At 44.0% G+C, this 135,133-nt stretch overlaps 7 protein-coding genes across 9 annotated transcripts; 2 read left to right on the forward strand and 5 right to left on the reverse strand.

The window, feature by feature from the left end:
• Positions 1–25,269: 25,269 nt before the first annotated feature.
• RTF2 (replication termination factor 2) lies at positions 25,270–46,846 on the reverse strand. 2 transcript variants are annotated; one of them, XM_088528270.1, is made up of 9 exons: positions 46,778–46,846; positions 45,972–46,066; positions 45,782–45,875; positions 44,902–45,041; positions 44,375–44,453; positions 30,400–30,513; positions 27,457–27,511; positions 27,286–27,369; positions 25,270–25,647 (listed from the first exon to the last, which is right to left on the reverse strand). In XM_088528270.1, exons 1-9 carry the CDS (start codon positions 46,844–46,846, stop codon positions 25,463–25,465), a joined length of 915 nt encoding a protein of 304 aa, XP_088384396.1. In that variant the 3' UTR covers positions 25,270–25,462. The 2 variants fall into 2 exon arrangements, with proteins under 2 accessions (XP_088384396.1, XP_088384386.1); XM_088528260.1 differs by having other exon boundaries at positions 27,286–27,378.
• LOC104574187 (putative beta-1,3-galactosyl-O-glycosyl-glycoprotein beta-1,6-N-acetylglucosaminyltransferase 7) lies at positions 32,056–38,958 on the forward strand. Its single transcript, XM_010221438.2, has 6 exons — positions 32,056–32,295; positions 34,598–34,744; positions 35,230–35,341; positions 36,631–37,665; positions 38,102–38,197; positions 38,712–38,958. Exons 4-6 carry the CDS (start codon positions 36,687–36,689, stop codon positions 38,936–38,938), a joined length of 1,302 nt encoding a protein of 433 aa, XP_010219740.2. The 5' UTR covers positions 32,056–32,295; positions 34,598–34,744; positions 35,230–35,341; positions 36,631–36,686; the 3' UTR covers positions 38,939–38,958.
• A 1,508-nt stretch (positions 46,847–48,354) lies between the features above and the next one.
• CASS4 (Cas scaffold protein family member 4) lies at positions 48,355–60,965 on the reverse strand. The gene is made up of 7 exons (XM_088527590.1): positions 60,872–60,965; positions 60,284–60,354; positions 57,280–57,705; positions 54,577–54,681; positions 53,413–53,556; positions 50,377–51,690; positions 48,355–48,871 (listed from the first exon to the last, which is right to left on the reverse strand). The coding sequence occupies exons 1-7, from the start codon at positions 60,963–60,965 to the stop codon at positions 48,458–48,460; spliced, it is 2,568 nt and encodes an 855-aa protein (XP_088383716.1). The 3' UTR covers positions 48,355–48,457.
• A 10,385-nt stretch (positions 60,966–71,350) lies between these two features.
• CSTF1 (cleavage stimulation factor subunit 1) lies at positions 71,351–78,610 on the reverse strand. Of its 2 annotated transcripts, XM_088528196.1 has the most exons (7): positions 78,133–78,610; positions 77,566–77,736; positions 76,607–76,802; positions 74,940–75,217; positions 74,051–74,248; positions 73,072–73,462; positions 71,351–71,877 (listed from the first exon to the last, which is right to left on the reverse strand). In XM_088528196.1, the coding sequence occupies exons 1-7, from the start codon at positions 78,250–78,252 to the stop codon at positions 71,618–71,620; spliced, it is 1,614 nt and encodes a 537-aa protein (XP_088384322.1). In that variant the 5' UTR covers positions 78,253–78,610; the 3' UTR covers positions 71,351–71,617. The 2 variants fall into 2 exon arrangements, with proteins under 2 accessions (XP_088384322.1, XP_088384331.1); XM_088528205.1 differs by lacking the exon at positions 77,566–77,736 and having other exon boundaries at positions 78,133–78,607.
• A 1,071-nt stretch (positions 78,611–79,681) lies between these two features.
• Positions 79,682–85,322, forward strand: AURKA (aurora kinase A). The gene is made up of 8 exons (XM_010222095.2): positions 79,682–79,735; positions 80,521–80,803; positions 81,372–81,450; positions 82,118–82,309; positions 82,696–82,834; positions 83,232–83,380; positions 83,843–84,017; positions 84,606–85,322. Exons 1-8 carry the CDS (start codon positions 79,682–79,684, stop codon positions 84,789–84,791), a joined length of 1,257 nt encoding a protein of 418 aa, XP_010220397.1. The 3' UTR covers positions 84,792–85,322.
• A 3,167-nt stretch (positions 85,323–88,489) lies between these two features.
• MIMS2 (mitochondrial inner membrane scaffold 2) lies at positions 88,490–95,040 on the reverse strand. Its single transcript, XM_088527600.1, has 4 exons — positions 95,031–95,040; positions 94,051–94,124; positions 90,217–90,389; positions 88,490–88,766 (listed from the first exon to the last, which is right to left on the reverse strand). Exons 1-4 carry the CDS (start codon positions 95,038–95,040, stop codon positions 88,550–88,552), a joined length of 474 nt encoding a protein of 157 aa, XP_088383726.1. The 3' UTR covers positions 88,490–88,549.
• Positions 95,041–122,058: 27,018 nt separating this feature from the next.
• MC3R (melanocortin 3 receptor) lies at positions 122,059–123,093 on the reverse strand. The gene has a single exon (XM_010222072.2). It carries the CDS (start codon positions 123,034–123,036, stop codon positions 122,059–122,061), a length of 978 nt encoding a protein of 325 aa, XP_010220374.1. The 5' UTR covers positions 123,037–123,093.
• Between the last annotated feature and the right edge of the window lie 12,040 nt (positions 123,094–135,133).

Genomic DNA, 135,133 nt, shown 5'->3' on the forward strand with positions numbered 1-135,133 from the left:
AGAAAGGGGAAAAAAAACCCTCAAGCCGACGAAAGGAATGATCTAAAAATAAAATCGAGGAGGACGGCGGAGGAGCTAACTGTTGGAGGTGTTATCTGCCTTATCTAACATGCAGGTGCTGATTTGCAGCAGTTGCATTAAGCCCATCATCAGCAGGGACTCCGCATTATCATTTTTGGTGGAGTCTCTATTTATTTTTTTTAAACGAGGGTGTTTTTCTTCCAGGGATGTTTCTTTGAAATGCAGTTCGCGACGATTATTAGCGAGTGTGCTCGCGCTGCTCCTGGCGTCATTAAGACTAGGAATCTAAATAATAAAAGACAGGGGGAGCTTAAAGTTCATTTGTATTAAAGGGACGAGATGGATTTGAAAAGAAACGAGCAAAGGAACCGTCGAGCTTCTCATGTCTGGAATCAGTTCATTTTCTTTCAAAAAAGACCCTGCATTGTAGCAGTTGTGGTCATTTTTAGCATAAACTCGGAAGCTTGAATTTCTTTTTTTTTGCTCAGAAACGACTCAACAAGTCATTGATAGTAAAGAGCGAACCTGACATTCTCATTCTTCATTTTTTTCAAGGTCTGAACACTTTCATTTTGCTGATTTTGGTGGCCAAAGGCAAGAAGATAAATAAAATTATCGTCTATTTCGTTAATAATAATAATAAGAAGAAGAAGTGGAATATTTAGAACAAATTATCTAAGCAAAACGCTCCAAATTGCCACTTTCCTTCCTAGAAAACAAATCAAGCTCTGAAAGCAGCGAAAAGGCTAAATAGGGGGAAGTTTGAGGCAAACTTTCCAAAACATCCACTTGCTCCCCCGCCTCGACTCGCGCAAGCGGCGGTTCCCGGGAATGCTGCGCAGGGAGCGGCTGCCGGGCGCGCTCTGCGCGCAGCGCTGCGCGGCCTCCCGCTCCCCGGGAGCCTTCGAACGAACCGAAACGCGCGGACCCCGGGCAGCTCCTCATCTGCTCGGGCCTTTCCCGGGAGAAAACGGGAGGGGGATCCCAACGCGGGGCTTTGGGAAGTTCCCTCCTAACTGCGCCTTTCTGCAGCCCAGCGCATTCCTGTCTCGAGCGCGACCTGCTCCAGGTGCCACCTGTGGCAGGACTCGGACCTCCTGCGCTTGGCCAAACTCTCCCGAGCGAAACTCCCGCCTTCGCAGGAGCTCCCGGGCTCGGGAGCAGGGAGAGAGGGCTCTGCAAGGACCCGGCTCCCCCGGGGTGAACAGGAACCACGGAGCGGTGGAGGGGACGGCTGCTCACAGGTGGCAGCTTTGCACACTTATTATTATTTATTTTTAATGGTGCTCGTACTTCGAGGCATCACCTGTTTCTAAGAAAAAATGCTCGTTTTCCGGAAGTTTAGAGCCTTCCCCCCCCCACCCATTTCTCTTTTTACGAGAACGCAGTTTCCTCCATGGGGCCCTGAAGTCCCCAGCTGTGCCCGCTCCCTTCCCTTAGGAGGGCGGCCAAAGCCAACTGCGGAGCCCCTGTCACATCCAGTAGTTTTTTCCTATTCGGCAGTAATTAAAAGAGAGCGTGGGGATGCTAATTAGCTGCATCCCTCTTCCTCCTCAAATTCTTCAAGCACACACATATCTGTCTCCGCAATGACACGGCTGCAACCTGTCCGCGCTTCCCCTCCGCTCCCCCGGAGCTCGCGCGAAGGCGGCCGCAGCCCCCCGGGCGCTCCCCGCGCAACTTCCGCACCAAGCACGCGCAAAAGCGGCGCAAAAGCGGCGCAGCTCCCCCGCGACGGGCAGCGCGCGACCTACTTGCCAGTCGAGCCTCCCCAGCAGGGCCATGGAGCCGCGAGCACCTGGGCGCGGAAGGAGCGCGGGGGGCGCGCGCCTGCGCACGGCTCCGCGCACGGCGCCCCCAGGGCTCCCGCTCGCAGGAGGTTTTCGCCGCCGCGCGGCCGCTTCGGCGCCCGGGGGGTTGTCGCTGTTCGCACCGCTGCGAGGGGAGAGAGCGGCCCCGGTCCGCGGGGCATCCCCGGGAGCCGCCCCCCGCCCCGGGGAGGGCAGCGCCCGTGCCAGGGGGGCGCTGGCCTCGACGGCACCGTCCGGGCTCGCCCTCCTCCTCCTCGGGCGGCCCGGGCACCTCCCGCCGCCCCCTCGAGGCCGCGGGCTCCGGAGCCGCCAGGGAGCCCGTGGGGACGTCGAGGGCAGCGCCCTGGCTCCGCTTCCAGCCCCACCGCGGGCAGGGAGCCTGCAACACGGACACGGGGCTTGTATTGCCCCCAGCCTAACAATTTTCTTAATCAGCTTGACTCCAGCTCTGTTTCCTTGCTGCTCATCGCTGGCATAGGGATGGAGTTTCCCAGCCGTAGCCAGCAGCGGGAAGGATGTGTTTAGCAATTCCCGGGAAGAAGCCTTTGACACGAGGCTCCGCAGGCCCGAGGTCAGATGCTTCGTGGCAGGAGGCAGAGGCTCTGCAGCGGCGCGCGGCCGCCTCGGGCTGCGGCCAGGAGCAGCTCTGGCTCTTGCCCACAAGGTCCCTCGAGCTGGATGGGGATGGCAGGAGAGTGGTACCTGCCAGGGGGGCAGCCGAGGCAGCTGCAGCCAGAGAACAGCACACAAAGACCTGAATTTTCAGCCTTTCTGCCTCTGGGACAGGGAGTGGCCGTGTGGCACCACATCTGTATTTATTTTGGTCTCCTCATCCATAGAATGAGGGTAATAACCCTGTTGCTGGGTAAGGCTGTGCTTGGGGGGGCCCAAGGATGAGGTGGGGAGCAGGGGCTCCCAGACCAGATCCCTGCAGCTCTGCATGTTGCTCCCGAGATACCTCCCCAGGGCTGGGACACCGTCCCTGCAGGGATGCTCTGATTTTGGGCTCTCTTCATTTCGTTTCCAGGGGGAGCAGCAGTGTCATGAGCTTCACTGCCATTAGCCAGAATTGGGCTTTAAAGGAAGTTGTTGCTGCACTGTGTGTCCAATTAAGCACTGTGTTCATTAGCACAGGAAGCAGACTCTGCACCAAAAAAACACAGTCAAAACCAAGAACACAGTATAAAAAAAAGCCAAATGTGAAATCCAAATTCATATATTCAGTCAGGGTCTTTCCTGAAAGCAAAAATATAATGCTTGGCACAAATTCTTACTTCAGAAAAACTAAACCTCAATGGACCATACATGCTATGGATGGATCCCCTATGGATCTTGCAGCTGACTGCGTACACTGCAGTCAGAGTGAAAGACCCAGTACCAAGAGGAGAAAATTCCACGTGCTGAAGTGGCAGGAAAGCAAATATCTCATTTACAGGCACAGAAGTGAGACTAATGCCAGTCCTTAGGTATCAGCCTCCCAGTTAATTCCTCTGCCCTTCGCGACTGCAAGGCAGGCGGGAGCGGGTCTGGCAGCAGCGGAGAGGGGCCCTCAGGGAGCACGGGGGGTTAAGCAGCAGGGACTGGATCCAGGACTCCCGTGGGAGGCTGCTGGACACACGGGCAGGACGTGGCTTGCGGGTTCCGAGGGCCCCCGTGTCCTTATCCTGCCCCTGCATCCACCGGAGCCGTGTCCTTATCCCGGTTCTGCTTATTCCGACCATGGGAATTTGGCCAGGGCACAGGTCCACGCGCCAAGGCTGCCACCACGTCCTCTGCCCGTCACCGCGTCCCCACCAGCTCCTCGCGGTGTCCCTGCACCAAGCAGCACTTGCATGGCAGTAAACACCTTTCCGCAGAAACTTTCTTTATCCGTTCCTTTGCTTTCACAGCACTGACGGTCTATAGGATAACTTAAGCATTGCACTGTGTTTAAAGTTAAAAAACCTGCTGAGGACCCACCATGAGGGCTTGGGGGAGGTTCCTCCAGTGCCAGAGAGCAGAGGGTCTTTTCCACCCCAGCCTCTAAGAGCCCTGCAGTCTCCCCGCACCCAGGGAATGCATCAAGCCTGTTTTATTTTCTTTAAATCACCCACTTCTGCATGCATGCACCCTCACACACTCACCTACACGCGACAGATTTAAAATCCTAATAAAAAATTATCCGAACATTTACTTTCAACGATGGTTTTGAGCACAATGCAAAGGAGTTGGGAAGAGATGCAGACAGGACCTGCTGAATAACAAAGGAACTCACAGAAAGGCAGATACCTTTTTTTTTTCTGACCATGTTTCATTCTTAAGTCATGTTAAAGGAATGATGAAATCGGAAAACTGACCTCAATGTCAAGAAAATGGGTCGTGCGCATTGAAGTTGAGGATTTTCCCTGTAGGCAACTGAAGTAAATACAGAAAACAAAATCACTTACTCTTTTACTTCCATAGTCCAGTTTCTTGAAAACTTGTAATCCCTCTAACTAGCCAGTCTTCCTTAGAGTCTTCCACCAAAGCTTTGTTGGACAAAATCTTAAAAGTATCACATACAGGAAAGAAAAGTATAGATAAAAAAAAAAAAGTTAAATACAAAATTCCCAAACTCCTTAGCCTTTTTATCACTTCGCAGCACAAAGGACAAGAACATTATTTTCCCTTGCATGTTACCTTCAACAGATTACCACAAATGCTTGCTTAATTGGGATGTACTGGGAAAACACAGTTTTGGTGGCACCTGGCTTCTTCCTTGGTGCTCTTGCTCCCTTACTGACACACTGCTGAGCTGCAACACCCTGAAGAGGCAACGAGAAGCAGAGCTGTGTGAAAAAAAAAGAAGTTTTGCACTGCTGGCAAAAATTACACCAGTCAAAACTCTATACCTAATACACTCTGTCATTTATAATCACACTAATAAGGCACCAGTGAAGGGCTGTCAGCATCACAAAATATCAGATGCCAGCAAAATCCTTCAAATTCTTCCAAACCTGCTCCAAGCTTCATTCTCCAGGACTTGATTTTGCAGGTGTATCTGCAGAGACAGAGGTCCATTGAAAACATTTCAGTTGTTCTAACAAACTATTTAGGATCTAGGGTTTTTGATAACTCTGCTTTTCCATGCAAAATTATTGCTCAACTTGATGAAGCACTGTTGCTGCAAAGGCACAGAGGAGACGCTCAGAAGTATAAGAATTCAAACTATGTAGAAATCTCCTCTCTGTGCTCCCTGAATTGCATGCAAATGGGACTGCAGAAGGGCATGGGACGCTCAGATCATTTTCTTTGCACTAAAACCTTGCACTCTTCAATGTTCAGTAATAAATCGGAGGCAATATGTTCCCAGGTGCTTCCGTTCAAATGGGATTTCAGACTTTCCTTCAGATCTTCGCTTTGGGGTTTCAGACTTTATTTTGATTGCTATGGCTCCAGGATGGGATCCAGTCATGTCACCCTCCCTGTCCCCTCCTTTGGCACCCCAGCTCCTAAGCTCCCAGATTTTCCAGCACTGCCGTTATCAACGTAGTTGTGCATGGGAAGAGGACTGCAGTCAGGCTTTCCATGCCTGACACGTTGCTCTCTACCTGCCTATGTTAAGGTTTTTCATCTGCTGTAGTAGCAAGAAGCACTTAATACGTACCAGCCCTGAGCAACTTAAGCAAACAGTTATTTGCTGGATTTGCAGCCTTTGACATAGCACTTTCAGGGAATATCATGATACTAGTATTAAAAAAAAATGTCACTGGGAAGCACCGAGATGCTATAAATTCTTTTCCCTAGTGCAAGTACATCAAAGAAGAGGCTGATGTGGTAACGTGGTACCAGTTTTATGCTGTACAAGCTGTCATTTGCCCACCCTGAGCCAACACAAACTGTTACAGAAGATGAACGCAAGCGGATGCTTTGGCTAGTTCAGCAGAAAGGCAGCTGTGGGCGCGCATCGGATCCAGATCCAATTGGCACTGCTGGATGACCCTGGAAGGGGTCTTGGAGAGCCACGGAGCGAAGGCCACGAGGGGCCACGCGTGGGCAGCGGTGCTGGCCCTGCCTCCCGCAACCACAAAGGCTGCGCTGGGGAATTGCAAGTCAAGAGTCCATCGAGGAACAGGCAGCAAAGATGGTTCTTGCAACCAAGAGTCCGGTGGGCGGTTGCTCTTCCAAGCCAGGCTGGATGCTCAGAGGAGAGAAATAAGGCCACAGCATCTCTGTGCTGGGCCTCATTAGAATCAAAAACAATCAGAGCAGCGAAACAAAACCAGCTCAGCTGAACGGATGCAAATGGAGCCTCAGACACGGGCTCAAACCAGGTCAAGCTGCACCCATGCAAATGACGGGTTACCCCGGAGCCGCCGTGTCCGCACGCGGGGCGGGTGCTGGGGCCCGGCCAGGATGACCTGAACCTCCCCGCTGGGGCCGCGCTGCCAGGTACGGCCCGTCCCTGGAGGCTGGCACGCTGCCCCGTGCCCGTGCGGATCAGCTGGCCAGGAGGGCCCTCGCTCGGTGCCCAACGCGGCTCTGCCTTGGAGACTTTGCCCTGAAAGGGAACGTCAGAGCTGCAGGGAGAAGGGTAGCCCAAGGGGAGATCTGCCAGGATGGCAGGCCGATAAAGCACTCGCCTTATGTAAACACAGAATACACCAGCTAAAGTGCTCTTCTGTCAGCATAGCTTATCCCAGCATAGTTTTGCCAAGGGAATCCTTGCTTGCGTTTCAACAGGACTGTAAATCTGCTTGCAGCGCGGCGAGCAGCAGCTCCGAGCACCGTCGCTGCAGACGGCACAAATCTCTCCGCTGGTTCAGGTTTGCTCCAGCGCTTCCAGGACACTGCTCTGCTGAGGCAGGTAGTTTCCTATACATCCTTTGCTATCCAGTGTTTAAAGCCAATGTAGCTACCACAGCACTCAGCAAAACCCAGCCATGAGGCCAGAACCCGCCACAGACCCCAGGTCCCAGCAGTGACCTGGTAGCCTCCTCATGCCCAGGGAACCAGCTGCCACCCATGCATGTGGCTTTCACCAGCAGCCAAGCCTCACCATGCCTTCCAGAGCCTGAATCCAGCCCTGCTTACTAATGGTGGCTTGTGAAGAGTCACAGGGAGGCTCTGCAACGAACGGGAGGCAGGGATGAGTTCACACCTCTGCTAGCCCAGCTGAGGCACTCAGGGACTCCGAGTGAAAGTCACAGCCTGTTCACTTGGCTACAGGAAACTGTTTGCACTTGGTGGGGTGGGGAAGGGCCTGAGCACTTTCCTAAACCTCCAGCCTTTCCTAAAAGCTGTATCTTCTCTGGAGACCATGTTGCCAATAATACGGATTGCACAGTACACAAGCAAGGGAGAAATTACATCTTTAGGGTCTTTTTGGTGTCTCAAACCAGCTCCATATCTGTCTCTCTCTCTGCTACGCTTTCTTGGTCTTCATCAGCCTTGCATTACCCAAGCGTGTAGGCAGCATCCAGTTTTCTTGTCCCTAAAGTCTGGGGAGAGCTACGTTGTTTATAGTAGGGAAGGCGGAAACGCAGAGAGATGTAAAGCATATCTGCAAGCTGCAAACACCTCCAGCCTGCTCTGCCCCTGCCCCAAGCTGCCCAGATGTGATCTAGGAGCTGCACCAGCCCTTGCTCTGCCAGAGATAGTAATTCCCCAGCGGGGCCGGCTCGCTGGCTCCGGCAGAGCCGCCTGGCAGCCTCCCAAGCGCCGCTGACACATCCAGCTCCGAGCGCGAGCAGGGAAAGCTCCGCTCTCTGCAGACGTGCCCAAAGGGTCTTGCTCAACACGGGAAGTCTGCGATGGCAGCGAGGTGACAGCCGCTCTGCTGAGAGCCGCCACCACCCCGTCGCGTCCCGCTCCTGGCATTAGCCATCCCGCTGAAATGGAAAGGCCCTGCGTGGGCTGCTGGTCCCATCGCCCTGCTCGGGTCTGGAAAGTGGCTGCGGACGCGGCTCACAACGTGCCCGAGACCTCCAGGCTCCAGTCTCAGGAACAACCTACCTGACGCATCCAATTGATGCTCCTTGTAATTTTACCGGAGCTGGTGCCATTGCAAATGCCATTCTCTTATCTGCCTAAGTACAGATCCTCTCCTGAATCGTTAACAATGTCATGTAGCAATTTGTTACATAAACTCATTAGGTTGTATAATGTATCTATGTTAATAGGAACATAAATATGGAAATCTTAATTTCAAGCCTGCTTCTAAAAGCATTAGCTGGGAAACTAGTCTGAGAAAAAGCAAACATGACCTGAAAATACCCAGGGATTTACTCTGGAGTAAGGTGTGGGGTGGACAGAGCAGGAACAGGGCTGTTAGGACGTCCCATTTACACTCCTGGCTGATCCTGAGCTTTGAAAACTTTTCAAAAGACACTCCCAGCATAAAAACTTCTGCTACCTTACAGAGTTCTTCCCGTCCTTAGGCATCCTGCAGGGCAATCTAATTCTGTTTCTATTTCCCCCCTTTATTGCAGATAGGTGACTAACACAAATAAAAGGACTCTGGCTACCCAAAGGAAACAGTGACATTGACTGAGGCCCAAGTGTCCCCAGTGATCAAATTAAAATTGCAAAATGCATTTAAAGACTAGGCCATTTTTATTCAATCCCTATTAATTTCCAGTATCATTTATAGCAGTAAATGCCTTTCCAGGTGTATTTGGGTTTGGTTTGACTCCTTTCACACGGTGATGCAATGTGCCAGCACGTTTCTGCACCCCGTTATTCGTTCCTGAAAGGACCCGGCCAGTGGCAGAGCTCTTGGACCAGCAGTCAATCTCCCTGGACAACCACAACGGCTCTAACGGGAGCAGCAGTTTATTTATTGCACAAGCGCGTGCGATACGTTTGTGTAGCCCTACAGACACATCACCACAACGCTGCCCGTGCCCGCGCGCTGAACTAACGCGGAATTAAGAGGCTGTGGAAGTTATCCCAGCGGAGCTACCCGGACCTCGCGCTCCCGGTGCCACCGGGCAGCCAGCACGGCCCCAGGCAGCATCCCCATGGGCACCGAACCAACACTGGTGCCAAAAGGGGAGGGATTGCCTTCCCTTAGCTCTTCCTTGCCTCTTTTCGTGCTCCCAGCAGCACGACGCAGCCCCTGGCGTTTGTTGGACCCGTCCATCTCCTGCTTTTGCTGCAGGAACTTTTCTGCCTGGCTGGTGACTCGAGGTGGCCCATGGAGGGTTTGCACAGAGACCTGGCACCGAGCTGCTACCTCGAGCCTCTGCTCCCACTCACTCCACAGCAGTGTCACTTTTACATGCTTTCACATGTGCAATTCTCTCTCCCATTACCTTCCTCGATAGTTAGAAGGGGAGGTTGTTTCTAAAACTCTCTCTCTTTTTTTTTTTTTTTTTTAAACAAAAATTCCCTGCAAGTCCTTCTGTAAAATCCCTTGGACAGAAAGTGCTCCTGGTGAAAAACCTGGGAATTGCTCCCACTCAGCTCCCCAGTAGGCCCTGCAGGGTGCAGGAACTGGTGGTGCAGTGAGTTCAAGCCATGGTTCCATGAGAGACCCACAGAAGGGAGGAAACAGGCTGATTTGATTATTTCTAGTTTTTATAAACTAGCCTGGATATCATGGCACTGGTTGCAAATGCCCAGCCTTAGAAACAGCCATTTACAAACTTTTGCATTTGTGAAAAGCTTCTTCCCAGGGCAAGCAGGGCCAGAAGCAGCAGGTTGAGCCTGGAGACCCAGAGCCAGACAGAGGAGACGTGGGGCACGTCCAGGCGCCCGCTCAGCCCTCTGCATCTCACTGGGGGGCTTTGAGATGCAAATGCCACCAAGCGATGGCAGTCCCCACCCTGGCCTGGCCATCTTGTGTCGTTGACATTTATTGTGAAATATTTGGAGCTGTTAATTAGGCAATAATGACCAATGGGAAGGGCATTTCCTGGCTGTTAGCTGGAGTCTCCTGACCTCAAGGTCAGTATCAGTCACCCAGGAATTATTAAAACGTGGAGGAAGAGCGGCCCAAGCCCAGCAAAGCCCTCACCTTTTAAGGTGGAAAGCGCTTTTCCTTGCACAACCCGTGCCTTACCTGCACCAGGTCTGCACTGCCACTTGCTTCAGCTCTCTGCACTCTGCCCCTCTCTTTCACTTGCTTTCATTTCCCAATTAATCTATGTGATCATGAAGAAACAGGACATTAAATATTCAAGGATTATCCTTTTTATATATATATAGTTAAAATGTGAAGACGCAATTAGCAATAAAGCGGGCTCCCGCTGGGCCTGTACGTACTAATCCCTCTCCACTTCTAAAGGGCAGATTTACACCTACTCCCCTGGGTTAAAATTGGAACCTTTCTCCCATTTTGCCCGGTGCTTGCTTGGCTCTTCCTTGCAGGTGCCTGTGTCTCAGTACAATGGACTCTCCGTGTTAATTAAACTAATGCGAATTACTGTATTTCCTAAGGGGTGACCATATGAAATACCGTGTTTGTGTTTCTACAGAGAGAAGCGCCCAAGTGCAAACTACCTATGGTTAGAGTATTGCCAGCAATACATCAACCTCTTGAGTTTGGCTTTGGGCCAGAGCTCTCTGGCCTTGTCTGAAGGACAAGTAGTAACAAAAATTAACATCCCCGTGCCCTATTTATCCATGCAGAATTGGGCAAATAAACACCACTTCAAATATTACTTAAAAGTGATTCCAAGTGAACAATGAGCCAGAAGGGAGTGCAGAACCGGCCAAGCTGAAACAGGGTGGGTGGGGACCGCAGCCCCTCGCTTCTCCTTGCAGGGATGTTGCTATTGCTGCCTGGGTGGTGGCTCCGTCACTTTTATTGATCCCTGAGTCAATGACTCATCCACCACCAAAAGCGAGAAGCCCAACCCTGTGACTAGTAATGTCACTCTCTCCCTTCCCCAAGTCCTGCGTATATTCCTCCCCAGCTTTTCCAGGCAACCCCCCATGATTGCACCTTGCTAGATGCAGGAATTGCAATTAAAAGAAACAAGAAATGCTCTGAGAGTGCAGCCACTTGTTAAAGGTGGACGATGCAATTGCTATGTGGTTTGCTCATGTACTGAATTACTCAGACAGATTTATCAGTTCCTGAAGGACTCCCATAAATAATCACCCTGATTGCTCTTCAGATTCACGTTCTCTGCTAAGTGAACCCTGATAGATTATTAAGGACTAGACAGGGTGCTTTAATTCACATTCTTAATCCAAAGCCACTTGCATGGCTAAGAGCAGCCGTGGCTGAAGAAACAGAGGTAAGAAATGTTGATACATTGAGAACTCCAAAAGTTCGTCCTTTGGGAAAAGCAGTGCCTGAAGTTTGCAGCCTCTTTGGCTGGCTTGTCCATGGGAGAGCTGCAAGACAGGAATTGCTGCCAGATGGAGACTGAGCGAGGCCGTGGGGAAGCGGAGTCAGTCCCTAGTAGCCTGGGTGAGAACAAGACCACGCGCGCTGGGTCCTGCGGTCCTGGAGCCTCAGCTGAACCTACCTGAACTTCATCCATGTTGGACTACTGTAATATTTTAGCAAGCTCAGAGTCATGTGTAGGTGAAGAGTTTAGACACTGATAGGCAAAAAGCTATCTTTTTTTTTTTTTTTTTTTTTTTAAATGGCATTTTGGAACTCCTGATTAGTAAACTGACTTTCTTACCAAAATAGCTCTGAGCAAAGGTGCCAGCCTTGCCATGCCTGTTGCTGGGCTGAGGGCTGCCGTGATGTTTCCAACCTGGGGGTGCTCAAACTGCCTGTTCTCACTTGCAGGTTGGCTTTGGTTGGGGTAATCTTAGAACTAGTTTAAATATGTTATGACAGTTTGGAAGCTGAAATCTCTTTGAGTTGTTCAAAACTGTCTGGTTAAAACAGAGGTCACAAGGCAGTGGCTATTGATTGCTATTGGGATGGTCTAAGTAGCGGTTCAAGCAGGGAAGTCTGGGGTTGTTTCTGAGCAGGAGGGAGCACCGTTTAAAAGGAGAATATTGGCAGGGCTTCCAAAGCAAAGCACTCGGGATATTTTTTTCCCTCTTTCCCCCCCCTTTTTTTTTTCCTCTTCTGTGAAGCTCAGTAGGCAGCATTTTTTGAAAGACACTGAATTTTGTATTTTGCCTTTGAGTGATAAAACTTATTTCTCTTGGGGGCATCCCTTTCTAATTACTAAGTAATTCATTAATTTCTATTTTACTAAGTAAAATACTCAGTATATGCAGGATAAACTGAAGTCCTAATCACATGAAAATATAGGCGATCTGGACAAACCCCCCATATTTGGTCATTCTGAACCATATTTGGACACCAGGGGCCCAAACTACCATATTTGGCCATTTTACCATGTTTGGACATTTTGCCCATATTTGGTCATTTTAAAATCATTTGGGTGTATGCTCATGGATTACCATATTTGGTCATTTTATCCATATTTGGTCACCTACCCCAAAATGTCCATGCTTCGGGGTATGCCTGCAGGCCATATATGGTCTGGAGTTACAGGCTGCGTTTAGATATTGCTTAGAGTTCAGGTTAAAATGCTTAAATCAGCAGGTGTAAAAGCAATAAAATAATACGGACTCACAATCATCAGTTGGGCAATGAAGTGTGTTCATCAAACTGATTTCACTTTTTAATTTTTTAAATTTCTTTTTACTCGTTCCATCTCTCTCGACTCGGTTCTGCTCTGTGGTGAGCTTGCCAGCCCAGGGCCTTGCGCTCCCTTCCTTTTACTCTGGCAAATCACAGCATCCTTGTCCTCAGGACAACTCTCCAGCAGACAGCAACAGTGCAAGCACATAGACAACCTCGTTTGCCTTTTCTGGAGATGTCAGTAGATATCTCAATCCTCAATCAATCCTCAACTTCTGCTGTTACTACCTGAGTCGTTGCAATGAAGATTCCTGTTAAGGTGCTCACAGCCCCTTCATTTTTGATAAGATTCAGCATGAATCCAGTTCCAGCTGCAGAAGGTTCAATATGACTTTCAGACAGCATTCCTTGCCCTGTGAGTGCTGATTCCTTCGCTTAAATTAAATAAGAAGGCATGTCTCTGCACGAAGCTTGTTGCAGCTGTTGCATATCTGCATTAAGTGATCTTCAAGAACAGTTGTGAGCGGCGTGTCTGCACTGCTTTGATTCTGACTGCTCCAATTTTGCCCGAGATTGTTGTGGCCACGCAGCACTGGGATGTTTTGAAATCAATAACCAGAGCTCTGGTCAAACTTCTTGCTCAACATTGCTCCATGCCTGTGCTGTCCGTGTTTGATGGGATGTTTCATGCTGTGTATTATACACTGCTTCCCAGAAGGCAGCAGAGTTCTCGGACCAAATTATATAGTTTTCATAACTCCTTTTGTTCGTGCCATCACTCAGTTGTTTTCATATGGATGATTTTCTAGCACTGTTGAAGAGCAAGGGGAACCCCATGTCTTGAAGCGCCACCGCCCTGGAAAGGCGCCCGAGCTGCCCACGCGGGCAGGGAGCTGCGCTGTCCCGGTGCACATGGACACCAGGTTCCTGGGGTTTCCAATACTTCACTTCCAGTTCTGCAGGACAACAGTAACGGGTGCGATCCTGAGAGCGCAGCCTCCAACGAGAACCTGTCGTCGAAGAGATGCTGCTCCTCAGGGCCCAGGAGGGCAAACAGCCAGAAAGGTCCAAGTTCTTACAGTGGGGCTTCTTGATTTGCATTTGCTCCCCTGATGGGACTCATGACTTTTTTTTTTTCTTCCCACAAATTCCCAGGTGTTCATCAGGTGCAAGGAGTAGACCCATTCAGCCACAGAAGATCTAGCCAGCCACGAGATGCTCTTCTCTTGCCTGTATTTTCTGAACTATCAATTCTTGTTAGCAATGCAGACAGTTTCTTTGCTGACATCCCTCCTTTCCCTTTCCAGTAAATTGGTTGGATGGGCACTCAAACCAATGCTATTGACTGCGCCCAAGTCTGAGCACTTTGGCAGCTGTTAGGGAGGAAATACAAGAGGATGACATCTACTCCCTGGCCTTGCCAGGAGTGGTAAAATACTGTTTTGCTTTAGTTTTTGAATATGTTTCCTCAAGAAAAAAAAAAAAAAGAAAACAGTGCTGAGGGCTGGAATACTTCACAGACACAGCCCACATTCCCCTGCTAGCAGCAAAGTCTGCAACCTCCCCCAGGATCTGACCTGCAAATGTAAAGACCTGCATCAGCCCGTGCAGCACCCACCTGTACCCGAGCCTCAGCGCAGGGACCGGTGCACGGAGCAAACCCAGACCCTGCAGCCCCCGGTGCACGGAGCAAACCCAGACCCTGCAGCCCCCGGTGCACGGAGCAAACCCAGACCCTGCAGCCCCTGGTGCACGGAGCAAACCCGGACCCTGCAGCCCCCGGTGCACGGAGCAAACCCAGACCCTGCAGCCCCCGGTGCACGGAGCAAACCTGGACCCTCCAGCCCCTGGTGCACGGAGCAAACCCGGACCCTGCAGCCCCCGGTGCACGGAGCAAACCCAGACCCTGCAGCCAACAGGGGCAGCCCCCCAAGCGCCGCTCAGCCCCAAGGTGCAGGCGACCGTCCCCGCTCTGCTGCCAAGTCAACCCCATCGAGGGTGAATAACACACGCTGGAAGAGCAGGGAGCTCACCACAAGCACAGCTCACAGACCCCAGTGCGTGCAAAGAACGCCCGTTAACACACAGTGCTCTGGATGGAGCTAGTCCTGGCCAAACTGCAGCTCTGCTTTCAATAGCAATGTCACTTCCAGCAGGACAACGTCACTTCCAGCAGGACAAGGCGCTGCTGGAGACGACCGCCCGGCCGCGCTGCTCTGGGCACCCACCAGAAGCTCCTTGAACCTCTGAAGGCCAAGAGAAGATAGGAGCAAAGTCCACCAGGCTGTGCCGTGAGGGCTCCACGCGCTCAGCATGGAGCAGCATGAGAAAAGCCAGACCAGGCACCTCCCTATGTCCTGGAAGGGGCTGAAATCCTGCTCGGATGCCAGCAGTTACAGCGGGATGCCAACCTTGCAAGCACTGTGCCATCTTCTCAAAAAACTGTTCTAACCTTTTGATATGTTAATGCTACACAAGGCAAATTCTCCCATTAGAATATAGTCCATTCTGGTCTCCACACAATCTGCACTATCCAGTTTAAAGTTAAATTAAAAGTCCCAACCTGTGTGAATGTTGCAATCGCATTGTGAAATCTGTAAATCTATTTTTAATGTCTTAATGCTGCTGTAGTTGAATAACGCAAATAGGCTTGTTGCATTGCATTTGCTTTACACTTTTTTAGATTCTCATGCACTAGTTAAATATTCACTCTGCAGTGTTTGCATTTCCAGTACTGCAAGACCCTAAAATAGATGACAAGTTTTTCTTTTCCTCTTTTGTTTTTAAAATTCTAACTACAGGCAACTTGATTTAGGGATCTCTCTATATCAAACACGAAGTATTAAACATTGCAAACAGCTGCTGAAAACTTTTCAGTGAAACAGAAGTGGCAGAAAATAGGATTTAAATCCTAAATGCACTGCTATTTCCAGTGTTTTTGGGTGGTGAGGGGGCTAAACACTTTATTCCATTTCGACTCTGAGATACAGTAAAATAATAATTCCATCAGTAGCTGATTTTTACAGGAGAGAATATTTGAATACAGTTAGAATGGCACAAGCAACAGGGCCAGCTCAACTATTCCAAATCAGCATCTCACAGAACATTGCTTAAAGGGAGTAGTTTGTGCTTTTCTTCCTGATTCGAAATAGAAACAAATTTTGCAGCAATGGATCTTTTTTTTTTTTTCCAGAACAAATATTCTATTTTCTGGCCAACTTGCTTTGAAAATTGAGTGCATTAATCAAATAAATCCTGTTGCTTTCACTTGAGAGTCATCCTATTAAAAGACAGGCAGCCCATCTCTCTATTATTACCGCCCTTTCTCCCTTTGCAACTAAGACACATGCCCTGATGTTGACAGCTTGCCAGCAGCACACACATGAAAACAACTCAAAAAGAGAGGGAAAGAGCAGCAGAGACATCAGATTTACCCTGTGACCATGTGCAGGGCAGCGCAGCAACCTCTGTGCCGCTCCGTGTGCGTGCAGGGGCACTGTCTGCATCCCTGACCCCTACGTAACACCATAACATCACTATATAGAGCCACGGGAAATTATTTCAGGTATTTGTAGGTGACAAAAGGGAAAGCTTTAGCGATGCTGTTGTTATCTAGAGCCAGTTGTTAAGCTTGAAAAATTGAGCACATTTAGAGAGTTTTTGAGATTTGGGGCAGCAGGGAAAGCAAACGAGAGGGTTTGGAAGGGAAGAGGTTCAGCTTTGGTGGGGAAGGTGTCAGATGTGCAGGGCAGCAGGGCCAGGGCAGCCCCTGCTCCTCGACGGTCGCGGTCCCGCGGGAAGGGGCATCCGCATCCCGGGGGATCCCGCGCCGCCCGGCCGGGAAAGGGGGTCCTGGAGCTTCGCATGCGGCTCTCCCCATCCTGCAGCTCCAGAACGGCTGCTTCCTTTCTCTGCGCTGTACTTTTGGTGCCACCCCATGGATAACGCGACCAAGTGCAGTCCGCATGCGTTCACTGCAACGTTTGGTCACAAAGCTGAAGAGTGGGGGAAAAAAAAAAAAAAAAAAAAAAAAAGAGAAGTTCAAAGAAACAGACATAGTTTAGTGACCCAAAGTAGAGGTTTTGGCTGAGCAAGTGACATCTCAGCTTGAAGCAGGTACCTGCTGCCACAGCAGGTCTCCCGGGGAGGATGTTACAGATGCTGCCCAGGGGCTGCTTTGGAAGCCGGAGCCCTGAGCACAATTTGTGTATGAGACCAACATTATTTGGTGTGCATGACTCAATCTTCACCCCTTCAGTCTTCTTTTTGTGTGTGTGCATTTGTTTTTTTGCATTTTTGGTGCATGTTTAAACACAGCAATGCTCAGACCGTCCTGACTCTCGACCTTGCTCTCTGCAGATGGCTGCGGCCGCGACAGCTCGTCCAGCAGGTCTGCTTGGGACTGCTTAACAATTCCTTCCAGGATGGGAACATGCAAGCGAAATGAGCGAGGGGCAGCATAAATCTCAATGGGGAAGTAAATGGCCACAACTTAAGGGATGGAGCCAGCCCAGCACGCCGGCTGTCGAGCACAATTCAAAGGCAAGCGGATTGTGTTTCCCCGAATGGAACCAGAGTCCTTGTTCAATATGGAGAGAGCAGAGGAAAATGTTCTTGGAGAAACAAATCCTGCTGTGCTGGATCAGTTCCCTGGACTAACCAACCCTAAACTGTCACAGGAAGCACCAGCATCCAATATCCCAAAGGAAGGTGCGAGATGCAGTCGTGTCACCTCATCCTCATCTCCGAGGGAGAGATGTTAAGGGAAGCATTAGCTATAAACCTACCTAGATCTTCCACATTGGAGAAGACACTGTGAAAGATTAGAGTTCAACTTTATAAGCCTGAACAGACAATGCAGTTTTAACGACTTGGTTTTCATCTTTGTTAGTCTAATTTATTGGTCTCAGTCAGATCCCAGCAGGGAAGAGGAGGGCCCGCTTCAAAGCGCGGTTACGGACGCACTGGAACGGCGTGTAACCGTGTGAGCAAGGCCGTGTTCTCCTAAGGAAGGGGAAAGCAGAGCCCGAGCGAGGGCTGCTGCTCCGCGAGGCTGGAACGAGCAGGACGGGAGCTCCAAACCCAGCACAGAGCGGGACGGGAGCTCCAAACCCAGGGCAAAGAGCGGGACGGGAGCTCCAAACCCAGCACAGAGCGGGACGGGAGCTCCAAACCCAGCACAAAGAGCGGGACGGGAGCTCCAAACCCAGCACAGAGCAGGACGGGAGCTCCAAACCCAGCACAGAGCAGGACGGGAGCTCCAAACCCAGCACAGAGCAGGACGGGAGCTCCAAACCCGGCACAAAGAGCGGGACGGGAGCTCCAAACCCAGCACAAAGAGCGGGACGGGAGCTCCAAACCCAGCACAGAGCGGGACGGGAGCTCCAAACCCAGCACAGAGCGGGACGGGAGCTCCAAACCCAGCACAGAGCGGGACGGGAGCTCCAAACCCAGCACAGAGCAGGACGGGAGCTCCAAACCCAGCACAGAGCAGGACGGGAGCTCCAAACCCAGCACAAAGAGCGGGACGGGAGCTCCAAACCCAGCACAGAGCGGGACGGGAGCTCCAAACCCAGCACAAAGAGCGGGACGGGAGCTCCAAACCCAGCACAAAGAGCGGGACGGGAGCTCCAAACCCAGCACAAAGAGCGGGACGGGAGCTCCAAACCCAGCACAAAGAGCAGGACGGGAGCTCCAAACCCAGCACAGAGCAGGACGGGAGCTCCAAACCCAGCACAGAGCAGGACGGGAGCTCCAAACCCGGCACGAAGAGCGGGACGGGAGCTCCAAACCCAGCACAAAGAGCGGGACGGGAGCTCCAAACCCAGCACAGAGCAGGACGGGAGCTCCAAACCCAGCACAGAGCAGGACGGGAGCTCCAAACCCGGCACGAAGAGCGGGACGGGAGCTCCAAACCCGGCGCAAAGAGCAGGACGGGAGCTCCGAACCCAGCACAGAGCAGGACGGGAGCTCCAAACCCAGGGCAAAGAGCGGGACGGGAGCTCCAAATGCAGCGCAAAGAGCGGGACGGGAGCTCCAAACCCGGCACAAAGAGCAGGACGGGAGCTCCAAACCCGGCGCAAAGAGCAGGACGGGAGCTCCAAACCCAGCACAGAGCGGGACGGGAGCTCCAAACCCAGCACAAAGAGCAGGACGGGAGCTCCAAACCCAGCACAGAGCAGGACGGGAGCTCCAAACCCGGCACAAAGAGCAGGACGGGAGCTCCAAACCCGGCACAAAGAGCAGGACGGGAGCTCCAAACCCGGCACAGAGCAGGACGGGAGCTCCAAACCCAGCACAGAGCAGGACGGGAGCTCCAAACCCAGCACAAAGAGCGGGACGGGAGCTCCAAACCCAGCACAGAGCAGGACGGGAGCTCCAAACCCGGCACAAAGAGCAGGACGGGAGCTCCAAACCCGGCACAGAGCAGGACGGGAGCTCCAAACCCGGCACAGAGCAGGACGGGAGCTCCAAACCCAGCACAAAGAGCGGGACGGGAGCTCCAAACCCAGCACAGAGCAGGACGGGAGCTCCAAACCCGGCACAAAGAGCAGGACGGGAGCTCCAAACCCGGCACAAAGAGCAGGACGGGAGCTCCAAACCCAGCACAGAGCAGGACGGGAGCTCCAAACCCGGCACAGAGCAGGACGGGAGCTCCAAACCCAGCACAAAGAGCGGGACGGGAGCTCCAAACCCAGCACAGAGCAGGACGGGAGCTCCAAACCCGGCACAAAGAGCGGGACGGGAGCTCCAAACCCGGCACAAAGAGCGGGACGGGAGCTCCAAACCCGGCACAAAGAGCGGGACGGGAGCCCCAAACCCGGCACAAAGAGCGGGACGGGAGCTCCAAACCCAGCGCAAAGGGGAGTTGTTGGGGGGAGAGCTCTGCCCGCACTGCGCTGGCCCCAAGTCAGCGCTAATAATCATCTCCATTCATCAGCATGAAAGAGTCAAGTATTCCCACCCCCCATTGCCATTTAAAAAGTATCTGACCTAATTATTACTATCCCTGTTGTGTAAATTCAGCACTTTGTCAGTCTGAATAAATGTACATTAGCCTTAACATGAGTTAAACAAGTTTAAACAATGAAGTGAGCTTTATAAAGCTCCCTCGCTTTTTAACTTACCTGACACCACACTAAAGAGCCCATTTAGACTACAGAGTTCAGCACATTTTGGGACCCATTAAATATCCAGGTTGAGACTAGATACTCTTTTTCTTTTTTTAATTTGTCCTATGGAGTTTGCTAAAGTCAGCATAATTGAGCAATAAGCTGCTTTGCATTTCTTTAGCTTGGTAGGCAAGTTGCAGAAAGCTACACCCATGCTGTTCAATGCAGCCTTTTCAAAGCTAATGACAAAAAACACTTATCACTGCAACCTGGATATTAAGTGATTCCACAGAACTACTTTTAATTAAAAAAAAAAAGAAAAGAAACCTCATGGCATAAAAAAATGTGACATTTATGATTATTAGGAAAACTTACACTGCTAAAATGTTTCTATTTTAGGCTTAATCTAACAACATATTCCTTTCCAGAGTCAAGTCAACCTTTAACAGCCCACGGAAGAGCATTCCTCCTCATGTCTTCTGTTTACAAATTACCCTGTACATTAATATGGTCATCTCCTGTCCACCAAATATTACAATTAAGTCTTCAGATGTCCTTCTACAATGGGAAAATATTTGTACTTCATCTGTGCAAGGTCACAAGGAAGAAGGAAACACATTCCTAACAGTAATGAGGAAGAGAAGGGCACAGCTTGATGCCTTGTGATCTCTGCTCGATTCATAGATTGATTTATCACCAACGGATTTGTATAAGCAGCAGAAACAAAGGAGGCAACTGCGAGGGGACAAGGGGGAAAACGGTGAAAAAGAAGTGTTGGTTATAGGTGAAGTCCAACAGCTGAACGCTGCAGCGTGGAAAGGGGGTGTTTTTCACCAAGTCACGCATTTAACTTTTGAGAAAAGCCCCTTCAAGAGGGGACACCAGAAAACATTGCACGAAGGTTGTATGGAGGCTGGATGTGCTGTAAAGAGCTGAACAGAAACACTATAGTGAGACTTTGAAAAGAGAATCTGATTTTACGCAAGGTCATGGTGAAATCAATTCTTCCCTGAAAAAATTTGTCGTCAATTTGCAAATTGGGTTCCGTCACTGACCTGTAAGGGATGTTTTAGCCCAAATGAGGTTAACACTTGACGGAAGCACCGCTCCGAGGCTCCGAGCAGCGTGGGCAGCCCCTCCGCAGCAGCTGGGCCCTTGGATGGGTAACTAGACTAAAATTGTCTTGCAGACAAAACACCATCCGCTGCAGGCAGAAGAGGCCTCCTTCCTTTCTGTTCATTTGGAAGGTTGGTCAAGCCTAAAAGAGACAAAACCCTAACCCAGTTCCAGTTGGGTCAGGAAGGGATTGCACCAGCTCCATCTTGCAGAAGGAAATCGGCGCTGTCTAGCAGTGATCAGTTCCACATTTGTGAAGCCTTCCAACAAGACACTTTTTGTCTATGATTTATATTTGTCTTAGGACACACTCATTTCAGATCCTCTGTGGATTGTAATGTATAAACAGCCCCTTCATTTTTAAAGGCAACTAAGAAACTGTTTGGCAGGGTCACCACAGCTCAATCTCGGGCAAAGTCTACCAAGTGCATGGGTGTCCAGGCTGCAAAGCAAGCAAGACAACACAGGACACTGGAAGACAACTGTGTTTGTTCAGTTTTGCTAAGAATAGGACATTAGTAAGAAATATTTTAATCTAAGAAACATCATTTTTTAAAGGGGAAAATGCTTTAAGCTTTTTTTTTTTTTTTTTTTTTTTGGTCAATTTGATAGGCATGTGATGATCTCATGGCATGGAAGTAGGAGACTCAAGCAAAAAAGTTGGGAATTTCCTATAAAAATCTCACCACCTTTTTATGCAACAAGATGCATTTTCCTACTGTGTGGCTCTCAAACTTTATTCCCATTGGAGAGTTTAATTCCATGATCAGTGCTGAAAAGGCTGTGGGAAATAAAACCTGAAACAACCTCAGAGGATGAACTGTGTCCATGGAAGTTTGTTATTCACTAACTACAGCGTTTCGGGAGCAGGATGTTGCTGAGTTCTGATCTCCCTCAGAGACTGGTTCCTCCTCTGCCTCCCCCTGGATGCTGGGGGTACTTTGCCTTCTCTGGAGGATTTTACTCTCAGATGCTAAAAAAACAGGACTGCCACACGTCCACTTTTCTCACCAGGCCACTGCCTAATTTCAAAGAAGATTCATGTGGACATAGTGTTGAAGAGAACATTTTGGGGGAATTTGCGGAGAAAAATGGCTAGATGTGTGTCCTCCAGCAGCAACACTCCTAGAGAAGGAGCTTCCCGAGCTCTGCGGCTCCCTGCCAGCGGCCGATCCACACATTCCTGCAGCTCAGCTCCTCGTTAAAAGCTTGAGGAAGGAGCTGCCACCACTGGGAATGTGGCGAGTCAGGAGACGCGCGAGGAAGGGACATGCCAAGGAGAGAGGTCACTTCTACCGCGTGGTGTGGGAACCAGGAGAGAAACGCAGGCCAAACTCACGTGCGTGGGCTGCAGGGCTCCCATGGGTCACCGTCCTCCGGGATGGGAATTCCGCCCTGTGCCAGGGCTTCCAGGCGTCTTCCCAGGCTCTGCAGGGCACGGACGCGTCGGAGCCGCCCCGCAAGGCCGGAGGGCACCCGGGCACACGCTGCCGTGGGTCACGAGCACGAGGAGAGGCACCAGCTCCCGGGGCCCGTTCTGCTCCAGGCTCTCCTGTGAGGCTGCAGGAAACACCCCGTCCGGCTGGGTGTGATCAGGGAGCAGAACTACACCGTGACAACCAACACCAGGCTGATGTCCACCGAGCCTTAATGCACAAACATCCTCGATTCTTCAGTTTTACAGGAACAAATATTGAAAGTACTAAGAGCTGTGCAGGAGTGCAAAGGGATAAGCTGCAGGACTGCAACACAAAGTACATGGCTTTACACTCCCTCTGCATTGGCGCATATCTGGGCCAGGTTTCACGACCAGCATCTGATCACTGGGCTCTGCAAAGGAAGCTCTTGAATTTCAGTGCAGTTCCCAGTGGGCAGGTTCCACACCACAAAGAAAATCCCACTATTATACAACTGACATTAACTGGATCGTCTCTAAACTCCTCAGAAGAGAGGCCAAGGCTCCAACTTCATGGCAAGAGAACTGGCTGTTCTGCGGACTCCTCCAAAGAGGCCCATGGATGCAATGCTGCAGAGCCCTATGTGGCATCTCAGAAATACAGAAGGTTGCAGATTCTGAAACTTGTGCAGTCCTCAACTTTCACCAACATTCAAATTCACCTACATTAAAAGAAAATTAAATTGTCCTCCCCCACAAAAAGAAAACCACAACAAAGCAAACATCCTCAAGCAAACTATTTGCTTGAATCCATTAAAACTTGCCAAGTCAACGTTCCAGTCTCAACTGCCTGGCCCAGCCTGCCAACTACAGAAGTGTCAGTTTTTTGCTCTTCTATTTTACACTAACAAAAGCCAATTGTGGCGATGAATTGCATCACATGCCAACAATATATCACATTCCTTCACAGCTGCTTTTTGTAAAGGGAAGGAGAAGACTTCATCTGTCACTGACAACACTTGTAGAAACCATAAACATTTTCAGAAATCCAAGTCGGGATGGTAAACTACCACACAAAGGCTTTCCTGAAGAAGTGGCACAGCACCAACTACCAACTCCAGATAAAAACACCACGTGGATATGAAGAATCGGGACAAGCTGTTACCATGTGAGCAAACTTGGATTTTACCTAATATTTTCAAAAACAAGGAAGCAACATTGTGTATGATGTTGTCTCATGTTCTTTAGCAAAAAAAAAAAAAAAAAAAAAAAAAAAAAAAAAAAAACTAAATCAAAATCATTAAGTTAATACCCCTTAAAATCTATAACTCATCTAAATAAAAGAAAAATTCTTTCCTACAAAACACTAATAGGAATGTAACACATGTCAAAACAGAATTACATTGCAAACAAAGGGACTGCCACTGTGTCTTTTAGTGCAGTAATTTCACTCTCTATAACTAACAAATAATAAAAAGTAATAGCAGAGAAAAGAAATACAAGACGGAGAACAAAACTGATTACTAGACATGCACATACAATGTGGCTGAATGCTTCCTGCAAGCTCACGTAAACCTCAAACAGTTTGATGGGATGTACAGATGTACTCACATCTTTGCAAAACCAAAATGCTTACCAGCACATAAAATCCACAAACCTTTTTTTTTTAAATTATACTTATCAAAATAAAATGAAACTGTTCAGATTTTATAACACATTTGAACCATAAAGACCACCTATGCAGCATTTGAATTTCCAGTTATCTATTGCCAAAGGGGGACACTTTTAAAAATAAATTATGAGGATAATTAATCATTTTCACACACACACGAATTACAATGTAACATCAGGCAGTGGTTTTTAAACTTTTTAATGCCTTTTTTTTTTTTTTTTTGCACTTCCATTTTGGTTAGTTTGAACCACAGTTATAAAAGCAGATTTTAATTTAAAAAGAAGAAAGGAAGGTGGAAGACTTGTAGCCTCCTCTCTGATCACGTCACGCAGATATTAGTGGATTCAGCTACCACTGTGCCACAGAATCATTGCAATGCAACACTAACACTTTATAAATATTCCTGTGTTGGAAAAACTCTAATAAAAAGCCCCCCCAAAAGCCCATGATAATAGATGGCGACTAAAATTAGGAAGTTGTCACGGTTTAGTACTGGCAAAATGAACATCCATATATCTCTTCAGCTTAATATGCAGTGTTATGGTGACATGACATCCTCGAATTTTATTTAAATCAGAGTCACAGGGATAATATGCATCAATACAGAAGCAAAGTCCATCCTATAGCAAAACATATTATACTTTGCATGTTTGTATAAGAAGAAATAAAGTCAAACATTTGTTGGCTGTTAAGAGTTTTATGTCAGAAAAGAGGACGATTCCACAGCTGTTGGGAAGCATCCCCCCCCAGCTGCCTGCAGAAGGGCAGGAACGTCCCAAGAAGCCAACCTGGAACCTTGCAGGTTCCCCCATCAGCTGCCCATGGGCTTCTGCTCGTGTGGAACTCACCCCGAATCATTTCTCCTCAAAAAGCCAGTTCCAATCCGCCTGCCACTGCTTTCTTTCGAGACACGGTTTTCTCCCCACTCCCGCGTAAGTGCTCAGATTCTTCATTTAAGCTGAAAAGCCTCAATTTAGGTCAGAGTGGCAAATTCCTCCTCAGAGATGTACACAGAACTTCCCTGTTTCTGCAGAAGAGGAAGGATGCTCACCCTGCTCCTCCACTCTGCTTTGAGCCTCTGACAAAAGAAGGGGAACCTCAGATCTGATATTTGAAACCTTAAACAAACTCCACTAGCAACAAATCTCTAAGTCTTTTGGGGAAAAAAAATACTCATGCGATTACACATCTATATTATATATAATGATTTGCAAGTCTACATCTTGTTATTAAAGGCACCCTACAATAAAATGTGCAACAAGAATATTTTACAAATATTTTCAAGATAGTTATGCTTTCATATATTCCATCAAAATGTACATTACGTGAAAATTACTTTAAAAACAGAACATTTAAGAATGTATACCCGTTCTGTTGGGAGCCCAGATAGCTAGCAAAACAAACAAAATGTTATTGCTCTTCTTACTATTGAAAAAGTTTAGATTTCTGGACTATTATAACAAAAACTGCAACAAGCATCAATAGGAGGGAACATTAGACAGAACCTCCTACCCTCTCTCTCCATTACTGAGGAACAAGAATGATGAAAAAAGTATTTTGTGTAAATAATCTCTCATTTTAAAATGAGGTCTGTTGACAGAACATGGATTTTGGTCTTCTATTTTATATTTAATAGAAGTTGCAACTAACACAAGTTCATTAGTTATTCCCAGGTTTATAAACAACTTGCAGACTGAATAATTCTAGATAACATCAGATTGCAACAAATGTTCTGTATCAGAGTTGTACAGAAAAAAGCCTTAGGGAAGGAAAGTGGTAATGAATGCTACAATCAGGCACATCATTGTTTCAGAAATAGTATGCTGTGTGAGTAACCCAATTGGAACACTCTTCCTTTGAGCGTTTTGCTGAGCTGTGTGTTGTAAAAATAGATTTGTACGCCTCAGATTTCTCCTCACTGTCTGCAATGGATCTCTTCGTGGAACTGGAAGAGCCTTTATTGGCTTTTGCTGGCACAGATGAACTTCCATTATCTGTTAGAGAAAAAACAATTAAATGAAATGCATAACAACCCACAATTGACGGCAGTATTTAAAACTGATGAAGTATTTAAAAAATGTGTACAGAAATGAAGAATCTAAATGTGTTCAAGACTGACTCTCACAAACATATCTCATAATTGAGCTAAAAAGAAAACGTGGTCCTGGCTTAAGGAATTTATTCTCAAAATGCGTTTAGAAAACTTGGAGGGAGGGAATTTTTTTCCTGCTTGTGGAAATTCCTTGCACTGTAATTCAGTTCTGACAATATTTATTCCTCTATGTGAGAAACGGCTCTGAGCCTGGTCTTAAGAAAGAAACATGAAAGTTTTCCACCACCCTGTACTATTGTTTGAAAACGAGCTATCAAATGACAAAAGCTAAACTTGTGACATAGTATCCCCAGGGAATTCTTCATTCTCCCCCCTTCATTCTTTGCAGAGTCATAAGCATTAACAATGGACTGCATCATTTCATATTTGTGACAGGAAAATGCCCAGCCCACTGTTCCTGATGCTGTTTCTCTTGGTGTTTTTAATCTATTGCTATAGAAAACTCTGTTTCTTAACTACTATTTAACCTCTCCCAAAGCACAAGGACAGTATTTTAAAAAGTGCATACCATGTCTCCTGAGCAAAGAGAGCAGAAACTCTATGCATTTAGTATAATTTGGGCACAACTTCATGGAAACAACTAGCAGGAGAGCTTTTCTGAAAACACATTTAACTGATTTGTGCATGCAGGCAAGGGAATTACATGTATAATTGTAAACAGACATGGATTAGAACTTTTTATCTTTGGAGAATGCTGCTCCTAATGCCACTAATAGCTGTCTGGAAAGAATTAGCAAACACTGGATTAGAAAGAATGAATCTGCACGCTGGAAGTCCAGAAACCTTAGGGTGCCATGTTCACAAATTAATTCCTATGCTACTGGCATTCCACTGCCCATCTCCTCCCTACTCCACGGATTTTTCTCCATTTCCCCTCTTTCTCCCTGTTCTCGTGCCAGTTTAGCAATGCAACTGCTGTCAGAAACATAAACCAATGCCTTGACATTGCAAAAGGGATATTTCTTTCCCTTCATGTAACACTGTCAGGTATTATTAGAATTATTATGTTTCTAAACATCTATAAGCAATTATAATAATCTGGAATTAAATATTCTTTTAAAGTCTGTCCTTAATAAAAATAAAAAAGCGACAGTAGGTGACAGGTAAGACATTTCTAAAGGAAATTAGCTTCTCAGATATTTTATCTGAAACTCATCATTTAATTAATGCCTTTTTTTTAAATTAAGCTATATAGTCTTTTTCTGTGCTTGTAACACATAATTGCAGACCCATACATATTCCATGTTACCTAAAGAGATGGCACTGACCATTGGAATAAAGGACAAACAAGATTAATCACAGCTATGTGACAACTGTAGATGCAGCAGGATATCCTTCAGGTATAGTCCACTGCTAACAATGATACGCAGTAGATTAGTAGCAAATTACGGCACCGTAACACAATTTTGGGCATAAAGAAAGGGAGTGGTAGGGTAACTTCTCCAAATACGGGTATAAAATAGACAGAAAAGGATCTCTCCTAAATTACTCTTCAAGCAGAACCATTTGTTACACCAACCTGTACTCTTGGTGAATATAATCTGCCTCTTTTCTTTAGAGGTGGCACTGGTGGAATCTTTTCCGTTCTTAACCTTTGATGGACCTGCAGAATCTAGGAAAGAAAAAAGTGAAATCAAAAATCTGTTTAATGACGCAGAAGAGTACATATCATTTGCAGCTACGAAATTACCTTCAGAAGTACCTTGCTGAGAAGCTGATTCTGCTGACTTGCATTTCTTTGATTTCTGAAAAAAAAATAAACAGAAATGTAAATAATATACAGAAAAAATATACAATAGGCTACTTTTTTAATGCAGTGGAACTGTTCCATCCATAATAATGCTCCGCACTTCTGAAATTATTTCCATGTGGAAAGATAATAATCTTAAAAACCATGAAGGCACTTTATGGGTAAGTGCAGAGGCTGAAATTAAGTGGTGTGAACGCAATATTTGGTTTGTACACAGTTTTTATCATTAAGACAATCTGATATTTTGAACCCATGTGACAGGACACTAAATGTTAGACATAAAAAGACACAGTTACCTGCAATCAATAAAGACAGATTAAAATAAACATTTTGCAATAATCATGCATCTCATATCCACTTTATTTTTTTTAGTTACTAAAATATCCCTCTCCTGAGTCTAGTTAGTAACCCGATCATTTGTTGCTTGATTGCTTGGGAAAAAAACATTGCACAAAAGAGTTAATATGGATCATCTGCAGACCAGATTTTCCAAGTCCATTTGTGTCTGTCCAAATTGAGGAAAAACAGAGCAGAACAAAACAAAAAGCAGCAGCAATGAGAATCTCATTACTGCCCTTGATTATACCAAAAAAAAAAAAAAAAAAAACCTAGAAAAAGGTTGTATTAAAATAGCCACTGGCGTTATTATCACTAAATGTGACTCAGCACACACAGAATGGTGCACAGGTTTCAGAAAGGCTGCACAGATTCAATGAAAATAAGTAACCTAAAGACGTATATGAAGGAGGAGAAGCCACGCGAGCCCTGGGGAAGGAACCTGCCACTCGCTGTCCCTGCAGAGCTCAGCCAGGAGGTGGTGGCAGAGGGTCACTGTTCCGAGGCTGCCCTGGCTCTCCTGTTATTAAATGCATAGGGAACATCTCCTGGTATCATGGACAGGTTTTAGTGTCTCGGATCGGAATCATGAGGCATTTGCAGACACACACACACACACACACATCTATATATTTAATTGCATGGAACATTTAAACTAGAGCTTGAACAATTTTTATGTTAGTGATGGCTGTATCATCCTTATGCTTTTCTGTCATGGCCATAAAGTAACAGAATTTGCCCCAACTAGAGCAGGTCCACTCAGACTGTTCCCCTTACGGAACGGGGAAGGTGAGGGAAAGGTCCAGACACAGCACCAACAGAGCCAAAAACAAGACACTTGTGCCCTGGTGCTGCAGCTGAGCGCGCTCAGATTGGAACAAATCACGCAAATAACAGCAAGGGAAGGCAGGTTCTATTTGCACAAAGATCACTTAGTGCAGCAGGGGAAGACAGTATTAAAAAAGGCACCAGAACTGGAGGACAAAATACACAATGTCTGCTAAGAGATTTGCAAACCATGTACCTGCCAGTGATGAAGGTGTCTCTGAACAAAAACAAACAAAGGAGGTTTTTTCCTCCCAGTAAAGGAGGATGCTAAAGGAGTTCACAGCCCAAGGCGTAACCCCTCGCCTGCCATCGCAAGTGGCTCTGCTGTCACAGCCCCACACCCGAGATCCTGGCACTTCTCTGTCCTGCAGGGCACACATCGCCTCAGGAGGAGGTGTCTGTGTCTTTTCTTTACAGAAGGAGCTGCCTTCCTCACCAAAGCGGAGTGCAGTGACCACAATTTTGGAACCGATTACTCATCTACTGAAATCTGCACTATTCTATCTTCTAATGATCCTTAAAGTCCTTTTAAAGATTCACTTACAAAGACCTAAAAAGAACAAAGAGATATCTGAAAAGATGGCATAAGATGCACTTAAATATTGTCCTCCCAATAGGGCAGAAGCTGCAGCACACTAAGGGCAGAGGCTACTAATGGAGAGGAATCAGGATTGCTCTGGATGAGGAGCCTTTTGCCATATTGCCAAGGCCCAGGGACACTTGAGCAGTACAGATGAAAAAGGAGCCCATGACGAAAGTGTCACATCCTTGCTGGTAAACGAGCAAGTATCTGTTTCTAAAAATCTAGGAAAAGGCGTATCTAATCTCAGAGGTGGACAAAATAATCTACATTAAGAGGGGTGAGACTGTCAACCTCCATGTACAGTCTCAGTTGATGATTCTTGCTCTTGAGACCCAACTCTATCTGTCTGCACTCTGAACGGAGTCAACACCACAGTTTTGCTTGCTTTGCCATCTTCCAGAATAGCACTGCTGCTTTAGGAGAAATAGCAACGCTGAGAAAGGCCTCACGTGCTGAAGTCTCTCTTGATAGTGCAGCACCACAAGCTGAGGAACTTGAGTGAAAACTGAAATTCTGGGGCACTTTGCCTGGTCAGGCCGGGCGAGGAGGATGGATGGGAAGGACCTCCAGAGTGTGGTGGGAAGGAGCATTGCTGGTCATCACAGACGACTATAAAAACGACAAAACATGAAAAAATTCCCTGCAAGGTCTTGAGAATCTGACCAGGAGCCCACATCCCTAACACTCCATTTCTGCCAATGGCCAGTCGAGGAAACTTGCAAATCAAAAACTAAAAACCTGCTATCACAATAACGCAGAAATAAAGAAATAAAATACAGAAAAAGATCTTGCTCATTACTGGAGTTAATACAAGCACTTAAAACAAACAAACAAAAACCTAAAGAGCAACTGGCATGCTGTTCTTTATACCTTCAGCATTGAATTCTGATTTTCAGAGCACCACGTGCTGCCTACTAGTCAAAAGAAAATCCTGGAGTATAGAATTTGAACCTTCACAGGGACAATTTAGTGTGAGTGACTTTGATCTTTAAAATTAGTACAAAGTACAAAGTGCAGGTACTGAAGAAATTCTGCAGGTCACAAAGCTAGCAGAAAAAGCTTTGAGATCTAATAGAAGATTTAATTAACAAATGAGATTTACTTCTTTCTTTTTTTAAACAATATAAAACAATTACCTTCTCTAGTTTACTTTTAAGTCTTCTATCCTCCATTCTTTTCTTCAGTATTTCCACATCTTCTTTATTACCATTAAGGATAATCACATCTTCCTCTTGAAAAGGAACACCGCACTTCAAGGAAAGAAATGACAAAACCAATATTTTTTCAAGATATTTATACTAGTGAACCTCTTAAAAATAATCCTATATGATTTTCCATTCCTTCTCTTTTCCATTTTCTTTGTCTTTTCCAACAGTTCTCCTTTAATTCAGTCTAGTACAGATGCTCACTTAAGTATCAGAGGGAAAATCTCAATGGTTTTTAATCACTGAGCACAATGATATTTTTGCACAAATGTCATCTTTTGTACTTAAAGTAAAAATAATAGAGAAATTATTTTCTAGAATAATTAAAATCTTTTAAAATTCAAGTCTTTTTATGTGGAGAAGGGTTTTTGTCTTTCTTAGGGAATAAAATGCAAGAGCTTTATAGTAATAATGAGATTTTGCTTTATGGAGATTTCTCTGATTCTAAAACCTACTTCTACTCTAAATTTCAGCAACCTGAATTCCTGTTCCCAGATCATAAATAGTAACCGCTAATTCCTCCAGTCCTGCTACATATGAGCATTACTAGGGAATGCACAAGAACGATTCCCAGCAGATTGCAGAACATCTATCCCGACAAACTGGCTGTCCCTCTCTGAACGGGGCAGCGTTTGGAAAGGTGGGTTGAACAGACGCCCGATTCAATCGGGGACCAAATCGCTGTTCGCTTGCCAGTCCCAGATACCACAAGCTGATATATTAACAACGAGTTACAAAACTGAATAATCTTTTACTAAAAACATGTTCTGGGAAAGACACTTCTCCAGGAGCCTGTTCATGGGCAGTTTGGCAGTGTCAGCTTTGATGAGCACCGTTTTCTGTGTCAGAGATGGGTGGCAATGGGACAAAGGGGAAATGACAACTAGGGATGCGGGAAGAAGTCTACATTTTTGCTCGCAGATTGTTAAACTTTCACACGGACGTTAAAGTATGTATGTAAAAATACTGTTAAAAATGAAGAATGATTTACAGAATTTCCCCTAAAGTCAATGATAATTTTATATCTGCAGTACCTGCAGTTGTCCTATATTCACTTCCAGGTTTTCTCTGTATTTCTTTCTGACCAGCTTCCTATTTTTATCCATGAAAGTATTAAACATATCAACTTTCTTGCTCATTTCTAGCACTCCAAAGCTTCTTAAATCCTGTACCTTTAACCTGATAATTTTTCACTTACTAATGCCTCCTCAAACCTTTATAAAAATAGTAATGCAGTAAATGGTCAGTCTGAGAAGAGAGGCCATTTAGAGCCTTTTTAGGTTCCGGACAGCATGAAGGGCCTGAGGCAGCTCCTCGCTGCGCTTCCTGCTGCCGGCTGGAAAGTTTCGGCAGGCAAAGAGTTAAGAAGCAGGGGGAGGAGGAGGGAGAGGGTTTGTTTCCTTCCCCGTTCCCATCATCTAGCATGCTGCGTGCAGAGGTGAAAGCCTGAGGTAGAGCAGCACCATTTCCAGCAGCAGCAATGCTCCCTCTCCGCAGGTGAAAGGCTGATTTCAGCCCCTGCACGGCTGTCTCAGAAGAGCGGCAGCAAAAACTGGGCGAAGATGAAGTTTCCTGTCAATATTGAGAGGCAGAGGACATTTCTGCTGAGGCTAAACAGCATTACTGCAGAATAAATATGCTAAGCGTTGCGGGAAGCCAGATGAAGCTTTAAATGAAAACATTCACGTTAATATTTAACCCCTTTCATTTATGCAAGATCCCTACACAAGCAACAGAATGAAGAACGCTGTCTGAATTTTGCTGAAGGACAATGGGGCCTTTTATTTATTAAATTATGCTGCCTTCTCTTGCCTAATATTGTACAAGGTAAGATTGAGAAATTTGATTTTAGAGTGTCAAGTTTAAGGGGTTTGCTTTTATTATTATTAAAGCCCGTTTTCAACTGTTACAGAGCAACAAATATTTTCACTTCAAATATATTCATTTTTCCCTTTTGAAAATATTTGAATCTCTGAGGGTAACAATCATACTTTTTTTTTTTTTTTTTTTGCTTTGCAGATCTACAGTACTTACCGTTATTAGTATCAGAAAAATCACCGTACTTACAAATACCCATTATGCTCTTTTGCAAGGAACTTAACTTTTACAATGCCATAAACTTATATAACTCAATTGTTTAAAGAGCTGTTATAGTATTTGTTTTAAACTGTTGAGGTCAATATACCACACAGTAAAAAAATGCAAACAGGAAAAAAAAAAAAGCAAATGAAAAGTTCTTAAAACTGTTTCACATTTATAGGTAAATCAGGGCATGATTGAGTATTTTAAAGTAAGCATGATTTCAAATTTCTAAAGCAGTATTAGTTGGGTTTGATAAAGACATTTTTTTCTTGTACTTAATGTCTGTCATAGCACAGAAGGAGACTCAGACTTACCTAGGCAGAAGGTAAAAGCATATCAAAGGAAAAAGCAGCGAAAAGGGCTGTTTTTAACACTAGTCTTTTGCTGTTTTTAGAGGACCAAATTAACATTCATTTCCTTACAAAATGTCTACTCTAAGAGTTGCATGGATATTTTCCATCCTTCAAATAAAAAGCAGACTTATATAAGGATGTGAGAATATAAGAGCTAGTATGTTTTAACCAATTAATTATTAGAAGTATTCTTAAGGCCTTCGTTTCATTGAATTATGAAGACATTTGACCTGACCTAAACATTAATAATAAGCAAATATAAAAGGTATAGACAAAACAGAAGATTCAGAGATGCAGCACAAAACTCTACGGTGGGAAGAAACAGTGAATTGTAATATGATTTGCTATAAATTACAAAATGATCTTGATGAACTGGGATGATATTTTACAGGCATGTTTGCAGACACGAACATAATTCCACTTTTCTTCTGAGTTCACCTTTTTAATTGAGTGGAGCAGCCAAAAATTTTCCATTAAGTAATAGCCACAAAAGCTGCTACAAAGATGCCTGAAAATCCCTACAAATGGGCTACTTTTTTGAAGAATATTTAACATAAATTTGGGCACTTCTGTAAATTAAATCATCTTTCTATTCTAGATTTAGAGCAGCTATCCATACCACAGAAAAGCTTCAAAGAGATATTTTGTTATCAGTAAACATCTATAGTGGCACTCTAGTAAAATAATAACTAGGAAAAGTAATATAGCCATGGAATAAGTTATGCCTGGACAGAAGATCATCTTAATAGTAAGATCCTGAAGATGCTCTTCAAGGGCAGCAGAAAATATAGCAGCAAACAGGGTAGGAGGTAGAAGCAACACAAACTGCACGTCCAGTGGGAATGACAGCTGCAATTCTGCCTCTCAATCTGAAAAAAACACCATCAGAGCCAACATTTTCTGTTAGATACCTCAGATTGAAAGACGTGTAATTCTGTTCTTGAAGGCTGGTCTGAAGGAAGCTTCTTTGGAAGCCCCCAAAATATGTTACCAAGGTGAGAGGATTGGTTTGTTATCCTTCAGGGGAGTGCTCGTGCACATCCACACTGCTGTACAGAATCGAGATGCTATGGAGCTCAAGAGGAAAAATCCACAGCAAATGCTTAACCTGAAACATCCCTGGAAGCTATTATTTCATGGATAATAAAAATGCAATCGTAGGACACAAACAGGTTACAGCTGGGTTCCCTAGGGAACTATCCTTTGCAAGCTATCCACAACCATGTATTTAATGAAAAAAGACAAGGCAACTCTCATCTTGCTCAGGTGCAGGATTTTCTAAGCAGGCTAAAGCCTCAAATATTTATTTTTTGTTTTATAACAGCCCACAGTCTTCAGTGTAATTCACATGCCAAGAATGAACTTTCCATGTGACAGGGAACATAAAGATCTCATCACGGTCACTAATTCAGAGTGACCTCAATGCCTCCCCTATAATTATTCACTCACAACACAACAGTGCTGCAGCGCTGCAGTCTTCTATTTTGCCTGTGAAAATCCTTGCTTCTACCTTTGGAAGGCATTTTTTCCCCTACATTCTTTTTGAAAGGTTGATGTGGACATGGACACTCAAGTTTTGCCTTTAAATGGATGAAACACTCACAATCAAGGTTGTTTACAAAGTGAATGTATCCCTTAGGAGCTGCTAAGAAAAAAAAATCTTCAGGGACCTGATTTCATGCTGTTTTCCCTAGGCCTGCGCAGCCAATGCAGAGGGAACTGCACTGCCAACAGGACGGAGAAGCACCATGGAAGAATCCTCCACCTAATGCACAAATCTTCCTTCTGGAATGCTAAGTGGAAAAAAGGCATTTTTCCAGCACCAAATCCAGTGCATACCAGTAAGGACAGTAAGATAAATACGTTCTTTTCCAACAGCCTAGTAAGTTCTTGAAATTTTAGTATTATAGAGCATCTGATAGGCTGGTTCAACTTTTCTACTTCTGAAGCTTTTTAAATTCAGTATCTCATTTCTACTTTAACTGCAATGCTTTCATTATTTCTAAGTTTTAAAAGACACATATATTGCATTTTCAAAGAAAGAAAAAAAAATCTTTACTTCTTTCTAGCTTACAAATTACTATAGTATTCATATAAAACATAATATTTATAAAAAAATCCTTCTTTTCTGCTCCTAGGTAATAACAAGCACATTGTGATGTTCAGAGCTGCAAAGCATAAAATATTTACAGGTGAAATGTACTTTTTTCTACAAATAATTAAGTACAAGAGAACATGAATACTCTCTAAAACTGCAATTAAAGCTTTCTTAGTATAACTAGTAAGCATTCCATTAAATGATGGAATATTTTTGCCCCCTTTCCAGGAATTTTGTCTAGGAAGTTCCACATCAAAAGCTTCAAGGAAAAGACCCCATGCAGTAGCCACAGGATTCAGGACTTCTGTGCTGTCATGCTTCTGACTTTCCAGCAAGGAAGGTATTTGTAAGAAAAAGATAATCACAAAAATAGAAGTCTTCTATGCTGATACTGATATAAATTATACACTTTTCTATGAAAGTTAAAATACGCCACTGCCAGGATTATCTCGGGTATTCAAGTCTGCTAAAAATAAGGAATTAGTGCTGTCTACATGGTTTATTTTCAAAATCACTGGTATAAAGATGTTGGAGGCAAAAAGAGATCTCAAGTGGGTTACAAAGCCCTGCTGACTTTATAAGGCGAACAAAGGATGTATTTTGTGAACTACAACCTAAGACTTTTCACTTTGTTTGTTTAATACTTTTTCTGCTGCTGGTCATGGTGAACTGAAACATAATGTTGTCAAGCAGAACTGGTAAGTCCCCTTAATTTGCAACAAAGCAGCACCCTTTTCAGAATATCTTGTACTAACAACAGAAAAATAAGAAACTATGCAAATATTTACTGTTCTTGAACCAACACTAGAGAGTAAAGGGAAAAAAAATGCATGTAATCTTCTGAATCCATGGATGCTATAGCTGCAGCTGACAGCGATAAGGTTAAGGCTAGTAAAAATAACTCTTATTTGGGAGGTATCTGCTTCTGTGGAAGCTCTTTGTGCTCGCAGGCAGCATGGGAGCACGCTGGCTCTGAATACGGATAAAGCATGAGACATATACTGAGTATATGGCAGCCACAGCAACCAAAACGCTTTTTTTTTAAATTAAAAAAAGTATAGACAGATATGCAATATATCTGAACATATAGAAATATACATATGTATATATCTCACATATCCAGAAACTGGATATACTCCACAGTCCAGCTCCAAGGACTGTGGAATGTATGGGTCCAGCTGCATTCTTCAGATACGTATCCCAAAAAGGGAGAGGTTGTTGACTAAAATTTATTTTTCTGGCAGAATCTGAAGGCCTCAAACACGTCTGAGAACGGCCTGTCCTTTAGCCGTGCACTCCCCACACATCTCCCCTGTTCTGAGGCTGCTACCAGGACCCACCTACTGACTCCAGGCAGAAGGAGCCTCTGTGCCACAGGCCGGGCTCCGCTGGCCCAGGGCTGTGCCCGGCTCTTTGGCTAGTTAGTTCATCCACCAAAGTTACTTCATGGCCCTGCCGGTACCTTTTCCAACGGCTGAGCGTGCTCCAGCATGGGGCGGGACACAGGCACACACAGAAACAGGGAAGAGGGCGACTGCAACGTGGTAAAAGAATCGCTGTCACATCAGCTCTTTTCCTTTAAACGTCTGGAAGTTTCTCTCCTGCTCTTTATCTCACTTTTCCTTTCAGATATTCCGAATGCTTAATTAAGCTATGACCAAAAGACAGGATCCGGAAAATAAAAAATGAACCCACTTGATGCAACAAAATCAGGATTTTTAGTGTGCATTGCGATCTGCATGTTCATTTACACTTTTATCTACCTGAAGAACACACTTTCGGAAGAGCCACATGAAGAGCAAAAATTTCCTGGAGACACAGCAGAGTGCGGTTTTTACCCGGATGAACTCTGTTCGGCTCTTTTTGTGGGGAAAAGCGTTGCCTCTCAAATAGGAAACTTTTGTCAGAACACCTACCAAGCAGAGACACTCAGCTGCATTCAGACTGCCTGCAATTGCTCCACGGTCCTGAAAAGCCTGCATTTTATAACAAGACCGCTGTCTGAAGAAGAAGGAAATTTCTCCTTGGCGTATATTATCACGATTCACAAGGAGCTGCAAATGTTCGTAAAACTACTAAGAGCTATTTATATGCCTCAGAATATTTACTGCATACACGTTGATGAGAAGTCACCGAAAAATTATAAAGCTACTGTACAAAATATTGTTAACTGCTTTGAAAATATTTTTATTTCCTCAAAAAGAGAAAATGTTGTTTATGCAGGATTTTCAAGACTGCAAGCTGATATTAATTGCATGAGGGATCTAGTGCATTCCAAAGTTCAGTGGAGTTACGTTATCAATCTATGTGGGCAGGATTATCCCATCAAAACAAACAGGGACATTATACAATACATCAAAAGCAAATGGAATGGTAAAAATATGACTCCTGGGGTAGTGCAACCACTTCATATGAAACACAGGACGCAGGTTAGTTACAGAGAATATGCACATTCTGGAACGTCCTATGTGTATCCAACAAAGAATATAAAGGCTAAAGCTCCATATAATTTGACAATATATTTTGGTAGTGCCTATTACATTCTCACGAAGGAGTTTGTAGAGTTCACGCTGACTGATGCACGTGCAAAGGAATTGCTGGAATGGTCAAGAGACACGTACAGCCCGGACGAGCACTACTGGGTCACCCTGAACCGTTTGCATGGTGAGCTGCAGCTGGGTTATGCTATGAACAATCCCCCAAACAACAGTATTGTCAGGTCTGTGCTACAGAGATCTACTGATTCTGATTTAGGGCCTTACGACACCCTTAAGGGGATTAACTGCCTAGATATGGTCATTTCCTCAGCCTTGCTGCTGACCCTTCAACAGTCACCTCTCCTGATGGTTTGATAAATAACACTTGATCCCAGAGAAAGAGTATTATGGTGCAGGTGATTAGTTAAAAGGCTAAAAAGAAATGTTGATTAAACTGAGTAAGTGCTTAGCTGCATAAAGGCTCATGCTCTCAGAAACAATAACAAAAAGCAACAAAACTGAGAGCCATGCCTACTCTTATGATGTAAAAATCCGAGAAATACTTAACATGGCTACACTTAATAAATAGAAAGAAATCTTATCAGACCATTATGTTTTTACAGATGCTCCAGGTGCTACCCCAAATGCAGACTGGGAAGGAAACATCCGAGCCATTAAATGGAAAGACCAAGAAGGAACCACACACAAAGGCTGCAAAGGTAAGGTGACCTGGGATCATGAACTGCAATTTGCTTTACTGACTAGCAGTCCTTGCAAATTACGTGTTATACTTAAACCACCCACTAAGTATGTCCCAGAAGTCATGCGTGTTTTTTTCTGGAACGTATGAAATAAAACAGCAGCGATTCTACTAAATTACACGGCTGTACCCAATCCAAAAATCTCCTGATGTATTCTTGCACAGATCAGCACAGTACCCACACGCTGACAGCTGTGCTTTCAGCCTCTAATTAGCAGGCTTCTGTAATTGAACAGGTTAAGGACAGAGCTGCATACGTGTTGTACTCCGAGGCCCTTACCCTTTGTGAGCTTCTGTACGTTGGCTTCACTCCCTCTGTTACATTAACTAATGCGTTAACTTGACTGCTCAGATCTCAATGGAAAACAGGGAGGCTACTTGACAAAGCACTTCTGCCAGACACTTAGGTCTAGTTTAAAATGGTTCAACCCATTTTTCCCCTGCTTTCATACACCCTCCATTTGTCTTTGCAGGTCATTACATCAGAGACATTTGCGTCTATGGACTAGGGGATTTACAGTGGATCATCGAATCGCCCCATTTATTTGCCAACAAATTTGAACCTGCAACATATCCACTTGTTATGGACTGCCTGGAGAGACGCTACAGGCTCAAAGTACTGCAGCAAGCAGAAGTCCCCATCGAAGATCACTGGCGTTTTCAGGAAAATAACTACTTTAACATGAAGCTGAATGTTTGAGCTGAAGACACATTTAAGCAGTGCTCAAAATACTGAAAGAAACCATCAAGAAAAGATTTTTAGCTATAGTCTTCACTCTGTGCATTTTATCATAAGAATACGCATAATGCTATACTACTGTTCACCAGAGAAACAAGCAGTTAATTTTCCCTATAGTAAAATAAAAAGAAATAACTGCTAATGGGTTAATTCTAATATTAATAAAAAAATGACACAGTCTGTAAGTCAACAGTCGAGCAGTTCTATAACCTACTGAAGACAAGGGGGTGGTTCTTACTGCTCCTCAAGTGAGTTACTTAACTGGAAAAAAAAATGTTCCGTATGTCTGCAGCTGCAGAAAGGACTAACCAGTATGAGAACAATAAAGCTGCATAAAAATGAAATATTAAGAGCAAAAGTTAGAGTGGTTTCTACTGTACGCCTTATGAAGTGGCTGATTTTGAATAATAAGATTTACACTGACGCTTCAGAGCTGGCAGAGAAGCAAGTGGCAGGCGGGGTGTGACAGTCCCTGTCCCTGCTCCTCGGGAACAGATCCTGCTGCTGAGCCTCCTTGTCCGTGCCTCTGCCGGCGCTGGTTACAGGAAAACACGGGAAATGTGGATCTGGGGAACAAATGGAACATGTGAAAAGCCACCTTTGAACAGCCCGCGAATGTGGCCTGAGGGAAACAAAACTCTCCTGAACCTCTCAAGCATTTGCACGCGCTGGAGATAACGGCCAGCAGCAGCCAGGACAAGGACCCTCTGCAGCCAAATGCAGCATTTGTCTGCAGCAAGAAAGTGGCTTTCCACACAGTACATAAGCAAAAACAGGGGAAAAACAAAAAAAAAGAACTCAGATCCAGCCCTCTTCCAAGCAAGAGTCTTTCCCCTTCAGCATTCATAATTTAATCTCTTAATGGTACTGCTGAAGAGGCCGGAGCAAACAAGCAGGACACAGGCAGTGCTGTTTCACTCCTCCTCTGTTACTGGATTAGGAGTCTCCCAAGATCAGTTCTACCCCTTTCCTCAAAGGTCCTTAGTTCCTTCCATGGAGAAGGACTAGGAGAAACCTGAACTTTCAGGAGTCATTTCAAGTTGTTCATTTTCCCTTACTAATTTTTTGCCACAGACGAAAAAGAATATTCCAGTAAATCCATATGAACTGCCATTTTTTAGACGAGCTTTGACAGGACCTAATAAAATGCATGTTGTTACATGATGAGAAACTACAAATTAGAAAGAAATGTCTATGAGCAGTTTAGATGTAAGCTTCAATATGCACAATATATTCAATTTCTACTGGAAAAATGACTTACGCATCACTTCAAAAAACAAAACTAATCAAAGAATGAGTCAGCAGTAGAACACAAAAAGCCTAGCTTCTTATTCTAAACTTATTCCCAGATTCCTGCGTATTTTCCCACGCAAGTTTTCTTGGAAGCACAGTTTCTTTTAGATGAACTTCCACCTAAGGAAAGACCATCTGGTCCCTATTTATTTACAGAAATACGCGAAGTCCATCCAAAGGCCTGCACGCTGGCTCATGTACAGCCATGGCTTATTTGGGGGCCAATTACTCCCGATTATACTTTTTTCAGAGAGAAAAAAATCATGCAGCATGTCCACACAGTGGTTGTTGAGAATCGCTCTGAGACCCTGCGCTGATTTCCAGCAGGTATTAATCATGCAATATTAGCAATTCATCTCTCACTCAACCACATTTGATGCACCATAAGGCACCACTGGCTTCCACTCCGTTGTTTTTACGCTCATCTCGTTATCTTTGCAGCAAGATCTGGGCTGCACTTTTGTTGCTCTGCAGAGCAATCGTCGCGTGTCCTCCTTCTGAAGGACACGGCAGGGTCAGGCTGCTCAAAGAAAGAAAATCCCTTCTTGAAATACAGTTTAGGCATGACCCTATACCCGTTGATCCAGAAAATTCATCAGAGTGTGACCCTACCTCCTTAGATATATATATATTTATATATATATTATCAGAAAATTCTACCTATAAAAAAACTAAACAAACAAGCAAAAACTATTTAAACTCCTCAAACGCTATCTGTTTTTAGGGATTGATTCTAACAGGAGTTGATAAAAGTTGTAATTCAACTGAGAGAGCTGACCAGAGCATTTAATACACTTTTTTTTTAAAAAGTAGATCATTCCAAATGCTGAGATCTTAGTAATGTGCTTACTAACTTTTGACAAATGTTGATCTAAGAGCATATAGTGTCAATGTGACCTTGTGCGAGGCAACAGCATGTCCTACAACGTCCTGCAAACACACAATCTCTTCATCTCAGAGGTGTATGCAGAGTTTCTGTTTCACAAAACCCGAGGCACGTGTACAGCGCCTCGATATCTAAGCTAAACAACTGGGCTATGTGCATTAGTATTAGTCTGTTGAATCTGAAAACATTGCTAAAATTTTAAATAAATTCTAAAGGCATGCAAGAGATCACATTTGTAAAAGCAGGTTAAAAAAAGGCTGGTTTCTATGATGATCATAAGCAAGGTATTAATTATATGACGTACAAGGAATATTATACTTGGATTAGAGAAAGAGAATTACTGGCCTGGAAATGAAATTTGCAAATCACTACTGCTAAAGCATTAAATCAGTGAGCACATCGTGAAAAAATCAGCTTAGATACATTTTTAAACACAATTCTTTTAATCTACTTTTTCCAAAAACTCAGCTATTGTCTAATAGCAGACTGCAACCTAAAATGTAGCAAACACTCAGAGCCCTTGCAAGAATTAGGAAGCCAGTTAGAAGACAGAACTGTCAGAATATTTAATCACTTTGGCCTCATCTGTAAATCAGTACGAACAGAGCTGCCAATCTTGGTCACAATACCATAAACACACTAAGGAGATCAGATTAGATTTCTTGCTGTCCTTTTCAATGTTAACAGTCCACTGGAAAATTAAAAACAATAGTAGGTTAAAATTTTCCATTTAAAAATGCAAGTTTTAAAAAAAGACAGTTTCCATTCCACGTGTAATTCCTGCTGCTGCTCTTTGGGAAGAAGCGGGGGCCAGCAGAGCTGGCTGCTCTTCAGGGCTTCCTGCTACGGAATTATCTCGTGACATCAAGGCCAAGTCACTTCTCTTCCTGCCCACTGAAGTCATTTCCTGCACATTTTAGCTTGTGGCTTCCTCCTGAGAGTTTAAGTTTTCTCCCCTCACTCTACTTCAAACATACAGTTCAAACAAAACACACTTCAGGTAAGTGATACTGTACGTTTTATTTGTATTTTTAAGTTGTTCTGTTTTAGATGAAGCTCCTTTTCAACACTAACTCTGTTTCAACATGTAACAGAATATGTGTAACACACACACAAAAAACATTTTTGGCATAAAGTCAGAATATGCTGGAGGAAGGCAGCTAATGAACGCTTTGGATAAAGCTACCTGCTAGAAAGGACAGAAATCAGCTCCTCATGATCCTGGTTTGAGAACTTCTATCCCCTTTTTCAATTATGAATATAGTATGAAAATTTATCAATATATAGTAAAATAAACAAATCTACTGAATCTACTCTTCAATCTTAATCAAGGAAATGCAGACTAAAACATATGTATTCACAGAGAAATAACTTCCAATATGCTCAGGTTACCAGCATATTTTTTTTAATTAAAAATGTTATTTGCAAGACACCAAAAAGTAACATTTTTTCTAAGTTTGATTCAGTAGAGCTAGCTAATATAACCTTCCTTAATCTAGAGTTTTTGAAATCTTAGCTAGAGACATCTATACTGTATAGCACCTGTATCACCAAGTGTTATACTGTAGAATGTATAATTAGAGATGTTGAGTATGCTTCAGAAAACTTAAGGCATCTACTATACATAATGTATGTGAAAACTGATGTCAAGGAAATACAACTCTCAAATAACTCTTGGATTCAAAAAAAAAAAAAAAAGAAAAAATGTAACAACAAAAAACATATTAAAGCAGAGTATTGCTCTCTGTGCTGACAACTGAACAGTTATGTTTTAACTAAAGGGAAAAGTGCAAAGGACAGGGAGTCAAGATTTTGTCTCACTGCTGTCTAATTAGTGCTGATTTTGGACAGAATAAACAGAAAACTTATGACTACGTTTAACTTCTGTCAGTGGTTAATAAGATACTCAACATGACACTGAAACGAGCAGAAGTCCTTTTTAGATGATAGGTACAGTGCTGCCACTGCTGAAGCAGCCGGGTGACTTAGGTGCTGCACTTAGAGGCCTAACTAACCACGGTCACCCGCCGTTTCCTCGCACTTCTACCCTGAAGAAAACCTGAAGTTCCAGAGTCACTTTATTGCAGCCCAGAAAGACTTAAAAAAAAAAAAAACAAAACAAAAAAAAAAAAAAAAAAACAAAAAAAAAACACACAGTTATCCTACACTCGGACAATGTGAAAACCCCACAAGAGTTAATTTGCTTGTACAGATCCCTGAAGCCCTGCTGCACACAGAAAATTATCTGTTGCTGGAAGCAATACTCCAGAAAATGTTCTTCCAGAGACATGTTTATCTTTCTGTGAAGTCCAATAATAAAAGACAGAACAGCTATTATCTACACTTAAATATTGCCAGAAACATCTCCAAATATAGTCAAGAATCCATATGCTCATACATATGTTTGTATCAAATATGAGATTGCGATCAATAGTTTCTGCAAACAAGCATACTGTAAAAAAACATAAAATATGAAGGATTGACTTTCTTTTTTCAGTATTAGTACACTGGACAAACTGTGGCTAAAGCACCCCATTTCTGTATTACTAACCATAAAACATCCATTTATCAACAGCAAAGTGAGAAACGAACAAAAACCTCACTAAAAAATAAAACAGTATCAGGCAAGAGGAAAGCAGAAAGCTGTTATTAGACTTAAACTAACCTTGAAAAGGAATATTGACACTTAAGTTTAGTCTCCTATTACTAATCACTTTGAACAATTTATCAAGAAAGCATTTGGTTCACAACTCTTCTCTGTTACGTACACTGTACATTACATCAAATATCAGGGTGTTGACTGAAAAGTAACTCCTCTTAAAAGTAGCCACTACAGTCATGACAGGTATCACTGATTACAAAAGTGGAGATATGAAAAAGAACAATGTCTGCAATTTGCATCATTGCCCTTAAAGAGATCTATGTAGAAACACAACTAGCACTATAAAGTGAAATGCAGCCAATATTTGCTACAATAATCCATATAACTGCCAAAAAAAACATGAACAGTTGATTTGAAAGCAGTTTTTCACTGTAGAATTCACTGTAGAAGTAGAATTTCACTGCTACTTCAATCTGGATATTCAAATTAATGAAGGAAAAAAAAACAAACACACGAAACACCGACCCTATCAAACAGTAGATGCGAATGGGACTATATGTAAATCACTTGGGATCATATGTGACCCTATTGTTAGTAAATCCGAAGAAAAACTCACCCTGTGGCAAACTTCTGTTTTAATTTCTTTGAGCGCACGTTCAGAGAACACACAGCCGCAGTTTCGTAAGAAGCAAAACCTTTAAAGAAAAGAAGACAAGCCATGGAGTCATGTTCAGAAATTCTGTGCACCTAAAATACAGCCCCGCGCAGCTCATCCCCATCCTGCGGGGAGGATGAAGGTCTCTGCGACCTTCCTCCCCTTGGGGACACGCAGCCCCTGCAGCCCAGCCTGCCAACAGCAGCACGCTGCTTTTCCCCTGCACACGCTGCCCTCTGCACCCTTCATTTATGGACACAGTTTGATTGGGGCAAGGGAGAACATTTCATCTCTCCTCTTGAATCAGAAGGGAGGAAAGGCCAGACACCTTTTCTTCTCACAAACTGCCTTTTAACTGGATGGCAAAGACTCTCCAAAAAGGCTGAGGTGAGTTTAAGGACCTGCCTTTCTACATTATTGCTTTAAACTACTAGTTCATCTAGAATAAGTCATTTTTGAAAACCCAGTACAGAAGCAAGAACACTGACCTATGCCTTCCGTTCATCTCCAAGCCCACCACGGGGCATATAAAACGTGCACACTGTAGGTCATCGTACTTGTCACCTTTTATGCTCTCTTTATCACCACTCCAAGCTGGATTATCTGCAAGATTTAGTTCTGTAACGCTCTGAAAGATACAAAGGCAAGCCCTGAGTTGTTTGCCCGTGATTTTTCAACCATAATAGCATTCTTGAATATATTTTTTCCTAATGGCTTACTACATTATAATATTCTTTTTGATAGCAGACTTGTAACAATGTTGTTTCTAGTTAACAGCGTTGTTTCTACTTACTGAAAGTGTTTTTTTTTCTTTTTGATAGAAATTTTTTCAAGTTCAACAACAGAGAATTTTGTATATCTATAAATACATAATTGCATTTTTGAAAATGCTTGTTGTTGAAGCTCTACTTCTGACTGCCACCAGGGTGAATGCTAAACTTGCAGTGTTTAAAAAGAAAATTTACAAGTTTGTTCAGCTTTATTTAGATTCTCTTCTGATTCAAACCATCAAGACCTCAAACTTTTATTTACATTAAAAAAAGTCATTATGTTCACGACACAGTGTTTTCCATGTTTGTGACTCCAGAGCAAAACCAAGTGACTAAAACCTACTAGCAAGACTTTGCTGTCCAGAATATTAAGAATTCTGTGCCAAGGTATTAAGTCTATGGTCACTGCTGCCACTAAGTATACACAATGGATATCCATCTCCCTATCACATTTGCCCCTCTGGCACTTGAGAGCAAACATATTCTGAATACTAACATTAGTAAACTGAGTTTTCATAGCATGTTTTAACCTTTATTGCACTCTTTAAAATTAGATACAATCAGATACAATGAAGTTTCTTTCATTCCATCATTTTACCTTAATGCTCCTGATATGTGATGCAGCTTCCACAAGAGCTTTATCAGATGACTTGTCCAACAGAAATTCGATGACGGCATCTTTATTATACAACCTACAACAATAAATTTGCAGAAAAAAGTATTTGATCCTCGTAACATTCTTTTATTCAGGAAGTAGCACATTTTAACAGAGATGGAAGCATTCGTACCTGCCTAGTTCACAGGATACAATTGGTCGACATAGTTTCTCTTGGCTCAGAGTACAGTAGTACCATCGTGCCACCAATTCAGCATTCTTGTCAACCTGATAGAAAGAAAATAGGCCTCTGGATTCTGAAACAATTTTTTAATTTGATTTTAAAAAATGTACATTCAACCCAAATCCCCAGCCACCTTACTAATTCTGCTTGCCACAAAGCTGTTCCATGAAATATTTATCAAAAGCCTTTTAGCGAAAGTCATGCTCAGGTTCAAAGATCCAACTCCACAGATCTCTTTACCAAACGCAGGGGCCCATCTCCCCAGCAATAACTCCGTGTTCTTCCTCTGGGCCACTTCTGCCCTGTTCTCATCTCTTCTGTTCTTTGTATGTTTTCCACCACGCTCTTCCCCTCCTCTGTCCTTCTCTCAGCTCTGCCTCTCCTATCTGCTCCCTCTTGCACCACTCGTAGTCAGCAGCAAACACAACAAGTCAAGCAATGCTGGGGACAGCAGGGCGCTACCTGAGGCTCCGGCTCTGTAACCCTTGGGGCACAGGAGGCCGTAAAGGAAAAGCAGAAACTAAAAGCTCCAGGAATCGCACAGCGTGGCGGCAGCGCCGCAGAGCGTGCGTGGATAAAAGCGATGTCATTTATCGGCTCTGCACCGGCGCCTCCTCGCTTGCCCAGTGATTTTTCCCCGGATTTTCATGCATCCAGGGAGCTCCGCGGGGGACGGTCAGTGCCCGCCCTCGAGGCCCCGGCGCGGCCCCGACGCCCTCCGACGCCCTCCCACGCTCGCTCCGGCCCGCTCGGACCTTCTCGACCTTGCGCGGCCCCTTCACCAGCTCGTGCCGCTTCGGGATGGTGCCGCCATCGCAACCCATCGCTGCCGCCGCACTTCCGGCACGGAGCGGCGCTTCCGGCGGGCCTTGATTAAGTCATCACCGTGACGCCCGCGCAGGGGGCGGGGCTCGGAGCGACGCGGCGGGCGGGGCTGCGGGGCGGGGGAAACCATTGCCGGGGGGGAGGGGGAACGGGGCCGTACCATGGTGCCCGGCGGGGGTTGCACCCTCCCCCGTGGCCATGGCAGGGTCCGTATTTTTAAGTGTTGTCTATTTATTTATTTATTTGCTCTTTATTTATTTATTTACTCGTTATTTATTTATTTTCTGTGAGAAGCCACCGCCAGGAACCGCAGCGTTGGGCACGCACGGTGCCGCGGCTCCCCCCGCACCGCGTGTTTGGGCCGCTCCTCGCAGCCGGGGCGGGGAGAGTCCCTGAGGGCCGGGCGGGCGTCGACGGGAGCCGCGAAACGCGGCGGGGCCCGCGCGCGGCGGCAACGGGAACCCCAACGGGCGCCAGGGCAGAGCCCGCCCTGGGGGAGCCCCTGCCGGGCCGGGCGGCTGCGGCCACGGCCGCGAGCGAAACCTCGGAAAAACGGATCGAGAAAGGGTACAGCGTTGCCAAGAAAGGCCAGGATTCAGAATTTCACATACAACTTTTAAATAAATTAATGAGAAAAGCACCAGTAACGCACGCGTAGCACCTATCCTGGTGTGTGCCAGGCCGTCATCACTGTGGAGCTCAGATCCAGCAGATTTCAGGACAAAATTAATGAACTATGAGGATTCGTCCCCAAAATACGTGCTTGGGAACCCTGCGCGAGCAGTGCCTGCCCGCGCTGTTGCTACAAGTGTCAAGGGAGGAATAATGTTCTCTTTCCAGTTCATAAGAAGTTTCCCCAAACCTTAGCATTTCTAGTGACTACAGTTTATATATATTTTTTCTTCCATTTGGAGCGCCAGGTTGAAATGTCTTTAAACGAAGAGCGCTGGGGTGGCTCCCTCCCGGATTTACAGGGAGCCAGAACTCCAGGTCTGTCTGGGCTCTGTGCTCTGCTGCTCCGGCGCTGCTTTGCCCAGGGCCTGCCACATTGTGTCCTGTAATATCCTCGTCACATTTATACATTAAACAACAGCAAAGTGGATTTAGAAAAAAAAAAATGAGCACAGTCATCTAGGAATGGTTCATGATAGCTTCACACAGCAACATGTCATAACTTATGGATCGACATACCCCAAAATGTAGAGAGACCTTAAGTACCCCCATAGAAAAAAAAAATAGAAAAATATATTTTATATCTGCTGGTTTTGTTTTAAAAAAATGTTCAGATCGGATACTAAACAAATCAGATACTAAAATAATTGTGCTAAAATAATTGGACACGGAGAAGTAGAGGTTTCCAGAGTCTGAAGGGTGGAAAAAAAGGACAGGTTTAATTACACAGATGCTCTTCTGGGCCAGTGTGCTGCCGTGGGGCCTTGGCCTGCTGAGGGTGCATCAGTGCCCAAGGGAGCTGCCCAGCCCTACATGGGAGCTCATCTCCTGGAGCTGCTTTTGCCTCCTTGCTGGCAAATGCCAAAAAAAATTAAAATTATAATAGTGGAGAAATTCAGGTTTTCACCAATATTACTAAAAAACCAGTGAAGTTTCTTTCATTCCATCATTGCTCTGAACTGCTGTATGTATTTAGAGAGCTCATCGGTTCGGTTCTGCAGTTCCCTCGTTGCGTCTGCGTTTGGATACTGGATTGCAGCGTTCTTGGTGGCGAGCGCCAGGTTCTTGAGCAGGCTGCAAAATCGGCTGCTGCTGTGGAGAATGTCATTGCGAGCGTCTTTTTCTTGAGTTTCCTGGCAGAGAGAATCCACTAACTTCTGTCCCACCATAATGATCAGTTTGCTGTGCGAGATGAAGATTTCAGGGGGCTGGTTATTGCTGAGGCTGTCAGTGAAGACACCAATTGCCTTGTTTAGGGCTCCAAAACACAGCCGACAGTGTTCCGAAAGAGGGATTTTCTTCGCAGAGTCCTGCTTGCTATGAATTATATTCCTTTTTGCAGTTGGCAAGACCTAGAAAAAGGTTGAAAAACAACAACAAAAGTCTCAGCATGGCAGCACACAGTTTCTTTATTTGTTCTACCCTGTATTCTTCATGTTTCTTCCCTTCAATGGACTTTTATTAGCTAGGAAACTTCAAACTGTCACAGCCCCATTTGCAAATGTTTCTCCTTCCTTAAAGCACTTCTTAAAAAAATAGTATTTTCTCCCAATTACCTTTTCTCTGAACAAGTTTCACTGGTAATACAGTTTTAATAATGGATGGCACCCAAAGTGCGGTAGTTAAACATCAATCTTTTATACAGTGTGGACTTCCAGTTTGCAGATCATATAGTACTGACTTCATGCGGGTTATGAATGATTGAAAATGTAGAAACACAAGATAGTGAATCCTTAAACCAGTGCTCTGTAGTATATTTTGAAATATCTCCCATCCTTATATTCATTACATATGAGGAAAATAAGTGTTTTGCACAATTTTTCAGCATTAGTTCAAAGAACTAGCCTTGGAAGTATGATTAAGTTAAAAACAATATTTCCATATATCAATGTATGTGTCCTAACCCAAGTTATTTTGAATTTTAGCAAGCACAGAAATTGGGGACAATAAGTCCTTATAAGTAATACTTTTCAAAATCAAGAATACCTTTGTTTTTGAATCTGTATTCTTCTTTGCTACCTCTGTAGTTGAACGCATTTTCTGTGCCTGTTATAAATCAAAATGCAAACAAGTTGAAATGGTTTACATAAAGTATTTGGGTTTACCTTATTTCAGGGAAAATGTCTGCTTGCTTTGCTGCTTTATGTGCTACAGCAATAGGCAGCCTATATGGACTACAATGATAATTTCATTAGAAGTAAGTGTATTTTCTTCTACTAAATTACAGTGTGTGATCCTGCAAGATCTAAGACTGAAACTAATCTGAACAAAATGTAACGCATCTTAAATTCTAAGGAATTCTAAGGCACCTTTTCTTTCTAAAATCACTTAAGAGAGTTACATTCTTGGCAGGCGTTCTGGTACTCTCAGGAGAATCATTCCTCCAACAATCACCCAGAACTTTCTAACAAAGAAAATTGACAATTCACAGCAAGAGTTTAATTTATTTTTAAGTGATTTTTTTCCCTACAAAACTATTTCTCTGACTCATGCCAATTTAGAAAGTCAAGATTTCCTGTATCATGGTGGCAGAATCAACACACAGAATACATTAGCAAGAATAGAACTACTAGTCTGAAGAGAGGAAATATACTGCATAGACCCCGAGTAGAAGCTATGTACCAAATGAATTTAAATGGGTGAGCTAAAATGTTTTCTGGGGGCTGCCTGGGTGACTCCAGTTCTCTCTAATTACTGATCATGGCACCTGCACCCTCTAGGACTCCAATAACATCCTGAATTCCTACCGAGTCTGGAAAAAGAAGCTTGCACTAATACAAAGTGAAAACAGTTAAAGTAGCCTAATACCCGCCAACAGTCAAGCAGAGTATAGGTGTTCCAGTCATGTTGTACCAACCTGTAGCTGGACATAATCGCAGTCCTCAATGGCGTTTTCTTTTGGCTTGTCAGAAAAGACTTGACTGTGATTTGGTTTATCATTTCTTTGAAGTGAATCCACTTCTGTTCTTCTGGGCAGGGTGATTTGCTTGGCCATTTTATATTCTGTGTTCATTTTTGATGGCTTCATTTCTTGCTCCTTGTCATTCTTTCGGAAGAGAAGCTTTCCATTGGCAATGATGATGGATACGAATCTCTTGATGTCATCTGGAATTGTGCGAGCTACCATAACAAAGCGATCGAGATCGTCTGGGTTGTTCTGAGGTTTCTTCATAACCAACTCCTCTAGCGACCAGTTGCAGTTGTTTAATGCTTCTCTTGTTTCTATTAAGATTTGGAATGAGTTCACAAGAATTTCTAGCTGTTTTTTAATTCGGGTCTGAAGGTTATTATCAGTGACGTAAGAGGCATTTGCCTTTACAACTTGAGCAAAGGCCAAGAATTCTCCCATTGATACTTTTATGTGATCAACTGCTCTATGGATTTCTTCAATGTTTTTCTCTAGGTGTTCTTGTAATCTCCATTTACTGCTCACGAAGATCATTAAACTCGCAACAGAGCTCGATACGCCGTGCTGCAATCTAGTCAGTGTCTCTATGGCCCCCTCGAGGTCTAGTTTGATTTCTTTGCCAGGCTCATCTGATGATGACACAGAAAAGGACTCAGCAGAAGAGCCTGAGGATGTAGAGGTAGTGCTGGTCCTATCCACACTGGAAAGGGATACTCTGTCCTCGTCTAATTTTACATCTCTTGAGAGCTGTGGAGGGACATGGTATGCTTGGTCTCCAGAACTTTTGTTGTGTTTTCCCGTCTCTTTCCTGCACTGCAAAGCTTTTGGAATATCATAAACATTCCCTTCAGCAGTCCGATTCTCAGCCTTTGGAGTTGAGTGACTTGGGGCTACATCCTGGGTGCCGTTTGGTCGCAAAAGGAGCATGTCCCGTGAAGATGGAACGTCGTAGAGAGGGACATCCGGAAACACGGCTTTGTTTTGGGGTGGTGGAACATCGTATAACTGTGGAGTTGCAGCTTTGGCTTCAGTATTTGTCATCAGTGCCCTGTACCTGGCTGGTGGTATATCATACAGCACCGCGTTCTCCAAGGAGTGGCCAAGAGGGCTCTGTTTTATTCCCTTTTTCTCTGGTGATACTGGAATATCATAAATCCATTCTGACTTCCGAGGATTTGGCAAGGTGTTGTAATGGCCCCAGCACTTTTTCTGAGATCCATTTTCTGAAACATCAGGTTCTCTTTTAGGAGGGACATCATATAACTGCAACAGAGCACGCAGGAGAATAAGCAGCGTTTATAAACAAGAGAAATGACCGTTCTCAGATAGCTTCAATGAGTTTACCTTTTTACTTGACAGAGGTTTGCTAGGACAGATACCAATCTCATTTAGTGCCTTATGATAAATGCTTGTGCGTAGCAGAAATGTGCGCTGGAAAATGTGCATGCAGGAATGCCTTGGGTATAAGGAATTCTGGAGTAATAACAACAGGCACTTGGGGACAGGTCACACCTGGGTGCTTCACAAGCCTGAGCAGGAGGCAGTGCGAGGAATTACACGAGTGGGCAGCCACACAACACTAAAGTCAAGCTTCAGGATTTGCAGATTGAGCAGGGGAGTGCAGGCAGGACTGCTTCAGACCATAGCCAGAATTTTACACATTTCCCATGGATGAAGAATTGTAAGAAAATTTGATTTTGGAAGCAGCTATAGACCATGTCTCCGAAAGCAAATCTGCTCCAGGCTGCTGCAGCTGGTCAGTAAAACTGTTAACAGCCACGAAGCTGCCAAGAGGATCAGCTCCAATGAGCTCTTGCCTGCCGTGCCAGGCGCCAGGCTGGGGCACAGACAGCCCTACGGGCCCCTCTGAGCCCCGCACTATGCACGAGTGGCTTCTCTGCTGTGGGGTAGCCACAAATCTCAGCTACAAAACCAGGAGGCACCGGACTCCCTGTGCAGGGTGGTGAGCCCTGAGCTCAGGGGCTTCCACATGCCAAGGAACCTGTCAAAATCTTCTTGGATCCCAAAACTGTTCAGCAAAGCTGAGGCATTTCACACTTGGCTAATCGAGAGTTCCCACCAGATATTTGCTTTGTCGTGAAATTTCGGTCCAGCCCGTTATCCAAGAATGCCGCTTCCCACACGGTGGGAAAGAGTTGGGAAGGCTGATTCCTCCCTCGTGGTTGTAGCGCAGAGCCGGGGATGCTGCCGTTCCCAAAGGAGGCAGCAGGACACGGAGAGCCGGAGCCCTCTCCTCCCCGCTGGCTTGCGGCCCTTCTGGGGCTGCGTGTCCTTGCTGCCCTGGCTGTGCTCCACAAACCCAAGGGCTCTTCCACAGATATCGACGGGGAAGGGTGGCGTTCATCTCCGGAAAGCCTCAGGGTTTGGGAAAGCGTGGAGGACAGCAAAGGGAAGCAGGCAAGGCAAGGGTTTAAGTGTGAATCATCCGTCTTTGCTTTGTTATACCCTGGTATGGAAAAGTAACACATTTCAAATCGTGAAAAGGATTAAGGAGAACTGTTTTCAGCCAAGCTATATATTGAGTACACATTTTTTTTTTTTGCTTTATAGTTATAATAATATTGCTATTTTAGGCAGGTAAACTGGAACTGAGTTTCTCGTCCAAAGTTTTGCAGTGACTCAGTGGCAGATCATCATATACTTGAGTTATATCTCACCATTAAAATGTGAACAGTTTGTGCCTGTCTCTGCCTAAACAGTCAGACACTCAAGAATGTAGGATGGTGAATTTTCCACATTCACACTTTTCCCAGTACCCTAAAAAGACAGCAAGTGCCAGCCCTGCTGGGTGTCCTGACTACCAGAAGCCAGGTGGGATTTGTTCCTTTCACATGAGGGACCAAGTGCTGCTCCCAGCCCTGACACTGTCACCTGCAAACCCGCCTCAGGGGAGCTCAGCACATCCGAGCAGTGTCCCTGTGCTAAGGACACGTTGCTCTCTCCTATCCAGTGGTTCTTACTCACGTTGCTCCCCGGGGCGTCCTTCTGGGTCCCTGCCTTTTCTGGGCTGGCCGGGATGTCGTAAACCTGCTTCGTCTCTTCCCGGAAAGCCTCTGTGGATCCGAAGGGCGCGGAGCCCTTCCTTCGTGTGGGTGGAGTGGCACCGCTCTGGTCAAAGGAGAACGCACAGCTTGGTGTTAGTTGTTCCCGAGCCCGCAGGGACATTGTGGTACCAAAGGCTTCGGGCCACGTGGCCCGGAGCTCCCCGTTACCACAGTGTGGTGGGGACGGGAGAACGCACAGCTTGGTGTCAGTTGTCCCCGAGCATGCAGGGACATTGTGGTACCAAAGGCCTTCGGGCCACGCGGCCCGGAGCTCCCCGTTACCACAGCGTGGTGGGGACGGGAGAACGCACAGCTTGGTGTCAGTTGTCCCCGAGCCCGCAGGGACATTGTGGTACCAAAGGCCTTCGGGCCACGCGGCCCGGAGCTCCCCGTTACCACAGCGTGGTGGGGACGGGCGCTAGGTGGTGCAAGGAGGCCGTCCCCAGCGCCTCGGCCTCTCGCTCCGAACGGGACCACCCCGTTGGTACGGAGCGGGCAGGACAAGATGGTTGTTGATGACTGGCCTGACATTCAGTCCCCCCCGGGAATCGCGGTGCCAAGAACAGGATCATATGACAGGTTGCTTCAAGGGCTGGATCCAAAAGGCTCTTACGCCTAATGTATCAGGGTTACATGATCTAATCCCCTGCATTTTGTTGCCCAGAGGGTGACATTTTAGTTTCCATTTGCACATGCACTAATGCTTCTTCTGTAAACATTTTGGGACAGCTTATAGAAAACACTTTAACCTTCCCAGTCAACAGGGAAAAAAAAAGTGCTTTTCCTCACGGATAAACCAAGAGGTTGGTGGCTCTGTGTGACATGGGGAATTCATCCATAAAAAGGTGCCTCATAACTGAGTCAAGGTAAAACCAAAAGTGTTCATTGGAAACATAACCAGATTTAAGACATGTTTCTCTAACAAATTCAAAAGAGAACTGCTTTAGGTTTTGAACTTCCCTAAAAAAAAGTGAGTTTCTGCCTAATTTTAGAGAAGACTTAAAAACAAACAGGAAAATGGTAGAATTCCCTCTGAAGTGGGTTCCAGGGTGTCCTGGGAGGGACGTGCCATGACAGGACTCACCCGTGTGAACAGGGCGTCGCGGCGCGGCGCTGCGGGGACGTCGTAGAGCTCCCGTCCGACGTTGGGCACGGACGCCCAGCACGCCCGCGGGAGCGTGAGCAGGTGCTGGGAGGGAAGAACAGCATGAGAAACCCCCAGGACCGCCTTTAAAACGCGCTTAGTTCAGCAGAGCACATAGAGAGGAAACGCTCCTAAGCGATTCCAAACCTTTCCAACATTCACTGAGGCTAGTGGACAAGGGCTAACCTGAAAAGCGGGCCTGCTGTTTCTCCTTGTGATGGTAATGGCAATCCTTCTTTGCCAGCATTTCTACGTTATCTCAGATAGGAATCGACACATACAAATTAAAGACAATCTGACTTATTAACCAAAGGAGGGAAATGACTGGGAGAAAATACAGCTTTAGATATCATCTAAGGCTTTGGACCACGCAAAAGCAGAACCACCGAAAACAGAAACAGGGGAATTTCTACTTCCGCAGTCTCGCAGAGAGCCATTAGGTCAAACCACATATAATGGGAGCTCGAGCAGCAGAAGGTCCAGGTAGAGACACATTATTTCATGCTAAAGTAAGATTTACTCACTCAGAATGAATAAACATGATTACTTCAATGTGCTGTCCAGCTCCATAAACAGAGAACTTGGGATAGAAATTCCATTATCTGGGTCAGTTACAGATTAATTTTCTTTGCTTCATCAGAGGGGCAGCTAGTCAAGATGCCACGTGTTGGAAAGGGACTTTTTATTGACCCCCAAACCGTTAGGAGTTTTACTTGTGGGCTCAGCCTGGCTCTCCCCAGCCAGTTTAGAAATGGACTGTTACCAAACTGTTGACCCGTGGAAACACCATTGGAGCTCAGATGTCACAGCAGGTTATTTAAAAATTGGAGATCGTATTCTACAACATACGAGTTGAAGTCACTTAATTTAGTGGAAATGCGGTAGAGGAACAGGATTACATCTGCCTGTTTCTTATTTGTGAAAAGTTTTCTCTGAAGAAAGGAAATGAAAAATTAACACAAAACCCCCTTGTGTTCTGCAGTATGAGTTACCCTGCTTGCAAAACAATACTAAGAGAAGCATAAAAGAGAATTTTCTGAGATAAGGATAAAAGATAAATGGTAGCCTTAGCCCAAACCTGTTTTCCGTAGGGTGAGTCGTACTCCAGAAGTAATAAAAGGGAAACTCACTAAATATCAGTTCTAGCTCTGAGGAGAATAAAGTATTTTAAAGTACTTTCAGTCACGGTAGAGCAAGAAACTGCCCTGTGTATTAATCGACAAATAAAGAAATGACAGTGCTTTTACGCAGGCTGACAGCACACCGGCTCTGGGGGTTTTGTTTTGTTTTACTGCTCTCAGACAGCTCCCTTCAATCCTCACAGGGCTGCAGGCAGCTGCTGGGAGGACAGCTGGGTATGCGGGGAGCCCTGCCAGTTGTCCCACGGGATCCGCGCGGCGATCCGGAGCACCTCGGCTCGCGGCCGGCGCTCCCGGGGCTCTCGGCCCGCGGCCGCGTGCGGTTGTGCAGGAGCCGGGGCAGTTGTTGGAGGAGCAGCTGGGACGTGGTGCAAGGGGCAGCCCAGGGAAATCGGAACGTCTGAATAGCAAAAGCAGGGCAGGACGTTGCCTTTTGGTGTTTGCTAAACAAAACAAGGCTTGGGTATCAGAGGGCATTATTGTAAGCCCATGAAATGACAGACCCAAAAAGCCAATTACCCAAAAAGCCAATTAATTCTTACCTTGTGCCACTCATTCAAATAAATAGATGATGTCAGTTGGCAACTTTGGGACCTCATTTGCTGACATGATGTGCAAAACGTGTATTGATACCACACACTATTTGTGAATGTTTGTGAAGGACTCTTCAGGGTTAAGAATGAGGAGAAATCAGGTCATACCGAGTGCAAAAAGGTTTTTTTGTTTGTTTGTTTGTTTTTTTTCCAGATGTCACCCAATTTGAGTTTGCAGGGAAGAAAAAAAGGGGGCCGGATCAGAAAACTCAGGTCAGGAAACTGTAATGAAACCCTGGAGAATAAGGCTTGGAGCTTCCCCTGTGGCGTCAGGGGCTGGTGGCTGCTCCCGTCCCTCGCAAACCCAGACTGGCAGAGCCACTTGCACGTGGGCAATGAATCCCTGTCTCCTCCAGCATGGCTAGAGCAGGAGCTGTCTGGTTTACGTGAGTCTAATGACCAGCTTGAATGGCAGAAGGGACAGCAGCAGCACTCTGAGCTTGCTGAGGAGCTGGAAACAGGAAAAACTAGATCAAAGAAAGCCATCTCAGCAAGGGCGCTTTATTACAAGTCATCTTCCTGCGCAGACGATTGTAAAGACCCCGCATAGGCCCAGAGGGATCTTGTAGATGCCTCCTTTGGATGCACAGCTCCATCACAGGAGGAAGTTCTGGATCTTGCTAATTTAATTTTGGGAATGGGCTTGCAAATCATTTCTAGGCTCCTCCAAGCAAGTTGTATATTCTTTACTTACTGTCCTATTCTACAGCTGTCCTAAACTGTCAAAAAAAAGTGGAAATATCATGTTTTGCCCAGAGCAGCACTTCTTGCATATTGCTATATGCTGTAGTAGAATTTTTAAGTTTCCTAAACATAATTTGAATAACTTTTCTGCAAAATCAGCATTTTCATCTCCTAATAAACATTTTAATTATACCATTTTTTCCTTCATTACGTGCTCATTTTCTTACCTGGTTTGTTGAGCTCTGGATCCTTTCGCTGAGCACCCGCGCAGCCAAGGCCGGTACCTGGTACAGTCCCTGGGCAGGCAGAGCGGGGATCTTGGCTGCTGATTTAACCCACCCGTCCATCTTTTCGTACGCGGGCGACGCCGCGGTGGCCTTGGGGGTGGAGGGGACCTGGTAGATGTTTTGCTGTCCCGCGGCCGCCTCGGCGCTGTCGCCGCGGCTGGACGGAGGTGGCAGGTCCTGGGCGGCAGGCAGGAGCTGCAGGCGGTTCGCAGGGGCCAGGCCCTGTCTGCCGTGGAGGGAACATTTCCACCAGCCCTCGCTGCCGACGACGTTTTGCTCGAGCACGGTCAGGATGTCCCCCCTGCGGAAGGCCAGCTCGTCGGAGCACTCGGCTTTGTTGTCGTATAGAGCCTTCGCCAGGGTGTTCTGGAGAGGAGAAACAAAACGGGGGCTCTGCACCGTTTATACCAGTAGAAATGTTACACGGGTTGCCAGTTTCGCGTTTATCTTCACTTTAATTTCAATTTAATTCAAACTCATCAGTTTTTGTACCGGACAACCTCAAGAGCATTGGTTTCATAGTGTTAAGCATTTTCAGCATGCATCCTCTGCTCTGTGCAGCGCAGAAGTAAATGATATAATACTGTTATATTTTTCTTCAGCATCTTTCCCCCCTGAGATTCTTGAAGAACACCGCTAACACTCATTATTTTGACCTTATGAAAATCCATATATAAAAGATAGGTACTTTTTCCAATGGTATTCAAAACTTTTTTATAAGAAGTCAAAGTCACACAGGAAATGCATCACCAAACCAAAGAAAATTCACACCTTTCTCACTGCTAACTAATATATCTGAGGACTTCAGCTGCACATAAGAGAGGCTAATTGTTTCTTACCTGAAAAAAAGAGAATTGTTTATTTTCCTTTACCCTTAAAACACAGAAAAGTGCCCGTGATCAGTGATGTCCTCACAAGATACCTTGGATTTGCTGCAGGACACAGACATCAGCTAGATGTGCCCATGCAGCTCCAGAAGAGAAAGCAGAATACTACCTAATGCAGAGAATCCCACGTTAATGGGGATTATTAATTAATTAATTAATTAACTCTTACACGGCCCGCCAGCTGGGGAACAAATCCAGAGATTTGTTCGTGCACTATAATGCCAAACCAGTTGGCCTGACGCGGTGCCCGCAGTTCCCTCCACAATACAGACACCACCGGCGTGCAAATCCTGGAGTATTTCATGCATCTTTCACTGTCCTCATGCTGTGCTCTAATACAGTCATGTTTTAGACAGGAAATCAAGGAAGAAGAGAGGAATGAAAAGGAAGAGAGTAGCATCACAGAATATCCCACAAAATCTGTGAGATAACAAATATTCATATTTGCCAGGGATCTAGAGGGCTGCTTGACCACAGAGGAGCCCTAGCTGCCTTCATTGAAGCTGATAAATTTGTGGCAATTATAAGTGTGTGGATAAACTTGTTTATTTTTAGCATATGAGGATATGCTAATCCTAAATGCAATTGCTTAATCATTACAAGCTGATGGTTAATGCACAGTAGTTGCAGAAGGCAGCTCTGTAGAACATAGTATTTTCCAATGCAGCATCGTATTTGCCTTCAACTTTAAAACGAGGCTGACGACTCCCCCCTGGACGTGTTCTAGCATTCATTTCTTATCAGAAAGAGCAAGTCGTGTCCAGAGAGATAGTGCCCCCATAGGAAACACGATGCCTTGTGTCTTTGTCCAGAGCATTTGCTGTAGAGCAACAGCTGGTTTGAAGTAGCAGCAGCAGAAAATCAATTTGTCAGCCCAGCTGATGAAGGGGCCTCTTGTTAGCAGCCTCCGTGTCTTTGTGAGGGTGCCCATGAACAATGGCCTTGTTGTGACACACGAGTTTGTCCGTCAGCAGCTGTCCGAGATGGACAACAACAGCCCCGTTTTCCTGGTGTCATAGGGTGGCTCAAACAGTCCTCTTGCCTTGGACACAGTAGTCCACCGTCTCTGTGGGCAATGGCAAATGCTCCGAACCACCTGTGTTTAAATCAGCCCTCCAGGAATCTCCTCACACACTGCAGCCTGGGGAGGGTTTGGGTCCATACATGGTTGCAATTGCAAATAGATAATTAAAATAATATAGAGAAACAACTTTTCCTGTTATTAATTGGTGACACTTCTGGGTTTGTCTTAACTTACAAGTTAAGACCTTTTTTATTGAGCATTGTAAAAACAAAAAACCACATTAGAAGCTGGTCCCTCTTGTTAGGTGTGAAGAGGATGGGCAGGCAAAGCGAGTGCCCCCCCTGTTCTGCAAACGGGCAACTGAAACCCTGAGAGCTTGATCCAAGACCACACAGGAAACCCGTGGTACAGCCAGGAAGCCAACGTGGAGGAACCGAGGTCCTGGCTCGTAGACAAGACCGTCCTGCTCAGTTACACCAATAGAAACAAGAGGAAAACTTGGTTCACGGTGTCATTTTACAAGATAGCTAATTGTAAACATTTTTTCCAGCTAATTCTTTCTTCTTGGAATAGCAAGCTGAATACATCGTAGAACCAAATTATTTAGTTAATCAATGTACAAGTCTAACTTCAAATCTCAGTTGTTTTAGAGTAAATACGCTGACTTTTGCTAAAATAAATTCTGGCCCATGTACCTCACTGAGAATTTCTGCAAATGGCAACTCTGCACCACAGCCCAAGTTACACAAAGTGGGGAAGTGCTCTTCCCGTCTGCAACGTTCAAATGGGACTGCAGCAGCTCTTAGGAGGATCAAACATTTCAGCCATTCTCTCATCTCTTCTACTGGACAAACTAGATCAGCTTGCAAATGAAGTCAGAGAACAGCCAGGCCAGTGCAAGCAACAGAGAAGTCAGTACTTCACTCAACAGCAACGTATTCCATGAGGTGTTGTCAAAGCTCAGCTGACCAACATTCCATGTGCTAATGTCAGCAGTGCCAGCAGGGACCAAAAAGTGAAATTTTAAGCTTACAACATGATAGTCGCAAGCTGTTTCGGTGCGGGGGTATTCACAATATATCCCTTCAATTTTGTCTACAAAAGCTGTGCAAACATCCAAGGGCAAGTAGCCCACAGTGAGCCACCATTCGCCTTGGAACTAATCTTAAAAGGAGTTTTATAAGTAGGTTTATAAGTTCCACCTGAACTGCGGAATATGTTAGTAACTTGTAGCCACCAAAGCACAGGAAGGTCTCGGGTAAAGCTCTTTTAAAAAACACCTCTTAAAAAGTGTTGTTTTACAGTAGGGCAAACTGGCATAAATGGCAGCTCTCCTAGGATACAGTGCAGGGAAATGTACAGACCTCCCAGTTTATTGTTTCATTTATTCTTGTTCCTTTTTGGCCTCCCCTGTCAGTCATCTGTTGCAGCGAGATATGAGGATGAAAAAAACAAAACCAAACAAACCAAAAAAACCCCACTGACACCAAAGAAAAAAACCCTAACCAACTTCTTCCTTTCAGCAGGCACATCTATATATATTGTCACTGCCCACAACCTGGCATGCAGCAGTATGTTTTAAAATGAATACGAGCAATGCCACGTAACCCAAGTAACTTACCCGCTGCCAAATTCTGATCCCCCTCCAAAAACACAGAAGGGGAAGCGATTTCACAAGACATAAGAGGTTGAGCAACTTGGATTTTGTCCTGCATCCCGCCTTGCTCCTCTAGCTGCAGGACCAGCGAGCTCCTCCTCTGCTCTTATTTCCTTTCTGAGCGTTGTGGTTATTTTCTCACCTGGCCCCTCCAGCAAGGGGGCTGGTGTGAGAGAGGCCCATGGAGCTTTTCTGTTGTGCAGAATTATCCCCAAAGAGCTGCTGGCAGCTTGGAAGGCACCAGCACGAGCTGCAGCGGTCCGGGGGCCCCAGCTGTGGGATGGGTCCGTAGGAGCCCAGGGTGCTGGAGCCCCCCGTGAAGAGCCGCCCAGTGCGGCTGTAGCACCCGCCGTGCCAGGGTGACAGTACAGCCAAACACCAGGCAGCTCTGGGGGTTAAAATCACAGGGTGGTTGTGACAGGCGAGCGGCGGGTGTAGCAGGACAGATGGAGAGCTGAGGTCTACCCGTTGTATCCACAGTTACACGGACTGAGGTTGTTGTAGTGCAGGATCTGGCTTGTCTGGTTTGAGGCTGTTAGTCAGAAATCAGGCCCTATCTCCACTGCCAGCTCCCAAGGACATGTGTACAGAATCACTGTGGCAGCCCCGTTCTGTCATGTAAGCAGCAGCATCTCTGACCTGCCATTCAGTATAAACAAGTCCTGCATTCCCAGGATCGCAGAGACCTTACGGACGCCTGGATAGGAGGAAGCTGGGCTTCGGGGCCAATGGGATCTGCATTTTTTCTTTATTACCAGAGCAGCGGAAACTGCCTGTCTCACACTATCACACACAGAACGCCCTCTCGGCCAGCTGTGTAGCTCTTGGTTATTTTATGTGATCTCTTTAATGTGTCCTTGCAATAACCAGCGTAAGCACCAAAGCAACACTGAGGAGATCAAAGTGTTCTTCTGCTTTGACGCTTGTTGCTTCTTCCCCTTTGGCGGCCCTGGAAGGATTTTCCAAGATGAAGCACGTCCTAAGGGCAGGTTGCCGTTTGCCTCTTTCTTTGGCTCTTTTTCTCTCTCATCTTTATTGTTTGGATACCAGCAACACTGGGTCCCCTGCAAAGCGTAAGCAGCACTTGGGAGGCTCCACAACAAAAGCTGCTCCCTCGTGGGTAGTTTTAGTTAGTACTGAGTAATGCTGGCAATGGTACCTTTTTGTATGGTCCGTAAAATACAGTTCCATAATCCCCAACTGGGAATACTCGCATATACCCACCCTATGTGAGTATTCCCAGTGAACACATCTGTTTTCCATATACTTAGTAAATGTTTACACTGATAGAAGACAAATTAAAAAATTACAACTTCCTACAGTATTCAGTGTTACTAGGAACTCCTGACCCCTTTCCCATCCTGAACCTCATCCCGAGTCTGTAATGCTAGTAACAGAAAATCAAATCTCAGCATTGTTTCTGTATTCCCACAGTTTGTGTTTGGAAGCTCCAGACTGCTGCTATCTGCTATTTCATCTGATTTGTAGATGTGCTAATACTTCCCAGCATCTTCGTTTCTAAACCAGAGCAATTATTTTGTCTTCTCTTGCCTTTTCTTTGTTTCTTTAAAACCTACAGAAATATTCTTATAGAGAGACAGTTTTAATCCTGGGAGTTTCTTTTGTGGATGAAGCACTTTGGTTGCAGGAAAACGAGACTTAAAACAGTTGAGGAGAAGGATGTGACAGCAGTGCAGGCAGCGGGCTGTGTTTGCAGCCAGCTATGCTGATGCATCCGTGATACCCTCTGACATGTTTACATAAACGTTCCCAGTTAATCTCTTCACCTCTGAGCAAAGCTGAAGAAATAAACATTCCCCATCACCCTATGGGCTGGGAACAAGTTTCCCAGAGAAGTTTTGTTAGATAGAAGCCCAAATTCAGTCAATTTAACTTTTGCCCAATTCAATTAATTATAGACAGAGCCGAATACACATAGAAGGAGGAAGAGCATATCCTAGGAGGAGGAAGAGCACATCCTCTGCACTGCTGCGTGTCCCACGGGCTGTGTTGGTTTTCTGGGACCTGCAGAAGCTCCTTATACTTTATTGTTTGTAGGTGTATTTTTTTCTGGTTAGACAAAAAGACGTGCATAAATTAATTTGCTTTTCTGATTGTTTTCTGAACTTTTTTAGTATCTGCTTTGTATTTTACCCCCAAATTCATATCCAAACACAGATTTTAAAACATAGCAAGAAAATTCTGGTGAGCGTTAATTTTCTCTTTCTGTCTTCTAGGCAGTAAATGTTCAGCACAGAGTCTTCAAACCCGGCCCTTGCTCGTGTTCCTCTGCTTGCACAGGCGAGGGACAAGACTTTCCTAGCGTGGTCGTGGAGCAAAGCTGACCATCCACGGCTCGTACAACAGGGCGTGCTTTGAAGCAAACCTTTGTCTAGATCCCCCCTTCCTTCCAAAAAGTACTAATTAGAGAGAAAATGAGCAGGGAACAGAACCAGTCGATCCTTGGTTTTGTCTCCTGCCCTTCACCAGATGAGGAAACCGGCTTCACTCACGGTGCCGAAATCGCCATCCCCGATCAATTGTGCACGGCCACGTCCCTAATTACAGCCTCTCATTTGCAGTGGCTGCTGCAACCCTCCCCCGGGCGCAGGTGCCACAGGGTGATGTCCCCGGAGCCACAGACTGCTCCAGTGTCCCAGAAATAACCAAAGAGCTGAATAATGACCCACCCGTAAGTGAGGAGCAGATGGCGGAGCGAGGCGGCTCCTGATTCATAATGAATCAGTGGCAACGCTGCAGCTTCCCCCTCTCCATCATTGCCATTACCCGCACCAAGATGTCACCTTTTTTATTATTATTATTTTAAGACAGTCTATTAGGGTGAAGCTTCCTTTTTCTGCACTTTGAGCTTTTTTTCCATGGGAAGAGGAGTCAGTGCGTTTTTAGCTGCCCTAATCGCTGCAGGAGGCAGGGGAAGGGCCGAGCTCCTTTACACGCTCCCGAAACGCTCCCGCTCGCGGCACAGCCCGTCCTCTGCCCCCGCAAAGCTCCCGCTCGGGCTCTGCTCCGCGCCGGCCTCCGGGAGCCGCAAACGGCCCCGGGGCAGATCCCGTCCGCGCGGGCGGGCGCCCTCGCCGTGTTCCCCGAGCCGGCGCTTCCCTGGCCCTGCACCGCGGGGTCTCTCATTCAACCCCAGAGTGCAAAACCTGCCCCAGCCTCGCGCGGGTCATTTTCAAATTTCCTGGTGTTTCTATATCAAAAAGTGACTCCAGGCATAACACGTTTGTGTCAGCTGTTTCCCAGCAACTGATGGCAAAAATGCATGCGGGGCTCCTCTTTAGGATAATATATAAAGTTAAGACCGCTTTTAGTAATTTATACTCATTAATCCTAGGAAAATAAAAAAGGCAAGAGGTATCAAAGGGTGAGCCCCTTGGCTTCAGTATATTTCTGCAGTAAAGTGTAACACTACCTAACATTAACAATATAAAACCTCTCCCTTCTTGGGCAGCCTATTGTTCCTGATAAAGCATTTTCCAGCTAGGCATAGACTGTGTTTTAAAAACCATGTGTTCTGCTAGCAGCCTGTGCAGAGGAGCAACAGCACCTTTTGAACAGCAATCCCGACAGATACAGATGTTTACGCTGTATAAACCTTCATTATAAACGGAATAAACACTGCGGCTAATTGCAAGAGAAGTAAAATCCTCTACTTACATTGACCTTCATCTCGCTGCCTCCTGCCTCCCTGTCACTCCATGCCCTGCGCGAGGCGGTCGGGATCTCTCCCAGCCGGGGATCAGGCGCGGGTGCGCGCGGAGCTCCGGCCTCCTCCTTCCCGCTCCTTCCCGCTCCGCGTGGAGCTCGTTACGTAGGGAACGGGCCCCGCGGAGCCATTGGCCGCGGCTGCCCCTGCGCGGGGACCGCAGATGTCCCGGCGCGCAGAGCCCCGGGGACGCCGGCTGCGTCGCGGCTCCATCACAGCGTGGGGGCTGAGAACACGATTTCCCTCGATTTTGAGGCATATTCACAGGCTTTGCGACATCTCTTTTCTTTTTGCTCATTTTTTGTACCTGAAAGGGGTTTGGTCTCACACTTAGAGATCTTCATGTTCAGTTCTCTAGAAAATAGCACATCTCCTTTGCAGCTGTGTAAATCACCGCAAAATAATTCCCTTATTTAAAGGCACAGAACTTCAGAGGAAAGTTAAATATAATGGTAGGTTACAGGTTTTGTTTTTAAATTATTCATTTAAAAACAACAAAAAAATCACATTATTTAATATTATTGTTATGGTCGTTGCTCTCTGCTCAACACCAGCTCTGCCAAGGGGATGCTTATGCAAGTGAGCAGGCTCTAGTGCCTCTTTACTTCTTAAGATCTTGGATTTTGCACCGTTACTGCATTTGCCCTCATGTATCCTGCTTTTTTTCTAGCTACCATGAAGCTTCCTTCCTCTTTCTGTAGTAGCTTCAAATTAGGCACTCGCTCCCAAAGCCACAACCAACAAAGCAGAAAAGAAGCGGGGCTGAAATAGAAAATGTTGAATTGAAAACGCTTTCTCAACGAAGCCTGCACAGCTGGACGGGGGCCAAGCCGCTAAGGCGCCTGCCCAGATGTGCCGGAATGCAGATGTGTGTCGGGAGGAGAACCCGGCATGAAGCAACCCCTTTGGATGCCTCCTGCATGGGTTTGCTTTTTGCTCCGATTGCAACCAGCGTTTTCCCCATGTGAACGCTCCGTGTTGTGCAATGGATCAAGAACAACCCTGAGCTCCGTGTCCCGGGATTCACAAGGCTCGGAGCCCGGGGTCCCGTGTGGGGATGCTGCAGGGTGCAGCAGTGACACCCCCGGGAGCTCAAACGTCCCCCGTCCGGGCAGCGCTGGCACCTCAGCTCCAAGTGCCACCCATGGGGACCTCCACCGCAACGCGCTGACCGGGGAGGAGATGCACAAGGGGACACCTACAAAATGTGCAAGCTGGGCACGCTGGGAAAAGCGACAAATTTAATACAGACTTAATGGGTACTAAGGACATGATCCTGTTTTTCTTTTGGCACCAGGACAGTAAATGTTGTCACACAGTATGAGAACCGTTTCCTGGGCACATTCTGCAATTGTACTTTAAGTTTCACCCAGAAATGCAACATTTCCTGTGCAGACTTGGCCACGGCTACGTAAACAACAAGAAACAGCGTTTCTGGGGTGCAATCCTGAGTTCATTTGCCGAAACAGCTCATATCTCGCACACGGGGTCGAGCGGGGCCCAGCAGGAGCGGCAAGGTGCTGCCTGCCCTGGGAAAGCCTCATGGTCGGTGCATGGTGCTCCAAGAAACCCGGCGCTGGAAAACCCCACGGACGTGGGGCTTGTGCACGCCAGAGCACAGACTGCAGCCGGTGCAGTGAGCAGACACAGGGATGTGGGGATAGCGGAACCCTCTAAACCATCCCCGAATGGTCCGGCAGAAGGAAACCTGGCTTTGGAGCTGCCACCTCCCCGAGCTGTGCCTGCGCGTCCCTCATGGAGATCACATTGGTTTTGCCAGCAGCAAACCCTTCAAGAACACTGAAAACACCGTACCCAGAAACAGAAACGCTTTTCTCGGAAGAAAGGTGAAACACGCTCCGCATCTCTGCATCGTTTCTAATGACTTAATACACAAAATTCTCATCTTTATAGACATAAAGCGGACACAGAAAAAAAAAATTGTGTATGACAAAAGGCTCATCAAGCTGGGACCAAATGATTTTTCCACTAGATTTTGTTTCAAATGTACAGGCAGCAGTTTATTTACAGTAAACATTGAGCTGATAATCCAAGATGAAAAGAATAAATCCATTACACTTCTTATTAAGCTTGCAGACAGCAGGAAGAACAAAGCACTGCATTAGAAGACAAACTTCAGCGTTTTCTGACCTTTATAGCTTCAGGAAGCTAGCATATATGTATATAAAATCATATCACATCTAATATGAACAAATGAATAATTTCACCAAAAAAAACACCACATAAACTAGTTTCAATCTTTCAAAACAAGCCAAAATAATACTTTACATATTCTGCTGTTTTATTTCTAATGTAGGAAAACTCCCTATTGTGCAAACAGATCCCCTGGACTCCTGCTGCTCCCAGTCTCTGGCAATACAAGCACATATCGAATGTTATTACAGCACGGCAGCAAGATGGATGGAACCATGAAGGTACCTGTTGATTTTGTCACAGATTTGCTCATTTGCAGGCGTTTGCTACCTGTGAATCTGGCTTCATTGAGAGCCCTGCCCAGAAAGGCATTTGCACCAGTCAATGATCTGACTCAACAGAAAGCCCAGGGATCCCTCAGGCACAGGAGCATCCCAACACCGGGGATCACCACGCAGCATCTTGAGTTCAAAACATTACACAAACAATTAAAAAAAAATAGCCCTAGTTTATATGCTGTACTCAAAATCTAGACCTACCTTTGCAGTTCCATTGACTCCTCTGGTCGTATTCATGGTTGTCTTTCACAGCATGGAAGCTTCGCTTTAAGCAGTGCAGACAACTACCCCCAGACAGAGACCTGTGTTTTGTGGGCAGTGTCAGGAACTGTTTCTCAACAAGCCCATCTGACAGCTCTCCTCATAATGGCACTTAGGAAGTGGTACAAAAGAGTCTCGTGAAAGACTCTTAAAAAGAAATAAAGCAGAGAAACCCCAGCAGCATCCAGCGCTGAGAAGAAAGTTGCCTGCAAGGGGAATTTTCCTTGAGCTCTCTGTCACCAACTTGTCACAATGAACCAGCCTGTTCCTGTATTTCCTATTTTAGAAATGTAATGACTACAAGAATACGAAGCACCACAAGAGGCTGCACAGTGCTTGATAGAAAGAAGTGCCATAATCACATTAATTCAAGATCGGTAAGTCAAAATTTTTAATGACTTTCAGAGCTGCCTCATCCTTTAACACACTCTATACAATTTTTTGTTAGGCAAAGAAAGGGCTTTGGGAATTAACAGAAACCTTACATTTTACCTGGGGCTGAATTCTTTATAAGACTCCTTCGAGGTTTAAGCACACACAAATGAGACGTTGGCAGAACTATGCTTGTGAGTGGAGGGTCCATCTCATGCCAGGTTTCCTCCTGCAGACTATGATCTCCCTATTTTCCCATTACTGCATTTAATGAGGGGCTTCCCAGGTTTTCCTTGGTGGAAAGAGGACATCCACGTCCAGGAAATGAGAAGAACATTATGTCCCAGCCCACTACCCTCAAACAGAGCATGTTTCAGTAGGTGGCAAACACGGCCAGTTCCACAAGCGCCCGTTGCAGAGAGGCCTTCCCCGATCCGCGTGCCAGCCGCAAGGCGGCCAACTCCGCGTGCCGAAAATCCCCAAAGCCAGAAAGACACAAGCTGGAATGATGATTTAAGAGGAGGGGGTTGTTGAGCTAATGCTTTAGCCCTCGAGTTACCTCACGCTGCTTCCCTTACAGCTTGTTCGGTGCGGCAGGAAGAGCTTCCGTGTTGGGTGGCAGTAGAGACTGGTACTAATTCCAAACCGGCCCCTCGTGCAAACAACAGGCCAAAACGTGGGGTGATGGTTCAAGCCAGGGGTCCCCGGGGGCAGTGGCAGCTTTCGGAGGCCCAGGTGTAACTACACCCACCACGAGGCCACAGGCGAGGCCTGCTTCCTGCTGGGAACTGCTGGCAACACTCACCCTTCCCAACACCAAGACTGAAGAGATGGGACCCGAACGGGTGGGGGAAGATGTTTCCCTGGAACATGAAGCCTTGTCAAAACTGCAGCGTGAAGGCAGAACAGAGAGGCCCGTCGCTCAGCCGGCGTCGCCGCGGTGCCCTCAGGGCTGCTGTGCGGGTGAAGGCCGCTCTTGTGCACAAGGGTGATGGGCTTCCACCGTCGCCCTCGCGGCCAGAGGTTCAAAGGCCCTGACAGCTCATCCCAGGCGAGAGTTCTGTTTTGCAAGGGCCTTGTTTACACATTTGCTTCCTCTTTAAGCTGGAAGAGGAGCCGACTTTAAAGCTTTGAGGAACAAATTTTGAAAGAAGAGAATGGCAAAGTTATTAGCCTCAAACGAAAACGTCTGGCAGGGCAGAGTGATAGAAAAGCCAAGGTACAGGCTGGACACCAGGTTTACACAAGTATCTGTATCTCAGCAGCCGGAGGAGACGGCTGTCTCCACGCTCTGGTCCTGAGGAACACGCACTGGCAGCGGGTCCCTCAGGAACGCCTCTTCGGAAGCCCCGGAGCTGCTCGGGGAGGAAACGCAGATCCTGCCTTTCCCTCGGAGCGGGGCTGCTGCAGATCCTGCCTTTCCCTCGGAGCGGGGCTGCTGCAGATCCTGCCTTTCCCTCGGAGCGGGGCTGCTCCAGATCCTGCCTTTCCCTCGGAGCGGGGCTGCTCCAGGACCGGCTGGGAAGCCCTGCTGAGCTACGGAACAAAGGAACTAACGCGGCACATCCCTTCCTGCCATAAGGAAGGCTTCTTAATGCAGCCACCTCTGTTTTAATCCATCACTACAAGTGTTGTGCAGGTACACGCATTTCATTTCTCCTCTGCAGCAACAAAACCACTTAAAACAGATTCTGTCTTTAGCATAGTATTGCTTAAAGACTGTGGAAGTGTAACTTTTTACTGTAAGCAAAATAAGTAAAATACCCCTGAAAGAGGCATCTTGACAAGAACTACCTGCACCAAACCTTAGGCTTTTCAGCCTGAATTAGAACTGTACCATCACATACCACCTACGCATTACAAAAGCATCAAGTTAAGAAAAATGCTATTAACCACTAAAAACAATAACTGCATCCTCTCTTTTTTTCCCCTTGACTTCACACACAGCTCCAGAGTCCTGTAGCTTCCCTAGAGCCAGGGGACAAGTGAGGAGGACGAGGCAGCCCCTCTTGCTCCTGTATCACGCAGCCTGCTCCAACGCTGCCCTTCTGTGCCGCAAACTCCCCTTCCGGCTCTCATCCCACATGAACCGCCTCAGCCGTCGCCTCGTGCCCGGGGAGGTGGCTCTCCGGGAGCGCTCTGCTCCACCGCAGCGTCGTCTAGTCAGACCGAGCGAGCAAACTGCAAGCTGGAAAACACACAATGTTCAACAGTAGAAACTTCTTTAACAGAACAAAATAATAATAAAAAAATGAAAAAGAGGAGGAAAAAACAAAACAACCTCCCCCAACCATTCCAAACCATCGAACCACAGCGCTTGGGTTATGTCAGGTTCAATGTAATGAGGCAGACCAGCAAGCTGTAACACCTTCCCAAAACAGATCCTTGCAGTATTTAATGTGCTTGCTCTTTGGTGTAGAGAAAGACAAATAAGACATTTATTTCTTTATATATTAAATGACTTCTTAAAAGGTAATTTTTAAGTAAACACAGGCACAACCTATACGCCCTTCAACCCTTTAAAAGACGCCATTGCCACTGATGATGTAAGTTAATTCAGGAGTAAGAACAACCTCATATTTGGCTGCTTTCCTACAAGAAGGAAGTGCTGAGATTGCGACTAAAGAAATCCTCCCCCGCGTGAAGCCCAGGAGCACCGTGGCCCTGGAACTGCAGCCGGAATGCTTGAAAGAACAAACAGTTCAAGCCTTACACAGGAAAGAAAATCTGTAAGTAATAGCAAATTTTCAAATTTACAGGTGGTTTCAAGTATACAGATTACAGATTTAAATAATCTGTAAATGTGTTATTTTTAATAGTGCAATTTTTCCAGATAAGTAGAATTTTCTGAATTTGGGGGTTTTTTTTGAATTAAATAATGTCATTCAAGTGTTGTGTAACACAGCAACTACAGAATAAAATTCTAAATAAAATGACATTTCTAAGATACTATGTTTTTTTTTTTTTTTGGTATGTGCAACAATTTCTTTGAAGGGATACTAGAGGTTTCTGTGGCGAAATGATTCTCCTCATCTTCACACAGTGCAGCACTGCCACCTAAGCTCTCTGTAGCTGCAGTGTGGATAGTCCTGGGAACACCACGAGCTTTCTTTCAAGTCACACTTACTGTTAAGGTAAGTTCAAACAAGAGACAAGATTTCAAGCCTGAGCTTTAACATCAGAACTAGAAGACCAGTTTCTTTAATTCATCTAAACAACTCAAAATTGTGTTTCAAATTCTTATGGCACAAGACTGGCTCAGAATTGAAGGTCCCCTGGACCAATTAAAAACAAACAAAGCAAACACACACACACACACACAAAATCAAAACAAAATAAGAAACCCCCCCCCCCAAAAAAAACCCACCAAGGAGATACAAAACAGCTCTACAAAGTATGAATCAGAACTGAAGGCAGCTTAAGGCTTCATTAAAGTACTTGCCAAGTTCTGCTACTTTTATAATCTATTCTCTAAACAGACTTCAGTGGGATTGCACAGATACAACGCAGAGCAAAACTGGCTCGTTCTGCCCACTTTGAGCAAGATTTAGTCACATTATCTTTCGCGGGATTTAGAGACAGGAGGACAAGTTTAATCCTTGTTGCAAGGATCATTTTATTCCCCCCTCCTCTCCCTTGGGTACAATTAGAGATGACTTACAAAAAATAATGCCATACACACTAATAAAAAAATTAGCGTGGGGCAAACACTTTGTCTCAGTGCTCCGATATTTCCTGCCCTGTTTGACAGAACTGAAACACAGACACAGCATGGCTCTCATCTAGGCATCTGGTGGCGGTACAATCAATACAAGATGATAGAATGAGTCTGGAGAATCGCTGCTTCGTAAAGCTGTTTTAGTCTGTGGTTGACCTTCGGTACCAAAACCTAGCTCTGTAGTCATCGCTGCAAGTCATGAACCCAGGATTGGTAGGAGAATGCACGATGCAGCGGACGATGCTGTTGTGCCCGAGAGAAAGCAGATTTCTCCGTTCAGCAGTTCTTGAATCCCAACAGCAGAGACTGATGGTCCTTTCATCGGGGAGCAGCACATAGTCCTCTGTATGGTTGAAGACAGCCTGTGTCCTGTGTACTTGTCGTCCACTCAGACCAGCTCCTGTGAAAGTAATGCAAGGTTCACTAAATATATGCAGTAAAACATGAACCCAAACAGAATCAGTTTAGGAAATTTTCAAATGTCTGTTAGTTAACCTCCCACAGACCCCTGTTGCTATATGGTTTAAAGAGACTTTGAGTTACACACAGCCTGAGCAGAACAGTCAAATCAGTTATGCATATTGTTTTGTAGTTATATACACAGTATACTAATTACTGAGAGATAGAGGACAGAAGGGATTTAACTATCACAGCTGTGCAGACCAAGGCATGCACTCACACTTGGAGTGCACATGCTTAGCCTCAAGAGCAGTTTTACATTTTCCTTTTGTATGAGGCTTGCAACCATAACTACTTTGAAAGACCACTGTTAGTAGAATATACAGGTTCTTAAAATCAAAGCCAACTTTTGTTTCTTCTCTGCGTGTACGTATGCACACAATGTATGACCTAGCTTGGTCACACCTTCACTCTACACCCTTCCAATGTGGATATTTGCGTTTCTTTGTAGATATTTCTGTGTAAGGAATAAAGTGCCACGCTCCCGGGTGGCATTTTGTAAGGTCTAGGAGGGAGGTGCTGCACCCTGCTGGCTGAGAGCACAGCACAGCTCCTGCGTGGTCTCAACACCGGGCCCAGAACCTGGGATACAAGTTGTCTACATCCTCTCATCTTATCTGCCAGCACTACGTCTAGCAATATTGAAGGGCTAAGGCACGTGTTAAGGCACGTTCTAGTCCCCCTCAGTCTGGGGTACTCTTCAGGTCTACTCCAGCCAAAGCGGATTAGGCCGCTTCTGATCCTTCCAGCTGAAGTTGTGCCCCTTGCCTAGCCATGAATACAACAGGGACAAAAATAAAAATGGTCACAGGCAGGAAAAATCTGTGACACTGTTTTGCTTTAATAACCACCGTTTCTAAAACACTTTAGGAGAAAACCTAGAGAACAAGTCCTGCTGCACAAATGCTCTAACTATTGTAAGCTACTTTTCTACTTTCCCTAACTTTAAAAGATAAGTCGCCTTTGAAAACAATCAAGTAAATCCACCTAGACTAACCTTTTTATAATACTGGTTGATATGCAACCATCAGAGCTTCTCTTATAGAATCAATCTGTTTTTTAGCAGTTAAAGTAGCATCTCCTCATTGGTTGCAACCTGAAAAAGATGATACTTGGAAGATCACCTGCCACATACCTGTATATTTGACTAGTGTTCGACCAGTGGATATCTCCCATAGTTTAGCTACAGAGTCTTTTCCACTCGACAAGATATACTTTGAATTTTTTGAAAAAATAGCAGAACAGACTTCAGCTCCATCGTGTGCCTTCTCAAAAGTGGTAATACACCGATTGGAAACACCATCCCACAGTTTGATGCATCCATCCTTACTTCCTGTCACATACATGTTTGCACTTGCATTGTAATTCACGGAACATATAGCATCAGTATGCTGATCTTGAGGATTGCAAGACACAAAACACTGAAAAGTATTGATATCATAAAGGCGTAAGGTAGGGTGCTGGGTACCAACAAGGATGAAGTCTCCAGAAGGATGAAAAGAGATTGAACGTAACATCTCTGCCTCCTGTTTGGTCGAAAACAAACACAAAAACAACCACATAATCAGTATCAACAACAACAACAACAAAAAAAAACGCAAAAAAATGTTAATTCTAATGATGTTAAAGTGCCAAAAGTGAGTTAAATTATCCATCAACATAAACAGAAAATGCTCCCTATAGTATCAAAATGGGAGAAAACATTTTAAGTGCATCATAACTTTTGTCCCTGAGCAGCTTGCAGTGCTCGCTCATTTTATGGACAATATAAGAGCAAGAGGAGGTTTTGTCAGCCACTCACCCACCCCAAGGCCCAGCATCACACAATTCCAAACCCTCCTCCAAAACCCACAGGATTGACTTCAAAGCCAACAGTATTACACTAGGTTTAGAGTATCAAAAAATAAACAGGCACCAGATTTTCAAAGACTATAGGCATAAACACATGTATATTACACAATTACCACAACGCATGTATTACGTGTCAGGGTGCACTCCTTCCTACCTAGCCATATATATTTTTTAAAAAAATAAAATACACATAATTCAGCCACTGCTACCTCAGTGCTTAGATTTGAGCTTTGGTTGTTCTGAATGGGACTGTTGTATCTAACCTGTATATATTTGAAGGCTCTTTTGGCAGAAGGTTTTGAGTAGTCAAACAACTTAAGTGTGTAGTCCCTTGAGCCAGATGCTAGAATCTGTTCTGTTGGATGAAAAGCTAAACACGTAACTTCATCCACATGATCGTACAGAGTCCGAATAACAGGGTGATTTTCCATGTTCTGCTGTGCTGTTTCATTCATCATGACCTGCAATGAACATTCCAAAAGTTAGTCCTAGGAGGTTGAATGTTTCTAACAGGAAACATAGGTTTAGTATGTGCTTGAGCAGCATCTTTCCAACACGCAACTAGGCATACAAATTAATAGCGATTGCCTTCATTATTTGCAGGCCCATGACATTGTTAGCAAATAACTCCCCTGTATCTTTACACAACCTGACTTGTCCAAATTGGTATGAATAGCAGAGAACTGACACATGAAAGCACAGCCTGGGGTACTAACACCACCTTCATTCTCAACTGTCCAAAACAAAGCACTGCATTGCTGTGAGAATTTAGGACGGCTGTACCATGTGGGAAAACCACAACTTTCACTCACATGGCACACTGCCGAGTGCTGGGAATGTTATGTGTCTAAGAAAACATAAACTATTCACATAAGACAGCAATTATCAACAACTACTAGGAACAAGTATCTAGAAGCAATTTCTGGCTCAGTTCTCTAGGCAGCTGGCAGAGGTTACCTACTGTCCCACCACCTACTTGCCCGATTTCTTGTTCCTTACTTGAAGGATGTTTTATGAGTTGCTGTTAGAGTATGAAATACAGCAAGACAGACATTCAGTCCAGCCCACTGGGCCAACCATAAGGCACAGACACCACAAAACAGGAGCACTTCAAAAATTCCCCAAATGGCTATGATTCAAGCAACACTTTACCTCAATGGGCATAGCACTTTTGGCCAACATTCTCTCTGTATCAAGTATTTTTATTGAGGCATCAGCAGATCCTGTAGCTATTAACTGTCCATCTCTGCTATATGTAGCTACACGACACGGTCCTTTATGAGACGTGACATAACAAGTTTCATATTCAGAAGCCTCGGGAGACATGGTTTGTACGTCTGCATCAAATTCCAAGTCAATTCCTGTGCCTGGAGCTACTGTATCTGACCGTCCGATTGCATATTGAACGGCACTGTCATCGTTCTCCATTCCTGAAAAAAGAGATGTTAACGTTCTTAAAAGTATGCTAACTTTCCCCATACACGGATAGGCTGAGGCAGGATCTGTATTTCACATGTCTTTAACAGCTAGATGAGTCAACTGTTAAAAGAGCCCTCCTATTCAAAGCCGAGGGAGCAGAACATGTTAATTTATACATGAGGAATTAGAGGCAATTTGTTTACACTAGAGCAGAACAGAGTTTTGTAGTATTAACCCTGGATATACAACCAGCAAATAGTATATTACACTAAATACTGATAAATGCACTAACAATCACTTTCGGAAGCCATAGACAGACATGCAGTTTTTCAGAGAAGGGAGAAACAAACCTCAACACTACTATTGCATGAGATTTAAGGTTAGAAATTGAAGCATTTAGTGATTTTTTGGTTTGTTTTACTGTATTGAGGAAGAAAATCCCATCCCACAAACTATCCCAGGATTGCTAGTGAAAATGATTACTGCTGTTCACACCCACCCTGCAGATTTAACTTTCTGATTTCTAGCATGCACCTACAGGATGAGGACAATTCAGCACTGGAACTTGTGAGCCAGAGCATGAGAATTTTCAGTTATGTGCCTAACTGTGCTCAATAATCTACCATAGGCAATAGAAAACAAGAGTTTTCATTCTTTCATCTATGAATTGAGTCTAGGATCCTTATTCCATACAGACACAAGGCTGCATATATTTATATCCTGGGAATTGAACTAGTCCAGGCAGCAGAACCAGTTCAGTTACAATGCACAGCAGACATGCTGCTATGCCTAGTCCTCTTCCAAGCACTGTCCTTGTTTGCACTGCAGCTCAGGTATTTTGACTAGATACTACAGCACAGATGCACTCCCAGGAAGAGGAGCAGACTGTAGCCTTGCTGAGGCCCTAGACTGTGAGGTTTGTTTTTGTGACACCAGTATATAAAGACTAATGAAGACGACCTATGGAAGGGTACTCCCTTTTCCACACTTTCAGTGAGAATATTGAAACTATTTCTACTGTTCACAGGAATAGGTTGACCCACACAGTTCTCTATTACATCTATAGACTCAAAGATCTTACTCACTGGAGGGTATTTTTAGAAAGCTGCCAGCCACCCAGGAGCCTGAACAGGTAGTCTTACATGCTACAGAAGTTCAAACAGGCAGACATGGACAACATGCACTTATCTGTTTTGCTTCCAGTGCATATTAAAAGAAACAGAACTGAAATGCACCCCAAAAACCATGGAGGCAAAGGATGTATCTACACACATAAAAATGTTATAGTACTACTAAATATGAGCTTTGTATTCTCAGTAACATTGAAGTCTTAATTCACATGGATTTCAACTGCAGATTTAGAAACTGAACATTAAGTCTTTTTTTTTATTGCAGCTTACCTAATTTAATTAGGTGCAGCAGTTGCTCAGATGGTGCACAGACCGATTGTGGCTTTATCTCATTTATCAACCCATTCGCAATATTTATGTACCCATCATATAGGAGCTGACTAATGATTAGTTTATAAAGTTGCTGACGATCTTTCAAGCTGACTTTTGTTCTGTACATTGTGAGCAAGGAATGCCTTGGAGGGGCCTGAAATAAAGAAATAAACAAGAAAAACCACATGCAAGAGTTACATATAACAACTGCAATACAGTACTGAATACCTGCTGCTGAACTTTGGAACATAAGATCGTAGCTATTACTGTGATAATTTAGGTACGATTCAATATTGAACAGAAAAATGAAAAAAATGTTATAAAATGAAAAAAACTTGTTGCGCTATTTTGTTGCATAAATGAACATATTGCCATTAAATGCAACATGAACCATATTAAGGAGCAATAAAGAAAATGATCCAGTGGAGGGAGGGGAAAAAAAAAAGAAAAAAAAAAAAAGGAAAAAAGGCGGCAGCAGCATCGCTTAGCAGGGCTGCCCTGCCGCGTCTCTGGCCGCGCTGCTGCCGGCAGACAGGGGCCCCGGGCAGGCAGCGCCGGGAGCGCGGTCGGCGGGGAAGGTGCAGGGGAGCCCCGGCGCCAACCGCCCCGCGCAGCCCCTCGGCTCCCTCCCTTCCCTCGCGGGCTCCGCGTCCTCGGCAGGCGCCTGCCCGCCCGGCGCCCGCTCCCGGCCGCCGCCGGCAGCCCCGGGACGAGGCGCAGGAACCGGTCTCGGGGACCAATAACCAGCCAGGGAGGGGGCGTGGGGCGAAGGGACTGAATGAGGGCGGGGAGAGCGGTCACGGGCAGCGGCCTGCGGGCACCGCGCGCAGCTCCGGGCGGGAGCTGCAGAGGGCGAGCCGCGGCCAGGGCAGCGGGGACGAGCGCAGGGGGGCGCCCAGCGCAGCGCCGGTACCTACCGACCCTTCCTTCTGCCTCCCTCGCTCTCCCCCTAAAATGGCGACCGGAGCCCTGAGCGCATCGATTGGCGGCGGCGGCAGCGGAGGAGGCGGCGGCGGCGGCCGAGACCGAAGAATGCTCCTCCGCGAAGGCTGCTGCATCGAGCGCCCGCAAATCGATTGGAGGCGACTCTTGAAGGAGAGAACGGCAGCATCACGTGACAGTGACACCACGCCCGGGCGCCGGCAGGTCCCCCCGTCACGTGAGCGGTGACGCGCCAAGCGCGCCCCGTGGGGGGGGGGCAGCCATGGGGGGGGCGGGAGGGGGGGGGTGTCCCGGTGCCGCGGGCGGGACGTGGCCGGCGGGACCGGGGGGCCCGGCCGAGCGCGCGGGGACCCTCGGCGCCTCGGGCTGCGCTGCTCCGCACCCGCCGGGGCAGCGGGACCCCCGGCGCGGGGCCGCGGCAGCCGAGTTCCCCGCGCCGCTGCCCCGCAGGCCTCCGTGAGGAGCCGCACGGTACCAAGCACGGCGCGCGGCTCGGCCCGTGCCCAGAGCGCACACGCCACCCTCCCCGAAGCCCTACTCACGTCGGCCTCCAGGAACGGCAGTCGGAGCGGCCGCGGGTCGAGCAGGGGGGATGCCATGCTGCCCATGCCCCGCGGGAGCTGTCGTCTATCACACGCCGCGGCGACCCGCCGACCTGACATCTTCTTTTTACCTATCCTGGATCACTTGTGAGAACCGACGCAGCAGAAGTTGCCTCCGCGCTTGTTCTCAGCGCTGCTGGGCCGGTTGGAGTTGCCTTCAGTCAGGTGCTTGGTGCGCTCACCCTGCGTTTGGCTGTCGCTTGCCGCTCTGCGGCCCGGGTCCTCCTCACAGCTGTGAGCAGGACCGTGCAGACAGCTGCCTTCCAAAACAGCACAGCCGCCCCAAGCTCCGGTGATGCTTGTCGTCACAGAGCACACCGATCCTGCGCTGGGTCTCTTCAAAGACCTGTCAGGCTTCAGAAGCTGGAGCGCCTGGTGTCACCACAGGTGTAGCACAGCAGTCTGCTTGTCCTCCTCACGCGTATCCGCGGGCTCTTGGTGGCACCTCCGTCCGGACGGCACCGGGCGACTGCTTCACGCTCGTCCTCGAGGGCTCAGGGCACGTGGCGCCGGGTCGCTCGAGGCTGAGGCCTGATTCGCGCCTCGCTCGTCCCGCGGCTCCTCCGGGCTGGGGAGCTGCCCCGCGGCACCTCCTCGTTAGCAGGACACAATAGCCCCGAGCCCACGGGCGCTCGGCTTCGCGCAGGGGGGGGCAGCAGCGCCTCTCCTGAGGCCCGTGCGCGCGCGTGGGGCGGCGAGGGGAGCGGGTCGCGCCTCGCGTGATGCGGGACTAACCTGAGCCCTTCCCCCCGCGGCGACGGGGCGCTCTGCGGCCTCGCGGGCTCCGCGCAGGCGGTGGCAGTTGCGGCGCTGCCACAGGTGGGTGGCCTGGCCCTACGCGACTTGCGTAACGGCGGAGCCGGCCGAGCGGAGACTTGGCGGAGCGAAGTGCGAGCGGGGCGATCCACGCACTTGGAGTACGGAAGCGGCCAGCAGCGGGGGGACGCTACGTAAAATACGCATGTAGCGCAAACACCGCCCTGGGGGCGGGCGGCCCGGCCCGACGCGCCGTACGCAGCGGGCTGCCGTTGCGCATGCGCCCCGGCCGCTCGCCGCGGCGAGGCGCAGCCCCCGCAACGAGCGAGGCGCCCGGCCAGCCAATGGGCGTGCGGGGCGGTTGAAGAGGAGCCAATGAGCGAGCGCGGGCGGCAGGAGATGGGCCAATGGGGAGAGGCGGTAGTTTAAAGGGTATTTAAGGGAGGGCGGTTTGAATTCAAACAGCGTTGGCGGCCGGAGGGAGCTGAGGCTGCGGTGAGGGGAGCGGGGCTGGGGCGAGGGATGGGCTCCGGGCCTGGGGGTCTCCCGGAGGGCCCCTCTGGGTTACTCTGGGCTCCGGTCTGGTGGCCGAGGGACAGAGGTGTCCCCTGGGAGCCGGGGACGGGCGCGGGAGCGCGAGCCCGGCCTCAGGGGCTGTTGTGCGTGGAGCTGGTTGGTGCTAAGTGTGCCTCGCCTGTAGGCTAATCCATGTGTACCCTTCTCCTCAGGCATTATGGACAAGAATACTAAAGAGAATCGTTCTGGATGCTATAGTAATGCTCCCAAGGTAACTTGCAGCGTTGATTATGCCATTTCTTCTGATCATATGAGTCCTATAGATCTAAATCTCTCAATGGTCATTCCTAGTAACTGTTCTAAATAGCAAAAAGGGAAACTTGCCTTGAAGCAGTGTTTCCTGTTCACAGGAAACAATCCCCAACTTTATCTTTCAGTCTCTCTTTCAGTGAGAGCATTTCTTGAGGCTTGCTTGTCTTGATAATATATCTATATCATTTTCTAATTAAGAAATTCTCCTTGTATCTTGCATGTAATAGCTTTTAATTGGACAGTAAGTGTATGTAGGCATCTTATTCCAGATGTGTTTCCCAAAGCAGCTTGTGTATCAATATGCTACTTGTATGTTCATATGGAAAACGTTCAAGATACCCCAACTGAATAACTTTTGCATACAGGTGCACAAATACCTTCTCTTTCTTCTAACTTAAAGACTAAGAAACTCCATGCAAAGGCTTTAGAATTAAAAAAAAAAACTACTGTATGCATATATAATTATATATATATTTTAAACTAAGTTGTAAATCACTTTTTAATTGGGATGAGCCAGAAGACTAATTAATTAGAGGGTGGCAAAAAAGTATAAACTTTTATGTAGGGCTCATTAGAGATTTGTTATCAATGTAAGGGGCTACTTATCAAAGTTTAAACTGAATTTTAGGCCAAGTAGTTAATTACATTCCTTTCTATTTCCAAGGCATATCAAGGTCTATTGAATAGGGCTGTAAGATTGCAGTGTGCTATTCTGTAATTAAAACATAATATTTCTTTTCAAAGACTCTAAATTCCATTGGGGATGGCCCAAAGCGTGTTCCTGTGCCTCAGCATTCTGCTCAGAGCCGGCTACAGAGCAGTGGAGTTCAAGCACAACGTGTCCTGTGTCCTTCAAACTTGCCCCAGCGAGTTCCTGTACAGTCACAAAAACCCACACTGACAAACCAAAAACTGTTGAACAATCAGACAGTGCAACAGCCTAGGCCAAAAACTCTGGTACAACCAGCTGCTAGGCCTCAGGTTCCAAGCAAGAACACTGAAAAACCTCAACAGGCTCCAGTATCTGGTAATTATGAAGATCTTATATGTGTTTAAAGGGTTGTGATGCTTGGGATGCTGCTGTTCTATGAAGTGCAAAACAGTGCGAGGATTCTGAAGGTGATCTTAATATGTGAGTCCTGTACAGGAATATTGAGCTGCACCTAGAAATGGAATTGTGATATTTGATCTTGGATGTTACTGCACTGTTCTTCTGTTGCCAGGATTGTGTTTAGAGCCAATATGGGTGTTTCTTGCTCTTGAAAGACTTCCAGATACTTATTAGTCAATTGAGAATTAAAGACATTGATGCTAATTCATCCTAGTCTTGTGTACCAAAGAGATTCTTATTCATAAGAGTGCTGTATGGGTGATGGTGTGAATTTCTTAATGTTTCTCTTAATTTAGAAAAGCTTTTTTGGAGTTGCATTTTGATAACTTGACAGCTATGCTGCCTTGCAGTTTTGTCTTTTGAGTAATGCTGGAGGCTATCTAAGAACTAAGTTCATTCTGTACTGTTACACCTGTTCTTCACATGCATTCTTGTGTTGGGCCTATGGATTTGGTTCATAAGCATTCCTCTTTTTTATATGTAGCAAAAAATCCTGAAGCAGAAAGCACATCTAAACAGAAAAATGAAGAGACTGCCAAAAAGAAGAATGAAGAGACAAAAAAGTAAGTTGTTTAGCTAGTAGAGAATTGAGCTCTCTCCTATCTTATAGGACTATGTGCTGTGAGTATGCAAGTTAGCTGTAGTTAACTACTCAAGCTCTGTGACTCTTGAGAAGAGTGTTCCAACACTTCAAAGCTATAATGTTTTTAATGAAACTCTTGGAAAGCTTACTTTAACTTAAAAATCTTCAGGAACTGGAATTTCCTGTAACTTAAAAGCTTTTGATGAGTAATGCCTCTTCTCATGAGAGAATCCTGATAAACACTATTCTTGTCTCAACATGTAAAACTGCAAAATGCTTTCAGATGTGCAAGAGGTTGGAATCTGATTAGGGATGAACAAGACTTAGCGTGGTAGTTCTAAAGCATAGTTCTGATACTCAATAGTGAGTGCATGTGTGTTAACTGTACAGAAATGTCTCTGATCTGGTACATGCAGTCTTGATTTTTTACAGCAAGGTGTGACTGCTGTTAGCATCTCTACATGCAAGCTTTAGAAAGAAAGAGATCAGCTTTGGGCTTCTCAATTTTCAATGTGTATTTCGTCCTCTTGGCAAAGTTCTCTTAAAGATGAAATCTAGCTCGGGTCATGAAGTATTCTGTTGAACAGCCTCAATACACCTGGGTACGTTGTGTGGCTTTTGATTAATTTGGTGGTATCTCTTTGCAGAAGACAGTGGTCTCTTGATGACTTTGAAATTGGTCGACCTCTGGGGAAAGGAAAATTTGGAAATGTTTACCTGGCACGTGAAAAGCAGAGTAAATTTATTCTTGCACTGAAAGTGCTATTTAAAACACAATTGGAGGAGGCTGGAGTAGAACATCAGCTACGAAGAGAAGTTGAAATACAGTCCCATCTTAGGTAAAGTTTAGTAAAATAAAAAAAAAATCACACTGTTTGTCTAACTTTTCCCAAAGGAAAAAAGTAAAATAAGTTTGTTTCTGGTAGCATACAATGGCCCTTTGAAACGAGCTATTTAATAAAAACAAAAGCTTTTAAATTCTTAGGTAAGACTGTTGCCTTTCTGTACAAGGGTGTAAATTTTACTTTTGTCTAATTTGCTATTAAACAACCAGAGGTTAAAAAAAAAATCTTTATTTCTATCCTCCTTCCATTTATATGGATAACTCTGCAACTTCTCAGAGGAGTCTAGGCTTGAATCTAAAAAAATCCTGTACTATCTCCTGTAACAAAGAATAAATACATAAATATTCCTCTGAACAAAATATTTGCACACCTTCTTGCAGGCATCCCAACATTCTCAGGCTGTACGGCTACTTCCATGATGTTACAAGAGTCTACCTAATTCTGGAATATGCACCTCGTGGAGAAGTCTATAAAGAGCTTCAGAAGTTCACCAAGTTTGATGAGCAAAGAACTGCCACTGTAGGTTGTTCTAGCTTCTTGGACATATATTCTTCGTGTTTGGAAAGCCTGCAGCATAGAGTTAACTCTTTGGATGAAATTCTGTTGTTAGTTGTATAAAGCTGAGATTCCCTAGACATTGATTTACTCATACAATTGTAATATGTTTAGGGATAAATGGGGAAGGCAAATCAGTGTGTGGCACTGATGTAACTGAATGTTGTGTTGCCTAGTACTTCAAGTGCTTGGTCACCTCAGTGAATGCTCTCTTTTTAGGCTTCAATAGCTATGTATTTGCTACTATTAATTGGGAGTAATACCAAGATAATACTATACTGTAGCAAACTAATCTGGAATAACAGATTTGTTCCTTTGTAAAGCCTCTGTACTTGAAAATTTGTTTTCTTTTTAACTACAGTACATCACAGAACTAGCAGATGCCTTATCTTACTGTCATTCAAAGAACGTGATTCACAGGGACATCAAACCAGAGAACTTGCTGCTTGGTTCAAATGGAGAATTAAAAATTGCTGACTTTGGATGGTCAGTGCACGCTCCATCTTCTAGGTAAGAACGTGATGCATGGAAACCTTATGCAAATACTTCTGTGGTGAAAACACTCGCTTGGTCACAGCTATAGCTGTGGAACAGAGGTAAATGTGAACTTGTAAAGTTATTGGAAGAACTCCCATCCTTAACCCCAAAAACAGGGCCACTGCAGTATAGAACTTGGGCCCCAGGATTAAGGCCTGTGATTATTCCTCAAGGATAAGTTTGAATTGCATCTGACAAAAAGGAAGCCCCTGTCCCTCACAGTTGGTGAGGGTAGGAGTGTGGCTGCAATGCCTTTTTGCTTGTTTAAAGGAGCAGTTACTCCTGGTATGTCCTTATTGGATATTATAGTGCTGCTGCATCCAGAGTGCAGACTGCAGAACTACAGGTGACTGCCAGCATTGGCTTCTCTCTGGCTCTTATAATAATCTTAATTATGATAAAGAAAAAATGATGACAAATTGAAACATTCTTCAGGAGAACAACTCTGTGTGGGACACTTGACTACCTGCCTCCTGAAATGATTGAGGGAAGAACACATGATGAAAAGGTGGATATTTGGAGCTTGGGGGTGCTATGCTATGAATTCCTAGTAGGGAAGCCGCCTTTTGAAGCAAACACCTACCAGGAAACCTACAGAGCTATTTCCAAGGTATGTGCCATCACTTACTAGAACCAGCTGAATTTTGTGGCTCTTTGTGTTAAGCTTAAATGGTCATTTAACAAGAACTGCAGCACAGGCTAATGAGATACTGATAAAACAATCCTCAGTACTGTCCCTGGCCGCTCTGCAGAGTGACTGTAAAAGACCTCAAGTTATCTTGTTTGACTTCCTTGGCTCCACCTTGTTTCTACCTGTTTTGGAATTGCTATCTCTTTCCTAAAGCAATCTGTTCCTCTACCTTGTTTCTCTTCTAGCTTCTAAAGGGAATATTTAACAGTTGGGTTGTTACTAAAATGCAAGTTTTATTTTCCTGTTCCGTATTGCAGAACAGCTCAAGAAATACAAGACTAGTTAGCATACCTTTTTTGTTAGTATACCTAACAAGCTTTTCTGGTGCTCGTGGAAGTTGAGCCTTCTTAAGACAATGCCAAAGTTTCCTTTCCTCAATAGGTTTAGGGTGCATAGTCCCCAAGACAATTTTTTTTCTTCCTAGCCATTTTGTGGAATTATATAGTCCTTCAGTTCTCTAGTTGCTACCAAAGAAGTTTCATATCTTTTGTGTCATTTTTCTTTTAGGTGGAATTCAAATTTCCTCCATTTGTAACAGAAGGTGCAAGAGATTTAATTTCCAAGCTTCTGAAGCATAACCCATTCCATCGGATGCCCCTGAAAGAGGTGCTTGTTCATCCCTGGCTTACAGCAAACTCTACCAAGGTGCCTAGCAGCAGAAAGAGTGATGTAGCTGCCACAACCAGAACATAGTCTTAACAGGGATAACTGCATTGGAACAACGAGAGAGAGGTGGTAATGTGACTACTGTAAGGCTTGCAAGGGATACAAGAGGCCTTGGAATCCAAGGCTGGTTGAAGAATACAAATCTTTGAGCTGGTTGCCATTTTAAACTTAAATAGCAATGTACAATAGTTTGACTCTTTAGCTGGAGGTTGTGGAATATTTAATATACTTGAAATACAATTACATGTGGGCCAGGAATGTTGATAAAGGGTAAAGGTAAATATTAAGCGGGTGAAGGCCCTTATGATGGGGTCTGTCTTTATTATTGGTTCCTTCTTCCAATAGTAAGAGGCAGTTGTGGTTCTAGCTCACTGAACAGTGCAATAACAAATCCCAGAGATACCTGCAGCTAAGGGTATCACAACTGTGGTATAATTGGAAACTGTGTGAGGAGAATGCATTTCTTAAGTATCCTAAAATGACGTGTGTTTTGTCTCTTAATCCTGTCTTATATGTGAGTATTCAACTCTTTAAATAAAGATTTACTACATCCTGTCACTAGTACTTTAAGTTACTAGTGTATTGTTAGTTCACGTACTGGCTTCAAAGCGCTTTACCCTCAGCCTGCTTCCCTGCTGAGCCTCACCTAGGTCTGGGGTGAGATATAACAGGGAATATATCAAGGGATCTTCTGTAGCCCTTGCTCTGCACCTGGCTCCATTTTCTGTTAGTCTTTATGCAGTTATTCAAGGCCCATAGCCACCAGGTAAGGTTTAGAAGCCCTTAGAAAAGGGTTGGGAAAACATTCTTATCAAACAATAGTTTATGTGGCTAGAACGAATAATTGAATCTGTTATTGTAAGGTTCTTGGCCTGATCCTTAGACTTGAAAAGCTGGTAAGCAGAGCCTAGCCCCTCTCCTGAGAAGGCTGGGCTTTGTAGTTCTGTTCAGGGCCAGTGCTGCAAGAAAAACCCAACTGGCAGAGAATAGTCCCAGGGAAGAAAAACAGGGTTGAAAAGAGACTAGTTAAAAAGGTGACTTGTTTGTAACTTCTTGCATAGCATCCCATTGCCCTTCCTTACACGTGACAACTTAAGATATAAAACATGCAAATCAAACTTTCTAATAAAACACGTTAAGCAAACATGTTGTAAGATAGAGCCATTTATTGTATGTTCATTATCATAGGCTGTTTAACATCTTTTCCACTATTTTACAGATACTTCTAAAATGTGATGCTTTCCAGTTGAGGATTCTGAACTTCAAAATATATTTTCACATTTAATTTAAAATATACTTGTCAAAGTTTATCTAAAACACAACCAGTAATTTATACACCCCAATTTACTTAGATTACAAACATAGTTCAGAGTATCAGAGTATAACTGAAATTCACTTTTTTTTTTTTTTTTTTTTTGCAATAATCTTTAGGTAATGCTGGTGACTCTTAGCAATCTCAAGATGCATTTGCTTTGTTATGCCTGCTTTACAGAAAGCTACTGTTGGAAAAAATGAGTTTTTTTTTTTTAAAGAGTTTAGAAATGACCAATGGAGAACAAAGGTGCATCTAATTATTCTGGAATTTATTTATTAACCTTTCTTATCTGGATGTGCCCTTAAGCACAGAGAGAAGATAGAAGGCATGTAGGGAAAAGCACAGAAAATTTCTGTGAACTGAAAAGAAAAAGCAAAGTAAAATTTACTCTTGAGGAAAAACTGACAGCTCTACTGAAGGTTAAAAGCCCCTCTCCATAATCTAGATTAAGTGCTATGTTCACAAAATACTACTGAAGTTTGATGCAGGTTATCACAGCATAGTAACCCTTCAACAACTGCATATGGGCACACTGCTGCTTTTACCCAATAAGCACCCCAGCAAAAACATAACAGCCAGACATAATAGTGTTGTAGCTCAGTCAAGGCTAAAAGGCAGAGCTTTCCTGACAGCCAAGCTGATGGCAAAAACCTTTTTCTCGAGGAACAAACAGCTCAAATGATGGACAGGCTCTGATAGCAGCAAGGTGACAACTAGCACGGTAGAGAAGCTGCCACCTTCAGCAACTATAATGCAGAGCATGTGCTAAAGGGGATAATTCCAGTTTGTGTGTTTGTTTTTGAAATTAAGCTCTTTAAAAATAAATTGGCAGCTCCTCCTCGAATAGCACACTGGTACCCAAAACAGCAAGCCAAAGGGCTGTGTGCAGCATCAGCGTTAGAGGAACAGCACAAGTGAACTGTTCCCCCAGGAGGCAGAGCAGCCTGCAACGTTGAATCTCAGATGGCTCCTGTCCTGCTCCTAAGGCTGCTGCTTTGAAAGACGTTTAAGCTATACAATGTATCTCTACATATATGTCACATATGGCTACTTTTACACTGTACATCAGCTGCAAGCCCATATTCCTGCTCACGGCTGCAGTTGTTTCCATCATCTGTCTCATCTGGGCCAGCAGCAGTACCTGACTAGGATGAAGGCAGGTCGCCAGAGCACAGGGAGAAAACCGGACGGCTCCTGACTTTTAGCCCTTTTGTCCTATAGAAAAAGCTAGTTAACCAAGCAGCAGCACTAAAAGGTCCAAGGAGAGATGTAGTTATGACTTGTCTTCCTAGAGCACAAACTAAGCTTGTTTGCTTGTGATCCTAAGGATTTGTGGAGCTTCAAGCCTGTCCATGCTCTAGACTGGTTTTGAATGGAAGAGGAGTTAGGATGCAGTTTAGGGCTGACCTTCATTAATAGCTTGCTATCTAAATATGAAAATGAAAGTATCTCTAACTGGTACATTCAGTGCACTAGCAGACAAGAGCACAAGAATTGCCCTTGAGAAGCTCTGAATTGTAATGTCTGGTCTGCAGGGGCAGGTCTCTGTTTCAGCCACAGGAGCAGAAAGCTGCTATGGTTTGTTTTCATATGACAATGTGTCCCCAGTGCAAAGTCAGATCTCAGCACATTAAAGCCCACAGCTACCCTGCCCCTGACTTGATGATCTTTGGAATATGTTCACACAGGAGGTAATTCTGGTTACACTGATTTCAATAGACTCAGGACTTTTTCTGAGTCAATGCACAAACATACTAAAAGAAAAAAAAAACTTCAGTAAGACGAGTTACTAAGTTATAAAGAAATCACATTTTCAAACAACAAAATCTCAAAATATAGAAGCACCACGAAAAAGCTACAGTCTCAAAGCACTTCATCATATAGCCTGGTAAAAACAACTATCACTATGCAGAATAAAGCACATGCATACCCCACTTAGGTTAGTTAGGCATATGTGTTAATATTGTAGGAATGGGGTGTAGCATGTGCCTTTTATAATAAAAGAAAGACCTATATACAATTTTGGACCCTAGTATTTATATTTATCCAAAGAACTATTCATATAATAGGACAGTGTTCCATAGGACTATTGAGGAGAAACTTAATCTTAATTCCTGACTATACAATAATAAATGCTGAACTGTAGCAACTGTGTTTCAACAAGATAAGGCCTAAAAATCTAGATTATAAAGATACAGAACTATACGTTCTAAAGACACTGCTCATTGTCAGCATTTATATTATCACTTGCAGGGAATACCTGATATTATTTTTAACAGATTTTTTCTAATGAAGAAGTGGGAAGGGGGACAGAAAGACAGCACTTCTCACAGTTTCAGATCTACCTCAAAGAATAAGAAAGCAATGTAAGAGGAGCTCAGAATTAACATGATCCAAGTAAATTATGAAAAGCTACATGGGTATATAGCATTTAAAAATGAGCAAAAAAGCCCCCAACAATGGGAAATCCTCATGGCTTTGGGGCAGGAGGTTTGAAGACACCCGTCCTGCGGAAGTGGCGCACGATGAGCGGCACAGAGAGCACCGTGATGCTGATGCGCAGCGGGGCAAACAGCTTGTGCACGGCGTAGGCCAGCACGAACGTGCTCGTCCCGGCGGCCACCCGCGACTGCAGCGACGCCTCGCTGAAACCCAGCTTGAAGAGAACCGCAGCCATATCCACGCCGCTGGGGAAGGAAACAAGACTCTCAGTTTGTTTCTAAACTACACGCTAAAGAGTATGAATTTAAAGTGTTACTGGTACTGGGAATTTAACAGAAAGCAACTATCCTTTCAATTCTGGAAGTTCAGTTGGATTGAATTCAAGTGCTAAATACGTAAGGAATAAATCCAACAAATTAATTCATCACTAACCACCCAAGTTGCTTTTGTAATAACAACATATCAAATACTTTCAGAAGAGCATTTTTTTCTTCCACAAAGTCCCTAGTAAGTCTTTTTTTTTTTTCTCAACTGTGTACCTGCAGTACACGCATGCAGGATACTCATGCTCGGCTTCCTCAAACAAAAACCAAAAAATTATTGCTCCAAGTTTTAAAGGTTAGAAATCTGTGAATTCATGTTAGAAATTCACTTTTCCAATATTTAAAATAAAGTCCAGTCTTGTATCTTGATCAAACTTATCAAGATCTTCAACTTATCTGCTTAAACATACTAGATCCAAACCAAGATACCTGCTGCAAGGCTTAGAGTTTTCTACCAGAAGATTACAAAGATGTTTGAGTGCCAAGTGTCCCATCTAAAATCTAGTAAGCAAAGTAAGTATTATGGTTATTAAATAACTGTCCTCATGGTTATTAAATAATTTTTACTCAGCAAGTCCTTAAACGTTTTCACTGTCTATAGACACAGTACTTTTCATCACAGTCCCCCTGTTCAGGGTGATTTTCCTAAAGAAGTTATTGCTGCAGTTTTCATCCCTTTCACTTGCCACTGCAAGTGAAATTTTTGTAACTGGGATTTAAATTGTACCCAAATGAAAAAGTTTTCACTGCCACCATGAGCCCTGATGTGTAAATGGCAGAAATCAAATATTTGCATATCCTTACTAAAGCCAACAGTTAGGCAGAAACATAGTTTTTCAAAACATTCTCTGCCTCCATCTCAATAGAAATATTCTGAGCTCAAAAGGCATTTCTACAACTAATAGAACCCCACCAGAAGCTACATAAACAGCGTCCCACTTGTCTCCTGTAAGGTTATCTGGTATTTTCCTTTTCACCCAAACCTTTGTTTTTGCATTTGTTGCTTCTGCAGTTTGAACTGAGTTCACATCCAGGAAGATAAATTCATCTTTAAGGCCCAGCACGTTCGTCTAGCTCTATCTCTACGGGCCACACAGCTGCTTGATAACAAAAGGCACCTCCACAGCCCAGGAATAAATTCTCTCAATGGGCTGGTGCAGTCTCTGTTCTGTTCTTCCCCACACCACTCTGGGCCATGAAGCTATGTGGAAGGACAAAGTGCATCTATCTTTTCTCATGCTGGATTTGAGATTAGATCTGTTTCTACGTATCAAAAGCTCTACACTCAGAATGGAAAGATTTCTGTTCACAAGCCAAACAGGCACAGAGCGCAGGTATGCACAATGGTGAGGCTTAGCTATACAAACCGTACCTTGACACGGCCAGGTAGAAGATTCCTAGAGATACTAATGAAATTCCAACATGGAATGAAACCCCTACAGCACCATATTCTTTGAAAACTTGTTTGAGCTGTTGTGATTTGTTGGGTTTCTTGTTTTCACCGCTGGGATCTGTGGTTGCCTTTTCAGGGCGTCCAACTGCATCCTAAAAAAATAAAACAGTTTAAAGTACTTAGAAGCATTGAGCATTGCACTGTAATGCAGTGTTGTAATCCACATCGAAGGGATGCACCGTGTGTGGTGCAAGTCCTTACACAACCCAAGTTTCATCCTTAACATGGTCCCAGTCCCAACGGGTGCCAGGGCCCATCCACACAGTTCCTTAAAACATGGAATTGTGATGAAAAAGGGGTTTTTGCTTGTACTTGCTCACCCTTTCACCGTGTGTTGTCAAAACGTGACTCCTTGTTCAAGGGCTGAGCAGATTCCAGCACCTGCAGCCTCCATGGAGCCACACAGGGGTGCACAAATATAACTTATATAACTGCCAATAACTTCCCGACAGAGGAGGTGCCTCACTCAAGTTCCTACAAATCACACACCGGGGAGCAGCTGGCAACAGGGGAACCTCTTTTATTACAGAGGAGGAAAGAAAGGGAGCTAAAATAGGTGTTTCTGCATCCTTTGAACTTTAAAGGATAGAACCAGTTGCGTAAACTGAACAGTTTTCTCCACATCTTCTGCAAAAGGGCGTCCTGACAACTCAGCCACTGCTTAGCCAGGAACCTTTGTTTATTTAACAGTATTATTTTTACTTTCGTAATTTGGGGGGTGTTTGAATGATACGTTAAAAACTAGCAGATTTTGATGAGTTTTTCATTCAAATGGAAAGCACCGGGGTCCACACACGAGGAGCCCCTTCAGGGAGCCCGCGGCCCGCCGCGCGCCCTCACCCACCTTGGCGCTGCCGGCCGCTCCGCGCGGCGCTCCGAGGGGCCCGGGCCGGGCGGCGGGCGGCGGCAGCGCGGCCAGGGGCGCCGGGAGCGGCGGCAACGAGGCCGGGAGCGCGGCCGGGGCCACCGGGAGCGCGGCCGGGGCCACCCGGCGCCACGGGCCCGCGCGCGGCAACCGCCACATCGCGACGAGCCGGCCCGGCCGGGCAGACCCGACCAGCCGAGCGCCGGCCACGCCCACGGCCGCGGCGCCGCCCGCCTCCTTAAAGGCGCCGCGCGCGGGGCGCCGGGGAGAGGGCGCTGGCCCTTTAAGGAGGCGCTGCCGCCCTAAGGGGGCGCTGCCGCCATGATGGGGGTTCCGCGAGAGAGCCGAAATGTGCAAATCTGAAGTGAAAAAAAAGACACGAGCTCCTTCCTGTCCACTGTAACTGAGACAAAGGGGAGGAGGTGACACCTCCAGAGACAGCCCCAAAGCTGCTTCCTCCCACACCACACGTGCCGCTCTGTAGTGCGCACCTCATCGCCCCGTCATGCCGCCCTGTTCGCCTGTTGTCACCCGCTGTGGTGACACTCGGAGCCGTGTCCTGGTGGCGGCTGCCTGAAAACCGGCGGCATTCCCAGGATAGCTGCGATCTGAGCCATGGGCCTGGAAGCGCAGGTGCTGGAGGCTCCTTGCCCGATAAACAGCTCAGGGTAGTGAGCCAAAGCGCCCCGAAACGTGCGGGGCCCGTGGGCAGCAGGAGCTTTTCAGCCTTCTTGGTTCCTTCAGTCTAATTAAGGCCCCTTCAACTTATATTTACTATCTATTACAACGTTAGATACCATGAGAGAGTTTGACATTATATCCAGCGCAGTGGGTGCAATAGAAACTGCATGTGAAGAAACACGATTTTTGATAAGATAAACTGAACATATAGCGCTCCAGAACTGCTATGTGCTAAAGGATTTAGAGATCCCCAGACTATTTGGTGCTTCTGAACAAGCCGACGCTGCACCAAGATGTGACTCCAGTCGAAATGCCATAGGAATCCCCTATTTAGAAACTGGATTTACTGCACACCTCGTCTGCCGCCTGGCTGTTGTGCCGGCACCGCTGCTTGTTCTCAGCTCGTGCCATGGAGATTTACTGTCATTTCCCTTCTGTAATTTTCCAGTAATTGCTCTGGTTTTGTGTTATTCCTGTTGCTATTACATCATTGCTCTTCATCATTAATAGGAGTGAAGAGTCAGTCAAATACAACATAACCAGAAAATGTGTTTGGAGTTCAGTGGCAAGGCTCTCTCCATAATGACTGTCCTCATAACTTGTCTCAGCATTTTTGGCATGCTTTTATCAGGAAATTTGTTGTGAAGTAACACAGGAATATTCAAGCAAGATATCTAAGTAATAAATCTTTATGAAAACGCAGATGTTTGTTACATAACACTTTTCCACAGATAATTGACTTTACAAGTCAGAATCTTTGCTGCAATAATGTCTCAGGCTATAATGATGTTTTGAGGATGAAGAAATCTTTTTTTTTTGAAGTTTTATACGTTGCACAAGAGCAAATTCACTACACATTTTACAGATTTTCACTACAAATAATTCAGAGTTCGTGAGTGTGATAGTTCCAAAATATATTGCCCTCTAATGGACAACTGAGAATTAGTACCAATATATGAGTGAGAGGCAATTGCTTATGCATGATGGAAGCTGTAACATTTAATATTATTGCAAATGTAGAAATGCTCTGTAGCATAAATATAATGAGAAAAGTTGGGACCTGATCATGAATCTCATTCAGAAAAGAAGCCAAGATGATTTTAAATATATTATAATAAACTAAGGGCATGGTATGTGAAGTATTAAGTGACCTAGTTCTTCAATACGTTGGCTTTTTCACATTACGTTCTAAAGCTGCTGAGATTATGAAGATGAGATAATATGGTAGTTGATAGGAAGAACAGAAATTTAAATATCAGGAAATACTTTATTAGTTCTTTGAAATTAAAAATTGTGTCTGTTCAGTGTGTAACACAGAGCATGTTTATTACTTGAGGAATCTGTGCACAGTTTCTAACTGTGCTGGGTGGGAAATGCGTGTCGTGAATTTTGAGTGCATACGGTTTGCTTTCACCAATGAGTCTTCTTCTAAAGCAAAAACAGTGGAATATTAAAAGTATTAAAAGTTGATATTTTGGAATTCAAATGGGAGTGCACTGCTAGGATAGCTTAAGCCAAGGAAGCCAGTCCAGGTATGCCTGTTTATGAGAAATGGTTTTGGAGTGAGATAAATTTCCAAATAGAAAAACAAATAACTTAGATGTTAATATAGCACCTTGGAGGACTTAGGCAGCAGGAATAGAGGGTATTTTGGAGAAAAACGAGGAAGTGGGGAAGACACTGCCGTGATTTTGTAGCAAATGGGGAAATTTAACAATAACCCAGGCTGAACAGGAATAGACATGCATGGGGAGAGCAGAGGCTGCACTGAGCAGCGAGGTGCCCGTTGTGCTCCCGAGGAAGCTCAGCCCGTTCCAAGCGTTGGTGCTTGTGCTGGTGCACGAGGTCGGCAGCGTTAGCGCCTGTTCTCCGCTAGACTCCCGTCCAGCCACCCTCTGATGAGGCGCTTTTCCATTGGGATGGTGTGATGCACGGTCAGTTGGATGTGTGTGGGTGAAAATCACATTCGTGGCTCCTGCTGGGTGCGGGATTGATAACCCCAGCAGCGGGAGCAGGTTGTTTGTTCCCAGGACAGATGAAGCAGCAGGGAGTGACAGCACAAACACTAATGTGTTTCACTGCAGCGTGGAGGGTAACTGAGCCCTGTGTCCAAACAGCTCTTGGCCTTTGTGCTCCTTCTCTGCGTGCTGGTGCTGTCTCTAAAGACACACAAAGCTTATTTTACAGAAGTCACCTACTGGTCTCACCTGGCAGTCCTTATGGACCTGGGTTGCATTTGAAGCACCAGCAGTCGTTGCATCCAGCGCCAGTTCGCTGAGATCTGTTGTGACAGATCACTCGCCATTTGGGAAACAGACATTTCCATTTATTTCTAGGCACCTTTTGTGGTTTTCAGCAAAGTTCCTACTCCTGACCCTGTGCAGAAGGTACCTTCTGCTCTCAGCTGGAGGTTTGCTTTGCAGTGAAGTGCAAATCATTTATGTAACTGTAGTTTGCCGTTTGGGTAAGCGCAGTGCAGAAGTGCAGTGTCTTGTGCTGAGATATTCTCAGAAAGTGATAAAAAGATCTAGTGAAGCTCGTGAATGTCTGTTGATACTACAGTGGTGGACTTATACAACTGCATATATAACTGCATTGATAAATGCATTTAATAGATGTGAGTAACTTCTGAGATGAGCCCGTGGCTAGAGAGCACTATAGGTGACTCTAAACCACAGCTACAAGCAGCCTCTTGACCTGCTGGGCTTTCTAGCAATCCCCTAGAAAGTCGATTTTTTTTTATTTTTTGAAGCTTGTAACATGTCACTTATAAAAGATTTCTGTCATGTTCGCATGTCTGACTTGGTGTAGCGGAACCTGTTAACTGAGTCATTCTGTGCAGAGCTGCGAGCTGTGAGATCTTGTGAGATGAAGAGCGTCTTCTCTGCCCCTGGGCATGGGACCACCCTGCCGGTGCTGCCAATTGTGTGATCCAAGGGAAAAGGGAAGGGAAGGGAAGGGAAGAGAAGGGAAGGGAAGGGAAAGGAACGGAAGGGAAGGGAAGAGGAAAGAAGAAGAGAAGAGAAGAGAAGAGAAGAGAAGAGAAGAGAAGAGAAGAGAAGAGAAGAGAAGAGAAGAGAAGAGAAGAGAAGAGAAGAGAAGAGGAGAGTCTGTTCTTTGGCTCAGAGCATGTGATCACCCAGCTCCTTGTCATGCTCTCCGTGTGACACCAGGTCCTGGCACAAACCTCCATCCATGGTCACTCAACGAGAGTGAGCACAGATGCTCTGCCCGTGTGAGTGAATCCTGTACCACGGTTGGGTTGGGGCTGGAAGCCAACACCTAACGGCTTCCTTAGGGTGATGATCTGCCATGGTAAGACGCAGAATGGGTGAAAGCTGCTTTTCCAATGCATTTCTCCCGCCAGGGACCTGCTTTACAACGTTCAGTCAATGGATGGCACTGCTGGCTTTTCACAGCTGAGCTGGGTTTGGTGCTGCCTGCTGCAATGCACTTAGGATTCGTTGCTCATGTCTGAAAACTTGCTGTGCCCAAGTATTTGCTGTAGCAGTAGTGAGGCAGCCAGCTCCCGGGGACAAGGAGGGGTGGGTGCCACGGGCCATGGAGGAGCCCTGTTAGTCACTGAGCCCCCGGCCAGGCCTCACGTGTCACTCCCCAGTTCTCCTTAGCACAAGCCTTGCCCGGCCACACTTGGGGAGGAGACAGAAAACAGAGCGAGATTGCTTTAACGGAGGAGTATGTTACTGATAAGAGCTCAGCCTGGTTGGGCTCCGAGATAAGCAGGGGTCATGGTTCTGCCCAGGCCTGAGCTAATGAGGTCTGCTGAGAACAAGCTGTATCATTTCAGGCTCATGTGGTTACCTGGCTTCAATATGACTTGGAGCTGCTGCCAAACATGATCGTATCTTCTGGGAATACAGGCAGTTACCAACTAAATTGTTGACAGTTTTTTATTGCTAAGGGTTTTTTTTTCCTCCTGTCCTTCAGATCTATATCCAGTTGCCAAAATCCACTTTCAAGAAGCACTAAAAAAATCCGCTGTGGTAGCAAGCTTGGAGGAAGGAGGGCTCGGAAGGCATCCTCTGCACGAGGGAAAGAGAGAGGAGGGCCATTTTGCGTTGCAAAATCCAGTTTTGCCTGTTTTTGGGAAACCTTCAGCTGTCTCTGACAATACTACAGGCAAAAGAATTGTACTGAGAAAAAAGTGGGCAAAATTCGGGCCTTTAAGAGTGTGCACGGTTTTCAGTAAATGCCTTCCCAACCCTCGCCTTCCCACAGTGAACAAGATCCTATCTGAGGTGCAAGTAGTGCACCTCATCTCCTGGCTTCCTGCTGGCTTTATGCGTGACTCACTTCAACAAAACTTTTTATCCTCAACTTTATTTTCACAATGGAAGATGCAGAAGATGATGATAGTTCCATAGCTGGCTTATTCAGGAGAAGTTGTCTCAAAGGAGCAGTCCTGCTCATTGAGAGAGTGAAAACTTCGAAGATGGTGGCACGGACATGGATCTGTTACTGAAAGTGTCCTAAGTTCAACACTCGAAATCTTTAGTTGAAAATGGTCAAAAATCAGGACCCTGAACTGCTTTTGTATTGGAAAAGCAAGCTCCCATCTCTATTGCTTTCTGCATTTCTCCCTTCAGGCTCCCCTTTCTTCTGTGTGTGTTTTAGTAGGTGACTGACGAAACAGTCACCTGCTAAAACACAGATTGTTTCCTACATGGATTTCCAGAAAAAGTTGTTATTTTAAAAAGATCCAATACTGTATAGTGCTGCTATAAACTTCAGGACGTTAAGCGTTACTATTCCTAACCCAAGAGGCAAATAAAGAGCATTAATGTTTATCAGTTGCTGGTAATGGTCATGTGAATTCAGCTTTTAGATGCAGCCCTTGGGCTTTGAAAAAGTCGGTGGATAATGTTTGAACCTGCAAACATTGTGCATGTGGCTGTAAGCACCGTTTCCATGGGAATAGCATTAAAAGGTCTGATGACACCATGATGCATAGGTGTGTGTAATTCTGCTCTTCTTAGGGATGAAATACTCATAAGTACTTATGACAGGCAAACGCTTTGCAGAGGGAAATTATATGAATATTTGTAACTATTTTGTCTTTATGTGCAGATGAACTGTACTGAGGAACACATCAGTCTTTCCTAAGGCAATTATTAATATTAGAATTTAACTTTGGATGAACCGAAAGATCTCAAGCTTAGCTCAGAGGGAACCAAAACACTTTCATCCTGTAGTATCGCTCCTTCTCCTCCTAAAATTTCTAAATACAATTCCTCTTTCACCCTCATGTTAAAGTTAAAATAGCTTTAAAAGTGCTTGGTTGCATTAACAGTATTCATTTTTTTTTTGTTTTGTTCAGCTGTTAACCAAAAGTTTGGACAAACTGAAAAATATGTATAAAAGTCAAAAGGAGCTTTACAAAAATATTAGCATCCACTTACTCCTTTTTCTGATGAAGTCAAGAACGGGGCTTCCATTTTTATCTCCTGAATAGGGTGTTAAGGAAGGAACACGCTGAGATATCCTAACGGGGAATGGAAAGAACAGCCTGTATTGGTCTCCTCTTTAATACTGCCCACCAAATCTGAATCTCTTAGAGAATTAATCAGAGTTTATTGTTCATTGCTAATGACTCTTTTCTCCTGATTATTTTAGTGACGTGTACGATGATGTGTTATTTTATTTCTTGGGTATGTTGTGTGTGAATAGACTCCTGTTTGGTGTTTTTTTTTTATTGAAAATGGAAGGACATTAGAAATCAACCTTCCAAATAATACGGGGAAATAGGTTGGCTCTGCCATAGGTCGGCTATGGCAGGTTCCGTTTGATGGGCCTTGTGATGCTCTGCCATCTGTTAATTACAACCCAGGTTGTCCATCTTTTACCATTGGTGGCAGTGACAACCCAGGTTGTCCATCTTTTACCGTTGGTGGCAGTGCCATCCCGCTGCAGGAGCTCACAGACTTTCTCACGTGGTTGGCGGGTGTTAATTTGGAGGAGCTGGCAGAGCCTGGATCAATAGCGTCGCTAATAAAAGCTCTGAGTCACCTGCAAGCAACTTTACACATGTGAAATTGGAAAGGAATAGTCTTGAGCTTATGATACTCCCTTCCTACAGCTATTTCCCATGGAATAGGATCCTCACACTAGGATTTCGGGATGTATTTCGAGGCTGCCCCTGTGCAGGTGCAGTTTGGGGTGCTCCTCTCTGCCATGCGCCCAGCCTGGCACGTGGATGGTCTGAGGGCTGCTCATTTGCACCGTGTTGAGCAGGATCGGGCTGGAAGGGGCCGGCGAAAATCACTCATTTCAGAAACTTCTCCTTTTATTACGGGAAGATGCAGAAATGTGATGCCTAGAGCACACACTAACATTCCCTCCCTACAGGGCAATTACGGCCTGACCTTGTGGCAAACTGAGCACATCCTGCAAGAGATGCTTAAAAATCCTTGGGGCTGTTTGTGTCTTTATTTAGAGGAATAAGGAGATGATCCGTTCACAGGAGGCACTTCCGTGGACAGTACCTATCAAATTGAAATTCTGTGTTGTATATTCATGCTCTGCAATTTTTTTTTTAAATGATGTAAAATGATAGTTAGAAAAATGGTTTCCATCCAGATTTAACAATAGGTGCTCTTGCATCAGCTGCTGGAGATTAAAACAAGCTTAAAAATCACTTAAAAATCCATCTTCTAAATGGAATTGACTAAAGATAAAAATTAGAACAAGTTTCCCAAGAACCTGCATGATGTTTAACTTGCTGTTATCCAGATCGCAATCGCATTTTTGAGGCAGCAAGCGTATATGCTCATAAATTAGGATTTATATTGCAAGCTTTTATTTCTGTAGTTAAAAATGCTCCAAATGCAGGAAGAAGCCATTGCGATAAAGAAAATGCTAGTGATAATTAAAAATAAAAGAAAAAAGAAAAAAAAACAGTTGTTATTTCCTCCTGTAGTCTATGAGCCAGTAGTTCTATATTTTTCCTTTGTAGCTGGAGCATTTGTGTATTAGCAGGGTATAAGAATGTCCTGTTCAGCAAGGAGAACATTCTGTTTTCTGGGAATTTGCTGAAGATGGTGGAACATGCCAAGATATTTCTATCTCCTAAACTTAAAGTGTGACTTTACATTTAAGAAATACCCCAGAATTTGTAATATTACTGTACAGAAATCTGCCTTAATATGAAAGGACATGATAGTTGCAGATTCTCATGCTGAAACCTTAAGATATTTCAGTGTGAAACCTGACAACTTGAAAACAAAATTAAATGGATAGTCTCTGATGAATACTTCTGTGTATGACTATGGGAGAAAGTCTGATTACAGGTTTATCCCTTCTGTTTCCAAGGGATTCAGAATTCTTCTCCATTTTCTTTTAGAACCCATAGTATAAAGTTCCTGTGTGCTCCCACGTAGGCGTCTGCTTGCACATTTCCTAAAGCGTTTAAGATAAAAAGAATTATGTGGGCAAGACAAAAATTGTTCTTTTATAAACAGCAATTGGAACATTGCTGTAAAAAGGAAGCAATACTTGTCCTCTGTTGTAAAATATATTGAACTTAGTTGCTTCTTCATTTATATAAAATGTTGTTATAGTTTAAAGAGTCAAGTTGGCTTTGCAATGTGTATTCGACTGTTCTATGGTTCTGGGTTACGTCCAACCTGCTGCTTTGGCATGGGGAGGTGGCATCGCTTCTGGCTAGGTAGCTTCAGGGCTTTGGTTCAATATGTAGCTTCTGAACTTTCATTAAAGACTAATTAGGCCTCCTCTAATAATGGTTGGGCCTCCAAAGTCTGTCTGTTATTGTCATCAGCTGCCATTGTGGGAGATAGCTGCCATTCACACTGAATTTTTTGAATATACACACACACACACATATATATACACATATAGTTGAGGTCCTGGCCTAGTCTGCATACTGTCTTGTTACTGCTGAGCCCAGCGAGTCCAGTGAAAACAGTGTGTGTTCTTTAATAGGACAGAGTTCATATGCAGTTCAATGCAAACTTCTGAATAGGAGACGCAGTTGCTAAGGAAGGACCTAAAGGTGATTCATCCATTATCAGATAATATGCCTTAGATCAATTTAAATATAGACAGCTGAAAAAAAAACCCTCCGAGAACAGAAAGAACTTCACTTAGAACGGAACAAAATATTCCAGGTTGATTGAACACCTTTGACCTTTTTTTCCACATAAAGATGGAGAACAAAAGTGCTTCAGCCTCCAAGAAACAACAACACTGAATATTTTCAATTGTTTGGACATTGTTAAAATAGTAGCATTTTGGCTACTCTAATATAGATTGAATTCTGCTAAACTTTTGCCTTTCGGGAATGCAGGGGTGCCACAATACTTCAAAATGTTTTGTAAAAGATGATTTGGGAAAACAAATCCATGGCAGGTAATCCGAAGGATACGTCGCCGCAGCAGGGATTGCATGCACATTTTGGAGCACCCTTCAACTTCTGCAGCTTCTGTAATGCCTCATCCTGTTATTCTGATGGGTGGCTTTGTCTAGAAAATGCTGTGCCAAATTTCTTGGTGAAATCTGGCTGCTTTACACTGCTCTTTGTAAGCAAAGTAGCAGGAAATCTGGACCATCCTATATCTAAATAGTGTTTCCGTCTCTTTTTTCTTTCTTTGTTTTCTTCTGTTTTGCCAATGGGGCGCAGAGCAACCTTCCCCCCCCCCCGCTTTCTACCTCCCTCTTTGCCGTTTTGGAGTGAGAATTTCTTGTATTTGTTTCGCCGTGTATAAAATGGGAAGCTACTCTTTTAAAATTTTCTTTGTGTTTCATCAGTTGCATCCTGAATAGGATGGCAAGGATTATCTCCTGGTGTGTGATCTTAGAACTTATATTTTACAAAATATATTGAAATTTAAAGTTAAATAAAACATGAAGTAGAAAGAGCTGGTAGCTTTACTCCCAAGAGCGAGTAGCAAACTCTCTGGAGCAGTGCAACAGCTTTAACTGGAAATAAATAGGCTTTAAGTGGCCTGGGACCCTAACATTTATATTCAAGAATTTCTTACCAATAAGAAATTTTTACTTGCCCTTTTGGCTTTAATTAAGGCTGATTTATTTAATGGATTGTCAGCTTTACCAAACTGTCAAAAATCAGATACAGCCACTTGTTTACAAGAGGATCAGTAAAGCGAAGAAGTGGTTTATGCATTGGTATTCTTCAAATCTAAAATACCTTGAGGGAAAAAAAAAGAGTGTCTGATCCTGCAACTCTCTTAATTGAAAAACTTGTATTAAGTCCTAAGTTTTCCATAAAGATGCCACAGATGTGCAGAATAATAATAAATAAATCATTTCTTCCTTTTACAGAGCTGACATTAATGGTTGAGAAGTTTGATGTCTCACAGTGTCTCTGGATAAGAATTTTGTCTGGAAAGTGCTCTCCAAACTACTTCCATTTCATATTTTTTCACATTGCTGAAGTTAGTTCTTTGTATCTTGGTTATTTTTGTATATAAGAAGTAATATATTGATAAGAAAATGCTTTTGAAAGAACCACTGCCATTTTTTTTTCACTGATTTGGTGTCTATCCTTTACAAATTCTGATCCGAACCACACTCCTCTGAGGGTGAATATTATTCATGAATTCTCCTTCATGTTGCTTGTGGATCAGTTGGATTTTTCTTGTCTGCTGCTTTTGATTTTCTTGTTGCACACATGAAAACTTGTGGTAGCTCTTTTTAATTGTGGTTATCAAGCGGAAGAAGAGGATTCTTCTCACTTCACGTATTTGCTGCCTTTTCTACAAGCAGCCCTAAAAGAACACAGGAGTGGGATATAACTGCCAAAAGATGACTCTTTGCCTTCCCCACGTGCATGTTTTTTGTGCTGTTTTTCATTTTTATGTGCTGCCTATACTGTCATACCCTGGGATGAGAAACAAGCTGGCCTCAGCAGGTTGCCAGCGCTGGGAAGGTGCTTCACAATCCACCGAGTGACTGACTGGAGGACTTGGTGCCGTGAGTCCCTGACTACCACCCGCTTGCCCAGCACAACAGCCTCTCCAGTCGGGTGACGCACAGGTTCAGCGCTCCGGAGGGGTGTTGAAGACTAGAAACAGGAGGACTCGTTAAAGAGGGACCTTTCCCGTGAAGAGAGACAAGTCCACAGCCATGGAGAGAGGGTGGGAAGAAATCCCACTGAGCTGGAAGTGGTGACTTTCCCTTTGGTTCAAGAGGGGAAGTCACACTACGTGATGAGGATGAAGGGAAAGGGATAACTTCTAGACTTCTGCCATTCCCCTGACCCTATTAGCAGTTATTTTTTCTACTTTCATTTTTGGAAAATCATTTTAAAAAGAAATAAAGCTGCTAAACTTCTCATCTAACCACCTCTACTCAGACACCTCCTTTCCTTGCAGTTGTGCCTTCCTAGGGCTTTTTACAAAGGCCAGGGCTATCCAGAGAAGAGAGCAGAGCCAAGAGGTGACCAGAGTGGACAAGAGAATGAAAACAGAGCCGTTAAATGTTTGCTGCCTTCAGTATATGCACAGGACATTGAGTGTCCCTTTATTTCAGTCATACAAATAACTCATGCTCTTTCATGGTGGATTGGCATATAATTGCATAGCTAATTTGACAGCAAGAATAAGTTAGTACCTCAGTGGAAGAGACCTGCAAGTTACACTTGTCTTCATGTTGAAGTCCCCTCAATTCACCTGCCGGTGGCCTGCAAACAACTTTTGTAAGCAATGTGGTATAGTGGTGTAATAATTCTGTGGCAAATCCTGAACATCAGATATAAAAAGGCCGTGGCTAGAAATGGTCCCTACTCTTCTGTTCCAGGTGGAGAAATTCTCCAGTCTGAATGAAAGGAAGGGAAATACTAGGAAAATTGGGTTAAACAAGGCTGTTCCAGTGCTCGACCTTACATACATTTTACTTAACTGTAGGACAGATTTTACCATAGCCACTTACAGCATTTCATGGGTATTTTAAAGATTAAGTGATACATAAAGCAAGAGAGATGCCAGAAGATATTTTTATTTTTAAAGTATCATCCTGCCTTTGATATAGTTTGGCTCCAACTCTGAAAATCAAGCTCTGGGGAACTGGAACTTCACCCTGTTCATGGACTTCCTCCATGTGTCCTGTTGAGGACCTGAATCCCTTCAGCATGTATCCACACAGATCTCAAGAACATGCTAGTTAGAGCGTGCTAGCTGTAGGTTGTATCCAGATGAACTCTCTGCTTTCAATTTATTACAATGTTTGATCTTTCTGACCCCAAATCAGAGCTATTTTCTAAAGCATTACCATGGCGATGCACAGTGCGCTGCATTGTCTGTCATTGCCAGTGCTCTTAAAGCTCTGCGGAAATGCTTTGGGCCTGAATAAAAATATGTAGGTGAAATAATAGTGTATTATGCTGGCAATCTGTTTACAATGGGGTGCTATATAAAAGACTTGATTCTCTAAAAGTATAATAAGACAAATTACCAGAAAATTAAAAATACCTAAGTATATAGCATTGCTGCCATTGAAATTAGCGTGTGAGTAGCCCCAAACCTCTCCTTCCAAAGTTTGCAGCAAATTAAGTAATTGTCTCTGAAAATTGCCAGCTGTCTAGTTTCTAGGTAAACCTTCAATATTACCTATTCCTAAGAAACTCCTTTGGATTCACAGAATGCTTGCTGTTATGAAGCTAATAGACATGTTTTTGATGAATACGCTTTTCCATTTGAATTGTGAAGGCAGTAACCTTTAGTCACACACAGATGAGATCATTTCAATTCTAGGCTGAGTCTAGCAAAATTGTTTGATTCAGAATCTGCTATATGCATTGGCCTAATTATTTGTATTTTTTTCCCATTCTGATGGTTCTTATGTGATGAATGAATTGTGAAATATATTTTCTATATATGGTAAGTAAATTAATATTAGGACTGATGAAATTTTTCAAGTTGTGTCCTCCCTCTTTAAAAATATGTGGGGTATTTTAAACTACTTTTCAGAGGACAGTTTGTAAACTTCCTATTCCATAGATCTGATGCCATCGTCTCTGAAGACACTGAAACCAGACCAGGAACAGATACCTGATGTAAAACCCTGACCATATTCAGGATTCTGCAGGGATCTGGCACATGAACAGGTAGCTCAGACTCTGCTCAGTGCAGCTGAGAGCCAAACCCCATCCACTCTTCTTAGTTTACATAGGAACACTGAGGATTTCTTCCTGTGCAAGGGCTGACTGTTCACTCCTGATTCTGAGTAACTGATTCCAATGAGTTTGCTCTGATTTAGACTGATAAGTGCTGTTGACACTATGTATTTTATCTTGTGTATTAATTTTAACATATTTTGTCATTTCATTTCAACATTCATTAAAAAGAAAAGAACAGTTAAATTTGCATACATCAATGTCTAAGCAGTTGTGTTAACTGGATTGCTTGAAACATCAATATTATTTGAAAGTAGGTCTAATTACACACTGCTTCACATGTTGTGTTTTATTTCTGTCTGATTTGTAGTGTGGTTAAATTATTGCTTTGCTTAAGCTGATCGGTTCATTCTCATGCATCTCCATCAGAGCGATGTGTTTCATTCAGAAGCACCCAAAGGGGCAGGTCTGTCCCATGAAGCTGCCACCGTGGGTCAAGCAATAGTGTTGCTCTTCCCAAGGGCAGGATTATCAGAAACTGGGAGAAGCAGGGAATAGGCTAGATCGCCTAAGTCATAGGACTGAACTTCCTGTGGGAATTAGGGGAATTGAGAACTTTAAGTTATTGCAAGTGAATGCAAATCAGTTCAGCTTTGCACCCAGGAGCCCAGTGAATGGGCTGAGCTAGGCCTGGGCTCACTTCTGCTACAATCACGCTGATGAGCTGCCTCTTCCAGGAGGTCCTTGCTGCACCTGGAAAAACTCCTTGCCAAGATGTTTATTTTCCGTTGTAGGGGGTGTTTTCAGAGCCCGATGTTCCGCGGGTTGGTAAGCAGGGTCTCTCCCGAAGGAGGCACCCGTCGTATTCGCTGGGCCAGCTCCTCAAAATGGGGAAGATTGCAGCAGTTCTTTCAGAATTAACTCTTGCTCTCGGTGCTGAGCCCTTGCCACAGAATTGGCAGGGGAACGAGGCACTCCGAGCTCATATGCTGTCCCCACTCACATGAACGAGGGCTCCATACGCTCGGGAGCTGGGAATGAAGCCGCGTGCCAGAAAGCTCTCCAGGCCAACAAACGGTGCTTGTTGGGGTAAGGAAGCGATTCAGCTCTTCATTTCCAGCCTCATCCGAAAAGCTGGTTAACCCATTGCCTTCTACAGCAGTCAGAAGAACAAATCGGGAATTGCAGGATCTGTGGCTGAACACGAGAGCTCGTTCAGGCCCTTGCTTAGATTGTACCTCGCTGCCTGTTTCACAGCTTCTGTTTAGACTGCAAGTACTTTGAGTACTTGTTACTTTTTATGCTAGGGCTTGTAAAGGCGATTCTGAGAAAAGCACAGCTCTTATCATAAATGCTGTTTAGACGATATAGAGCTGCACGTTCTCTAGCCCGAGCCAGGTTAGCTCCTATGATAGCACTGCGGTTTAAAGGAGAGTGGCTTTGCTGTTACTGATGTTACCCTGGGCTGGAGCTCTGCAAGGACAAAAGCCTCAGAGATTGCTGACCACTTCCGAGCTTTAGGCAAGTTCTCCTCTTTCTGGCGTTGGTGACAAGGGCAACCACCAGCAACAGACTACAAAACTGGCACAGCTGCCCTGCCTTGGCTTTCTGCCTGGCCTTTGCACGGTCTTGTTCCTGGCTTGCTCCTTGCTCAGGTGTAAGCCAGGTGCTAGTCCCAGCTCCCCATCCCATTGCACTGGTTACAGTGCAAAGTCATTTAATTAAGAGTGGTCCATGGGGAAGAAAGGCTGAGCAAAGGCTGCAGCAGCTGGGGACGGCACATAAAAATAGAGCATCAGCTGCAGCTAAATGATCAGTGCAGACACTGTGACATGCTGGCTAAATAACAGTTTATATGAACTCAAATAGATCTTGTGCTGCACTCAAATTCAAGACACTGCACGCACCTTTCTGAGCTCGGGCTGCAGGCAGTACGAGGGCTGTGTCTTTGTTCTGCTTCATTTTTTTCTAGTTTGGTCGTGACGTTAATACAACTGTGATTTTTCCTCCTTACTAATAAATAGTAAGAAGCAGGAAAATAAATGCTGTCTTGTATTGCTTGTAGAGACTTTGCTGATGACTTTTATCACTGCTGGCAGGAATGGTTAGTCTCAGAGAAAAGGATGATAGGAGTATTTCTGTGTGGCTGTGAGCTAGAGGACCAGGATCTCTAGGAATTTAATTTTCATACGGTCTTATTGGGACTGAGCAGATTACCCTCAGAATAAACTGAAAAGCATGAGCAGCCCTCCACTTGCCTAATCCAATGTGCTGATTTTGGTAGAAGTTAACTATTCAGATAATCCACAAAGTGGGTTTTATGGTAGGTGGTGATGCTTAGTGCAATGGGACTCGAAGTTCAAGTTTTCACCCATAGTGCCAACTTATTAATCTAGGGCTCTGACTGAGGACAATGTTGAGTTGCAGGGCACTGTGAAAGTACAGAATAAAGCCTGGGTTGTCAGAGTCAGGGGATTGACCCATCTTCGTTCCATCCTTCACTGCTCTAGTAAAATCTTCTAATTCCCTCAGGCTGCTTTTTTGGAGGGTCTAGGAGCTTGGTCTCGCTTTTGAATGGGACAGAAAATGAAAGATCTGTGTTCTCCCTTGTTTCCCATGACAGTATCAGCAAAACTGTCCTATCTTCATGAGTGTTGTCCTGGTGCTAGTGGAAAGAAACCTGCTTCAGAGCTCCCCTGATCCAATGGCAATGGGGAGACTTTTAAAGCTTCAACTATTATGAAAGTGAAGTCCTATATGCTGTTTCAGGAGCTGGCTTGAAAAACTATAAACCCAAACTCGTTCTAATGTTAATTGTACTGAACTACGCATTGGGATGATTGCAAAGCTTTTAGCTATGTTAGTTGTCCATACACTCCCTACTTCCCTGGCCAGGAGCCCCAAATTACATGTTATGGAAAAAAAAAATTAAAGCATTAAATGGCTACTGCAAGTGGCTCAGATTGCAGTCTGCTGTAACATTTTCTACGTCATTTGCACAGGAAACAAAACATATGGTTTGGAATGTTCCAATTCAACTAGAAGAGATCATGAAGGGCTAACTTGTACGTGATACTTGTACGTGAAATTAACTCGTATGTGATAAATTCTTTAGAAGCTGCAGAGAATTTTCTTAGGCTTTAGGGAAGCAAAGAGGGTTTTCTTAGAATGCATTTGTGATTTTGAAAGACCTCAGAAAGTTATACTTTAGCATTACAGATTAGTCAGTAAAATTAGGGGCTAAGATGGAGCAAAACAGCAGAAATTCCCTGGTTTTGGTGGCTAACATTTTAAGGCATTTTCATGTCTTGAAATAGTATTATATCACTCTATGCTGGTGGGGTCTTACAGACAGACGAAAACAAGGACAAGATATTAAGTGGATTTATGTAAGTCTTCCTAAAGGATCACAGCACTCAGGAGAAAAAAACAGTGAAAAGGGTATTTTATCAGTGATGGGGTCTTGCTGGACACTGCCAGCTGGGAGAGGCGGACTCCTCCGTTACCTATCCCTCTTGTTCCCTCTCCGTCGTCTCAAAGAAGGGGACTCACATGGGGGAAAGGGCCAAGAAACTTGCTGAAGGAATGCCTCTTTGGAGAATGCAGGAGGATCTGGAGGACTTTCACAGTCTTTACTTAACAGGGAACACGCAACCATCTGTCCTTTTCTTTTATAGAGGATAATGGACACATTTCCCACCTGCAGTCTACAAAATCATCTCTAATGTATTCTGTCTCCACCAAAATCACCAAGCTCTATGGCCGTATGAGCAGGGCCACCTGAAGTTGGCAAGGCTTGGAGATGTTTAATGCATTCTGCTTGTTTACTGTGAGTACCCATCTGATTTTCTAGTTATGTAGGGCAATTACTTGTGTCAGACAACAAAACTAAATGGCTACAAATATTTACTCATCTTTATTGTTTCGTGATTACTGAAGTAGTGCTTGACTTGAAGCTGCCATGAAAAAGCGTGGCTTTACCACAGTCAAAACCAGGCTGCACTGAGGATTTTTCTTTACTTTTTTCTATTTCTCATGTGCTGGTAACAAACCTACTTGGCACCAGGTAAGCACTCCAAACCAAGTTTTTCCTGGGATTGCAGCAGATCAGAGGTGTTTGCTGGTGAGTTGTGTCCAGGGATGATGTGAGCATCCTCAGCTGCTGCCAGGGAGCAGAAGTGGCTGCTGGAGGCCTGTGCTTGAATGACCAGCGTAACCAGAATGAGCGTATCCACGCTGCTCAGCAGGTAGCTGAAAATAAGTTTGTCTTGAAAATACTGTTCTATATGTCCTCCAGTTACCTCCTACTACTGACACTGCTGGAAAAAGGCTATTTCCCCCTGATAATAGAGATGTTCAAATAAATCTTACACTCCAGGCTTTTGTTTCAATAGGTCCTAGAAAAGAAGGACACTGAGTCTTGATAGCTTTTTTTGGCCTTTTGGCCTCTCCTCAATGTGTGACTCTGGAATCATGTCCTCATCTCTGTAGCACAGAAATACCTTCTCAAAATATGAACTGACCAGCTGGGTGTGAAGGACCAGAGCAGGAGGAAAGAGGAGCTTTAGGTGGTGGGACAGTGAGCTCCTTCCCTCCTGGATGCGCTCTGCCCCCCTCGGCCTGATCTTCCCATAAACAACACGCAGGTAAGGGCTAATCAAGTATGTGCCAACTAGGACCTGTCTAGCATGCAAACTGCAAAAGAGTCAGTCATTCCACCCCATAGATAGGGATCAGCCCCCAGAATCCAGTGAGTTTTCCAGCATGCCAGTGGGATGCACTGCAGACCCTCCTAGTGAGCAGGGACTCCTCTCAAGCTTTGCTGTGTGTGGCAGATCCTCGGGAAGTGATTAATGGCATTCTAAAACTTTGCAAACTTTTGTTAAGCTTTGCTAAGTTCTCTCTCTGCTTGACTGTGCACATAAATCCTGAGACAAAACCTGTCCGCCAAGTCTGGGACTTTGTTCTGCAATGGCAGCTGGAACCACGTTTTGAGGAAAACCATGTTTTGAGGAAAACCTCTCTTTGAAGACCTTCATCTTGAAATATTTGCCATCTATAACACAGACCTTCCTGTTTGAAATTGGCAATGTCCTGCAGGTCAAATCCTACACGTACTTGACAGTCCTACCATTTCCCCTCATCTCCAATGGTCCTGGTTGGTAGCAGCAATCACAAAGACTTTGGGAGGGCAACAAAGAAAGTTTGCTTTTGTCTACAGAAATGGCAGTATCTGAACCTTTCTTCTTTAATTATCTGGAAGGGGAAAAAAAATAAGTCCATTGTGACATACCCTTCAGTGAGAGCATCCCTGAGATGAGAGTGTTGTACAGGTTGGCACAGTCTGAGTAAATCGAAGTGAGTTTGGATGACCTTTTCTCGTTGTTCAGAAACAAGACTATGAGCCTCACAGCATCTATTTTTTTTCTTTTGCTTTGCAACAGCACCCCGGAGAGAAGATGATCATCTATTGTCAAAAAACAGCACCTTTTCTAACAAGAACAGTAGATTTAGAAGCACGAACCTGGAATTATGGCAGCATGTTATAAATGAGAGCAGCCAGGAGACAACCAAAGCACAAATCTCTTCTTCCTGAAGAAAGTACAGGAAAGGTGCAGAAGATATCAACAAAGAGAGTAACAACTGCACACAAAAATAAGTTATTCAGGACCACAAACTCACTAAAAAATTCTCCTTGCTTTTATCCATTTTCTATGGGCATCTCCTTTAACATATTTGGAAATTGACTGAGAAGTGTAGTTCAATGCTGAGGATGCTGTTCTAGATACATGCACTGCATCAGCAAAACTCAGAAGAATGTGTAGCATGGGCCACCCACACGGTTGTTGCATCTTCCACCTGGTGCTGCTGTCCTTGGTCAGTATTCCCGGAAAGGCCCTTCTTCCAGCGAGGCTTCCAGAAGCGTTCCGCGTGTCGGGCCCTCTCCAAAGCTTGCTCACGGTTCTGGGGAGAGGCGACATTTCCACAATTGTCCTTCATCACCAGGGCTGGATCCTGGCTCTCTGATTTCGTGTGCATCCAAGCCCTTCCTCTTGACTCCGTCCTCTCAGAGTCTGGCAGTCCCAGGCGGTGACACGGTGGAGCCGATTCCGTTTTTCAGGCAGAGTTTCCTTCTCCGTGCTGCTCTGTGTTGGTGCAGTGAGAAGGTGGGTGACTGCAGGGTCTGTCCTTAGCAAAGCAGCCTGATCCCCAATTTAAGCAGAGGTGCAGACCCAGCTTCCAGTGAAACCCAGCAAACCTCAGCAGTGGCACGGAGATGTGTAGGAGCACTAAGGAAGGTATTTTTTCAGGAGAGGATTTTGGATCATTAGGACTTCTCATACCTCCATTAGTAATTTACCCTATTAGATAACATTGTTGAGCCTTTGTTTTTTAAATACCATTGTGGAGCGTGATTTGGAGTTCTGAAGCTGACCCGTGCATTGAGTCGTAGCTTGAAGCGCTTTCTCAAAAGGACTAGAAAAAAACCCTGTCAATATTTCAGAGTATTGGATTAAGAAACCCGAACTTTCCGGTGTTCAACAGGTATTGATTCATAATTTGTTTTGCTTTATAATAAGAAACTTCTGTAACAGTTAAAGCAGTATTTCATACAATGATTATCTTTTTCTACCTGAGTGATGCTTTACCACAGCAGTTTCTACCACTGTCTAAAACTGAACTTTTTGCCCAAGCTAGATGTGTGGTTGCCCCATAAGCTTCCTACCTTGAAAGGGAGCAATTATTCAACTGAAATGCGTGCACTTTGGTTATTATGTCAACCTAGCCATTTCCTGCTGGGTATTAAACTATTATTCCCAGCCTCTAGACCAGGAGTAAGACTGATAATGGGCTCTGACATAGAAGATGGAAAATGAAAGCAAGTAATAGTAATTTTTCATTTGAATCACAGACAAATTGGCTGTTTTGCAATACTTGTCTATAGCAATTATATGCTGCTTTGCTTCCTAATGCCGATTTCCTTCCACAGTTTATTAATATGAATATCAGGGAAGCACTAGCTTATTGTTTTTGTCTGTAAACACCAGGTGAAGAAGGTACTCCTATCTGAACGGCTGATTAGGGCGTTTGAATTCAGACGTTTCCGTGAGATAATGTGTTTGCTGGGCTTCTCAGAAGCTGCTCTCTTGGCAGAAAGCTGCTCCCCGCATCAGTTTGGTCATGGGGCTGGAGAAACGAGGCTGTGGATGGTCTGATCCATGGCAGTCTGAGGAAACGAGTGCGAACCTTCTCCAGATACAGGTCGTGCTGAATATTGATATTTGATATTCCAAAATAGTATGTTGTGCTCTTCAGAAATATTGGCCTGCTGCCTTAGATTTGCATCAATCCCCTACGTAGATTTGCACAAGGAACGTTGAGCAGGTCCAGCTTTGGTTGCTCATGGTCAGGTTGCTATATCCAGTCCAAACCCAGTGTTCCTGGCTTTCTTAGGCTAGGATTTGGCACCAACATGCCTTTAAACACACAGAGGAAATAAAGAGCACAGAAGTCCGAGTAGGAATGGCTTCTGTTTTCTAAATTTCTCAGCTAGAATTCTATTTTGTAACTCAGCAAAATAAGGTGCTATAAACTGAAACTGCAGTAGAGTTAGGCTGACGGAGCTTCTGTAAGACAACAGTTGAGACTTAAGCCTCTCAAAGAAGTAGGCAGTGTTAACCTATCCGAGGAAATTGCCTGTAGTTTGCTTTGTGCCAGTTTTTCTTATTATAATCATTGCAAATTCGTGGTTCTTGTTTGTTTTTCATTTTTAATTCAAGCTCACTAGGTGTTACTGCCTAGAACAGAGGATGTTTAAACTCTTGCTAACAAAAACAAACAAACAACTTTGCTACATGCGAAGAACAAAATTGTTCATGAAGAAGCAGTTAATTGTCCAAATTTCCTTATTTTCTAAGAGTCGTTAGTAACTATCCAAGTATGCCTATATATGGAAAATGAATGCACAGGCTTGTGTGTGTGTGTATATAAATACAGATATAACTTAATGACAACAGGGTTGTTAATTAACTATTTTTCTTCTGTCAACTCCTTGCTGTAGGATGTAAAAACACACATTTTAGTCTACTTAAACTCCGTGAATGTAAAGCTATTGCGAGTCTAATTATACAGGTGCCAATGCAATCAGTAATCAGAGAACCAGATCTACAGTAGAAACAGAGACTTTTAAAATTACCTTATTGCAACACTAACAGAGTCATATAACTATGTCAAACAATATTTTTCAAACAAATACACATTTTGTAATGACAGTTTCTCATTAGGATATGGTTTGTTTTTAGATTCCCCTCCCTGCAGAAGTGGCTTTTTGCTTTTAACATATGTTAACTTATTATGCAGATGGCTTAATGGTCTTGTGTTCATTACTGTAAGTGTGGAAACTATTCTTAGTTATGTTAACTCCATGCTTGTTCAGAAAAAATCTGATTGTTTGAAGTTCTTTGAAGTGGTGCCTTTGATCATGAAAACCTTTCATTCCCTGTTCACAGAGCTGCCTTAATGTACTCATCTCTTCAGAAAAAATATTAAAACCTTGTGCTACATATTCTACACTTAGCAGCAGAATAATTGTTCCATTAAAGCAAGAATGGGGGTAGTATATCAGTGAATTCATTTTCTAAATAGCAATATTTGCTTATATGCCTAGGAAGCTATTTGCCTTTCCTGATTAGTAATTATACCACAAATTGGGAGTAACTGTCACATTAGAAGTAAAGTATTACTTCAGTATATTAGAATAATTTTTAATTAAGGAGAACTACCAAAGGGATTACATTTAAGAAAACAAAACACAGGACTGTCACATAGCTCTAGCTATCCCGGAAAATTCGGCTCCCTGAACTGTCCCTGAGCCATTGCAACCTGGAAAATTGCATTCCCTGAACTAAATCTCCCCCCATCCGACTCCGTTAACCTTTAGTATTGCACAGTAATTAAGAAATGGTCCCCTCTATCTTTTCCCCTCATGTCTTTCCCAATCTTTATAGAACCTTCCAAAAAGAAAGTTTATGAGCAACATAATTTGGTGGCTAAATAGGAAATCCTGCTAATCTAGGAGTGGGCAGCTGCTGGGAACCACAGCACCAGCTAAGTTTCCTTTCGGTCTGTAAGCCAAAAATAAGTAAACCAAAACCTCACAGCCTAGTTCTTTTTTTGTTAAGCAAAATAAACCAAAAATGTCCAGTACAGTATTTGATGCTTCTTCACATTTTGCTTTTCAAGTAATAATTGAGCTGTTTTTGAATATTTCCTTAACATTCAGACTGTCGGTAATTTCAGTACCCTTGCATGCTGGTAAGGGACTGCACTTAGATAAGAAAATGGTATTTTAACTCTCCCATGCCTAGGCAATGATTAGTTCCATTTTGAATATCTTGTCTCATTACAGAGAGAGTGTTGAGTTTCACTGTACTTGTATTACCATACAGAATTTGAACTGAATATTGTGCCCTTAAACTCTTTGTTATTTGGTCTCATTCACTTTAAATTCACCTGTGTTTTTCGGCTTTACGTTTTAAGGACATTAGTGGCTTAATCACTGTTTATCTCTTACCAGTAGGATGTTTTCAGCTAATGCAAATTAAGGATACATAAGCATAGAGACTAAAGCAAGAGGGCAAAATTTTCAGGACTCTCTAGGAGGGTTTCTTGTCCTGCCCCGTTTTGGGTCAGCATTGGCCAGAAGCTGCAGTCCCCAGGTGGCAGATTTTTTAAAAAGACCTTTTGTGTGCAGAATTGGATGGAGACAAAATTTCCTCTCTCTCATTTATATGATTGCCTTTGGAAATACCTATCAGTCTGCTAAGTGCATTTGGCCTTCGGTTTTCTGCCAGGTAACAAAGAACATTTTTTAATACAAACTTATTTACAATGTGAGGTCATGGTGACATGTGAGCTCCTAGTGACACTACATGATAATAATCAGAAGTGGTGGAAATCTAACTTATAACACTTTAATATTATATGAGATAAGAGAAGAAAAAAACTATGAATTGCAACTCTGAGAATAACATGTTTTTCACTTGGCAAATTTATTTTTAGAAGACTGCTTAATAACTTAAAAGTGTACACCATGTGATTCCATGTATGCATGATTTCATGTCAATGTATTTTTTATTTAATTGCAACCTACCTAAAGAAAATTCTGAAAAACTGAGAAATATAGTCCTGTTTCTCTGGGTATAAAGTCAATGCACTATGAAAAAAAAGAAGTCCTTTTTGTTTCCAATGCCATTCCTATTTCTCCTATCTTTTGACTTTAAAACTCAGGTTTTCATAGTTATTAACTTTGCAAACAGGCATCATGACATGTCTAGTTTATAATTTTAAGCATTTTTTTAACAATAAAAGGATATATGCATTTTAAGTAATAACAATATAATAGAATTATCAGATTCATTCTAGGCCATCCATAATAAGTTTAAATTATATGAATCAGTGGTGGAAACAATGTTTGCATTGTTTTTGCGCCCCCAGCTAACTGCTTGTGTATGCTCTCAGTTTCAGCTTAGCTTGATTAGTAGAAAGCAAAAAAAATATTCTTTTATATATATATATATATATATATAAAGTCAACACAAGAGAACAGTTGTTCATCAGTAAAAACTTCTTATTATGGAGGAATGAAACTGTACCTTTGCACACAAATAGATACATACTTGCAAACTTAACATTATCAGTGCACTTTTTTCCACTTTATCTAGTCTTGTTTTAGTCAATGGGAACTTTCTTGAACTCATAGATATTTCAATTTGTTGTTTTAGTGATTAATTGCATTTATCTAGTTAATTTTTAAAGAAATGTATATTCAAAGCCATGGACTGTTTTCCAAGGCAGGCAGGCAAAGTTATTCTGTGCAAACCCAGGACTTGTTCCTGCTTCCTGACTTTTTTTTTCCACCAAAACTTTGAATCTTCAGGACATATAAATTGATTTTATGCAGAAAATCTTAAAAAGTAAGAAAATCTTCATTTGCTGTCCCCATTCCACTTAAGAACTTTAATTCTGGGGTCCTTGCTTTGGAGCACATTTTCAAGTACGTGTTGTAGAGGTTGAAGATTACGAAAATTAAACCTGTTCCGAGGTATCATGTAATTGCCTGCATTGAAATGGCAGGTAATAAAAAGCTACAAAGATTAATGTAGTATTCTGCCAAAATGAAGAATACGTGCAGCCTTATTTTGAAGGACAAATGATTTGCAAAGGACTGTTCTGTTTTAAAGACCCTGAAAATAGGAAGAGCGTAGAGGTTTTGTAAAACAAGACATTAACAATAACTGAGAGGAAGTTGGTGCCAGTTAGTTGCAGACTCTTGAATCTCATAGTTAGTGTTTCTTACCTGCTTTGGATGTGCACTACAAAAAAATCTGTCCTTGCACCTTGTTCATATTCAGACCTTGAACTTCACTACTTGCCTCCAGTAGCTGTTTTACACAGCTCTTCAGGCTTCATTGCTCATCCAACTTTGTCTTCCTTCTTTTTAAACTAACCTTTTCTTAGAGCTGTTTATAGTTGAGGCTTTTGATTATACATGTATTTCATAAAAATCTTCAACTTTGTGAATTATCCACCATTTCGTCTCAAGTTTGGTAAAGTCAGGGTCTGGAGGGCCGAGTAAAGGTTTACTACTGAGATAGCACTAAAAAAATTCCTTGTTTTTCCAATAAATTAATTTTCAAAATCATGCGCTTCCTCTCTCTTTTCCTGAATATATGATGTTGGAAGACCACTCATCTAGGTAAAAAGAGCAATTAGAAACATTTAAAAAACACATTTTCAAGAACAAGCGTGGTGAAACGGTGGCTTGTCTAGTGGCGTGTCATGGCTTTTCTAGGCAGCGAATAGGAGAGTCTGATATTTTTTTCCATCAACTACCCTCTCTGATATGTTAGTCTTTGGGGATGCCCAGCACCTTGCAATAGGCCATTACAAAAGGAATGAAGGAAATAAATGCACTTATAGCTCAGGCAGTGCTGGGATGACTTCACAGCTGCGGCAGAGGAAGATGTTTAGCAACACACTCATTCTATCTTAGTAAGCATTTAATACTTCCCTCCGCACACACATGATGAGCACTAAAGCTTATGCAAAAGTTTGCTAAGGTATAATGTAAATCCTTAAGAACATGCATGCTAATAAGCCCTCACTGTCTTTCATCACTGCAGTAAATACCCACTTAGGCTGAGTTACCAGCTGCACCTTTTCAGTGCTTTGATTATCTGCTCCCTCAATATAAGGGCTCCTTTGGGGGCAGCCTGTTTTGGCCCTGCAGCTTGCTTTGTGTCAATGAAATTATGAAAAGAGAAGAATAGTAAGTATATCTTCATTTGTTGTTAATATTTTCTGAGAGCTGTGAATGTTGCATAATTTTTTCTTAATTTTTAAAAATTCTAATCATAAGTTATCATTCTAAGTGTGTATTCTGCTTCACTGATCAGTACAGAATTGCATAAAGATGAAATCTAAAATATTCTGGTCTTCCTAGTTTTTGTTTTGAAAACATTTCTGTTCAGCCTATGATGTACAAGTGTCTCAGGCAAGTGCAGGATTCCTTTGTGCAGCGCTGCAGTCCCTCAGATTCATGGTGTGAGCTGAATTCGGTCTTCTGTTAAAAGAAAGGGTGAATCTGAAGGGCTTCTGCACTGTGGTCATGAAAAGAGAATGAGCACTGGTGGATCTTGAAGCAGGAAATTGATCTGGTGTTGTTCTCTTTAGAATACAGGAGCTTTATAACACACAAATCTAACACCCTTACTGAACACCTTTGTGTTAGCAAGGTAAAGAACTATATGCCAATAATTGCCTGGTTTCTGCTAAGGAAAGCTTGAATTCGCAAACTGCCTTCTGCGCAAGTATTTATCTAGAAGAAGCAATGCTTTAGAGGACTCATCCACAGAGAAAGGGATTATTTTATTCCTTATACTTCAGATTAGAACAGCTGTGTGATGATTTTACAATGTGTTGAAGGAGGAAACACCTTTCTGCTATCTCGATGCAAGGATGTGCTGTGTTAGCAGCTGGGGCTGCCTTGCGATTATGGCAGTTTTCTGGGCACTTGCTGCAGCCTGGGAAAACCCACAACCTCTGAATCAGTGAGGATGAGAGAAGTGCATCTTTCCCCAAATCACCATGTTGCCAGTATTGAGGCTGGGCACTGGTATGTTGCCAGATTAATTTAGGTCCACTATAAAGGGTATAAATTGAGTGGTGTACTTCAATTTAAATTGCTTATGAAATGAAATTATGTAATGGTTGTGGAGATGTTCAGGTCTTGGGTGGTTATGAAAAGTGGATTTGGAGCAGACTTCTCTGTGCCTGTTATTTCTGGGAGAATTCATTTTAAACAAGGGGGAAGAATAAACACAGTTTTTATTCTAAGCAGAATGAAAGTATCAAAAGCTGTGTTTTCTTTTTGGAGCGAATCCAGTGCAGTTTATTTTCATTCCTGAGTGTAAAGTCTTGCTTGAACTGTGACCCCATCATACGCCAGCCTAGGCAGAGCCCTGGGTAATGTGTGCCTGCCATGCTGCATTGCTCCTGTGTAGGGAACCTTCCCCAGGCATCTGGGCCTCGTTTGTAGTTCTGGCCTTAAGAACTTATTTCATCTTCCTTGCTCTGTGCTTCTATCCACTTAATGTGCGTAATTAACTGAACCACTTAAGAACAAGATCGTATTTTAACCTTTAAAGTTTTAATCTTTGAGTGGGACGGTGTGTGAATGTTCTTTACAAAGATAAGGGAGGGATTTTATTGACTAGTCTTTGTCTTCTTCTTTGGAAGATTTGTTTTTCCACAGCCTGCTTCCTGAAAGCCTCCTGAACACAAGCATTGTATTGGAATTGCATATTGCATTAGAGTTGTGGTAAAGATGTGGTATTCATGCCTATAGTGAGAATGCATAGGGGCCTGCTGCAACTTTTCAGTGATTTTTACAATGGCATCTGAAAGTGGCCTTCAGGTTGCCCACAGCCAGGCAAAGCTGTGAACCTTCTTGCCCCTGCCTGTAGCCAACTGCTCTGTCCACATTTCTATGCCTCATTTTGAACGAATTGCTCTGTATCAATCAGTCTGAATGTAGTTGGCCCAGCAGAGTCAGGTAGAGATAACACGGTGTTACAGAATACCTGGATCTTCCGCACCCATACTGGGTGTCCTAATAGCCAGAATACTTAGTTTTCTGTTACCAGGGACTAGGTTTGGTAGGAAACTGAGATTGGGCTGAGATGCCCAGCAAAGGGATTTCCAGAGTGCATTATGAAATTGAAAAATGACTTGAAAATTGAATGGCTTGAAAATTGCCATGAGGATTTACATACAGCTACTAAGCCAAACAGAAAGCTCTGGTCCCAAACCAAGCTTCACAACTAGAAACATCATATTTCACTGAGCAGCTCTGTACTCAGGCAGTTAAGGTATTTGTAGCAATGGCCCTAGTGATGACCTACAGCAGCATCTTCATTGACTGCAGAATTCTGTGCCTATGTTTCATTATTTATTCATTAAAATAATGTTTTTGATAGAAAAATTGCATGCAAGGTGCTGAATATTCTATGAAAGAAGCAGGATGGGTTGTAACTTGAATATACTGTGGGGAGCCAGGTAAGCACAATAGCACATGCTCTTGACAATCCAAATATTTGTATGAAAACAGGAGCTTTTAAACAAATCTTTGAGTAAATGATAAACAAAATGAAAGATAGTGCTATGGGCAAACAGACTGTTTTTCTTGCAGAGAATGGAATCAACAAATCAATAAGGAGAATCTGTAGATGAAAAGTATATTTTCTCAATTTGCTATTTCTCTTGCTATCTAAGGGGAAGCTGTGTATATCTTGTTTAGCCCAGCATTCCTAAACCAAGGAGGATGCATTTCTGTTCCTAAGCTTTAGCACATACATTGTGCTTAATAGCAACAACTCTGCATGTATTTGCATTTCAGTGCAGTTGTAATCAGAGGCAGATCTGCAACAGAACTGTGTTCCAGTGGCTAATACGTGTTAAGGGCTGTTGCCCTGTACTAGCACAGGTTGCAGTCACATCTTTGTTCTGCAGTGTAGGCACCCATGTAGGTGGTGGGAACTGATACCGTCTTGGGGAACTTTTGCTGATGTTTTAGTCTTGTGCATCCCTGAGAGGCCCAGCTTGAGCCTCAGCTCTGCCTTCAAGGATGGAGGATGGTGAACAGGTAGTTTCCTGACTCCTTTCTCTGTGGAGTAGCATTAAAACCTGGTGCAAAGCAATTAATTATGGTAGTATTTACTGATACTGCAGTCCTATCTTCCTTTCACTGATAGATCTGGAAATGTGGCTGTTGGTGCTTGCTCTTTACCTCTTATTCTGGGGTTCAGTCCCATGGAAACTGTCTTTTTCCACCACAGAGAATGTTGTGGTGATTACCATTCTCTACACGTGTAGGAGCCTGAACCTTGGATTTCCAAAGCATGACTTGGAGCTGGGAATTTGTAATTGGAGCTGAACAAACCCATGCTCTCTGTGGGTCATTTGTGGAGAGGAAACACATCTTTGGTTGATTCCAGAAGCAATAGGAGAGGTCTCTGAAGGCATGGAGAGGTCTGTGTGGGCAGCATGGAGAATTAGGGAGTCTTTGCTCCAGGTGGAACTTAATTGCCAGTTTTGTGTACTGGACTCTGCAGACGTGTGATTTGACATGCCATGGTGCTCTGATAGAAGTAAACAGGATTCTAGGCAATATTTTCAGTTTATTCAACAGATACATTTGTTTTGCTTAAAGGCAAAGCACAGTATGAACAAGTCTCATGTAAAATCACTTCTAAAAAGAGCAGTAAATATATCAGATACAATAACAGCTAAATACACAATAACCTGAGGCAGAATATCATGGCAAACCATGTTCCAGCATGTAAAGATAAATAACACTGACAACAGATAAGTTTTTTGGCAACAAGTAGGTACAGTGTTTTGATACTTTAAGACAGGTTGGTTGTGTGGTTTCTTATGATTTACTTCAGCCAGTCTCAATGTGCCACATCAGACACTGCACAAGTGAGATGAACTGAGCTAACAAAAGAGAGATCTTGATACCTGTTGGGGCTGCCAAACTCACTTGTGAGGCACAAGAAGGCTGGAAAGCAACTCAGTTTTAGCTTACTTGGCAGTTGTGGGGATTTTTCTTTGTTCTATGGGCCCTATATGATGGAGTACGGGAGAACTTTGTTCTGGACAGCAGGGAATAAGGGGAGTGGACACAGGTGCTGGGAGCTGCTGCTTTGTGGAGCATGTGCTACCTACTGCACAGCGGCCATAGGATGGGGGTATTTGTTTTAAGATTCATAAGATTAGGTAAGTGATGGAATAGCGAGAGGTAGAAGTCTGGAATGTGGGATTGTCAGAGGAAATAAGAGATCTCTCCAATAAGAGATCAGGGTGTGATCAGAAGGATAAAAATAGGGAGCATGAGGCTGATCTGGACTGTTGGGCAGATTGTGGCTAGAAGACAGGAAGAATACAATTTTTGTAGCATGAGATTATACCCTCCGTATGATTGGCAAGTTAGCTCACTCCCTGCACAGGCCCTGGGATGCTGAGACTGCAACACAACCACATAAATGTCCTAGGCCGGTATTTGCATCCTGGGAGGCTTCTCTTCCCCCGGCTCAGCCGGCAGGGGCTCCTGGAGCTGGTAGCAATAAAGCAGCAGCCGGGATTGCAGCAGGGCAGCACCTGGAAGCAGCGCCGGAGGCAGCGACCAGCTCTGCCCTGGGGGACTATTGCACATCTGACAGAAGCTGCCCCCAAAATAACAACTTAGTAACTTCTCTTGAATGGAAAAGAATTTTTTTAGATGTTTGAAAACAATAGACAGCATTTGATTTTTCTGAGGGCTTCAGTCTTTGCTCAGTTACAATATGTTATTTGAAGGCCACTTACATGGATTATTCCAATAAAAATGGATGAAGACTAAATTATTGTAGGTGAAGTGGCACTTTACATGCTTCCAGCTTGCATATACAGCAAATATCATGTTTTTCCCCCTTTTTTCAGAGTAGGAATGCCTCTTCACTATATTCAACATAAAGCTGAATTTGACATAAAAAGAAGCTGATGTATAACAACTTTTAATGCATAGGAGTCATATCTATCATATGCATTTTACTTCTTGCAGGTCTAACTTAGCTAGATGACTACCTCTAAAGTTTCAGTGCAGCTTAACACAAAGCCAATTTCAAACTGTTTTGCGCTTTAGTTATTTCCTAGATTCGGCTCTGCAGTCTTCAAAATTCTCTAGTGATGAGTCGCATCAGTAACTGCTTATCAAAAGGTGACTGTGATTTCTCAGCATACCAAATACTATATTCATCAGTGCATTACAATTAAAACATAACCTTTGAGGCTGACATACACAAAAATCACAAGGCAGGTAAATACCTGCAGCTGGCTCACTTCTGTCATTCAGCTGCTGAAGTTACGCTATCACTTACACAATAATTGTTCCCTTTCTTAGCTAACTTCTACTAAAGAATATTCTAGTGTCAGGGAATGTTTGTTCTCATCATTTAAATATTTCTGCAAGTTTCTTTATAACAAGCAGCATAAATGTCAGTCCTTTAATAAAAGGTGGAGGCATGGGAATTACGATAGAGCAATGCTGTTACTTGTCAGTATTTTGATTTGTCTTACAAGTGAATAGATTTCCAGAGATATAACAAATGAAATCTTTTAGAAAACACAGGCTTGATGGCACAGAGATAAAGCAACAAGTACAGATGCAGGATAAAGAAAGTATCATTCAAGTGTGTAAGTTAGCATTTACTTTCAGGATTCATTTTTCCAAAAAATTAGTTTCTTGTGCTATTTTGCAAGCTTCTCTGTTTTTGTTTGTTGCAGCTATGTAAGTAACTTAATTCAGCAGAACCTGTTTTTCCTTTTGAAAAATATAAATCAAGGCATTATGTAAAAGATTATTTTTTCCTGTGCCCTTCTTTCAAGCACTGCTTTTAAAGTGGAGTTTGCTAGGTATTAGATATGTGAATATATATATATATATATATTCACATGCTGTCACTGTACGCATTGCCTTTCTGTTTTCAACACAAAAGCCAGCTGTTTACAACATGCACTGCCCCACGCTCGTGGCGTAGCAGCAGCACACTATTTCTTTGAAAGTCTTTCTCATCTCCAGACTCCGGAAAGCATAAATGAGTGGATCAATTACGGAGTTGCACATTATCAAGACCAGATAGGTGTTGAAATGGGAAGTGTAGCAGACACAGTAGGGGTTCATGGGGCATGAAATGATGAGAATGAGGTGAAGGAAGAAAGGTGCCCAGCAAACAATGAAGACACCAAGTAATATAGTGATGGTCACAGCTCCCTTCATGCAGGTGCGCTGATAGGGCACCCCGTCCACCGGCAGGGCTGCGATCCGCTTAACGTGCAGGCGTGCAAACAAGAACATGTGAACGTAAAGGGAGGCCATGAGGAAGAGCATGGTGAAGAACATGGTGATGAGACAGACAATGACCGTTTTGCTTTCTGAGTAGGCAATGAATATGATGCCGCAGATGATACAAGCAATCCAAATGACCACAATGAGGGTTAGAGCTTTCTTCACGGTCATGATACTGTGGTAACGGAGAGCATAGAAAATAGTTATGTACCTGTCAATGGCTATAACCAAGAGGTTGCAAATTGAAGCTACCAAAGAAATACAAATCATTGAGTCAAAAACATTGTCCATATGCTGAATAAAGTGGTCATCAATGATCAAATAGCCGTTGCTCAGAATGGCAATCATGATGGTCTCCAAAGCATTTGACATGCTCACTAGCATATCTGCCACAGCCAAGCTACACAAGAAGAAGTACATGGGAGAGTGCAGGTTTCCGTTCTTCAGCACTGCAAGAATGACAAGGATATTTTCCAGCAGGCTGATGATCCCTAAAGTCAAGAAGACCTCTGCTTTTATGAAGACCTGCTCGCAAAATCCATCACTGCTTCTGTTGTTGAGAATCGAGTCATTGTAGTCTTCAGTGACATTAAGCAACACAGGCTGAAATGAAAGTGCAACATGGGTGGTATTCATTGCCAGCAAGGGACTCGAACTCACAAACAGTTATGGATCCTGTAGAGCACAGGATTTAAAAAAAAAAAAAAAAAAAAAAAAAAAAAAGAAAGAAAAAAGGGAAAATAAAAGTCCTTCCAAGCTGTTGCTGTGCACAGGGAATGGAACGAGGCAGGACTTTGCTTTAGTTGCTTTTAGTAGAAACATGTAAAATCTTCATTTACAGAGGGTTTTGTGTCAGTCACAGGCTGCTCTTCTCCCTCGTAACAAAGTGAACTGCAAATTTTGTAGGCTCAAACAGTTTCCTCTGAAGGGAAAAAACCCCCCAGCAGCACATTACTGGTTCTGGTCCTCCCGTTGATTAAAAGCAAATAGTTTTCTCATCAGTCACTGTGAGCTGGGGCCAGTGCAGGTTTGTTGCACGTGTGTGGCGGTGTTGCAGCTCGGTGAAGTCTCCCCTGCTATTTCCATGGCAAGAAAGGAGAAAGGAGCCAAGGGCTTTATACGTTCCTGAAAGCCAAACGCCTCCTCCTCGGCGCTGCGCGCGGTGCGGTGGCCATTGGGAGCCGGCACCTTGCGGAGTGACGGCCCCGCCGCTCCCCAGCGCATCTCAAACCGTCTGGCGCCCTCTGCAGATGACGAATATCCTCGGTTTCCTTCACAAGTTGTCCAAAAGGTGACATTTTCATCCGGTCTGACTTGATGCCTGAGCTAGGGAGGCAGCTCTGCTGGCCGTGCCCGTGTGCCGTCCCGGTCTGGAGCGGGAGCCGAGTCCTCTTGTCCGGCTCAACGGGCTGAGCCCCGACAACAGCGACTTTGGGGCTGCCACGAAGCTGCTCGGACTTTGGACCTTGTTGTCTAAGGCAGCAAAACCAGGGTGAGCTGTAGTGCAGGTGCGTAAGAAATGCACCCCGTGATACTTGCTGAGATGCTCTATGAGGTGTCATTAACTGGATGCTGTGCTTTCATCAGATGCAAACACTTAATTCTTTACCTGCAATGGGTTGTGGTTTGTTTGCTTTGGTTCCCAAATTCCATGCTCGTGAGTGAAGCAGAGGGAAGGAGGGGAGAGTTTCCACACCCATGTCTGGACTTTCCTGCCCAGCTGGAGGGTTTCAAACAGTCCACCCAGGGCTCAGCCTCCCTTGCAAGTTAATCTTTGCTTTTCCTGACTGTGGAAGCATGTTGTGCCAGCAGAGAAAATGGAACAAACTTCCAAGTGTTCTTGCCTTTGTTTACTCTCTAAAAAATAACCTCTGCTTTCCCCCATCATTGGCTTTTTCTCATAATGCCCCAGTACAACTGATCTTACATGGACATGTACTAATTTAAAGCTTATGTAGGACCAGGGGAGTTTTCAATTATCAATTTGATTCAATTATCAATTTCAATTGGCAGGCAAGCCTAAGATAGTTTTTCCTTGTGCATTATTCATTTGCATTATATTCTTGTAGTGAATTTTCTTAGTACAACTTTTTGAAAGTACTTGCTCATGTCTGTATACTTCGGCTGGTGTTTTCCCGGATAGTATACACAACATTGTGTTGCTTTGATTTTGAAATCTAATAGGAGGTTTCTGTTACAGGATTGTTAGTCCAGAAAGTTGCAAATCTTTTGCAGTTAGATGACCAATTTCATTTGGAACTAGTGGAATTATTGCAATGAATTGTAAATGAAGAGGCGACAAATCTCAAATTCAACTTTGGAGGATAATTATACAAGGACAACATCCAAGTGCAGGAATTGTAATCTGCAAAATTAAGTGGGGACTTATCTAGCAAATTATTTACAGAATTTGCCTTTTCAAAGTCTCTCTCTAAATTCTCATTGCTGTATTTAAAAAAGCAAAACAAAAACAAACAAATAAAAAACTTAAAACAATAAATTTTCTCTCCCTTCCCATGGGATTTTTGTAAATGATCTAATCAAAGATCACATCTTATCTCATGACAAGAAAAAGGCAGTACCCCCTTTAATATGCATTTTATGCCTGTAGTGGTTATGCTTATCTTGTGCAGTGAACTGCAGTTATTAGTTGGCCAGCTCTGTCGAGCAGATGGAACCCACTGAAGATGATAATGTAAAGATGCTCTGACTGCCATTAATCACCTTCGAGAGGTGCTGTGGAGCCTCTTGGGCTCGTCTCTGGCTCACCTGCTGCTGTAGGACACCAAGGGTTTAGGCACACACATCTGAAATGATGCACGGGACTGTATCTACCATCTAAATCACAGCCCTGGCTTCTCCATTTGGATGGTCACATAATGTACTGTGCTGCTCTCCCTAGTGTAGCGGGGAAAAAGAAAAAGCATCTCTTCAGTTCAAAGGCAGAATTAAATCATAACTGGTATAAAGCACCGGGAAATCATATTACATAATATATTATTTTTAATATAATGTTTTGATCCATAAATAGCTCTGAGCTGAGGAAAGGAGAAAACAGGGCTTACAGTTGAATTGAGTCTTTTTTCAAAGGAAAACCAGCAAGTTCTTTGCATGCATTTTTGGATAAGAAAGACAGTGCCTTCTTTCTTCTAGGAACACCTGTCTTTTTGTAACTTATGATTAAAGGGAACTTGTTTACATGCAGTAGAAGAATAGTAGAAAGTAGAATATTTTTTTTTTTTAAAAAAAAAAGGTAAAAGACTTGGGCATGTTTGTCTAAAGTCAAAAAAGCTTCTTGAAGAAACTGAACTTGTTTAAATCCAGTTATGCCAGTTAGATGGAGGGACTGCACTTTTGATATAAGATATAATATTTACAGGAAGCATCCAGATTGACTAAATGTGATTTATTTCAGTCATTGTTTCAAAAGACTGCTGCAGATTTACCCACCTTTGAGCTGAAAATGAAAATAAGAAGTCATTAAATGTGGTGCATCATGAACTTCTAAATGTGCCCGATAGCAAAAATCAACCTACCATTTGCACTGAGCTGCAACTTGAAGTGGAAATTGAATGTTATATACCAAAGTGGATTAATGGCACTATTAGCTTTGCCATTAAGTGCTAAAAATAGTGAGCTAGAGCTCCATGCTTTTGACTATAAGCTCAATCTGAGTCTAAGATCTGTGCAAAAATGGGAAGAAGTTGTGTTTGCATGAACAACTGTGACACCTTAGGCTGTATTTTCTAAAGGTATTAGAGGCTGCTCTGCTCAGCGTTGGAAAGCCTACATGATCTGGATTTTTAGCATATATTTTACAGTAATATATTCTAATAAATTGCTGCCTCTCAGCTGTCAGTTCCCGATTCTTTTCCAGAGATACATAAGCTGACCATGTCCATTGCGGTGCAAAATAGAAAAGCTGCTCTAACATCCATACTGCTGTGCTGGATTTGCATCCTGGCACTTTATTATATTTCAGGAGTGGCAACTTATTAAAATGTGCTAAAAACAGTGGTAGACATTGATATCATCAGCTTTCCAGCTAGTAAAATTGTCTTGTGTTGTGTGGACGAGCAGATCTGTGGCAACTGCTGTAAACTGGGACAGAAAATGAAACAATATTTGCTCCAGTTCCTTCCTCCACCAAAACCCTGTGATAAGATTGGAAAGTTAGGTATGCGAGACACCTACCCATGTGTATTCCCCAAATTTTGATTTGTTGTAGCTATCCCCAGTGAAGACCTCAAAGGAGGTGTAAAGGAAAACTTTACACTGTTCCCTAGAATGTCTTGATGACTGTTGTTTGCAGGACATCTGCCTTACAGAGCCTGTAGTGGAAGTAATGCAAGTTGAGTGGGACCAGTCAAGTTTTTTGCTGCTTCTAACTTGTTCCTGGGTTTTACTGGGTCTTGATTAGCCAGGAAGCTCACAGGCTGCATCTGAACATTTTATTGCCACTCTTTCTATGCAGAAAGTATTTCTTATTTTAACTCAATGAGTAAAATAGTCTTCTCATTTCCTCTCCTAGGTTCTGCAGTCCATGATTCATTTTCTAGTTTATTTGCCAGGAGTTTAGAGAAAGAGAGCACTCTTATCTGACACCAAGGGAGCATCCTCCTTTCTGCTGTGTTCTCATTTCTTCCCTGGACTCAAACAACAAACCCAGTGTTGAGATCATCAACCTTGCATTTTAATCTCCTGGTGTGCTGGGTGACAAAATCCTTGGTTTCTGTCCTTTTAGTTGCTATGCAACTGTCATCCACTCTGCGCAGCTTTTTCGATTCCATCTTTAAGTCAGGCAGCAGGTGGGACCATAGGTCAGAGGAGAATAGTTAGGGAAAAGGGAAGGGAAAGCACATCTTGCATCATCGTGTTCAGTTCCCTGCTCTACCTGCATCACTGATAACTGTATCACCACCACCCCAGATTTTCTTCCTCCAACTTTCAGCCCCCAAACCCTCAGCTGAGCTGTTCCTTATAGATGGAAATGAATCACTGTCCTCCCCTGCACAGGATCTCTGTATCTTCTCATTTTGTAAAAGACCATAAGGGCTATGTAAAAGCTTTGATGTATTTGGCCAAACTGGGCTGACTTTGATTCAGTTTAGACAATGATGTTAGTTATGTGTGGATGGGTGGTCAGAAATCCCTCCAATTTTGATCCCTCAAATTGCTTTCCTTCCTCTCTGTTGCTATAATTCTCATGATAAATATTCATACAGAGATAATTTTATAGAGGCAAGGTGTGATTTTTATGTTTCTTTTCCCTTGGGTTTTGCTATTAGGACTTAACCTCCTATACTCTGATTCTGAATCCAGCAGTTTTTTTCAGCCTGTTAAAAGGTCTTCACATTTATAGTTAGCTGGGCAATAAAAATCTTTTGAAATGCATCAGGAGTTCAAAACACTGAAAACACAAGAAAAACACTGTTTAGAATTTTTTTTACTGACTTCATGAAGATGTCACTTGTTACTATATGCAAGTAAGAATGTGATTTGGCTGGGGGCGGCGGGGATTGGGTGTCTTCTGTTTTGGGATTATTAGTCAAACTCCCACAGAATCAGGAGCCTTACATGAATCCATGACTATATACACCTAGATGATTATGCCTTGTTTACTAAAATGCTGTGTTTTCTTTTTATGAGTGTGGAGTCTCTTAAAATATTAGATACCAAATGCAATACTGGGAAGCTTTTCAGTTGTGCTCTTCCAAGACGATCACAAACATGCCTGTAGGCAATAAAATTGTGTTGTAGTCTGGGGCAAGAGTGAATCTGGTCTCTGTTGTAGTCGGAGGAAGCTGCATACCAGATTACTGTAAAATACTTCGAAATCTCAAGACCAGATCTTCGCCTGATAAAACCAAGTGAACCTGCATTGCAGCAGGGCCCTAGCAGTTTGTGTCTTGTAAGATTTGACATGCTGACTTGACATTCAGGCTTGGCTGGAGGAAAAAGCACTAATACTGCAAATGAACAGATGATCTTCCAACCTTTGTGATTAGCGAGAAAAAGGAACATGTCAGTGATTGTGATTAGGGGGTTTCCATATAAGTATTACTGTAATTTCAGCCAGTTAACAGGTTAATTTAAACCGACTCAACTTTTGGACATTACATGCAATTTTCCTTCTCATCTAAATGTAAAAGGAGACAAAGCAAATCTGATTGCAAAACACTTACCAGCACCTGCTGGTGCTTTCTCATGTTCAGTGGCTTTGAAGTGTTTTAGACTAATAATAGTGAGTATCAGTTTTGGCCTCTCATTTATACAGAGTGGAAGACAAGCGGATATGATTGAGCCAGCTGCATTTTGCTTTTCAGCTTCATCACTGCCAAGAATCCCTGGAATATCATCTCCTCTCTGGAAAACGTTGCAGTCCTTGTCTTCATCAGCCTCACTGTCTTGTGGTGCTTGTGCTGAGTAGTAGGTGCATTTGGCATCTGAAAGCCTAATAACCTATTGGTGCTGGCTGGCCTCATTCCCTGGCACCGTGGGTGACTCTGTGTGGTCAAGCTTTAAAAACTGTTTTACTTAGATTTTATTTATAATTTAGCCATAACTAGGAATATCAAAGCCCTCTATCTTCTTATTAAACATAAAAACTTTAAGCATGATGCATGAACAATTGTACTTTTTTCTTTGGAGATGTTGCCATTTAATATTAAGGTAGGACTTAATCATTCTTCATGATTAGAGTGTTTCAGAATCCTTTTTCTGGATTCTGAAGTTTTCTATATAAGCCAAATCTTGTTACTAGTGTCAAATTGCAGGGTGCAAATAGGGAATATTTTCTGTCAGGAAAAAAAATGAAAAAAAAATTGATTTGGAAAGCAAAATACTTATAGAAAGCAAATTCACCAGTTCTTGTATCCCCTTGTTATTGAAAAGAGAAGAGGTAACTGTTTAAATTCACACCATTTCATGTTAAGTTCTTTCAGCTCAAGCATACAAGGTTATTTAAACAATCTTCTTTGTATGTAATAATAATGTGTGGTTGGGTGTTTCTGAATAACACCTTTTCATATTTAATACAAGAAAGCAAGCTGGCATTTAAGTTTGTTTGTACTGACTATTGTTCTGAGAACAGAAAGCGTTGTCATGGGAAGGTTACATCCATCACTTGTTTTATTTAACTTGTGATGCAGAAATAATTAGATTTCAGCTGAATTCACCAAGGTCACTTTTGTTGACTCTGCTTGCAGTTTCTGAAACTGTTCTATAACCTTGCTCGTCTGGACCACATCTTCAGAGGATGCAGGTGACCTCACCCTAGCCATTGAAACCTGATTTTGGGATGTTCATCATTTGTAGTTACCTGAAGAATATACTATATTCATACCTACTACTATTCATGCCTACCAATGACTAGTGAATTATTAGTGAATTAATATTATTATTATTTTCTGGCTAATTGTCATAGTGGGAATAGGAATAGCATATTGCCTTTTCCATTTTACAATGGAGATATGAGATTATGGGACTGAGACTGAAACCCTTGCTTTTTGTTTTCTATTTTTTGATGTAGTTCTTTCCTTCTCACAGAAGTGTTCCTGAAAAGCAGAGAAGTCCACAGATCCAGGCAGGAGAGAAGTCTGAGCCTGAGAAGTATTTTCTCCTCCACATTATGCTGATCGTGTGAAACTGGGCAGGTATTTTTCTTGAAAGGGATTCCTTTATTTTTCGTGTTAATCAAGAAACAATGACTGAAGGTGATCAAATTCTACAAACTTCCCCATGGTCTGTCCATTCCCCAGACAATGATGAATAATTTGGTGGCACTGAGGTTGGAATTTTGAAAGGCTGTTTGCCTTTAGCCACCAGTAAACATTGGTGGCTAAGGTTTCTGAATAACTATGGCTAAAAATACAGAAGAGAGTGCAGCTGATGCTCCCTACGTGGTAAAATACAGGATAATGATGAACGCTTCCTGGAAAGAAAATTGGCAGGGCAGGATCCTAGATTTAGCTCCTTTCAGTTTTTATGGCATCTACCCAGCTTTGTTGCTGTGGGTTTGTTTTCCTGGAGACACTGTTTTAGAGACAGTGCCAAAAGGCGGGTTTTATTTAAATGAAATTCCTCATTTAAACATGAATTTTGCCCATCACATTTGTGAGCCAAAATCTGGCTTACCTTTACAGCATTCAATGATGTGTGCAATGGCTCACTCTACAGAAAAACTGAGTTTACAGCTGTGCTTACCAAAGTTTTCATGAGTACCTGCCTTGCTCGAACTTAGAATTACAGTGCTTAGAATTACAGGAGACAGCTGCCACGTCACCAATGTTCACTTTTCTCAAAACCAAAGCAGCCTCCTTCAGTGGTCTAAGGACTAGAGCAGGTAGCAGAAGACACATCCTTTGGCAAGTAGCTCTTGTGTCGTGTAGCTCATGGTGAAGTACAGAACATCCTGCATCCCTGCATGTCCAGTTCATGGAGGAGGGTATTTCATGGCTTTCAGAAAACTGGTCTATTGACCCTTGAAGCTTTTAAGAGTGTGTGTCTGGGGTTGTCCTGTCTGTCTCTTGGATCTCACAGTCATTTTTTTTTGCAATTTTAAAACCTTCAGTATTTCCCATTTGTGTCTGTTGCGCCCCGGTAGTTTCCATGACTTGTGGCTTTGGGTTCTTGGGTTTTGAACACCCACTTTTTTTGGTCCACTTTTTTGATTGCTTGAAATTAAGGCAGTGTCTGGTGCCACCTTGTGTCACAGATGAACAAGCATATAGAGATATCACTATTTTATTTTTTAACTTGGAATAACGTGTGCTTTTAATGCTGTTTTGCAGTAAGTCAGCCTTAGGCATCTGGCTGTGTCACAGAACGCAGTGTCAGTATTAAAAAGACCAGATGACCGGTGACATTCAGTGATCTAGGATCTTACACCAAATATATTGGAGGCAGTTGAAAAATGAGTTAAAATGAGTTAAGTGAATTGTTAGAGGGCCTTTGCAAAGCTTTCATGATTACAGCAGTGCAGGCAGCGGGGCAAGCACATATGAGTAGTGCTGGCAAAAGGGCATCAGTGTCAAGCAAACTTCAGAAGAGCTTTTGAGGGCAAGCGCTGCTTTTCATGTAACTGACACAATTTTACAAATTTTACAAAATTTTTCTCTTTCCTGCTGGGCTGTGATATGAGGTGTCCGTGCACAGGCTGCATCCCTGCTGGGGTCAGAGCACCCGTTTGGGAGAGGGGCTGTCCATCACCTCCCCTTCCTGCAGTGGCCCTGGCTGAACAGGGTGATGATCTTCTATTCCCTCTCCCTCCCTCTTTCTTGGGCTTTATTGCAAAACTAGAGCTACGAAATTAATAACAATAATAAGAAATTGATATAAGCTGGCCTTCACAGATCTAAAGTCTTTTGTCTTGATCCTGACAGATTTGTATCATGCAGTGGGAAAGGCTACACTTTGCACTCTGGATGTGGCCCAGTCTATTTTCAGCTGGATTATTTGGATATAAGCTGTTTATTTTTTATATTTAAATATGTAGTTTCTGCTTACAGCTTAAGACAATTGACACAGGCATAGAATAACTATGTGGAATACTTATGGAAGGATTTATTAGATAAAATTCTGAAAATACTGGCAGTTTGTCGATAGATTGTGTACTGAGCATCTAAGTCACTAGATGTCACTCTTGACCTGAATTTAGTTTCATGGACTCAGTTGCTCAGCCAGAAACTTGCATTTTAGATGGTTAATCTCCCATTTCCCTCCTACCCACCCCCTCTTTCCTTTTTTTTTGCATTTAATGCTAGGGGATCCTCAAGTTCAGTGTAGCACAACCTGCTGTGCATAAATATTTTTGTTGCCTAAAACCAAGATCAAAATCAGGTCAAAAAAATACCTGAAACTTGCAATACCATCCATTTCTGCACTAGATTTTTCTCTGGGGAAAAGCATAAAGGGAAAGTTTTCCATTTTTTTTTCAGGACTTTGGCATGAATACTCTTCCCATCATATGAAATGAAGGAGACAATATCAATTTCAACCCAAAGCATCATCTGCTTTGCTTCTAAATATGATTTCCTCATGTTGAAAAGCAGAGCAAGTGATCTAATAGTGTTTCCTCTTGAACTGTTAAGGCTACAAAGGGTAACGTTCTGCATAGCTCTTGGTTTCTTCACTGGGCCAGATTTGTTCAACAAATTCAAGGAGCAGGGAGGTAAGTAGAAGTTTCAGTTTGTTTTCGTTCATCCATATCTATGCAGGCAGAAGACCAGAGGAGGAACAATCGATCTCCTTTGCCCTTCCTTGGTTTCCTGTAAGTTCCTGCTTCTCTCTTGGATCTGGATGCCAGGTACCACTTTCTATTTGTACTGCTGCGATGCCCCCAGGTTACAGACGTGCAGCCCGACCCAGGATCCTGCAGGTTACTTTTCCTGCAGGTTGTGAGCGGTTCTCACCCTGCCAGGTCCCTCGCTGTGCCCCCCGTGACATTTTTCTTTCGCGTGTTGCAGCTCGAGACCAAACCTCTCCTTTGGCTGCTGAGCAATCCCTGCTGGCACTTTGTGGTGACACTTCCTGCTAACCCTTAATGTCAGATACCTCTCCTGTATCTCAGCTAGTTGCTAACCCATTAGCCTCCTCTAAGAAGAGACATTTATAATTTCAATATCCTTCTTGTGCAGTAGATGTTCGCCCATTCTGCTCCTTCTCTTTCTTTTTTTCCCCTTTCCGTTAGAGAAGTGAACTGTACTTTCTTTCAACCTTAATTGACTTATTTCAAGATATCCTTTTCTTAGATTTGTTTTTTTAAGAAACTTCCTTAATGACACAAAAAATGGACACACAAGCCTCTCGACTTTTGCCTACTGTAGAAATGCCTCAGGTTGATATAAATGCACAGGATTTCTACTGAGCTTCCACAAACCAGAAAATATTCACACAGTGTTTTTCACAATATCTTTTTGGGAAACTGGTATTTCACATTTTAAAAGCAGGAAGGAAAATTGCTGAATATCTGGAAGGTGAAGTCATGCCCAGCGCTGCAAGGCCTCTAGGTGAAAATGTAAAGTGCAATAAGGCAAAACGGGGAGCTGACAAGCAGGTTCCTCACCAAACACCAAGTTTTACTACCAAGGGAGAGGGGAAAGTGGCTGCCAAACTATTTTTGCCCCTGCTTTTTCCCCGTGCCTGATATAACTGGTTACCTGGCAATTCTGAATGTAAAACATGTTTTTCCCATATGTTTCTCTTTTGCCCCTACAGTAACACAATGGTTCTTTATTTTCTTCCGTAAAAGCAGCTAGCTGTTTCGTTGCTACTGTTTACAGAGCAGAGCAGCAGGAGTGAGGTACTTTCCCAAGACAAGCCTGGGTTGGCAGGAGTTGCAGCCTCAGCCCTGGGAGCAGCTCGGGAAAAGGAATGCCCATGTCCATCCCACATCAGCCGACTTCGTTCCCTGCGTACGGAACAGCAGCGATGGCTCTAAACAGGTATTTCAGTGGGGACAAGTGTGGCTAAGCTTAGGGCTGAAGTGCTGTTCTGAATGAATTCCACCTCCAAAGAAGGGTCATCACAATGTCCAGGGGTAAGTTCAGTCTTCTGAAGGTGAATTTTGGCTGCAAAAGTGAAAAAGAAGTGGTATCTAACTTGGGCTAAAATCTCTGAAATTCAGAGATGTTTATGCTGCTCTGAAGGAAAATATAGGATGCTGCTACAACTCATTCACCTTGCGTGGCAGTTGCACAAGACATTTAAAAAGTGATCTTGCTCTTGCATGTTGATTCAAACCCTTTTCTGCCTTGTTTCCTCTTCACTGGAGAGGAATTTAAGTAGAGCATTTTCTGCAACACGTGATCCTGGCATATGTTTGCATTGATTAACTTAGAGGGGAAAAAAGAAGAAAATTATACCAGAGCCTTTATTAAAGGAGGATGTAATTAATGACTTCAGATTAACTGAAAATGTTTGCTCTGAAAGTAGCAATTGAGCTCCATTCTGATTAACTGCTTTCTCACATACTTTGTGATCTTGAAAAAAGTGCTGTTCTGCAGACAGCAGAGGGGAAAAACCTAATATCTCTGCAAAACCTTTATAAAAGAAACCTGTCTTTTTCCATTCTAAAATGTTCTGCAGTGCTATAATCGCATTATAGAAAAAGGTCCATAGGATTCTCTTGCTTAGAAAGAAAATCATAGTTCCTCCAGGGCTGAGGACTCTAAAGGGAGAGAGGCCAGTACTGGAAACTTAATCCTGGATGAATTAGTGTTTAGTTATTTTAAAAAATAAAATATGTATCTAAATGGCTTAAGATAGCATCTAGAGAAACATGCTTTCCATGATTGCCAGCTTAGTAGACAAATTCTGTCCTATCACCCTAGACATAGGCTATTCAAACTCCAAAGTATTTACCAAAAATCCCACAACATTTTGCTAATTATTTCTTCAGAATGTCAGGACTTGATTATGTCCTGCTATGTTATTGGCCCTTGTTAATCTAGCATATTTTCAAAGGAACTCCCAATATATAGATGGGGAACCAAGCTTTGTCATAGCTGTTAATTGTTAGAACTGGGGCTGGGTTTGGGGAATGCCCTACCATTGGTTCCCTCTTATCGTCACTCTCTTTTCCAATTTGGATAGCAAAGGCAGGTTTAAAATGCTGTTGAGATTTACAGAAACCTTGTACGACATTAACATGCAGATTCATTTGTGCCTTGATTGAATATGCCCACACTGAAATGCAAGGGCATGTAAGATTGCTGCTGGACATAAAAATATT

This window comes from Tinamus guttatus, unplaced genomic scaffold (genome assembly GCF_059628265.1).
Source record: "Tinamus guttatus ecotype Peru unplaced genomic scaffold, ASM5962826v1 Tinamus_guttatus_pri_ptg000027l, whole genome shotgun sequence".
NCBI classification, from domain to species: Eukaryota; Metazoa; Chordata; class Aves; order Tinamiformes; family Tinamidae; genus Tinamus; species Tinamus guttatus.

Bases quoted from the DNA above. Each gene is read 5' to 3' on its own strand.
- CSTF1 (XM_088528196.1), bottom strand. From the start codon at position 78,252: ATGTCAGGTCGGCGGGTCGCCGCGGCGTGTGATAGACGACAGCTCCCG. The intron at 77,737-78,132 runs GTGAGTAGGGCT...CTCTCCTTCAAG, and splicing joins TGCCGTTCCTGGAGGCCGAC to AGTCGCCTCCAATCGATTTG. The intron at 76,803-77,565 runs GTAGGTACCGGC...TCTTTATTTCAG, and splicing joins GGAGGCAGAAGGAAGGGTCG to GCCCCTCCAAGGCATTCCTT.
- CASS4 (XM_088527590.1), bottom strand. From the start codon at position 60,965: ATGCAGGACAAAATCCAAGTTGCTCAACCTCTTATGTCTTGTGAAATC. The intron at 60,355-60,871 runs GTAAGTTACTTG...ATGTTTGCACAG, and splicing joins GGATCAGAATTTGGCAGCGG to CTTTTGTAGACAAAATTGAA. The intron at 53,557-54,576 runs GTGAGTCCTGTC...TCCTTTGACCAG, and splicing joins GCGACGCCCTGTTCACACGG to AGCGGTGCCACTCCACCCAC.
- AURKA (XM_010222095.2), top strand. From the start codon at position 79,682: ATGGACAAGAATACTAAAGAGAATCGTTCTGGATGCTATAGTAATGCT. The intron at 79,736-80,520 runs GTAACTTGCAGC...TTCTTTTCAAAG, and splicing joins GCTATAGTAATGCTCCCAAG to ACTCTAAATTCCATTGGGGA. The intron at 82,835-83,231 runs GTAGGTTGTTCT...TTTTAACTACAG, and splicing joins ATGAGCAAAGAACTGCCACT to TACATCACAGAACTAGCAGA.
- MIMS2 (XM_088527600.1), bottom strand. The intron at 90,390-94,050 runs GTGAGACCAGTA...TTATTTTTTTAG, and splicing joins AGGTCCATAAGGACTGCCAG to GATGCAGTTGGACGCCCTGA. The intron at 88,767-90,216 runs GTACGGTTTGTA...TTCCTTCCCCAG, and splicing joins TTCTACCTGGCCGTGTCAAG to CGGCGTGGATATGGCTGCGG.
- MC3R (XM_010222072.2), bottom strand. From the start codon at position 123,036: ATGAATACCACCCATGTTGCACTTTCATTTCAGCCTGTGTTGCTTAAT.
- LOC104574187 (XM_010221438.2), top strand. From the start codon at position 36,687: ATGAACCCACTTGATGCAACAAAATCAGGATTTTTAGTGTGCATTGCG. The intron at 37,666-38,101 runs GTGAGCTGCAGC...ATGTTTTTACAG, and splicing joins CACCCTGAACCGTTTGCATG to ATGCTCCAGGTGCTACCCCA. The intron at 38,198-38,711 runs GTAAGGTGACCT...TTGTCTTTGCAG, and splicing joins CACACACAAAGGCTGCAAAG to GTCATTACATCAGAGACATT.
- RTF2 (XM_088528260.1), bottom strand. From the start codon at position 46,846: ATGGGTTGCGATGGCGGCACCATCCCGAAGCGGCACGAGCTGGTGAAG. The intron at 45,876-45,971 runs GTACGAATGCTT...TTATTGTTGTAG, and splicing joins GTATCCTGTGAACTAGGCAG to GTTGTATAATAAAGATGCCG. The intron at 45,042-45,781 runs GTAAAATGATGG...TGTATCTTTCAG, and splicing joins CACATATCAGGAGCATTAAG to AGCGTTACAGAACTAAATCT.